The sequence below is a fragment of the Marmota monax genome, unplaced genomic scaffold, assembly GCF_021218885.2.
Source record: "Marmota monax isolate L192 unplaced genomic scaffold, Marmota_monax_Labrador192_F-V1.1 WCK01_AAM20220418_F8-fsc00036, whole genome shotgun sequence".
NCBI lineage: Eukaryota > Metazoa > Chordata > Mammalia > Rodentia > Sciuridae > Marmota > Marmota monax.
In genome coordinates this window covers 8,692,807-8,836,985 of record NW_026694491.1, presented here as the reverse complement: position 1 = coordinate 8,836,985, position 144,179 = coordinate 8,692,807, and the positions used below count along the sequence as shown (strand labels likewise).

The following is a 144,179-nucleotide window of genomic DNA, read 5'->3' as shown; positions in this document are numbered from 1 at the left end:
TTGAAAGTTGCATTAAAATATCTTCTAAATTTTAAAAATACAATTGTTTCAAAGTCCTCTTCTCAAAAATTCTTGGCCACAAAATTGTACTTTTAAAATAATTCTTCTTTTGGTAAAATGTTTAATGTTGTTCTGTTTAAAGGTTTTAACATTTTGAAAGCATCCAAATTTTACAGATTCAAAATTTTCAAAACTCTTGGTCAAAAGGAGCATTTCACTTATTTGATCTATTCAATAAACTTGTTTAGTGAAAACCAAGTACATATAACCTAAACACCTGTTTGACAACTGTCTCCCAAGTGATCTCTTCTAAAGCAATACTTTGTAAATCTATATGTGAATATACATATAAATACTTTTTTGGTATAGTGGATCAAACCTAGGTCCTCATGCATGCAAGGTAAGTGATCTACCACTGAGCTAGAACCCCATCCCAACCTTTCTTTCAAATAAATAGGAGGGAAAAAGAATCTGAGAGAACACAGTGAGTTGACACAAGTTCCCCATAACTCTATCACAGGTTCTATTAGTGAACCTTCAAATATAGACCATCATATTAAATGTCACGGGGTACTTTCAAGTTCTTCTCATAACTCTTTTCAATTAGTTATTAGTAATTTACACCAGCAATATAATGTGGACATAGTAATTTATCTATGTAAGAAGGATAGAGTTCCTACCACACACAGGCCATTGGCACAACTCCTGGAACATAACGTCATCTAAAATATAATCTCTATCCACAAGAACCATCTAGTCCTAAGTAGGAAATAAATAGACACAGCACAGGAAGTGTAGACAAGGTACATTTGTGACTCACAAGAGGAAAGAACTAGAAAGCCTGAGCAAACTCACTTATCAGATACACATAGATCATCCACGCATATATCTAGTATTGGTTCCAACTCCTCCCTATTCATTTACTGCTTCCAAGTATTACTTAATTCCAGACACTCCTGAGTCCAACATCCAAACACTTCTATATTTCCCTCCTAAGTCAAAACTCAAATTACTGAAAATTTAATTTTTCCCTCTATTTGGATATTTTTCCCTCAGTTTTTTCTCCATGAAATTTTATTTAAGTTTCACTTCTCTCACAGACTCCTATCCTAATGTAAAATACTTAAAATCCTTTGTAATTAATAAACATTTTATATTTCTATGAAATAAAAATATTTATATTTTTATAGCTAATTATTTTTAAAAGTCCTGAGATTTTACTTTAGATAATTATCTTACGTTTATGAGGTTCTAAGAGTTAAAATTTTCCCTGAGTTATGATTATAATCATTTGGATTATAATCATTTGGATATTGTTAAAATATAATTTTAACAATAATTATCATACAATAAAAAGTATGTTTTATTTTAAACAAGTCTCTAGATGTGATGGAGGGAGCTGCTTATTTTTTTCCAGATATATTTGTTCTTGCTCATGTATCTGTGGACGAATATTATTTATTGCTAGGATGAGACTAGGTCTAGAATAAAAACTAGCCTGGATTTTTTTCAAAATAGAAGTAAATGCATTAAAATTGTTTTCACAGGAACAGGAGAAAGAAATGAAAATTTTGTAAATGTTATATAATTCAAGATCATATCTGAATGCCTGTGTAATTTGCAAACCATATTACAATCCATTTTCAGGTATTTTTCTATCAAACACTTGGGTATCCATGATCTCCATTCATAGTTTAAAGCAGCAGGTGTCCCCTATTTGGACATTTGTAGTTAAGGTGGACATTTGGCAGAGGGCAAAAAGTGATGATCTTCTTATGCTAGGACCCGGGTGTTTGGGTATCTAATTTTGCTTTGGGTCTGTTCTTCAAGAAAAAAAGAGGCCTAAAGTAATAGGTTAGATTTCATAGCATAATCTGAAGGAGCAATCCATCTTAGGTATCCTCCCTGTCCTTTGGCTGGGGCTCAGTGTGCTTTTGTGTCCTGATGTACTCCAGAACTCCAGCTCCAGCCCAAACAGCACATCTGTCTATTTCCTGGATCCTTCTGTCCCAAGAAAATATCTCCTAAGTGGAAGTTTATTTTTCATTGACTTATTTCTGCCTAAGACATAACCTAGGGAGAGAAAAATCAATATACTATTGATTCAACTATTTTATCTGACTTAGAGTAACAAAGTAATTTAGGATAAAAATATTTTTGTCTGACCAGATCATGCTGTTTATCTCCAAGTCACAAAATATTTTATCACGAAATTCTATCTGAATACCAACTATTCTCATGACCTACCTGTGCTTTAAGCATAATTTTCTTCTTTTCAACTCTATGGATTTCCAAAAGAATTCATTCTCATGTTGAATAATCCATTCATTTTTAGATCTTTTTAATTTCTTATCACTTATAAGCCTCCCTCCACCTTCCATTTTAAAGAGAACCCTTATTTTCTGTAAACTTTAAGACCATGAAAGAATATGACTGAGAATATTAGAAATGTCATCAAATTGTGCAAGCAAATCAGAGCTCTAGTTAATCTACAACAACTGTGCAAATGTACCTCACATAGAGCAGGAGCTATGTGTGAGATGAATTTTTCTGGAAAGTCGCAGTGAAAGATAGATTCAGGTTTGGACAATAAGAAGGCTGACTTTTTCAGACCCAGAGCAAGGAAATGTCCTATGGAAGCTCATATATCCTTACTCCAGCTTTAAAGAGTGAGATCTGGAATCTATGGATGCAGCTACTGAATACATGTCTGGAATTGGGAGAAGGAAGAAAAGGAAAAATAAACCATCAGTGCTATAATTTGGAAATTTAAATTGCTTTCTTCAAATATTTCTTGTGCCAGTCTACCAGTCTATGGGAAATATTTTCACATAAAGAGCCTACAACTTCTGGGAGCCATTAGCCAAGTAGGTATGACAATTTCCTTGCCAGCGTACCCCATGTTGCTTAGTGGAAGGACTCGTGGAAATAGGACATTTTGCAGTGACATTGAAGTTAGGTGACCTTGCTCAAGGACCAGGGCGGATCCGGGATTAGGGTGTTCCCGGTTTAAGATTATTCCTGCTGGGAATAGGGCACATCCTGCTGCCTGAGTTCCCCTTGAGTTCTCACGGGATTCAGACAGTATTTTTTGGGAGACAGAAGCCCAATGGAGGTGGAGATTTGGGCAGAGAACGTGGATTTCCCCAGAACGTGATTGTAGACAGCTCGTGTGAGTTCGGGAATAAAGAGTTGCTGTTTGAATCTACAAGCTGTGTGGTGGCTCGTGATTGTGTGCCCAGCCAGACTGTGGCATACAACTTATGTCCATCTCTTAGATTCAGATTCAGATACCATGGTAGTTCTCATCTGGGGACAGATGGGCATCTCTACCCCAACCCTGCCGGGGACATTGAGTATTGCCTGGAGACATTTTTGGATGTAACATTCACGTTACTGGCATTTACTGAATAGAGTTCAGGAATACACCTAACACTAAACACTAAAATATATGTGAAAGTGTTCTTCACTTCCTTAATGAGGAATCATCTGCCTCAAAATGTAAATTGAATATGTAAAATACAAAACCAGAGTGTTATGTTTTATTTTTATTTTTTATTTTCAAAGGTATTTTTTTCTGATATGATACCTTATTTTAAACCACAACAGCTCAAGGATATAGATTCTGTCCTCATTTTATTGTTTTGGTAACTGAGGTTGAGATGGTGTCCAAAGTTGGCAAACATTCCATAACTATCAAGAACACATACTAATCTGGAAATCTTGGATCTTAAGCACAGTGATCTAAACTGATTTGCTGTTGTTGTTTCTAATATGGGAGTCTCTTCTGAAATGTAAATCCCAGTGGATAACACCATACAAATATGGTAAGCTTTTCAAATATACGTTTCTAGTCCTCGCAGTTTAATTTTGAGGTTCATGTATTTTGAGGTAAAGAGATGTATATGCATATTGTTATTTGAATATTTTCCCTTTATTTACTTATCTTCGATTTTCCTTATTTGAGTGAATAGCACTTATAACCATAAGCCTAAGACACATCCTAAATATTTTTCTTATCTCTACTAATCTTCCCCTACAACCCATAAATCTCCAAAGCCTAACAATTGTGCCTCTGTACATGATCTATACTGATGTCCTCCTCTCTATTATCACTGTCCCTATTCATGTTTTATCACCTTTTCCTTGCATGACTCATGTAATTAGAACTCATATTTTTATGTAGCTGCTTATTCAATAAAATAACAAACAAACATTATTGAGTTCATATTATATTATCCACACTACTGAGTGTAAATAAAATTAAAATGCATCTGTTACCTTCAAGGAAGCTTCAATAAAATAGAACGAAAAAATAAGCCTTAGCAGTTGCAATAATAGGGTTGCACGTGATGATAAAGGTGGTATGCACTGGCAGCTAGTGCAACACATAAGAATGCAAAAAGCAGAATGATAGGCAGTAATATCCAAAAGAAGCATTGTTTAAAGGGTATCTGTACAGCCAGCAGACAAGGCACAGGAAGAGGTATTTTAGATTGCATTACTGGTCTCAACACTTTTCTCCCTATATTCACATTTGTTTTTTTATTTGCCATATAACTTTGAAGTGACTCCAATAAAATAGATGAGGCATATTATTCTTCTCTTGACTCTGAATATGCACATGTCATTTGGCTTGGCCACTCATTGGGAGGAAGTAACAGTATTTCAGTTTTGTGATTGGAACTTAACACCTTTTCACATTTCCTTTCACCTTTGCCATCACCAAGGATAGGTGGCCCAAGGAGAAGGATGAGAGTCCCATGGAGCCAAGTTCAGCCTGCATAAGCTAACTTCCAATCAACTCCCAGCTTTGGGCATTCATGTCACTTACTGTGATTGTTTGATAACAAACAATTGTCAACTGACACAGGAAGTTTGGTGGAGGTTGCATTTCAGGCACAGGGAAGAGTGTGTATAGAGTATTGAATGGCACTTGGAAAAAAGGTAAATTCTTCATATTGATTGGAACATAAAGTTGGGGGATTAAGTAGAAATGATAAGAAAGAAGTAATTTGATATACATTGTGGATCTCATAAGATACCCAAGAATTCCTTCTGTAGGCTGAAATTACATGAATAAGGAGCTTGAAACATGAGACTGATGTTTATTTCAGACAATTCAAACTGACTGGATAGTGGGGAATACTTTGGAGAAATATTGTAGTGAGTGATTGAGAAAAAAATGACCAGTTAGGGGATGGTACTGATAATGCTAAAAAAGAAAAAAAAAAAAAAAGCCTAGATGAAGACATTAATCCTCCACCTCTGGGGCCATTTATTCTTGGTGATAGCAACAGTGCAAGAGGCAATATGGAAACATGAGACCATTTAAGTCACAGTCATAAAGATGAACTTCTGTCATTTCTACCTAATAACTAGCCAAGCCAGATGACATGTAGATATTCATATTCAAGAGAATTATATTCTACCTCTTCGGTGGGAGCCACTTCAAAGTGTATAGAGAGCAGCTGAGAAATCCAAAAGGGTTCTCAGGAAATATGGACATGACAAATATGGATGAGGAAGATGTCAGGAATACACTCCATACTTTTGATTGGGGTAATTAAATGTAAATGACTCCACTAGTGCCATTCACTGCATTTTTGTTGTTGTTTTAGGGATGGGGAGAGAAAATAATCAATATTAAGATACCTTCAGTTTGGGTGCCTATCAAATATTAAGATGTAGAGATTCAGTAGAAAATTGAAAATATGAACATGCTATTTAGGAAAAAGCTAGATATTTGCCAGATGTTATAAAGGCAGACAAGAAAATGGTCAAGGAAAGATAACATCAAGATTTAAGGCATCAGTTTGGGTCCAAAGAAAGATAATGTAAATAGTCTGAGAAAGAACTTTTAGATAGCTGGACAAGATGGCACACACCTGTATTTTAGCAGCTTGGGAGGCTGAGGCAGGATGATCACAAATTCAAAGCCAGCCCCAACAACTTATTGAGGACTTAAAAAACCTAGAGAGACCCTGTCTCTCAATAAATCCCTAGTACAAAAAAAAAAGAACTTGTAGAGATGTAGAAAGAAAAACAAGCTAAAATAGACTCATAGGAAAAAGGAGCTATTCATTCTAAGCACATTATGTATCTGTTTCTATATACACACTAAATCATGGTACCAATCTCACAAATTAGATACAATGATTACCATTATTTTACAGACTGGAAACTGAGGCACAAAGAGGCTTGCCCAAAGTAGCACAAACAGTTTCTAGTAGAGCTGAAATTTGATTCTGAGTTCACAATCTAGGCACTTAATTACCATCTGGATAAGTCAAGAAACAGATCAGAGAAGTGGAGTGCTTAACATAATCAATTCCTGCAGATACAATAAAGGTGTGAAAGGAGGTCACTGATTTCAGCAACTGGGAAGATAGTAGTTTTTGTTAGGACAGTTTCCATTGGAAGAGAAAGACACAAATCCAGGCTTGGAGTGGCTCCTAGATTTTTTTGTGGCAACTTCCCTGACTTTGAATTCCCTACTCCGTCTCTCCAGTTGGGATTTCCAGAATCAGACACTGTGAACTTCTTCACAATGCAAGATGTGTGTTAGGAATCTATTCAGGAAGGAGGGTGGAAGAAGCAAGAGATGGAGAAATGAAAAGTCAAACTATGATGCAGACCCAAAAAGGTTTCAGCCGATCTGCTGGGGAGATCTGGAGTGACTGTTGACTACAAAAGTTGTTCTACATTGGGTTAAAGTGGCTTAGCTTAAGCAGGCTTAGCCCTGTCACCAAATGTGATCTGCACCTGGGCCTTTGCTGTGGGTGAATTGGGCTATGGCCATTGGTACCAACCTTGAAAAAGCTCACAGCTAGAAGCCATTTGCTGACCAAGCTATCTGTAGAAATTCTCTGAGGGGCTTGGGTGATGCCTCTGCATGTCAACCATACCTCCAAACAGCTGTTTAAGTTACTATGTCCTTAAACTAAACCTTAAGGCTCAGAAAATTAATAGTTCCTTTTTTCCCTCTGACCATATATAGACCTTAAGCAACTTTGTTATATTTTCATTATTTCCTTGATGTCTGTCTCTTTAATAGATCAGTAGCTTCTTTTCATCAGCATCTAAGAGTACTTATGACTCATAATAAAAGGTTTTGATAATTGAATAAGAGGGAAATTTGGAAGAGGGCTAAAAGAATGACTGAATTTGCCAGTCAGAGCACAGGAATAAAAGCTAAATAGCTTTTGTGCTAATTAAACTCTCAGTCATTATTCTGTTCCCTTTTATGTTTTTAAAATATATAAATGAGCAATTTACATATATTCATTGAAATGTAAAAGCTAAATCACTTACCCAAGCAGAAGTCTCTCTAAAAATAATTTGGAGAATATGTACAATGCACATTTTTTTTTATTTTTGGATAATTCATTTAACTATAAGTGCTTTAGTTTGTGAAATATTTTCAATGAATTTTTCGAAAATTTAAAATTTGTATTTAAATGGCATCTGTAAATTCTATATGCAAAATTCAAAGATGGGAAAATAAAGACTACTTTTCCAAATTATTTTTTATAAAAATGTAAAATGATTTTATACTTGATTATTTTAAATAAGATGCTATACATTCTTTTCTACTTAACTTTTTGAGGGTTTTATTCTATAATGGACAATTTTTTAATTTCTTTACCATTCATAGAATTATAGCTTATAGATTTTTAGGGGAAATAAATTGAATAACATATTTGCAGTACCTTGAGTATACTAGACCCTAGTATAATAATATTGCTTTATATCTTCATTATCTATTTAGCAAAGCCTTTCATTTCCATATATTCAGTACCCATCTTAGTGTTTGGTCTAGAGGATATCCTAAATAAATCTTTTCTCAGTAAATAAAAAAATCAATAAAAAAGGATCAAAATCATGGTATGAATTTTGCCCAATTAAAAATTAAAGAAAAATCTAGTCTTATGAATATAAAATAAGCTTTTAAGACTTGTATCGCAATGCTCTTTCTTCAAATATTAGCTCACAAATGATGTTTCTCAAGCATGCAAACAAATTTTCATTCATAAAATCTAATGACTCAGAAAGGGTATCTGCAATTACCTACTTCTCCTTTTCAAAAGAGAATATAAAGGTGTTGTACTCAGCTTTTTCACTGCTGTGACTAAATGACCCAACCAGCACACCTTTAGAGGAGGAAAAGTTTGAGGGCTCACAGTTTCAAAGGTCTTAGTCCATAGCAGGCCAGCTCCATTCCTCAGGGATCTAGGTAAGGGTGAACATCATGGCAGGAGAGGATGGCAGAAGGAAGCAGCTCACAACATGATCAGAAAGCAGAGAGAGAGATTACATTCACCAGATACAAATATATACCCAAAGCTACACCTCCATTCCCACCTCCTCTAGCCATACCCTATCACTTGATTTACCATGTAGTTAATCCCATCAGGGGATTAAATCACTGTTTGGGTTAAGACTCTTACAACCTGATCATTTCTCCTCTGAACCTTATTGCATTGTCTCACACATGAGCTTTTGGGGAACACCTCACATCTAAACCATAACAAAAGGTATACAACTAATTTTAGGTAGAAAGTGAACTGAAAATTCAGTCTCTACACATTAAATTCCTGATCGCTCTTTCCTTGTCAAAAACATTGTTAGCCTAATGTTTCTATCATCTATTCTTGGAGGGTTATGCCTGCTGTTGTGGCACACACTTGTTATCCCAGTAACTCAGGAGGTTGAAGCAGGAGGATTGCAAACTCAGGGCCAGCCTCAGAAATTTAGTGAGTCCCGCAACAACTTAAATAAATCCTGTCTCAAAATAAAAAGAATAAAAAGAACTGAGATATAGCTCAGTAGTAAAGCACCCCTGGATTAAATCTTCCATGAGAGAAAGAGGGAGTGGGGAAGGGAGGGAGGGAGGGAGAAAAAGATAAGAAGATAAGACAGGACTAGTAGTACTCTAGTACTCTTTAAGGGTTTTAATAACTAAATTATAAAATAGTTTCCTTTGCATAAGTCATTTCATATTTTTAAATTCAATAAGTATTTATTTGGTGGTTCTATAATGTGTTATACAAAGATAATTTTTCCTGTGATGATCATATAAAGAAGTAAACCAATTGTATAATAGATCTACTACTGTAAAAGGGATAATCCGATCCTAAAACTGTTTATATTCATTCCCAATAACATCCAAAGCCTGCCTATCCTCTATTGCCAAGGTAAAATTTTGCTTAATACAAGGTGATTAGGATTTGAAATTAAGATTCCAGTTCTGTTATCACTTCTAACTTAAGGCACATTATAAATTTGATGGTTTTATACATAGATGATTTTTAATTTTCTTGCCTGTTTTAAAAATAGTATGTGACTACATTGTGTTTTGCTTTACTTTTTCCTTTTAGATTTCATACATTATTTCATACCCACTATCATACAACTTGATGCTTGAAAAGGAATATCTATCTAAAGAATGTGTGTGTGTGTGTGTGTGTGTGTGCATGAAAGAGAGAGAGAGAGACTTTTTTGGTTATTGTTTATATTAATATATTGTTTTCTATGCCAATTTACAAATACTTCAATAAAAGCTTTGTGTTTAATCTCCATAAGTCTCTCATTTCTTGATTAAAAATATTAAGAACATATTTGAGCTAGGTGTAGTGGTGCATATCTATAATCTCAGTGGTTCTGTAGGCTGAGACAGGAAGATTGCAAGTTCAAAGCTAGCCTCCACAAATCAGTGAGGCACTAAGCAACTCTAAGATCCTGTTTCTAGATAAGTATTTTTTAAAATGGCTGGGGATGTGACTCAGTCATTAAGCACCCCTGGGTTCAATCCCGTTATCCTGCCCGCCCCCACCCTACCAAAAAAAAAAAAAAAACTTTTGATGCTTGTGGGATCTCTTAATAAAGCCAATGTTTAAAAGCTTAGGCTTGGGAAGCAATTGTTTCAAGCAATCCACTGCTTATCAAAGAACTAATATTCCAGAAGTGTATAGAACTATCTATACTTTCCATTGCTTCCTGCCAGTAAGGAGATGTGATAGAGGAGCTTTCTAATATGTGGGTCACACTTTTCTGCCTGTTGGCCCATAGGCTTCTGGGTCTCTGTCTCAGCTGTATACCAAGGGAAACTCCAATCAGAAATTCCAGTCAAAGAGAAAGAAACTTATGAGTTTTCTAGGTTTCTGAGCGCAGACTATCTCCTGGTCAAAAGTTTCCAAATTCTTCATGGACAAGTTCTCCATGGGTATTTTGAGTTGGTCGGGGGCTACTCCTGAGGGAAAGGGGACGGGACAGGAGATGCATTGTAACTTACAGTGTGCTTGTATGTTTTCTGGAACTGTCACTCGTGTTCTGCAGAGTGGAGACTTTAGCATTGTAACTGATGTCATTGCTCAGGAGGAATGCTGCTTTTTGCTGTATTGCACATGCTCTGTTCTGGTTTCAACTGGACTGGAGGTTGTGCATTCCATTTTGGTGTCCTAAAGTTTATTAGGTTAAGTAAAATAAGCCCACAGCAAGGAAATAGTGAAGGAGACATGCAAAGATTACAAGAAATAGCTTTAAAGAACCTAGGCTCTTAGGCCTCCGCCATCCTTTTATTCCTTATCTAAGAACTACCTTTAGTTATATTTACATCAAAGACATGAATAAATGAAGCTTGGCTTGCGATCCTCCGCTTGCCTATCCCTCCCAGCAGAAGAAAAGATGGGGGAGCTGATAGGAAAAATGGCAATTTGATGGGCATGTGTGCTTATTCTTGATTTAACCTCTTCTTTCCCTTATCAATTAATCTGAAGCAGTTTTCATTCTCAGGAGATCTTTTCACTCTCTCTTCCCCTCCACTTGCACAAAGCTCTGGGAATGACTTTTAAGCTTATAATCTGATGCTTCAGAGTCTTATTGCATCCCCTAAGAACCTTGTGAAGTAAATATAAAATTTAGCCTCTCATTGGCACAGAGTGAAGAAATGCAGTACAGAGTAACTGAGTGACAGCCCTGAGACCAAAATACAGACCTCTGAAGCAAATTCCTCGAAATAACTGTAAAACCTGAAGTCAAATAATAGTAATATGTCCTTTTTTCTCATTTGCTTCCAAATTGTCTGTTTTTTTTTTTTTAATTGTCCTTAAACCTGCCTCTCATTTTATTGGGATTATTTGCTAAGGTATTAAGTAATAAAACTTTCTGAAAATAAAAAAATAAAAATCATTTGCTAAGGTAATAAATAAATAAACTTTCTGAAAATAAAAACTGAAACATCAGCAGGCATTAATAAAAAAAAAAAGCATCAGGCCCTTCATTGTACAAATAAAATGAGTATTCAGCATTCTACCTGCTGAAATGTGAATGATAACTTGGTAAATAACACTTGTGATTTCCATTAATACAAACCTTTCTAAGTTTGCTAAAATTCAAAGAAACTGTTTTTGAAATGTAACCAATTTTTTCTCTTGACTATTTTAATGCATTTTCAGCAATATTGTCCCAGAATTGATAGAAGAGTATGGTGAACTCTTAGCTCTTCTAAATTCCCAACTTGGTCTTAATGTATCAGATTTTCTTTTAAACACTCCTCAATTAGTCAAGTATAAAAAATTTAATTGTGAAAAGTATATTTCAAATAATTCTAGTAATTTGTGATGCTGTCCTTATTTCCTGCTGAACTGTGATCTTCAAGCTGATTAGTTTTGCCTTTTCTCTTCTTCTGAAAGCCTGCAGGAAGGTAACAATCCATTGCAATTAATGTCTAATGATGATCAACTGAAGACTGAATCCCAGCTAACAAATTCCATCTGTGGTTATGCATAAAATATCTGCTTCTGGCAATTGACACCGTATGCAAATTGAAATTTTGAGTGCTGTAGGAGTTACATAATATATTCATATAGTCTAAAATAGAGATTTCCCCACTTTTCACCACCTTCCATTTCTGTAATGCTCAGCAACCCTAAAAATACAGTTAGAAATATGGTGTCTTTATTTCTTTTTATTAGTATGTTTATTTTGGCTTCCACATAAAAATTTTCATAAATATGTTTAATTAATAATATTAATTAAAGAAATTAACATTGCTTTTGCCATCATTGTAGCATTCTCAGAGCTAGTGCTTATAGGTGATTATTACAATATTCCTCTAGGACCTAATATTTGACATATACTTGCTGCCTTTAGGTTATCTCTGTATATGCCGCCAGCAAAACCATCCATCCATATGATTCACAATCTTCAGATGTAACAATGGATATAAGTAATATATTCCATGTGCATGCAGCTCTACAGATTTTGAACTTTTTTCAGTAAAGAAATTGTGGTTGTCTCTTCTTTGTCTCTCTCTGTCTCTTCCCATCTATTTTTTCTCTGTCTCTATCTTTATGGTAAGTTTCCAGTTGGTATTAATTTGTTCAATTTCTGTGATTATATATAATACATTTTCAGGTATAACTCTCTTTCTATCTGTCTCTCTATCTATCTACACACACACACACACACACACACACACACACACACACATATAAAATACTTGTTTCAGGGGAACATTATCCTTGGGTAGCCTTGCCTTTAAGAATGAATTTATGGCCTGGGGTTGTGGCTCAGTGGTAGAGTGCTTGCCTAGCACATGTGAGGCCCTGGGTTCAATCCTCAACACCACAGAAAAATAAATGAATAAAATAAATTTATGAAAAAAGTTACCTAACTTTAAAAAAATGAATTATGGAATTAATAATTAACTTAATATTAAATGGACAAGTGTTGATGAAATCCTAAGATCAACAAGAGTTAGCAAACTTGAGGTGCTTCCTTTAAAACACCGTTTAAAGTGTTCTTCATGAGTGTATCACTGTGTGTTGCATATCTGACATCAGGAACCCAAGCATCTGCAGTTTAATAATACTGCTCGGTTGTTTGCTAGTACATGTGCCATCTCATTCACTGCTGGAAATCAGATAAACTTCAGAAATTAAAGAAAAAAAAGGTGGCAAAAGTGTGATTTCATTTTTAAGCATATAAGGGCACATTATATAACTTCTATAGCATTCATTTTTTTTTTAAATCAAGGGGGAGATAAAAAGATAAGTTTCCATTATCGTGTGATGGAACAGTACAAGGTTGTTTTTCAATAATTTTTTGAAATATTATAGGTGCTCTTCAGATTTCATTAACTCCTGCAATGTATACTTTAACTTGTAAACCTCTCCAGCTAATTCTTCTCTCACTTTAGGGTTTCAATTATAAAACATTGCCCAAAGTGTGAAAAGCAATTTTAAAGGTGTATTTGCATAGGTGATGTACAGTTTGTGTTAACCTTTATTCTATTCTGTATAAGTACGCAGAGTTCAGTGGGCTTTCTGGATCAGATATTAGAATAATGGCAATTTCATCACCTGTAAATGTTTAGGGGTAGACATGTGAGTTTTGAGAATCAGAGGAGAGCTGAGAAGTTTATCTGAGGTATCCATGATGAATCACACTTAAATGTACTGGGAGTCTACAGCAATTCTGAGAGTAACAGTTTTCACTCTCAGATACATATCTGAGAAGCAATGTTTAGTTAATATGGAAAGGTTGATTCTGTTTCTGACTGATCAAGAATAAATTAATGGGGATTTTATTCAGTGATATATATAAATGGGCTAAACAGCCATGAAATGATATGGATGAATATTAAGCATATTTAAGATAACTGGTTGCTGGGAGTTAAGGCAAAGAAGGGATGAATAGGTGCAACAAGATTTTTAAGGAAGTGAAACTATTTTGTATGTATTTCCATTAAGGTACATGTCATTTTGCATTTTTCCAAGCCAATAAAATGTACGGCATCATAAATGAACATTAATACTATAGACTTTGAGTAATAATGATGTGTCAAGACAGGTTCATCAACATCTTCACTCTACAGTGGGATGTTGATAGTGGGGAAGGCTATGTACGTATGCAAAGAGAATATGGAAAACTCCTATACCTTCTGATCAATACTCCTGTGAACCTAAACTTCTTTTAAAAGTAAAGATTACTTAAATGAAGAGAGAGAGAGAGAGGAGAGAGAGAGAGAGAGAGAGAGAGAGAGAGAGAGAGAGAGAGAGAGAGAGAGAATATGAATGAATGTGGTATTACAGGATTAAACAAAATGCACTGAATAAAATAATATGCCAGAGAAATACTTCAGGTTACAGACTTTCTAATCTTCAGAAGGTGGAAATCATCCAGTCATCCTGACCTTGATGGACATATACTTTATTGATGGACAATACTCCATATTCAATGTCTTGTTAAACTTTGTAACTGACACTTTTGCAGACACTGCCCAGTCACAACTACCTTGGCAACCATTTATGTCAATGCATACTTTTCCCAAAGCCTTGACAGAATAAATCAGAAGCCAATCAGAATCTCTGAGAATACATACAAAGGAAAGATCTTTGTTTGGGGGTGATGAACAGGAAGCTTAGAATGACCATCTTCTCTCAACTATGTGAACCAGAGGGGCTAAGAGAGAAAAGCAAAAATGTGCCCAGAATAAAGCAGAAATATAAAAACAAAAGTCAAGATGGCTTAGCAGTTCCTCGTTTCAGCATGCTTCTGCCACTTCTCTTCCTCCCCTGTGAACTCACTAGACAGCTCTAGTCTAAACCACCTCTACCCTTCCTTTCTCATTAGGCTAGTATATGTAGGTCACTGCTAGCTGAATCCTAAGGTTCAACCCAACTATTTCCTCTGTTAAGCAGTGATTTAGTCACATTTTACATTTCCTAACAAATTAAATTTATTCTTATTAATAAACAGAGCCTGCAAAAGTAATTACCTAATTATTTCCAAAGTAAGAAATCTATCAATCATTATTAATAAAAAGAGACAAAATGCAGGAAAAAAAATCATTGTAACTTTTATTGGGGTTATTTATTTTCTTTTTTACTACTGATGAGTCTTATAATTAAAGTTTTTAATATAAACTATATTTAATTTCATTACTTAATATTAAATATTTTAAAAAGTAGAACGTTGTGATTCAAATTTAAAAGACAGACACCCGAATCTTATAAAAATAGAAAAAAATGATAAAATTCAGATATTTCTTATTCATGGTACTTGACCCCCCCACCATTGTATCATCTTGATGTAAACAAGCAGCATTTAAAAAGTTTGCTAAGAAAATGTCAGATAGGAAAACAGTTAAGAATTTTAATATTATATTTGTATGTTGGGGGTGAAAAACTAACAGGCTGGTGGCTGGTGGGAGCCCAGTTTCTCACAGTTGGCATAGAAATTTACATGTAAGAAAGGAGAGAATGACCCATATGATGAGTTGGAGAAATCATCAAGAACCCAGGTTTAGCTCAATATAGATACTGATCATCACATATGAAAATATTTATTAGATATGTGCCTGTACACAAATTAGTGTATATATATATATATCTCCTAGCTCTCTCAGCTAAAAAAAAAATACCTAAAAATGATACCTTAGTTCCAACAAGCATCCCTAGAACAGATATCTTGATGTTTATTGCTATTTCCCCCAAAAGAATCACAATACCAGACCTTAAACTATACTACAAAGCCAGAGTAACAAAAACAGTATGGTATTGGCACCAAAATAGACATGTAGAAAATAAAATTAAGAATTAATAAACGGGATGAATTCAAACTAAAAAGCTTCTTCTCAGCAACAGAAACAATCAATGAGGTAGAGAGAAAGCTTACATTTTGGGAGAAATTTTTGCCACATGCATCTCAGAGCACTAATCTTCAGGATATATAAAGAACACAAAAAACTTAACATTAAAAAAAAAAAAACAACCCAATCAATAAATGAGCTAAGGAGCTTAACAGACACTTCTCAGAAGAAGATACACAATTGATAAACAAATATATAAAAAATGTTCAACATCTCTAGTAATTGGAGAAATGCAAATAAAAACTACATTAAAATTTCATCTCATGCCATTTGGAATGGCAATTATCAAGAATACAAGCAACAATAATTGTTGGCAAAGATGTGGGGGAAAAGCACACTCATACATTGCTGGTGGGACTGCAAATTGTTGCAACCAATCTGGAAAGCAGTATGGAGATTCCTTAGAAAGTTTAGGATAGAACCAACATTTGACCCAGCTATCCCACATCTCAGTCTATACTCAAAGAACTTAAAATAAGCATGCTGTAGTAACACAGCCACATCAATGTTTATAGCAGCTCGATTCACAATAGCTAAACTGTGGAAGCAACCTATATGCCCTTCAATAGATGAATGAATAAAGAAACTGTGGTATATATGCACATGGAATATTACTCAGCATTAAAAGAGAATAAAATTATGGCATTTGTAGGTAAATTGATGAAGTTGGAGAATATTATGCGAGGCAAAGTAAGCCAATCCCAAAAAATCAAAGGCCAAATGTTTGCTCTGATAAATGGATGCTGATTCATAATGGAGGGGTCATGCCAAAAATAGAGGAATTTTGGGCAAAGGGGAGGGAGGAGAAAAGAGGGGTTATGTAGGCAGGAAAGATGATGGAATGAGATAGACATTATTACCCTAAGTACATATATGACTGCACATACAGTGCAATGCTACATCATGTACAGAGAAATGAAAATTTGTGCTGAAATTGTGTACAATGAATCAAAATGCATTCTGCTGTCATATATATATATATATATATATATATATATATATATATATATATATATACACACACACACACATTTTAATAAACTTTAAAGAATCAAATAGTTATATAAAATAATGACAGAAATTGAAAGGTATTATAAAAAATAAATATATATAAGGGAAGTGAGAGTCTTCTATTTCTTTTTCCATGTATATTACAATCATCAGCATTACTCAGTAAAAAAAAGAAAAATCATTTTTTTCTTCAAACTTTTTATTACATAACTCAGTTCTAAAAATAAAATGGATCTCATTGTCAACTAGATTTATTTTATACAGCTTATGCAGATTTCATTGAGCACATTAGTTCTATCAAATTCTATCCTTGCTTCTTAACTTCCATTCATGTGTCTCCACCAGTTGATCAATATATTTTAATTTTTTGTAGTTGAACAGAATCCGTTTATTTATTTATTTTTATGTGGTGCTTAAGGTTCAAACCCAGTGCCTTATACATGCTAGGCAAGTGCTCTGCCACTAAGCTACAGCCCTAACCCCAATATTTTTAACAGCTCTGAGCCTTGTTCCAGTTAAGGGTCCAGAGTTCAGAGAAGAGATTGCTCTTCATCTATGGTGTCTCCATTATTCTGCCTAAGATCTGCCTCCTGAAAAGATGCAGGGCATTCTTTACTGTTTGATGACGTTTCAGATCACTTCTCACCCCCAGTCTACTCTTGTAGTCTTTTTTACAATATATAATTTTTTTAGTTATCAATGGACCTTTAATTTTATTTATTAATATGTGGTACTGAGATTTAAACCCAGTGCCTCACACATGCTAGACAGGTACTCCACCACTGAGCCGTAACCCCAGCACCTACTCAGAAGAGTTTCTAAAGTGACAAAAAAAAAGAAAGGAGTCTTGGAGGAAAAAAATGACCTCTAGCCTCCAAGTTGGGGTGTCTACTTTAAACAAAGCTCTTCAGTTGATTTTGTTAATGGGTGCCCAAGAATCACACTTTGAGAAACACTAACTTGAAGCAGTCCTTTCTGACTCTATCCCTGCTAGTAAAATGTCCTTCATGCTAAACTTCTTGCATCTATATCTCTTTTTGCTAACTTTCCAGCCAAGTTTCCTTTTTCCCTCTTTTGCAAACCTGCTGAAATTATTTTATTTAGCAATATATTATTTGTTATTATTTATCATTCTTTCCTGTATACTATGTTTTATTTTTTTTTGTCTCTGATCACAGCTTTTGACAACAATGTTACAGATGGAAGAGTAGATTTTTCTTATTAAAAGAAGTATTCTGGGGCTGGAGTTGTGGCACAGTGGTGGAGCACTTTCCTAGCATGTGTGAGGCATTGGGTTTGATTCTCAACACCACATACAAATAAAATAAAGGTCCATCAACAACTAAAAATTATTTAAAAAAAGAAGTATATGCTATAAGCAAAGCATGTTTCCATGATATTAATTTTGAAATGGGTTCTAAAGTTGGTTTTAGCTGTAATTAATATGGCACATCAATATTTTCTCACTTCCAGAAACAAAGAGCAAGTATATTGATGAAAAGAACAGAAAAACTTTTTTTTTCTTTTTGGTCCAGTTTGACCCATACCAAGATGATGAATTGAAATGACCCAAAATGTTGACAGAATTCTATGCCCAGAAAAGCAGATACCAGTCACTGAAGTAATTTTAGCTAAGAAACAAAAGCCAGTTGAAGTGAGGCCATCTGAGGTCTATATAAAGAAAGGGAGGCAAGTTATTTTATCTCTTTAATCTTATATGGATGACTCTTGGCTAAATGGTCAAATGAGTTAACTGCCAGTTTCCCTACTTGTTAGTTTTATTCCCAAATAGCAACATTACCATATGTGGCATCTTTAGGGCCATCTCTGGATACAGCATCTCAAAGTCTTTGGCTATAAACTTTTTTAGCAACATTATTTACTCTTGTTGTTTCAAGTATCATAATTATATAAAAAGGCCTCTCAAATCTTTAGGTCCTTATGGTTTCCTGAGATATTGTCTTGAATCTCCAACACAAATTCAGTATGTCTCAAAAAATATAAACACATTCTCTACCACAAACAACTCCACTCTGGACTCTATATGCTTTTGAAAATATTATTAGCATTCTTTGAACAATTAATGCACAGATCGCGAGAGGTGCCCTTAACCTGTTCCATATTCTTAAACACTCCCACACATCTAGTTTTTGATCACTATGTTCTTTTTTTTTATGTGTGCCAGGAATTGAACCCAGGGTGCTTACCCACTGAGCTACACCCCCCAGCCTGTTTTATTTTTTATTTTGAGACAGGGTCTCACTAAGTTGATGAGGCTGGCCCTCATGCCTCTGTCTCCCAAGCCACTGGGATTATAGGTGTGTGCCACTGCACTTGACTTCCTTACATACTTTAAGTCTTTTATGTATAATATTTTTCTGATATCCAGAATCATGGCATCAGATCAAGTCTTATCTTCTGTGTGGGCTTCCACACATATTTTGTAGCTGATCTTCTATCTCCATTTTCTTCCCTATTCAGCAAAACCTCCACTTCACCAACAGATTCACCTTTCTAAATCATAGTCTTTATTTTGCCACTCAAATTTTAATGGCTGGGCTGGGGTTGTGGCTCAGTGGTAGAGTGCTTGCCCAGCATGTGTGTGGCACTGGGTTTGATTCTCAGCATCACATATAAATAAATAAAATAAAGGTCCATTAACAACTAATAAAAAATATTTAAAACAAATTCTAATGGCTTACCAGCATCTATAAAATAAATTATTAACCGTGTGCCAAGTTATTTGAAGCCATTTCTTTTTTTCTACCTCTATTTCAAAGCTCCCCTCTATGCACATTTTTTAATTCCAAAAATAAGTTTATTAGGTTGAATGGCAGCATCTGAAAAGTTATGTTTACCTGGAACCTGTGAAGATGACTTTCTTTGAAAAAGAAATTTTTGTAGATCTTTGTAGATATAATTAAATTAAGGATCTTGAATGAAATCATTATGGATTATGTTGACCACTAAATTTAGTGACAGGTGTCCTTATAGGAGAAGAGAAGGGGAAAAGACAGAGGAGAAAGCCAATCAAGCTGGAGGCAGAGATTGGTGTTTTCCAAGCCATGTAATACCAGGAGCCCTGGAAGTGGCAAGGAAAGATTCCTCCCTAAAGCCTTTGGAGGGAGTGAGCCCCTGCTGACATTTGATTCAAGATTTACAGCTTGTAGAAACCGTGGAAGAATAAACATCTCTTGTTTTAAGTCATGTAGTTTGTAGAAATATGTTATTGCAGCTTTAGGAAACTAATATGTTAGGTCAACTGAATCTTTCTGAAGATATCTGCTCTTACAGATATTCCTGGCTTGAGATGTGTTTCCTGGATGGGAAGCTCACCAAACAAATCACCTACTAAAATGATAGTTAACATTTTTAAGTGCATAAAATACATGAGACATTGCTCTAAGTCTTTCTATGTACTATATTGCATTTTTCATCAGACCTATAAAGTAGGGATTTTTTTATGTCTACAAATATAAAGGCATACAACAGCTGAGCTGAAGTTTGGACAGAAACAATCTCGCTTTAGAATTTATTCTCTTAATGACCTCAAAGCCATGAAAGTCAGTGCTCAAATCACAACCCCTCCATGAAATCATTTCTGATCATCTGACTAGAAGGTTCTTTATGATTTCCTATAGATATTTTGGTATGTTATACTCATGAAATATAGCATAGGCTGTCTTATACATACGTTGTTTATTCAGCTATATTGCAAAAAGTAATCTAAAAGAAGCATGAATGTGTCGTATAATTATATATATATATATATATATATATATATATATATATATACATATATATATATAGTTTTCTACATAGTCTGGCATGGTGTTTTTCTTGGTTAGAAATAATTTAATCTTTTAAGGAGTACATCTGGTAGGAGACAAATAAAGGGCTATGGGTAACATAAGTTAAGCAGAGGGTGAATCCATTTGTCTAAGGTTACTTTAAAAAAAAGAGTTTGACCTTCAAATTTCTGATTACTACATTAGTCTCTCATCTTTATATTTTCTCTTTAGTTAACAAATATAGAATTCAAAAATGTGTTCAAGTTTTTTTTTTTTATTTTAGTAATCTTTATTAACAACAATTTCTAATATAGAGAGAAATAAAATAATTAAATCTGACTCATCTGGGCATATTTTTCATTATTTCTAAATGTTATAACAGATGATTTGTTTTCAAGTGTAAATATATATATTTTTAAAGACCCTAAAAGGTCAGTGTGTTGGGGAAACCAAACCATGATGCTAAACATGGAGATTTATATTTTACGTAGGGATAGGAAAAATGACTCATATCCCTTGTTCCTTTCTTGACTCAATAATTCTCACTGAACAATAGTTTGTATGAAAGTAGTATTATTCAAGAAATATAAACACACTTGAAGCAAGATTTCATTAGTTCTAGAGATCAGTTTTTCCCAACTCCAATTCAATCTATAAAACTTTGAAAGATAATGAAATCATACATATCATTCTAGGAGTAAATCTACAATGCTACACCGATAAAAAATAAAGCAAACATGATACTTATTTCTTCGTAGAAATAAAGAAAACAAAGATAATATTTTAATAAATGCAAATTTAGAAATCATACCTCAAGAAACAGGACAAGTATTCTTAATAAACATAAAGTTTAAATATTTCCCCTTACTATTTAATTCCTTGTCATGAAAGAAAAAAATTGTCTGATGAAAGTGAGGATATATCCAAGGAAGAATGATAATAAATCAGAATAAAATGATCAAGGTTAGAGTCTAGCACATTTGTATCAGGAATGTTTCAGTCTCAATCATAGAATATGCAACTAATAAAACCTTAAATAAAGGTCTGTGTTTCTACATATCCTGTGAAATTTGGAAGTCATCAACTATGGGTAATGCTTCTCCAATTCAGCAATATCCAGAATAAGTATCTGCCTAAAAGAGCTCGGAGCAAAGGAGCCACTTACCCAGAAAAGCAGAATAACACATCCAGTTTGCTTCCTGTGACCTTTTATTGGCCAGAGCTGAATCACATAAACAGCTCCAGGGAAGAAGCCTAACAATGTAGGAGTTGGATCATTGAAATATCCAAAGTAATGTTTGATATAAAATCACAATGGTGGGGCTGGGGATGTGGCTCATGCAGTAGTGCGCTCGCCTGGCATGCGCAGGGCGCTGGGTTTGATCCTCAGCACCACATAAAATAAAATAAAGATGTGGTGTCCACCAAAAAACTAATAAATAAATAAATGAATAAATATTTTTAAAAATTCTCTCTCTCTCTCTCTCTAGGGAAAAAATGGAAAATAGAAGGCAAAAGTTTTTATGAGAATTTATAAAATCATATTCTGAGATTATGATTTCCTTGAAAGACAGAATTAAGGGTGAATTTCACCTTGTATACTTACTTAAATAATTTAAACCCAGAAGAAGATAAGCTATGAGTTGTAGGAATATAGCAGACAGGGAGATTATAATGTAGCAAGAGAGTTTGTCAGGAAAACTGGCAGGGAAAGAAATTTGTGAGTCAGACCATGAAAGAGGAAGCAGTATGATCTACTAGAATTTTATATGTGCTGAAGCAAAAGGTTGAGCTGCACATGCATGAACAGTTAGCTGGGCATCTGGACTTGTAATGCACCTGAAGAATGAAGTGCAGCAGGAATGGCTAGACATGGTACATTTGTCAGATTACTCTGGTTGTGAGAAATGAAAACATGAATGGAATAATATCCCACAGAACACTGGCCTGAGCAATTAGACATTTACTCCATCTCCTAGTTATGTTTCCTTAGAGGGGATGGCTCAGGTGAGTCACAGCTCATTGATGTCATTATGCACCTCGGTTCTTTTCCAGTCCACTTCCTTCAAACTTTGCATGTTTCCTCCTCAGGGTTCAAAGGTGACTGCTGCAGTTCCAGACCTCACATTTCCTACAACACCACATCCAGAAGCAGAGAGAGGTTCTTGCTTCTTCTTGTGGGCCTAACTAAGGATGATGATGAAGCTTTCTCAGAACACACTTAAAACACTTCCACACTCAGAAGGGAAATCAGAATTCCCGAGTGGCTTATTCATTAAACAAATATTGAGTGATCATGTAGTGCATCAAACACTGTTCTAGTCATTTTTAAAATCAAAGCATTAGAACAAATAAATCCCTTGCTTTGATGGAGCTTATATTTTAGTTGGGGAAACTGCAAATGCACACATTATCAAACTCATACAATGTCATAATATGACAAGTTCAATGAACAAAACAAAGTATAATAAGAGATAAATAATAGGTGTCACACTGTGGGGTGGGTGAACAGGGTGCATGGCTATAGAAGGAGTCTCTGACTTTTAAGGAGAGACTTGGGTAAATATGAGTGAGGAAGCCATGTGAATATCTGAAGGAAGCTGTGTCTATTCAGAGAGAAGAGTAAGTCTGAAGTGTTGCGCTAATAAAGAGTTTGGCAAGTTCAAGAAACATTGTGGAAAGTCAAGAGGCTAGAACAGAAAACAAAAATAGACTAAGTAAGGAGATTAAGTCCAACAGCAATAGTGGCATATCATGGAGGGTCTTCAAGGCATTGGTAAGAACATTGGTTTTTTCCTACAGATAGGAAGGTACTGAATGGTTTTTAAGACAATTGTGCTATGACCTGATTTACATACTAAAAGGAAGCATTCTTCCAATAAAAAATAGACAGCAAAAGTCAGTTTCAGAAGTAGAGATAATAGATTAGAGCAGAAGTATAGGAAAAAGAACAGCATGGCTTAGAGTAGGGTGACAGTGGTGAAGATCAGAAGTGCTAGATAGTTCTGTGGTTGGCTTAGTAACAAGCTAGTTCTCAGCTCTCACTCACTTGAAGTTCTCAAAAATAACTGCAGAACGTGCTGAGAATGGGGTATCCTGAAATACTGGGGACCAGACCAGACAGCCCAGATGCTGTTGAGTCCCTCTTCAAGCAGGATTTCTACCACACTTCAGTTCTATGTGTCATGTTTCCCTAAAATTCAAGTCCCAAGGCAGGCTGCTTTCCAGGGTGTCTGATTAGCAGTGCAAGTGAGGTTCATGCAAATGAGATCCTACCTTCCTTGAGCAAATTTCCTGAGTGTTGGGGGATGGACTCCCCATAAATCCTAGGCTTTTTCTGTTTCTTGTTCTCTATCTATAAGTAGCTTATATTGTGAATGTCCTGTCTTAACAAACTAATGCAAGTTGTATAACATGACACAGCTCAAGATGTGGTGGGAGAGGTGTTTACTACCCTCTCTTGAAATCCCCAGTGTACAGTGAGCCTGCTTCCCAAAAGTTTTTGGACAGAGAATATATTTTGAAATTAATAAAAATAGTGCCAGGTCTGGCTCCTAGCCAAAGGAATGGACAAACTCTGATTATTCAATCTTCCGGAAGAATTGCATACTCACGAGTCAAACATAGTGTCCACTGCAGAGTATATCAGCATCAAATTATGAGGAAACTTCAGCTATGTGTATTCAAAAGTTGCTCAAATAAAACATGTTGTGACTTGATTTTTCCAAAAGACAGATGCTGAAAGGAAGTTGAGAGCACAAGATGGTTACTGGTGAATCTCCTGGAATTTATTCCTGTGGAAGCTTAACTTCAGCTGTAACTTGACAGTCTTCTCCAATGATCTGTTTGGCTGAAGTTTCTACATTGTCTGGTATATAATATGAATACAGTATTTCCAACAGTCATGGGCTCATTCAAGATTGTTCTTTGATTGCCCTGATCTGATATAATGATATATAGGAACATTTGATGGTTTATTAATCAAACATTCTGTGAGTATATTTGGCTGAGTTTCTATAAATAAATAAATAAATAAATAATGTTATTTGTATGAATAACATTCTATAAATGTTTCTATAATCCATACATCCAATTTTAAGACTATGTGTGTTAGAATGAATTGGTGGGCTTTCACAGTAAAAAAGCAAAATTTTATCAATTACTGCAATGTGGTTGGTTGATTTCCTTGAGGGATAGTGTTACACCCTGGGTTCAGCATTAATCTCTGTAATTGCTAGAAGATTGACATTGGGTGACATCATTTGCTGGATACTCATGCATGAGTAGGAGCCCATTCTTTTGGGTCAACAACACAACTTCCATCATTACCACTATGGCCAGAAATGGAAATGAATCATGTTAGATCTATGTTGCTGATAATTAATTTGATATTATTTGGTCATATATTTTATCTACTATATTGTCACACTATCTCAGTGGTGGGTTCTCTTTGGAGGAATTATAATGCAGCATTAAATAAAAAAAACAATTTTGTGGCACAATCACATATTCTTCCTCTTGCCTTTGCTTCTAGCCCTTCCTGACTCTTACCTTGCAATCTTTAGTCTTCCAGATGATGGCCAGCCTGCCAAATCATAAACCAGTTCTCATGAGTCCAAGGTCAGTTCCCTTCTTTTACACAGTAGAGGATTGGATTATCATCTAAAACACTGTCAATTGGAATATTTTACTGTGCTATCATTAGCTCCTATTGAACCATTCATTTTTATCAAGTACCTAATCACTTAGCCTACTCATCAGTGAACTAACATGAGCATTTTTCTCCAACCATCATCTGCTAATATAACAGTCCCCATAAGGATGCATGTTTAAGCTAAGGAAAAGGTATTGATCTAATGGTGCTGAATAAAATGGCTGTCTAGGTAGTGTGCTTTCAATTTTTTCTTGCTTATACTTGACCTCAGAACTATAACATCCATTCTTCAAATGAATGATTATTACTGGATCTTCGTAAACTAGGACTTGGTTGATCTGAAACAATGTAACTCATAGTCATCTGTTATTTTGCAACCAGATATTTCATCCTTACCAGAGCTCAGTAGCACTCCAGGTATTGGTTTTCAAATGGTTTACACTTCTCCAGTGCAGGTGGAATGATCTTGTTCCAGAATCCTAGAGGTCTCTATTATGGTCTTTGGCCTGGATCTTGGTCAGAATTCCATTTATTACCCGGCCTGTTATGCTCACACTCAAACAGGAGAGCTATGATTGATATGTCCAATAGGCCTCTGAATGTACAAATACTGCTCTTTCACAATGCGTTGCCTGAGTAAATGGCCACAATTTCTTTTTAGAATGGATGGGAAATATTCTTACTATGTTCATTTATCAAGGTACTGCAAAATAATTTCTCTTGGGAATGCTGCTGCTTCTTCATTCAGTAAGATCAAGTCTGAAAACTGGCTTAGGTACAGAAACTGGGTTAGTGTGCTACACACACTAATCTACCAAAAATGACCACCCCCTAATTTTTGGAACCTCTAATTTATTATGGTATATGGAATAAAGAACAGTACCCATGTAATTACGGTTAATTATCCTTAAACTGGGACATGATCCTGGATTATCTGAGTGGGCCCAAACTTCTCACATGAGACATTATACAGAAAGAATTTTCTCAGAGTCAGAAAGATGTATATGAAGAAAAAGGGGAAAAATGCAAAAAAAAAAAAAAAAAAAAAGAGAAGTCCAAGAGATTCCAGCTTCAAGAAGGACTCAGTGTACTGCTGCTGACTCTGAACTGTAATAGCCCACATGTAAGGACCAGAAAGTGGCCTTTAGTAGAGAAGGGTGACCTCAGCTGAGAGAACATAAATGACAGCTTTAGCTCTCTAATTCCAAAGAACTAGATTTGGCCAACAGCCTGAATGAGTTTGGAAACAGATTGACTAGCACAGGCCCTGGAAATAATGTGACCCTGTCAACACTTAAGCTTTGGTCTTCTGAGACTCTCAGCAAAGGACCCAGCTAAACCATGTTGTACCCAGATTTCTGACCTTCAAAACTGTGAGATAGTAAATATGTGTTGTTTTAAGCTGCTAAATTTGTATCAATTTATTACAACAGTAATAGGAACATAATATAGAACAGGATCATCAGTTTAACTGGAACAACACTTTTTAGACTTTTGACTGTAATTTCTCTTGAGGGTACAAAATGAGTAATACATCTGTTGGCTATCTAGTTTTCCTTCCTGTGGGACTGCATATGCTACTGACAATCTCCATAACCTTTTGTGGTTCAGGTATGTAGCTTAACCTTCTAACCTTACCACTCACTACAATAATTGCATCCATTTTGGTTTTTGATTCTTATATGCTATCACCTGGCTTCTGTGATTGGGGTTCTGTCATTCCCATTTCTAAAAAAAATCTAGGTCTGTAGCAGGCTTTTCTGCACCAGCCCTGCTCTACAGAGAACTGTTTCTGAACTTTTGAGTGATGCCTTTGCCTCACTTGTCACAGAATTCCTCATGGTCATGTCAAATTGTATATTCCTGGGGCATTCATAATCATCTGGTGGGCTTTTTTTTTTTAATACCTGAATATTATGTCCATCGTTAAATGCCCACTTCCCTGAGAATTTTTGTCCCTTCTCTATGGTCTTCTAGGGCAATTTTGGCATTCAACATTTCTTTGGGTAGCGCATTATTTTTTCCATGTTTCTAGTAGCCATCCTACCAATGGGTTTGCACAACCTCCTGGGGTTTTAAGGTCATAATTCATGCACCTGAGGCAAACATTCCCAAATCATAAACTCTCCTTTATCAAACTAGGTTCCAGCTTCCTTGATCAAACACCCCAAAAATCAAGTCCACCTCCTTGGAGGTTTTGAAAAGTCTTTGGTACGTCGTTTCTTTCCTCCTCTAACAGGCCCCAAACAACAGGTTCCTTGCTTAATTATTCTGATTTCACACTAGTGGACTGAACAGTGAAGAAAGGAGGTGGAGGAAAACTTACCATGGGGTAAGATGTACTAAGATCTTGTATAGATGAAACTCCGTGTTGTCTTCAACAGGTAGGGAGATCTAGCCTTTGTCAAGAGAGATGAACTATTTTCTCAGGCTCACAGATGATTGGGAATCTAGGGATTCAACATTTAGGCAGGCCATCAACCCAGATGACTCTAACTCATGTATTCTGAGACCAGTCTTTTCCCATAAAGACTATAACCTTCATTATAGACCTGAATTTTTGAGGAGTTTAAACTTTTTTTTTCTAGCTCAGTTATTCTAATGATGAAGTCCCTAGGCTAGTCCTCAGGATTCAATTTCTTTCTTCTTTAGAGGGTGAGAGCTTCTTGTATGCTACCAAAGAGACATTTATATTAGCTTTCAATTGGTAATTATTCACTCTCCACTTACTATCATTTTCTAGAAAGTCAATTATGCTTAGCAAGAACCACTCAATTCCATTGACTTTTAATTAACAATTTGTCCCATGTTTCTCAAACTATTGACACAATGCACCAGTCAGTGCAGTACCATGCTAATATACAATTCTATGTATTGTGTACATACAGTTCTGGGCACAGTAGTGGAAGTTTTAGCAATGGACTATAAATTTGTTGCAGAAGCTACTTGTGCTCATCAAAAACCAGTACTGGGGATCTAATGCTACTTGAGTAATGAATGATTCAGTTTCCAAACCCCTATGTATCATCTGCTTCCCTGGATTGCCCCAGGTACCAGCTATTACAGGGCAAGTTTCCAAATAGGAAGACTCTACAAAAGTGTTTTATGAAGATCATTAGGCATCACACCTTGTTATCAATGCCTTTAAGAAAGAGGGCCAAAATGAAGGATTAGGCAGAAAGAGACGTCAAGAAGCATTGCATGCCCAAAGAAAACCTCAAACAATCCCTCAGGAAGCTCTAGAGCTACACCATTCTTTACAGTTGTCCCAACTTGAAGCAAGATAGCCAGGTTTTTGTATCCTTTTGTTGGATATCACTTCATAGGGAATCCCTGCAACAGGCATAATCTTTGTAGAGGTGGCTTTCTATAGTGAGTCAATACCTGAAAGTTGCTGAGAGCTGAACACTACCTTCCTCTCCTTTTTCAGTACAAGTCCTTCCATGAACTACTGTGTTCAGAATAATATGCAGGGCACTCCGCTGGGCACACAAAGATGGGTAAAAACTTCAGGGGCTTTAGGAAGAAGACATACATCGTTTTGCCACCTCATAATCATGCTTAAAGAAAACACCCAAGGAAGGGTCCTCTTGAGCTGAGTATTGAGAAATGAGAAGAAATGATCCAAGAAGAAAAGGAAAAAATATTCCAGACAAAAGATCACCATAAAAAAGAGAGAGCAAAATTTCTATACGGTGAAATATACTCTCTTCATTATTTTGGAATGTGCCATATATTATTATTGATGGCATTTACCTTGCTGTGCAATTTGTCTCAAGAGAAAAAAAAATTATCCCTTCTATGTAATTGAGGCTTTATATCCTGTCATCATCATCTCCTCATTCCCCCACCCCTCCTCTGGTAGCTACTCACTGTGTTTTTGAGTTCCATTGTTTTAAATTCCACATGTAAGTGACAACATGTGGCATTTATAGTTTGGTGCCTGGCTTATTTCTTTTATCATAATGTTTTCAAATGTCTGAACCACAAAAATGACAAATATGTGAAGTTATAGATGTGTTCATTAGCTGCATCTACTTATTCTAGATTGTATTCAATAATCTTAACACTACTTTATACCCCCTAAATGTATACATTTATAATTTTCCCAATTTACTATTTTGAAAATTAAAATAAATTTTAAAAATCTATTCGTGAAGAGAGCCCTGAGGCAGTTCAGGTTGCAGATAATTTTTCATGGACCGCTACTTCATCCAGTAGGTGCTGGCAGTTGCTAAGGGGTTAGCTGAAACCAGGAATATGCAATGTGGTTTGCATTTTAAAGAGATCTGGTAAAAAAAAAAAAGCAACAACAACAACAAAAAAAAACAGTCTACAGAATAGATTAATTGAAATGTATGAATTGATCTTGTATGTTTGTGATGGACTTGTTGACAAAGGAAAACCACTTCAGGTTTCGGAAGGGAAAACTGATTTTATATGATCTATGTTTTAGTAGAAAATGGAATATTATGGAGGTATATGAATCATGGATGCAAATAAATCAGGTAGAAAACTATTAAAATGGTGTAGGGAGCTTTCTTATAAAATGACTTGTTGCTAAAGAAGGAAATCCATAATGCAGATTTACAGATGGTCCAAGATATTTCCTTCTCTAAATTCAAATTTCTTTATTTTAAATTACCTTGTCTCCTTTCAATTTACCCCTGACTTGAGGTTTCACTAATCATGTGAACTATTCCTTATTTCAACACAGAGTTCTGTGTGTGTGTTTACCATGGTACCCTCTAGCAGTTACAGCGTTATCCTTCATCTTTTATCTCTGATAATACACAGTAAATCTGGAAGAAATGGATGAGACCAATTGACAACATATAACTCCCAGTATTCAATGTAAACTGCAAATACACAAACATGTTGTAATTAAGTGAAAAGCATAGAATTACAAGGTATACACACTACTTTTTTAGTTTAAAGTTTCTGCATTAATGAGGAAGATTGAACTACTTATATTGGACCTTCAGGAGAGAGGATATGGAGAAGTTGATCTATGCCTGGGTGCTGTCTGTAGGTAGTTTCTCTGTAGTGAAGCACAAAGTAGTTTGAAGCACACAAGTGAACAGAAATTCCTCATGAACTATTAATCCTTGCAAGTATAGTTAAATTTAAGGAAGTAGGGACATGATGTTAATCTTGACTCTGCAGTAGTCAGCAATTTATGAAAATGAAGTGAAATGTCTATAGCCTGTGATGAGCTCATGAAGGGTCTAAGAAGAGTGTTGGTTTGCTAAATTACTTCTCAGAGAGAGCCAGTCTTAAAGAGAAGACCATGATCCTGGAGCAAACATGAACAGGAAATAAAAGCTTCCCAGTTGAAGAATTGTCAGTTAAGGGGATCCTCTTTAGTGAGTCCCACCAAATCCTCTGATCTCTGTGGTATAAGGCGTCTCTCCAACTTCTGTTGAGGAGGCATTTGACAAATTCATCAACAGAGTGCAGGGAAGGTGGTTGAAAAAAAAAACAGTCTTCAGAAGACTTTAATTCTGATTATCATGAGAAGAAGGCATTTGGCAGGATGAGAATATTCATAAGTATAAAAATACCATGGGGAAAAAGATTAAGAGAATCCTGGTAGAGGATGACTCAAGAAGGACTAAATGACTTTAAAATATGTTTTAAAATTGAATTAATTTCATTAAAACTGATTGAGAATAATTATCCTGGTAGTAATGTGTGACTACACCATCCATAGAAAAACTTTAGGAAGTACAGCTCAGCAAGGGATCAACCATCCACTCCTTCCTAGGGTGTATCTTCTTTGCTTCTTTATTTTCTGCTCTCTCAAAACTTCAGTTTCTACATGTCCTCTTTGGGCCTTTATCTATGTCAGAACTTTTGACTTTAAACTCATGATTCTAAGTAGAAGACATCTAATTTGTTTCTTATTCTAAATGTCTGTATATAGAAGCAAGAATTTAAGAACTTTGATTCCTCTGCTCTAGTCATTCCACAGAGGTGGCTGTTGACAGGCCAACCTATAGTGAAGGGGCCATTTGTTACATAACAGCTTGGGCAACCAATGCTGTCATAGATTGTTTTTTAAAATGGGTGTGGTCAGAAAGGTGCTGTAGTCAGCAGTTAGGCGGCATCCAGCTGGAGTTTCCATCCATTCAGAACCCTTTGATAGTACGCTCAGGCCATCCATGGCTTCCTTTGTGCATGATCTGGACACTATAAGTAGAGAAGAGCATTAGCTGTGTCTTAGGAATAAATTATTTCTTCAAACTGGCAGGAAGTTTATTATATTTGTTTCCTATTCCCTAACCAAACACCCTCACCTTTTCTGAATCCCTTTCTAGAGTAACTATGATTTGAAGTCACTGCATAGGCCCATGTCTATCCCATGAACACCAACCAATTGTCTTCAGGAATTCTAAGCTCTCACTGCCCTCTAGTGGGAATAGAGGAGGAGGTGTCACTAATATAACCATGTGTCACTTAACCAGCGGGATAAGTTCTGACAAGTATGGCCTTAGGCAATTTTGTTATTGTGCAAGCTTGGTAGAGTGTATTTATTACACAAATATAGACAGTATAGGTTGATCACTTGATGTGGTTTATTTATGTAACCAATACATGGTAAACACACAATTACGAGGCTGCTGCTGGCAATAATATACAGCACACTGTATATATAGTAAACATTTTTTTAAGTGCAAGAAATACACACTATAAGAATAAAGTACAACATAGTAAATTAAATAAGTAACATGGTGTTTATTATCATTGTCAAGTATTATGCATTACATATAACCACATTGCTGTATTTTAGAAAATTGGTCTTGCTGTGGGTTTGTTCATATTATCATCACCACAAACATGTAATGTACTGCCCTACAAGTTTACAATAGCTATCAATGCACTAAGCAATAGGAATTTTCAGCTCCACTTTAATCTTACAGGACCACCATTGCATATGTGGTCCTTTATTGTTATATAGCACATGACTTTCATTAGCATTCAAGTTTGGATGGGTAAACAGGTTCCACCTTATTGCCAGAAAAAAAAAATCACAGTAAAATAAAGAAAAGAGGTTTTGTATGGAGAGGTAAAAAATGGAGTGCATATAAGAAGCCTAAAGCACTCTGAGAAGAAAAGAAGACCAAGAATAAGAGCCTTAATTCCAAGAGTCCCAAACTTGGAGAAAAAATATTAATGAATGTGAGGCATAGAAGGCACAGGTTATGAGGAGTAATTTTTGTATCCAGGAGCTCTGTAGAACATTAGAGGACTGCCTAGTCTCTGTATGAAAGAGAATGATATCAATGTTTTTAGACTTTAAACTACCTGCACTTCAAGCTGAATCCAAGCCACCTCTGATTTTGCTATGGGATACTTCTCCACAGTATCCTCTCAGGTCTAAAATGCATGCCTGGAACATAATTAAGTGACCAAAAGCAAGTTTTTATAAAATGTAAGATTAACAGGGACCTAAGATGCAAAGGAAATAGCTGAAAGAAAATTTTGCAACATCTTTTGAAGGAGAAAATAATATTAAGGTATCTTAGCTCAAACAATATAAAATGTATACCATGCTGAACTTAAACTGTATTGTTTTGTTTTTGTTTTTTGTTTTTGCTCTGACTCCACTAAGAATGATTAACAACCATAGTAACTGAATTTGGGTAGACCTAGTTGTATAGATCTAGTGCAAAAAGGAGGCTTATGTTTGTCATTTACAGAACAACTATATATAATGTTGAAAAACTTACAAGTAAATTATCAACCTGTTAAGTTCCAAAGGTAAGTTTGTTTTGAGCTTAAAACTACAGATCAAATGCATGGTGATACACCACTTCTGCTCTTAGAACAAAGCTTACCTTACCTACATCAGTGAAGCCTGTCTGCCATGGAACTTTGGGGTATATGGCTTCAATGGAGAAATGTAAGAGTGTTTATTAATGATGTTTTAGCTGATTGGTACCAAAAAAATAACAAAGCACCTTTTATTATCTATGAGGAGATTTTTAGTCTGTGCAAGTCAATTAAATAGTTATTAATAATGTGCTAGAACAAATTTTCAGAGAAAATTGATAAATAGTGTCTTCATGGGGTATTCCAGAGTGTTCACTAAAAATGATGCTCACTAATTTGTTTGAATATTTTAGTGTCTGTATTTTGTCTGAGTAGCAGAAGATACTCTAGGAGCTTCTCCTAATAAAAAATCAAATTGTAAAAAAGCATAGTAGTGAATTTACAGATAAGTTACCAAAGCAGAAAACAGCATTTTCCAAAGGGATGGACATGTACCATGAGCAAAACATGGGGTAACAACTAAGTCAAGATATACTTTTCTGACTCTGTGTTAAAGAGTTAGAGTCAGAGATACATGCTATGGGATGAGAATCACATGGGATTGATTATGTTAAATAATTGATATAAATCTCTGCCTAGATACTAATTAGTAAAGATTGCAGTCCCTTATTCCCTTGTCCAGATCAGGTGGCCCTGCAAAAAAAAAGTTATTGTCTATACCTACAGTTCTTAATGTCAGCATGCACCAGTGTTGCTGTCAAGACAGCAGAAGGTTTGTCAAGACACAAAGGCTGGGCACTGTCAGCAGGGTTTCTCATTCAGAATGTGTGAACTGGAGATCCAGAACATGTATTTTTAAACTTCTAGGTAATGCTAATATTACTTGTCTGAGAATTCACATTTTGTAAACCACGGGCCTGAACATCATGTTGGACATACCAATTTTAAAAACTTTGGTAAAAAAGATATTGACATATATAAAGTTAGAAAATGAAAAAAAGAGACAATTCTGATGCCTGATTCAGCCATTGTCCATCCATCTCTAATCTTATAGAAGATAAAAGGAGCTAATATATATATATATATATATATATATATATATATATATATATATATATATATTAAGTGCAAGAAATATACATTATAAGAATAAAGTACAACATAGTATATTAAATAAGTAACATGGCTATATATATATATATATATATATATATATATATATATATATATTTTATCCTTCAAAATATTTTATATTTAAAATATTCAAGGTTCTTTATTTAGAATAATAGATACACTAATTTTAGCACATATATTTCAGTAGCCTATGGATTATATAAATAAAATGTATACAGCCCCCAAATCATGCAATCATGTTTATCTTTCTATCATATTCCATTCAGAGAAACATTGGTTTGATTTTTAGAATAACTAGAGAAAACAAAACTCTTTTTATTTTTTTTGCAGGGGGGAGGGTACCAGGGATTGAGCTCAGGGTACTCAACCACTAAGCCATATCTCCAGCTTTGTTTTGTATTTTATCCAGAGATCTCACTGAGTTGCTTAGTGCCATGCCCTTGCTGAGGCTGGCTTTGAGCTTCCAATCCTCCTGCCTCAGGCTCCTGAGCCTTTGGGATTACAGGCAGTGACATCATACCTGGCAATATAACTCTTTACTAGATTTTTTTTCCTTAACAGACTAAAAATGTGACAATAGCTCACCAGACATACTATAAATCTTTTCATTTCTCAATAATTTTCAGGGGCATGAACTGATATTTATTTTCTCTTGAGACTATAAAAGATTATAGACCATAAAGCTATATTAATCATTAATATAGACCTAAAGAGCTTCCAGCAAAGAAACTAAGATACCTATTGGGTTTATCTTCAGTTCTTTAAATTTTTATTTTAATTAGATTCATCAAAAAAAGTCTACAAAATATCCAATGAATTGTTCTAAATTATTTCTCAGTTTCCATTTAGCCCAATTCAGATTTTACCTAAAACGTTGACACACCTTAATACCTATCTTGAAGTGGTTTTAGTGAACAGATCACCCACCACTTGTTAGAGATACTGTAGTTGAATTCTAGCCAACCACAGTACCACATTTTTCTGGGCAACTGGGATTGAGCTGAACTGACCACATTCTCTCCTGAAATCTGTTCCTGGAGATGATGATAAAGGCTATCTCTCCCTGGGATCTCAAACAAACTTCTTGGTTTTGTAAAGAGAGAGACAGTGCATGAATCAAATAAAAGATGACCAAACCTGAGAGATGAATAGATAAAGAAGATCTTGGTAAGAAGTGAAAGAAGCATCATTTAAAGCAAAATTATGGCCTGGATTTCAATTCTAATTTTTTTACCTACTTTGGGCAAGTTGTTAGATTTCTTTGAGCCTCCAATTATTCTTCTCTAACGTAGGTACCTTGGAAGGTTATAAGGAGTGAATGAGTTGATTTATATAAAGTGGCTATAGCAGTGCCTAACACATAATATATAGTACACATGTTGGATATTTTTACAACAGTCTTTGGTCCTCTGTTCTATCCAGAAATCTAGATATTTAAGTCAAAATGGTTTACACACATTACTATCATAATAGTCACTATATATCTTGCCATAACTCAAACTGAAACATCTATGTAACAATGAGTATATTAAATGTCAAATACAGTGGGCAAACATATAGTATTGATAGAGTAATATTGGACTACATATACTTATATAATTAGGCCTGATTTCCTCGAAAATTTTAGATACTGATCCCTATGCAGTAATTTTTATGGTATGCAGATGTTAAGAATTGAAAAATCACTAATAAATGAGGAAACACTGCATTATTCAAGCATGTAGTGTATCCTAAGTGATAATTAATTCCTTCCTTGTACAATAAAGGGTATATCCTTTGGTTCTACAAATTGTCTAAAACTACAGCTCTTTAAAAAATTGTATTTTAGAATTATAGAACTTTGTCACAAGGGATTTAGAAATCAATAGCCAGGTAATTATATCAAAGATTGAGATCCAAAGGACTTGTGTCAAGGTTTTTCTGATTATATCAGGTAAATGACTTAATAGTTACCAGGGGAAAGCAAGAAGAAAGTTGCATTGGAAGCAGCATCAAGAAGGATTTTCAATTGATTGTTTAGATGGACAGAGGTGAAAATTGAAGGTCAGACAGTGACCCATGTGACTGTTTTAAAGACTACTGTAAGAATAAGTTTCTAAAAGGAATTAGAAGGAGATATTGTTTGCAATCCAGGTGGAATAGCCAACTCTTTTTTCTTAATACAATATTGATTCATGCAAATAAAGATTCATTATGTGCTAGGTGTTAAGCCTCAGTTGCTGGGGTGAAACAACATATTATAATTTATATCCTTTTTAAATTAGTAATTACTTTGTGATAAGCATCTTTATTTTTTCTAAATAATTCTGATATGCTCACCTAAGTAAACAGTTTCCAGTATTGAAAAGCAAATAAATAAAAGATGGACTTATATAAAATCATAAATATTCTCAAGATAAGACCTATTAATGAATCTAAATTTAGATCATCATTCACTTTTCCTAGATGGATATGATAATTTTAAAATACTGTGCTCTGTAATACTTGATTGTCATCTTTATAATATGACCCTTAAAATTCCATGTGTGAGTAGATGCAATCATTATGAGTTCATGCCAGTGTAAGACACAGCTGTTAAGCAAAGAAATTATTTCAGGAAATCTTCACAGACTTTTCAAAGACTAAAGCTCATAATGTTAAAAAATATATTAAATGCTTACCTGTGTAGAACATTGCTCTTGTGAATCTGAAGACAAGTTTGAAGTAGATATCAGGGAGGGGAAATAAAGCAAAGTGAGTCAAGATGCAGTTTGACTCACATTCTGTATTCCTTCACCCTTTATCATCTCTCCTGTTTGCTCCCATCACAAGATTATTTCTACTGCTATTGTGGATCTAGTTTACCCCCCTGAATCCTGCAACTGATTAGCTCTAGACTTCTTCCCCCAAAATACTTTACTCAGGACCTCTTAGATGGCTTTACTATTCCTACCAAGTCCTTCAGTGTAGAACTATTACCTTCCAACCTCTTTCCCTAAACTGGTGGCCAGGATGACTTTGACTATCTTATTCCTTGAGATGAACATTCTGAAGCTCTTTCCCTTTCATGGATTGTACTCTGGTCATGAACTTTGCTGTCCACAATTGGCTCATGCGTTAGAATCTTCTGGTGGGAACTTCTGTGGTGTTATATGGTAGTGTTTCCAGCTGTAGTATTGATTGCACATGACAAATAATTGCATTTCTATAATATAGATCTAAATGTCCACTACAAGGATTGAAGGAGTCATGAAAAGGAGAACTTACCGTGGCCCGTCAACAGACAGAAAGGCAAGTATGGAAAATTCACCAGGGACTTAATAAAACAGGAAGAAAAACAGTATCAGTCAGTGACAATTCCACTTGAAAATTAAAATCTAGAATCTATATTGTTTAGTTCCTCTATATGTTGTATCTTTTGTAAGGATCATGCCATGGGCTTAAGTCTCCCCCAAATGCATACGGTAAAATCCTAACTGCCAGAGGGATGGTATTAGGAGGTGGGGCTTTTAGGAGGTAATTAAGACAGGAGGGTGGAGTCTTTATGATAAGATTTATGGTCTTAGGCTTCTGCTTCTACTCTCTACCATGTAAGGACGTAGTGAGAAGACACAATCTGGAAACCTGGAAGAGGGCCCTCACTGGACACCGGGTCTGCCAGCACCTTGATCTTAGACGTCCCAGCCTTCACAACTGGGAGAAATATTTAAAATTTAAGCCACTCATTCTGTGTTAATTTGTTGTAGCATCCCTAAATGAGACAACCTGTTAGGAAAGCAGAAGAAATTAAGTGGACAGAATCCTGGTTTGGGATTGATGCCACTTGGAATGAATCAGGAAATGAGGACGATTGATAGTGCTTATATTGAAGTAATTGACCCCAGAGTTTAAGATCTCAAGGAAGACACAACACTTTGTGACAGTTTGTTCCAGCATGATGTGCCATGAACTCCCACTTCTGTGGGAGTTAAGCAGTCTTATTGAAATTGGGTGTTAAAATGTATATGCCACAAACAGGCTGAGGAGTAAACATCTAAGTGAGGGATGCTGTCAATACTGATTCTAAAGAATAAAAAAAAGATAGATTTTATCTGATATATGATAAATGAATAAATATATATTTAACATATATATGCACATACAGTGCTTATATGTATGTGTGTATATATATGTATTTTATATATGTGTATATATATATATATGTATATATATATATATATATATATATATATATATATATATATATAATGGTATATTTGTATTTGATGTACTGGAAAATGGTAAAGAAAGTTGACCCACTAGGTACTTTAATTTTACATTGGAGAAGAAATAGGACAAATTAATCTACCTTCAAAATAGATAAAAAATAATACAGGGAAGATGTGAAAAGAAAGAATCTTTGGAATAACTGAGACTTTGTCCACTCATAAAGGAGCATAGAGAATAGGAAAGAGATGAAGCAAAGCATGCAGAATGGGTTATGTAGCAGGGTTATAATTGGAGCCACTTATCTTCATAATAGAATTGAGAAAGCATCGAGGTGGACACAAAAGCAATAGTTATCTCAGGGATGACTGAAATGTTCCCACACACAGTGCAGGGAATAGGAAAGAGAGGTGGAATGGAGAGGATGGGTGTTTAGGGGTAGAGATGGAGGCAGTGTTGGAATATTATCAAGACCAAAAGATGAAATAGAATTTCTATTCGTGTTTGTCATTGTAATCTTTTACCAATGCAGAAATAATGGTTATCAAAATTTCTTCAGTGTTCATCAATGTTTTCACTAGCTTGTTTTCTGCACAGATTTCCCAAATGATCAAATTTATTTAATTGTTCCAAGTTCAATAACAATAACAACAGCAGCAATGACAAAAATGATAAAATTGGAAAAATTCCTATAAAGTGTCAAAATTGTGTTCAGTAATGTAACTATTTTTATATGTATTTGTATTATACTTTGCTAGAGCATAAAAGTATAGAGCCTGGAGTGTCATTTGACTGACATGAAAAGGTGCATGCTGGATGGAGTTCATACAAACATTAAAAAGGTAGAAAGTAAGAGGTAATTTTAATGGCTTGAACTCCTGAAATTGTTTTCTTGTCTCTAATGGGTCTTCATTAATATAAGATTATTTTTAATCAGTTTAGGAAATTCAATTGGTAAGCAGCTAGCAAACTGGCTTTACAATTACACCCATTGAATGAGTGATAATGAGAAGTTCAATCTATGTTCTGACACTGTATATTTGATTCAAACCCCAAAAGATTAAAACAGATGCTATTATTACCCCATAAAATCATTCACATGCTTGTTTAAATTCAAATATAGATAGTGCCTGACTTACAATGGTTCAACTTAGGAATTTTTATTTTATGGTAGTGCAAAAATATGCACATTCAGTAGAAGCTGTACTTTGAATATGGGATTTTGATTTTTTTCCTCAAGCTAGCAATATTTGGTAAAATACTCTTATGAAGCCCAACAGTAGTGGAGGGTAGCAATTCTGTGTGAGCCATGTTATCACCAGGGTGAACAACTATCACTCTCCATATACTATGATGTTGCTAAACTATTATATTTAGTAGGTTATGTGTGTTGAGTGCATATTCAACCTAGGATATTTTGAATTTATTTCAGGGTTTATCAGAAAGTAACTCCATTGTATGTAAAGAAGTCTCTGTATCACCTTTAGAAGAGGGTCGGATTAAAAGATTATTTTATATTTTCTTCAATACACTTTAAAGAAGACCCTAGTTTGTAGCAAGCATTTCTTTAAGCTTCCATTCTTCAATGGCTCTCTTCATGTGACTAATTCAGTGTAGAAGTGAATGCACAAACAGTGGTTGCACTTCTTTAAATTTCACATAAACTTAGTGTAAGTTTCAATCAACTCTTCTTTATGGCACTGATGAAGATATGGCTTCAAATTTGTAAATATACCAATACTTTCTCAAAAACAAAATCAACCAAGCAAAAACAGAGTTAGCACATATGTTTGCTTTTATGAATCACCCTCAAAAGAATCAGTACTGAAAACAAAGATTCATGTGAAGTTATTAATCCACCATGATCCTGCGTTCTGGGGTGGGGAGGGTTATTTGGGAAAAACAGGACTGAACATCACAGTAAGGAATAGGAATCAGAAAAGGATCTCAGGGGATAAACTTTGATTGGGAATGGAACACTAATTAAGATTTTGTTTGGAGGATTGCAGATGAGGTAGGTTTGTGGGCAGCAATAGTAGTACCAGAAAAGTTCCACAGACCTGAACTTGTGTTGCTAAAGTGGGAAATGCCATGTGCTCTAGAGTGAACTTGGAGTCCAGAGTGGTGAGAAAGTAATCAGAGTGGACTTTAATGTTGCGAGAAAGTTAGGACCACGGGAAGTGTTTAAACGGAGATGTAAAAGGTTACGATTGAAGTTTTAAAAGATCAGGCTTGCAGATAAATGGATCACTGATGAACTGGAAGGCAGTAAATCAGAATCCTGTACAATTGCAGTAAGAATTAATAGACACTTGATTTAAGGAAAAAGTAGGGAAAGATACTTTGAAATTTAAATTATTTCTGTCACCCTCCATGCCCATTTCCATCCTTTCCATTCATGTGTTTTGGGAGAGGGGTTGTGTTTAAATTTTTAAATGTTTATATTTTATTAATTGCTTTCCCTCTTCTAAGTTCTGTGCTGCTGATATGTGTACCAGATTACACTGAGCATTCAATAAAACACACATTGAAACCCATTTATAGTAACATGTATTTCCTTTATTCTTTATTATATCCCTATTTTTGGTCAGCCTATGGTTGTAACAATATCAGAGATAAATCAACTTAAAGGGAGGAAGGAGTTCATTTTAGCTCATAGTTTCAGTTCATGATCAGTTGGCTCCATTGTTTTGAGCCTGTGGCAAGGAAAAACATAATAGTTGGGGAGCATGTGGTGGAGCACAGCTACTTGCCTCCTGGTGACCAGGAAGCAAAGAGAGAAGAAAGGGTTGGAGTCCCATTACCAGATTCCAAGACCACTTCCAATGACATTGCTTCCTTTCACTAGAGCCCATTTCTTAAAGGTTCCGCCATTTCCCAGTGATGCCATGGGCTGGTTCCCAAGCCTTTAACACATGGATCTTTGGGGGACATTTGAGATCCAAATCAAAGAAATAATATATAGTTCAATTGCATTCACTGTGTGGAATTTAAGAATAATTTGTAAGAGGATGTTTTTCCAATGACCCTATTCTAGTCATATAATGCATTCCTAACTTATCAATGAATTATTTTTATATTTCTTCTTAAATGTCTGTTGGAACATTAAATTCAACTTGGATAAAATGGAACTCAGTCAGTTGCTGCTGAATTTCCTGACCAGGAGAGGCACACTTATACTTTTAATAACACAGACTGGAAGACTTAGATTCCTATGTATGCAAACTCTCCATAGTTTCACATCTGTCCTCCTTTCCATTTTTCCTTCCGCAACTTTTCACGGGTCTGAAAACTCTCTCAGTAACTGTATCCAAAACCATTAAGTGTTCTATGTTTCTCCTCCTGCATATTGCCATGAAATGAAACTTCCTAGAGTGTTGTTCATATTATCCCCTTGCTCAAAAACTTCCAATTGCATTGAAGGGTACAACATAGTTTTTCTATACACTTTTTCTGCCTCTAGTCTTCCCAAAGTTTATAATGAAATCAAAATGAATGCTCCTCTTTTTTAATAAGTATCTTACTTTCTTAACTTTGGGCATGGCCTTTCCAAATCTGCTAGTACAGTATATTTCTATGAAGTTTTGCTGATTCTCTTCTCCCTATCACCAAGTATGATTTCAATCACCACTAAAACCCTAAAAACTTTAATCTCTTCTTTTTTACACCTCATTATTTAATTTATATCATGTTAAATAATTATTTTAACCCCAAAAATTTACTGGACTGTAAATTTCTTGTGGGCAGGGCCTATATTATCCATACCAAACCAAAACCATGCATGCAAAAGTCTTTGAACAAAGATTGGATTAAATTGAACTGGATGTGCCCTATGTATTCTTTCAGCTTAAGTTGCAGCTGCTCCATTACAGATGAGAGTGCACAAGCAAATTTCTGCCTGCACAACCACCACTGTATTCATCATCTGTAAAGATTCAACAACTACTAACAAATGCAAGATAGGCCCCATTTGGTAGACATGTATGTAGTAGGCACAGATTCAGCGTGCAGACAATAACATTTTTGTTAAAACTTCATTAGCTAAAATGGTTAAAATAAAGTATGGCTTGGAAATACTGACAATGCATTTTAATCGCATCTTCTGTTACCCTTCATATTGATAATTTGGAAGGTTAGGTTGTATCATGATTTTGTTTGGAGATGCAGCTCACTTCTTGTTAGTCTAGCATTTTGAATTGCTTTCTTGTTTACCAGCTGGCATATTGCACAATATGTGGTTGATTTTCATTATTCATGGTAGTTATGTTCAATAAATTTACCCAAAATACTGAATTAGTAAAAGCTTAACCATTGCTCCTAGTTAAGTTTCTGCAAATCTGGTCAGAGCATTTTTGGCAGCCAATCAGTACATAACCTTATGCTGTGTGTGTCACTGTTCAAAGATACCTTATTTAATGTACATTGTACTCACATTGCACTGCACTTTAACATTTGCATAAGACAAGCCTATCTTGCATTAACATTTTCTCCATAAAGAAAATCATTACCTTCTTGTGCTTATTAACATAATACAGCATGTTAGAACTATTAGGTGCCCTTTTAAGCCCAAAAATCATTGATGAAAAAATACAAAAATACAAAAAAGAAAAATAAAAGATGGCAATAAATAAGTGTCTAAAAAGATATTTGTTTACCATAAGAAAACTGAAGCAAAGAGGCAGAATGTGCAGGTTGGGTGATCAAATTTTTCACTGCTCTCTGCATTTCTGTGAATGACACAAAATTGCAGAGAGTATTGTTTGGGGGATTAAAAATAAATTTTAGCATTTAGAAAAATTTGCAAATATGAAATCTATGAATAATGGGGATTGACTGTACTAAGAACACTTCAACCAGACTACCAAAGATTATGTAATATTAGTTCTTTAGTGAAGTGAAAATGGTGTTTATTAAATTTCTTACTATTTTTCAGCTTGCATTTTGCAGATGTATTAATATAATTCTTTAGTTTCCCAACATACATTTACTCTTAAATGTCTCTAAAACTTTAATCGAATAGTTCCTTCTGCCTAGAAGCAGTACCTCCTATCTTCCTCTATGGAATTTCCATTTAATGCACGTAGTTCAATTTAGCATCATCTCTACCAGAAGCCTATCTTTGCCTGACCCAGGAAAGTCCTTTGAATTAATATGTTCCTCTATCTGAGCACATATGATTCAACACATTTTCTGTCACTTCTATATTAATAAGGCTGAATTTACCATTTAACAGCCTAAAAATCTAGCACAATTTCTGTTTCATAGTAGGTGCAAAATATTGTAGTGAATTGAACTGAACTAAACTGAACTGAACTAGGAAGGGAATATAGGAAAAATCACTCACTTAAAAAAGAATGAAAATTTGACTCAAATTTCTAAAACAAAAACAAAAACAAACAAAACAGACTTTCACAAAACTGGAACTGAATATATTTTAGATGAAAGATGAATATATTTTAGAAGAAAGAATCCAATGAGGTACAAAGTCCAGTTCAATTGTTTTAAGAAAGTAAAGAAGTTGTATGCTCAAATATTGAAAGGGAAAATGCTTTAAACTAATAATATAAAAGAAATCAGATGATTCAGCAGTATAAAGTAATTATTTTAAAAGCTAACATTATTTTGGAATGTATTAATAGGAGTTTGACTACCTTATCATAAGCAATAATCTTTCTTCCATATTTGGCAATAATTAAGCCTTTTCTGAAGTATTTATGAAAGTTGTAGAGAAATTGGAATTCATTCAAAGAAGAGCAACAAAAATGAAAATAAGACTATCAGAAAAGATGAAAGGGACTCGGGGACTCCAGGGAGGTCAGAGAACACCAAGGAGGATCGTGAATTAAAACTTGTCATCAAGCCCAACCCAACACTTGGCATAAGGCTCAATAAAACACTTTTTGATTAATTAAAGTACTTAAATTAATTCTCAAAGGACAAAGATCAGTAGTCCTCCGTTAGTGTACTGGCCAAAACTGGATAAAATAAATTAGAATTCTAGAAATAGATTAAAATATACTTAAAGGAGAATCTCCTGATTTTAACAAGTGACCAAACACTAGAATAAATTTCAGTGGGAGATCTTGAAGCATTCCTGTATTCATATGTATTAGAGTCATTTGGATGGTAAATTGCTTTGAGCTGCTTAAATTCAGCCTAGATGCTGGGGCCTGGGTTTGTTGCTTGTTAACCACTTTACCAGAATGATAATGCTTGTTAGCAAATTTCATTATTAGTATCTTCTGATGCAGAAGTCTGTAAGAATAGTTGTGTTTGATCTATTTAAACTGTGTCTACCATGACTATTTTCATATTACTCACTTTTTTCATATATATTTTCCTAGGAATGATGAAGTGTATCCATTTATTTTCTCTTCCTTATTCTCACCTGATGATAGATTTGAATTAAGCTACAAGAAAGAAAGAACTCTTGATATAGAAAACTTTATCACATATCTTGCATCAAAAGTAACAATAATTATTTCATAACAATTATTAAGAACTTAAATTTCAAACCTTATGAAAGGGCTTTTCATGATTTATCTCACTTCATTCCCCCAAAAAAATCTGTCTGAGAAAGGTAACATAACATCTTTCATGGATTAGAAAAATTGATTTTTTATTGTTCTAAGTCACAAAAAGTAAGAGGGAGAATGGGGATTCCAAAACAGATCATTTGGACTATCTTCTTTTGAACAATTATTCTATTGTATTCATTCAATCATTCCACTCTCCCATTTTTCAAAAGGCATTTATTTATTTATAACTTTTAGTTTAGTTGATGTACCTTTATTTTTTATTTATTTATATGCAGTGCTGAGGATCGAACTCGGGGCCTCATACATGCCAGGCAAGTGCTCTGCCACTGAGCCCAAGCCCCCAAAGGCATTTATTAAAACAACCACTGAGTGCCATGTTTTCTTCTGGTGTTGAAGCTTCAACTGGGTTCCCCAGGTAACAAAGTATGAGGTGAAGATTTGCCCGTAAGAAGTTCATAGAGTTGTGCTCACAGGAACATTTGGGAGTAAATGAAAGAAGCAGAACTGGGCCACAAGAAAAGCTCAAGAATAATTCAGTAGAAAAGAGTCTCCAGTGCATCTCTGGGGAAATCTTGAGCTCAGTGGCTCTTCAGAGTTGCCTCAAATTGTGGCAAGGGGTCAGGACTTTCATACTTCCATTCACCAACTTCTGAATGGAGTCTCTCCTAGGAAGCTCACCTTGGTGAGACAAATCCCCTTTGGACAAGGGTAATTACAGAAAAGGGACTCAACTATGGGTCATCATTGGGTAAAGTTACACACAAATACATGAGTACCTTATCCTCATGATGGTCACATAGCAGTAAGGAAATAGTAGGAACTATCAATACTTTACTATTATTTCCGTGGCAGATGGTGACATAAAGAGAAAATTAAAGCAGAGATGAGGAAGTTTCAAGGGTAAGGGTAAGATATGGTACAATTTAAAGAAATCTTCATTAAGTATGTGGATTTTGAGCAAAGATTTGAAAGAGATGAGGAGGAGATACGTGATAACATCTAGAGCAAGACAACTTTGGGTGGACAAAGCAGCATCATGCAAAATCACCAATGACACATTGCAGAAGGGGCAGCTGGCCACTGGATCACAGCCTGCAAAGGACAGGATAATAATAAAGTCAACGACAGAAGTCCAGATAGAGCAGAGGCTCTAAAACACATTAAGGACTTTGACATTTATTCTGAATGAGTTAGGAATTCATTTGAGGGTTTTGAAGAGAGGTGTGAATGATCTGCCACATGTTAAAAGCTCCCCCTTATGTGTTAAGAACAGACTGTAGTGAGACAAAGGCAAAAATAGGGTAAGAGCGAAATCACTGCAATAGTCCAGACAAAAACTGGTGGTAGTTTATTTCAGGATGGCAACTAAAAGTGGTTAGATCCTGGATACACAAGGAAGATGGAATCAACAGAATTTTATAATCAAGTCTTCACAACTTTCTATTTGGCCTCAAGAAAACTCCTTAATTTCGTAGATCTTTTGTATCTTGTTTTTTTAAAATAAGGACAGTATCTCTTTTCTACTGAGCAGATTGTGAGAATTGAATAGGAAATGTGTTATGTTTGACCTATCTAGAACATAAGAAAGACCCAGTAAACACTACATTCTCTTGTCTCTTGCTTGTATTTGAATGTACTTTTATTTTTGTCACTTCATGTTGTCTTTAAAACCTTACTCTAATGTAACAGGGAAAGCAGTATTAATATTAATTCTAAATGAGAAAATATCATACCTTTAATTAGAATAATTTATATCAAATTGCATCAGAAGATAGTGAAAACATCTCTGGACTTAGCTCCTAATGCAGTGTACTCTCAAGTGTAGCGTGAAGTCCCTTATTTGATGACATCTGAAACCTTCCAGATAGATCAAAGTCTCATAAGAACATTTATCTTGGTGGATTTTTAAAATATGCTCTCCAATTTTTAAATTTAAAGGTTTCTTTTAAAGAAACATATGCTATCCCAGCTGTCTCTGTCTAATAAAGCAGCCACTGACATAAGGGAATGAAAAGGAATGGAATATAACATTTCAGAGGTTCGTCAGACACACTGAGGACTTCTGAATAATATGAATGCAGTTAAATCTGGTTAACATGCAAATGTAAAAATCATGGAAGAATGAAAGTCCCTGTAAGGCACATAGGATCCCAGATTTTCAAAGGCAATACTGTCTACATCACAATTAACCAGCCAGAAAAATCACGGATTACAAAACATATTTAGTGACATATTTAATCTTGCTTTGTTTGTAAGATTTTTTTATGTAGGATTTTATTTGTAACAAGAGTTGACATCTTGGTGCTCTAATTCGTACTCATAATGTGAATAATTATAGAGAGTAATCAGTGCCTGTCTCCATGTGTGCCTCTTGTTCATGTGTAGTACTAAAAAGTATTGTCAGTACTGTTGCTCACTTAAAAAATTTTATTGAAGATTTCAGTGGTCAAAACTAATGAAATAAGAAAAAGCATTAGACTTGCTAATAACTGATACTGTGCTTTCAAACTGAGTCACTAACTTAAATAAAACTACTTCATATAACTGTATAATCCGATATTTTACATTATTCATTTTGTGATTTATTTTTCAAATTCACTTTGGTTTGGGAACAAGTAAGTCTAATCTTACTTTGCTTGTCAAATGACAATAGTAACAGATTAACATGAATCTTGTTACAACAAAGTCTTACATAAAAACCTTATAAATAAACATATATGTTAAGCACATCACTAGTAGGAACAACTCATATTTTTTTAAATAGCCTGTGATATTTCTGTCTTGTTAATTATGTGTGAGCAACAGACCCCCCTAAAATAAAATGGATTCTCCAAGTTGCCTTCTCCTTTTAGAGAGTCCCTCCTCTAGCAGGGGAAGTTTGAATAAAGAACAAATAAAAGGATGGCTATAGAAATCTCAAGTGTATCTTGCTTTCATAGTCATCTGGAGAATTTGTTTAACTGTGCCAAATGTAATCCTTCCCAAATCAGAATGTCTGGGGTTGACCCAGAAATCTTATTAAAGATCTCTGGATGATTATTTTTACACACTAAATTGTGAGAACCACAGATTCTAACTTAAGAAATAATGCAAACAAATTATTGAATCATGTTGACCTTCACTTTCTTTATATGTAAACTGTATAAATTATATTTACATAGTCAAGTCATTGTGAAGATTAAATTAGATATAACTACAATGAAATATATGAAATAAACTATGTTTGATATTCTTTTTTATCATTATTTTTTACCTCTAGGGGTTATAGTTTTCTGGGCTGTTTCAAATGAAAGAGGAGGGATAGTAAGATATTTTCAAGAAAGCAGTTCTAGTAATAGATCATGAAACTTAGACAGATTACTGATTACAGTGAAGCCAGAAAAGATTTAGCAGAGAAAAAGAAAAATGAGTGTTCGAGGATGATAATTTCAGTGAAGTTAAAGAAAAATATGTAGTGAGCTTACATGAAGTTTGGCAGGATAAAGAGTGGAAAAGAAAGATGGTTCTCCTGGGCATCAGATTCCCAGAATGGAAGAGTACATATGTGTGTGCATGTGCTTTGTGTATATAAAATTGTTGGAAATGTGATAATTCGATCAAAAGTGTATGAAATTAACTGTGAAAGTTGTGAAGCATACAACATTGGACAATTTGTATGTGACAATTTAAAATCCCCAAGAGAAAATGAAAACTATATCTACTGCATCCAAAGAATCCATTTTTCTACCCTAAAAGGTAATGTTAAACTTTATAAGGGGTTAGAGAATAGAATAATGGGAAAATGCTAAAGAATGCCTAGTCAAAACTTAAGATTTCATTGTTCTAGTGGCTTCTGGTTATGGAAAGGCCCAGGACATGCCCACAACATGGAGGGATCTACATGGAATTGAGAACCAGTGGGGTTGAGTTATGGGCCTGTGAGAGAGATTGCTATATGGGTAGTTAACACTCCCACAGGATGGTATTGTTTGAGGATAAAGATGAGGGTTTTACTCCAGAGATGGTAAAATCATCAATAGAAGATGGGTAGTCTACAGGGACTGACAGATGGGAAGAGTAGGGAAGCCCCAAGCATGATATATACATAATTTATAGGAGATTGTGTAATGCCTTCTAAGTAAGGCAGGATTGTGGAGCTAGGAATTGTACCTCCAACCCCCACCCTAGTTCTTTTGAACATGAAAAGTAAACAAGGTATGCTCAGCCAGCTTCAAAGGCAGCCAAGTCCCTCTAGGAGCTCCACATTTCATGAGGACACAGTTCTGATCTTAGGTGAAGCACGTTGGTGAGGGCTGGTGAAGCAGGTAGAAGAGGGCTGGCCCAGAGTCAGGACTGAGTTCTCAATGTATTCCACTAGGACCTCAGTTTCATAAGGGACCCTCAACTTGGGGCTTAATGCTCCATGAACATTGTCTTGAAATTCTAAACAATTTTGTTTTGAATTTGTTTTGTAAGTGATGACATCTGAAGCCATGCTGGAGATGTGCCAACGTTCAAGCCTTGGCCCACATGTGCTCTTGCCTTGCCTCCTTCCCAGGACAAAATCTCAGCTACCTGCTTCTCAGCTCCTGTACAAGATCTGTTTGGGCATGGGGAAGGATGGGTTCAGGATGTAAGCCTCTCAGTTGAATTTGTGGGTGAAACTCAAGTAGACGTGAGGGCCTGTATTTACCTGATGCATATCTCCATACCCAAGGGAATATGGAATTAAAAAAATAAACATCATAAATTGTTTAGAGAGAAATCACAGAAGGAAGGACAAAGCCTCCTTTGTACAAGGAAATCTTCATTGTCATTTTTGCCCTGGGACCCATAGATTATATTGCTAGTCCTGACTGGAGATGTCCAAAGGTTTGAGCAGAAGGAATACTGAAGGAGGCTGAGGGTGAGCAATTAACCAGGACATCAGTGAAAAGTTAGGGGAAAATGTGTGTGGAGGGGAGATAATAAGATGAGGAATTTCACATTTTGAGAAGTGTCCAAGGATACATTTGTGAGAGACAAAGAGGTTAGCCTGTCAAAGATCCAAATAGAAATCTGGCCAAAGTTTTAGTGAATGCCCTGAACTCTAGTGATTAACTTTATTGCTGAGGGCCTCTACTCAGGGTACCAAATAGAAAATTGATCAGTTGTCATAAGTTGGCTCAATAAATCATTTCCAAGGAGCTATTTAGAGAAACTTTACTTCAAATTTGAAACGGCTCCTAATGTTGAATTGAGTAGAAAACTCCTGGTATGAGTGTGCAGGTAGAGGCCAAGGCAAGGCAATGGAGACTAAGTATTGGGTCTCATTTTTTTTTTTTTTTGTGACGGGGATTAAACTCAGGGGTATTCGATCACAGGGCCACATCCGCAGCCCTATTTTGTATTTTATTTAGAGACAGAGTCTCACTAAATTGCTTTTGCTGAAGCTGACTTTGAGCTCCTGATCCTCCTGCCCTAAACCTCCCTAGCCCCTGAGATTGTAGGCAGGCCCCACCACGCCCGCCGTGGGTCTCATTTTGAAGTTATAAAAAAAAAAAGTCATTCACAAATAAAAAAAAAGAAAAGTCTTTAAATCTTCCTTTACAATGATGAATTTTTTAACCCTGATGAAAGACTTTAGTGTCTTTGAGGTCTATATGTAAAATGGGGATAATTGCAATTCCTGCTTTCTGAGTGCTTAGGGTCTTTGAAAGCTTCAAGGTGCATACCAAGTACATAATTAATGTGAAGTTTCTTTGCAAATAGCTACATTAATATTTTTACTTTAATTTGATTTTTTTTTCCTTTTCAAGTATTTATAGGATGCCTCGAAATACTCTCTACGTGCACTTCGGAAAGAAGCTGCCATCATGCTTTATCTTTGCCAGGTTAAAATCTTAGGGTGGAGCAAAGGAAAGTTTAAAAACAAAGAAAAAAGCAAAAGGCGAAGTCCCAAAGCAGAGAAAGGCTAAGTTTATATATATTTATATATATATGGTTTGTATGGGTGAATATCTTAGGAGACTTACATGTTGGAATAAGAAGACTATGGAAAAGGAAGAAAGGTCTGATTTTTCTGAATTGTTATGGTAGTTTTCAATCCGTATCATTCATCTACATCTAAGTAGTCTGATATTCTTTGTTACTGTCTCCTTCTTTCAATATATTATAGTTAAGTGTGAGAAGTATGTGGGCTCAGCCCTCCCCAGTCACCTCTCCTCATTTTCTAATGAAACATCCCCATGTAACAGATGTTACAAAAGAGCAGCTTGATTAAGCATGAAAAAAAGCGATTGTCGGTCTAAATAGACTAATGAAGATTTTCATTAAATAACATTTTCACGGTTTTACAAAAGGAGCTATGGAAAATTAACCCAGAAACTAACTTTAAGTATAATGTTTCACAGCTACTTCCATAATTAACAAAATTCCCAAACTAATGATTTTGAAATACCTTTTCTCAAATATATGTTTAAGTATTTAAAGTAGATAACATCCATCTCTCCAGTTTTTGAAAACTTTGGGAACAGACCTTAAAATCATATTGTGTCTCAAAATTGAAGTTTCCTCTGCTGGGGAGATTAAAAAATGTAGCTAGAATAGGGTTTACTTATGAGCTCAATTCTCTTAGGCAGAGGAGCCCTGCCTGGCTTCTTTGAAAAGATCGCCACCTAGGGGAAATTGAGAGGTGTCCACGCAGCATCTGCAATGTTCCACACTTTATGCATTAAACCTAATGACCTGTTTAAGAAGAAAAACACACAAACTGTGTTCAACTTTCAGCAAATGAGTTGGGCTACTGAGGAAGATAAACTACCTACTGGAACTAGAAAGTGTATTTGTACACAGTTCAATTTTATTCCTAACATTAAACCTGCATATAGCTTTGTTTATGCATTAAGGATTGACTTCTACTTTTCTTCCTACACAGCTAGAAAATGTTTTAGAAATAGATATTTTTAGAAAATAGACATATATTTTAGCATGAGACTAAAACTTATATTTTATATATCAACTTTTTTAACTTAAAAAACAATCACTGCTTTTATTTAACACCTCCCAAAATTTAGCACCCCCCAAAATATAACAGGTAGAAGAATTTCTAGCTGAATGAAGTCTTAGAAATTAACAAAATTATTTCCTCTTAAACTCTATTATTTGTTTCTAAGAATTCTTGACTATGTTTCCAAATAAAATGAGGTACAGTGAAAGATAATTTAGTTGGCTGACTCAGTTAAAAATAGGCTATTTTTCTTTGCTTCCATTTCTGATGTTTTGATAAATATCTTAGAGAACCATTGCATTGTCAGAAAGCATATTTCACATGAAATATGATCTATGTAATCTTTACATGCTGTGTTATAGATATAGGAACTTTACAGAAAGCAACAAATCTTTACATGGGTTTAAATTAACATTTTGTCAGTAAAAAAATGAAATAATTTGTTCCAAATATAACAATTTTGGGTTAAATAGATGTCTCAGAATTGTGAAATTTTTACGCATCAAGAATTATGGAATAGGGAAAAATCTAAATCTACATGAGGAGAAAAAAACATCATGAATTATTTGTCAAAGAATTCTATAGGTTGTGTTTACTCAGTATGTGTGTGTGTGTGTGTGTGTGTGGGGGGGTGCTCGGGCTGGACCTCACACATGCTAGGCAAGTGCTGCACCTCTGAGCTATACCCTAGCCCCTGTGTTTAATATTTCTCTCTCTCTCTCTCTCTCTCTCTCTCTCTCTCTCTCTGTCTGTGTGTGTGTGTGTGTGTGTGTGTATAAAATTTTAGGCCATGGAATAGAGAAGATTAGATGAATTGAAATGAATCTATGTACTTGAATAAGTAAATCTGACATTTCATCACTGTCTGGGAAAGCGATTTGAATTACATAGCAGTCCATCTTTAACATGCCAAATTTACTAAGCACTGATTATCTTTAGTGTTCAAGATGGATAAAGATGTAATACAAGTCTTAACTTTAGTGCTCTATAGTTTTTGCATAAAAATGGCTAATAATGAACACCCTAAATGCTGAAAAACTCTTCATTCTGAAATACATTGGCTCAAAGATTTTACCAGAATCCAAGAGGATGTCCCTCCTGTCCATTGCCTGGACCAGCCATCTTCCTTTCTCCAACTCCTGTCAGCAGTGTGGCCTCACACCCAGATCTCTATCAAATTTTATCTTATTCTGTTTCTTAAAGTCCCTCTTTACCTCTAGGTCAACAACTTTGTTAAACTAGATAAATTAATTCATGCTAATATATTCATTGGGCATTAATTTCTCTTGATAAGTATTAAATCTAATAGTGACAAAATAAACAAAATGTTGAACTAAAAGAATGGTATGCCGTTGGCCATGAGAAGAAGAAAGAAGGACTTTAAGATCTGCAAAATTTGTAGCTGGGCCCAGTGGTATACAACTGTAATCCCCAGTGGCTCTAGAGGTGGGAGGATCAGGAGTTCAGATTCAGCCTCAGCAATTTAACGAGGCCCAATTTAACAAGGCCCAGAGCAACTTAGCAATACCCGGTATCAGAAACAAACAAACAAACAAACAAAAAGGACTGGGGATGTGGCTCAGTGGTTAAGAGTCCCCAGTTTCAATCCCTGGTACCAATAAATAACTAAATTATTAAAAAAAAAAAAAAGACCTGACCAAATTTAAACTGTCTTTTACCAGTACTTATTGCTGGGAATGAAGGTAACCTTGGGGATACTGGAGATATATTTTACTTAAAGTTATTACTAGTTAAATTCTTAAGTCATCTATATTTTCCTACTCTGTAATTCTTTATGCTTTCCTTATGTCAGAACGTTCTCAGCTTTTACATTTTGACTCTTCATTATATCATCATTTTCCTACCAACCTCTGAATAGTAGCTATGACTTCTATTCTTTGTACTACATATTTTTTTTCTAACTGTGATTGCCATGTGGCAGCCCTTAGGATCCTCTCCTATCAGTATACAGCAATGTTCTGTCTCTGTCCACTTCCATTAGTGACAGCTGATTCCTAATTTAGAGAATGAAGATTTCTATAATCAGACTCACCTTTATACTTTTACCTTAGAAGGAAAGGGAAAGGGGTCAGAAAATTGTTCTAATGATATGAATATTCTAGCAGTTTTGCACTCTGCCTCTTTTCTCTGTCTAAAGTATCTCATCTATAAATAATTTATCACAAAACTTTTGGACATCAATTACTGAGGCTCAGCACTTTTCTCAGGACACTATTTGAATTTGCAGGATGACTATGAAAGCTTGGCTTTGATTATAGACTCAGAATATGTCCTTGAATAATCTGAACAAATTAAAGATTTCATCGTACTCTCTCCATTTCAGAACGGAGTTCATATTACAAAGAAACATGCTGTGTGGTTTCCAACCCAACATCTGTTAGTTCTGGACCCTGAGCAAGTTACTGGAGAGATCTAGGTCTTCATTTTTTCACTGCTTACCTAAGAATATGTGCTTAGTATAGAACCTGGAATGGGGTAATAGTTCAGCAAAAGTGAACACAGGAAAAAAAAGTGTTGCTTGTTTCAAATTTCTAAACGAGTTTCTTTAAATTGTAGAAAATAATAATGCTAAAGATGTACTTTGAAAGGAGGAAGATTTATGTGAGATTGTTCATACTCAAGGTGAGTCTGTGGCTCCAAAATGACCAAGACTGTGGAGGCAAGAGCTGCTTGTCATATTAAAGACATCTGTGTTCAGTTCTATGATGAGCTGTCTATCCACAAGGACCTGACTACAGAGTGCGAGAGATGTGACGTTCCTACTCTTCCCTAACCATTCCTTCAGAAAAGTACACAGGGATAAGTCCATAGGATCCTGTTAGAACTACCTAACAAACAACATTTATATCATAGATTTTGTTTTATTCATTTTTTTGTAATATTGAAATTATGGAGAGTTTCTTGTGTACATGACTCAATACAGGATGAACTGTTCTTTGTAGACTTTTCTAGGCAGAAAAGAATCACAGACAACTATAATTTTAAAAGTATAATGACAGTATCAATAAATTGAAGTGTTAAGTAAGTACAAAGTAGGAGTAACTGTTCTTTCCAGAGGTGTTATGATGAAAGCATTACTAAGAAAATTGTAAATGCAGAAATTGCCTCTCAGGTTAAGGAGGAGCCCATCTTTACCAATGTTTTTTGCATTTTTAGTGGGTGAGCAGCTGGAAAGATCTGGAAATAGGGCAGTAATCGAAATATTAATTATTCTCTAGATCCCAGACCCACAAAAATGCAGGTTTGTTTCTTTCCCTAATAAATTGTTGCTCTAATTAGTGACTTTAGGCATTAATAAATTAAATGATGTTTAAGTCCCACAGCTGACTATCACATATCCTGTTCTTAAATGGAGGCCAATGAATACACACTCTCATTTTTGTTTCTTAGGATTAAAGTATTAAGTATTATTTAGTTTAGCAATTTGAATTTAAAATTTAAGAACATAAATCACAAATTTGCAAATTGTCTACTGTCACTAGTAAAAGCAAAATAAATATATTGTCCATGTGGATAGAGGTGTTAATGGCAAGAGGAACTCAAAATATTGTAGGTGTGCATTAAGATAAAATATAATTAATAGTATAATCCAAAGACATCCAAGGACTTGGGGGGGGCTATCTTTTTCCCTCTTTATATGCTTTGATAGTTTATATTTATGACTCAGGCCTGTGGGTCATTAAAATCTGTATTTTAAACAGAGAGCTGTATACCAACACATTCACATAAATAAGTAATTATCTTATTGTAGTTCTTTGTGCCACTACCATCATAATAGACTTTCACATGTAATAATGTATACTTATTCCCCCCAAAATGTAACTATAAATATAACACAGACACAGCCATCATGATTTTACATTTAATTTTTTATCTTTGCCACTAGGTGGCATCTAGATATTAATAAGGCAAAAAAAAAAAAAAAAGAGAAATTAGAGGTAGTTTTGCTACTTTGTTTTATATTTAGATATTTGTGCAGGATATAGTGTGAACTTTAAAGAGAAAAGAAAAACATTGCATATTCTATTTTAATTTTTTTAAAGATGAACACTGACTTTGTAAAACACAGAGGTGGAGGAGAGGACATATAAAATCAATCTTTAGCTTAGTTTTTCATTCTATATTATAATGTCCCAGATCAAAGAATTTCTACAATGAATAAAAAATCAGCAAAAAATAAAATTCTGTTTTGATTAGTACCACTTAGTGGCAAATGTCACTTGAAAAGATAATCTATAATGGGTATTAGCTTATTATTTCTTACAAAAACCCATTATAGATTAATACCATCTCAAAGTCTTAAATTACTAAAGCCAAAAGTGTCATGCTAAAAATCTAAACATTTTCATTGATGAATGTGTAATAACGGAATTGTAAATAATAAAAACCCAAATGTCACTGGAAAACATCATAAGATGCCAATATTAATAAGAAATAATAGATAAAAATTCCAGTTAATGTCAACTAAAAATTTTAAAGAAAAATATACACCTCTAGATATTAAATATCATAAAAATAATTTCAAAGAAATACAAAAATAAAAGAACATGGCAACAATCACTTTGGTACTAAGCTCTCTTAGGTATTGCATTGCAGTTTTTAAAATAACAGTACTGAATTTCTATAGCACAGGCTTTATAGTTTAACACAGCTGAATAAAAATAAAGAATCAAAAATAGGAGAGGAGTGAGTTTATAGTCTGGGACTGGAGATATAAATTTAGAATAATCTAAAAAGCAATTATAAGAAAAAAGGATTTAGAATAAAGTAGCCTAGCATGATTGTATGTACAAAACCAAATAAGAGAAGTAGTGGTATAAATAAAAGTGCTTCAGCAAAAGGGAGTTCCATAGCTTCTCTGACCTGTGTTTGAAATATAATACCTTTATTTTCCCATAAAGAAAAACTAGAATTAATTGGTAGTCAAGGGCCCATTTTTGAGAAATTCTAAAATTGGAATTCTCATGGCTGGAAATAGGACCATGTATTTTCAGCATGTAAAAAATATTTCTACATGGGATCTTCACATATGAAATATTAACATATTGTTTCCATAAAATGAAGGAGAGATTCAACTGATAATGTTTCAATACAAATTTTTCAAGTCTTTGATTTAAAGTTATTTGTATTTTAATATTCTACAGTAGTTGGAATTCAGAGTTAGAAATACTTTCATGATCTTCAAGTTGGACATCAGTTCTCATACTAATGTAGATTCACTCTACAAGTGGAGAGATGGCCCTAGAAAATTCTTTAAAAGCACTAGGGGCTACAAATTCTAACTATTCTTACGTAGAACATAGGTTCTAGGTAAGAATAATGGGCTGTATCAGCCCATTACTCAAGGAGGGCAACTCTCATTTCCTCCTGTGGGGCATCCTTGTGACTATAGGGTTTTTTCTTTTGGAGGAACTCTACTGTGTACCTATATTTATATATAGATGTAAGTATTAAGTAGATTTTCTAAAATGGTTGGCCACTGAAAGTTAAATTCTGTAATTATTATATGGAAGGTATTCGTCAGTTCAAGTATTCTTCATGTGCAGCATTTCTAAAAAATTATTTGAATGTAGTTTGTTTCAGGAATGCAATGGTCTCCAACACTCCTTCCCTGTCCCCAGTAATAGAACAACTGCATATTACAATGGAACCATGAATAAGGAGAGTAATATATCCTAAGCTGTACTTCTGGGTCTTGCTTGCTGCAAATAAATTACTTTTAGCTCCTCTTCACCCATTAAAAACTACTCCCATTTTAAGACATTTGATCCCAGATAAGCAGCCTGGCAAGAGTGAGGTAACCTTACATATGAGCATATGAATTATGACACAGGGATTTCAGTATCTCTTTTTGCAGTGCCTTCTATAAATTTCACATTGAAGGGATCACAATCTTGTTCTATCCTACTTGGAATTCCGGTCAAATATAAATGAAGTTTTTTTTTTTTTTTTTCTGGATAGGCTGTTTTATGTAAGACCACAGGAAGATATGTTCAAATGACATGGTGAACCCATAACCTTGACATAAAAATAGAGAACTTGGGTCATGAAACAGTTTTCTTCAAATTCCACATCCTTCATTTGTAAAAGGTAAATAAGGAGTTAGTTCTCAGAGTGGTTATACATTTCAAAAATGTTAATGTATGGCAAAAAGCTTGTTGTATATGCTCAGAGGTTTTTTTGAAATCCAAGGTCTGTATTCTGAAAGTTTAAAGTGTTCTATAGATGACTTATGGCAGGTATTTAACATCATTTTGCCTTTATATGTATGTTTATAATTAGCTTACTTTAATTGTAGCATGAAATATAATTTTAATTAATTTGTAAGATTAATCATATCCAGTTATACATTTATAAATTGCCTATAAATTCTTATCATTACCTCCCTAACATAAAATTCTGATTTTACTTTTTTTAATATATGACAAGTACCACAATTAAACCAATTTATTCCAATTAGGAATTTTTATCAACCAAATATATGTATATTGATACACATATACATAAATATTAATCAATGATTGTCTTCTTAGGACTTGCATATATTAACCTCTAATACATGATTTCTTTAAGTATTACAGATAGATGCATGCATTTCAATTTTGAAAAACTAAATTCTAGTATTCACTGCTTATTGGGGGAAAATTATAACTCTTAGCACCAGCCATTAGGACATTAATGTCAGCTGTCAGCTATAAGAATAAAGGACACTTAATTGACCTCAAGGCAAGAATGATGGGGTGTTTTAAAAGACATAAAATGTTATGTGGGAAAAGAGTACAGCTCTAGAAATTTAATTGTTTCTCATAGTTTGATGTAGCTCAAAGTGATGTAGCTCAAAGTGATGTATCTGATTGCAGTTATCCCAGGGAAAACAGTAGAGTTCATAAGTAATGGTGTTAATTATTTTGAGAGATTTCTAATTTATAGTTGCTATGTAGTCATTTATAGTCACTAACAAATAACATTTAGGCACCACATATCAATGTACATTTGTGCATTTACTGAATACTTTTAACTAATAACTGTTGAATGTCACTCTTCTGAGTCCTTGGTAAGTATCTGCTCATTTATTCTCATGTTGTAGTTACTATATATAGATGGAAACAAAATGCAAAGAAAAGAATTGGGGTAATATCCTTGAGGTCACACAGGTTGTAAATGACAGAACCTTGAATGCACAAACTACCATCTTAATCATTAAATTCTCATGAGGTTTCTATAATAGACTTAACTGTAAACCATGTTTTTTAGGTCTTCAGTGGCATGCCTGTCTCTTAGAGACAGTTACAAAGCATATCCTAATGCAATAGGTCTGGTGAACCTAAACTTAAGTATTTCTAACAATTTCTCAGGCGGTACAAATTCTGCTGGTTTGTGGACCTTACCTTTAAGCATCAAAGCAGTAGGACCCTGACTGCATTTGTACAATTTTACCAGAAATGAAACTAAATTTCAGGGTTCATGCTTAGTTCAGGGTTTTCACAAAAATATCTGAATATCTCAGTCCAATAGAATTGCAATGAGATGAGATTTCCTAGGCAGTGCTATTGAATCTAAATTGATCTTGTTCTCAAAATTTAATTGGGATAATTTATTATAAAATGCAATTCAGAATATAATGATTAACACTGATTTATAGACAGTAGTACAGTTCTTCATCAATATTGGGTACCTGGTCTTGACATAGACCCAAGTGATAGTGAAGTGTTATTTGTTACGTGAGAGGAAACAGACTTAAGGCAATTGGCTACTGCCACAGGGCACTTGGTCAGCAGTGCAATACACATCCTGGTCTTCCTATCACATGATCAAATCCTCCTCTTCCATCAGCTGACCTTGATATTGAACTTTGTTCTGTCAACTATCTAAAACTAAGGAAATACAGGGAAAAAATGCTATTACCAAAGTAGCTAAAACACAGCCACACTTTGATTTTGATAATACACTGAAAATCAAGGCCTAAGGGATTCAGAAGCATTAAAATTGTTTTACATTAATACAAATCTGTGTGATACTCAACAACATAGCTGAATGCACCATTTTTTATACCACTAAAACAGCATAAAACATTTAAGGAAACTGTTTCCTTCATATTTAGTCTGACTCAAAATTACCTTTGAGGTGAAGTTTATATCACCTATTTCCCAGATTTGTAGAGTTAGTATAGCTGGCAAGAGATTGGTTATTTTACCTCTTGTGTTTATTTTAATGGCACTAAATAAGATAGAAATACTGTCTTCTTTATTTACAGATGTTATAAAATTTTATGAAATCATATTCCGAGCTCAAAATTGATCTCTAAATGTCAACTATATTTACCATCTTTAGAGGGTTAATATTTTCACAGAAAAAAATCCAAGTTACTGTGGAGACAAAGTAAAGAAGGTAAATTTAAAAAAAATGCTGTCAGTCACAAGGAAACAAAAACCCTCAGAAAAGTAGCAAAAATGCTTATCTATTTTAGGCCTTCTAAACCTTATTTTTTGAAATACCTAAGTGGTACCTCTGTATCACTGTATCCACTCCCATCGACTTTTGAATGACTTTAAGAATAATGATTCTTTTGGAAAACTGTTTCTTCTTCAAGAGGATACTTACTTCTAAAACTAAAGACTGGGTTTATTCTGAACCCATACTAATATTTCAGTGTCTACTGAATTATCAAGTTGTACCAAATAAGCTTTGTAGAGTTTTCACTAGGAGCTAAGAACTAGGTGCTCCAATCATGCTAAGCATCAAACCCTAGGATCCCTTCATTAAAGACAGTGGGAGAGAAAGTAACTGAGAAGGGTAATGATGGGGATACTGAAATGCCAGTTCCTATGTTCTGATTTGGATCTGGAATGTGCTCCCAAAGCTCATGTGCTATGCAATACAGCAATATTCAGAGGTGAAATTACTCAGTTGTGAGTGCTCTGACCTCATCACTAGGTCAATCCATTTGATGGATTAGTAAATTAAATGGATTAACTGGGAGATTTTAAAAGCTACAGGCAAGCCAGTCTTGGCTGAGGAGGTATGTCACTGAAGGTGTGGCCTTGGAGATTCTCTGCTTCCCAGCTATCAGGATCCGAGCAGCTTTCCTCTTTCGTGTCCTTCTGCCCTGATGCTTCTGCCTTAGAACTAAAAACCATGAAATGAGACTTCAGAACCCGTGAACCAAAATAAACTTTTCCTCCTCCAAGTTGTTCTTGTCAGGTATTTTGGTCACAAAGATGCAAAATTGATTAAAACACTCTTAACCCTTGTGATTTAATCATTTCATAGTCCATAGGATCAGGAAAGGGATCATAACAATATTTATCTACTAAAAAAATAGATGATGAATCATCAATGACTTCTTTAATTTTTGCGAGTGTCTATTTCAGAAGGCATGAGTAGCACAGGAATGAGAAGATATGGCTTCTGCCTACCTCTCTTACTTTTCATTGGCTGCTCCTTCCAGAGACTCTAGTCTTTCTGTCCTCAATTCCTCAATGCCTCCCACTCTCTCCCAGCTATTGGCCTTTAGATTCAGTGCTCCCTCTTCCCACAAAGTAGACATCCCAGATGCACTGTTGGATTCCCTGTGATTTATGCTTTCATAGTGGTTTGCTTCAGAATTATTGCAACGGCCAATTTGTCTTATTTTAATGTCTCTCCTTTCTATTTTGTTGATTTACCGTTTTCTCCTTATCACTATTCATAGTACTTGGTCCCTAGCAGTTCCATGTATGTTCAATCATGGTCAATGGTAAAAAGTGTAAACTCCTGCAGCATTGTTAATGTTTATATCCCTTACAATGAATAATGAATAATGCTTTGTTATATTTTTACATTTTTTAAAGTGGAATCTTTTGCCAGAAGAAACTGAATTGTCTACATGAGACTGTTAAGAAATTCAATCATAAATGAAAGGGCTTCATAAGAACATACTTACATTTAATCTAGTGATTATTTTGGTGTTTTGAATATTTGTTAGGATTTATTGACCAGTATTATCAGTAGCATCATTCTTGGATTGCCTCTATTTGTATATATTAGAACAGTAATAGAAAGGCACTTTGATGGTCATTGAAAAACTGAACATTGGAAAATATAAAACTGGTCATCCACTGCTTTAATTTGGAATAATTAGTGCAATTGTAAGATTCCTAAAGTATTATAATTTCATTTCTTTTGTTCATCCTGTTGGACACTGAAGCACTGCTACATAGATTCTTGATAAAATAAATGAGAATGTGTACTTTATTTTTATTCAACAGCTTAAAATTGTTTTCTTGAAAGCTGCAAAAAAAAGTGAAATATATGAGTGAAAATCAACATCTGGTAAATATCAATGTAGTCTTCTCTTCAACCAGCAATTATTAAATGTGGTTCCAACTAAGCAGCATAGTTCATCATGGTATTTGAGAAGGCAGGTTCAAATTCTTCATCAAGGGATATTCTGGAAGTATGCTATGGATAGAACATTTTATTAAGTGTCTAGGAAGAAATGTGTTACTTCCTACAAGTGTTTGGGCAAAAGATATCTTTATGATATATTCTTCACAAGTAATTGTTAGATATCAGAATCTAGCTCATACACGTCTCATTTTATTCATCATTTTTTTAAACTGGGAAACAAAATAAGGTATTCCACCCCCAAAAGGTCGATAATCTTTTCTTATAAATCCATTCTGCAAAAAAACTAGTTTTATGATTCCTCTGGACTTAGGCAAGGAATATATCCAGGAACAAGGTTTCAAAACCAAAGCTATGTTCCATTGTTTGCAGTTACCTTGGATTTTAACTAGATGTGCAAGTTGACTTCTGACCATGGGGAATCCTCTCCATGCATGGATTATGGATTGTTGAGGCCATGGCAGATAACCAGTTCCACAGAAGCAACTTCATGTTCTTCTGAGGAAGATCCATAGCACTGTGGAATAAGGAATATAAATGAGCAATGCCACAAATGACTGAAAATGGGGTTACCAAAATACAACCCTCAAAAGTGAACTCTGAAGGTAGAAAATCTACAAGGAAAAATAATGTAGAAAAATTGGGTTTTAAAATGTCTTTAAGAGCACAAGTAGACATTCAATAGCCATCTTATGTGCTTAACCACATAACAGTCGAAATATTTTTTGATACCAAGGTCATTAAATTGCATGAATCAGATCAGTATTGCCATAATAAAAACACTCAATTGTCTAGAGGAGAAAAGAGCAAATGAAACTATTCAAACTGTAGCAATAAAATATTTGGCCTTTAATCACTTGCAATAAAATATTTGAAAGCTCCCCACCCCCACCCATAGTCATACACCAACACACCAATGTTTAAGCATTTTATAGTGGCCAAAGAAGGGGTTTACATAGATATGTTTATTAATGGAACTCACTTTTAAATTAGTTTTTAATAAGTTGCTAATCGATCTTAGCCTCAAAATTCAGTTCCATCCCATTCCTCAATTCCCTTCCAGATGTCTAGTGGTTAATGTCTTGTACCGTGAAGAGAGCTTCCTGTGGCACTTTGGGAATAATCTGTTCTGTGCTTAAATAAGTATAGTCTATAAAATTCTTTCTCTCTTCTTCTTCCCCTACTAGGATTGACAAAGGCATTTCCAGAGGCAAGTGATTTTCATCCTCTCTCTGCTCTTCCTCCTCCAGGCCCTCCTCTTCCATTCCCTCCTCTTCATCCTCCTCTCCTTGTTCAGACTCATCCACCTCCTCCTCATCCACCTCTTCTTCTGTCTCTCCATTCTCTGCCTCCTCTTCCTCTTCCTCCTCCTCTTCACTACCCTCCTCCTTTCCATCACACAGCTCCTCGTCACACTCCTCCTCATCCTCAATTTTCTCCTCATCAATTTTCTCCTCATCCTCTTCCTCCACCAGCTGCGCGTTGGGAGACTGCTTTTCCTCCTCTGGGGCAGGACTGAGGACTAGAGAGGGATTCTGCATGAAGCTATACAAAGTTTCCTGCAGCTCCGAGTCCTCCTCACCGCCGCTAGGGGGCGCGTCATTTCCGGTGGAGCCGGCCGGGGACGCCAAGCCTTCAGCCTGGGCTTGCTGCACTCGTAGCGCCTCCTGCTGGCGCTTCATCTTCTCTTGCTGCCGCATGTCCTCGTAGATCTGGTTCATAATGAACTGGGTGGTGTTCCGTGGCGCTCTCATGCCTGGCGCGCGCCACCCATACAGGTTGACAGGCCGCAGCAAAGCGCTCGCATCGGCCGGCGGGCTCTTTGGGGAGGAGCGGCGAGGGTGGCGGCGTAGGCCGCGGCCTCTGCGGCCCCAGCGCTTCTTCCTGCCTGGAGGCCTTGCCCAGCCTGGATTCCAGGGCCCACTCCAGCAAGAGCAGCAGCAAGGGCAGAGTGGGTGCAGACCATACACCCGGATCATGTGCATCTGGTAGGGGGGCTTCCGGAATCCTGCGGGAGGTGGGCACCAGGGCCCTCCGCAACGCCCCCAGTTGGAGTACATGGCCCAACAGGGCCGTCGGGGAGGTTGGAACCACGGGCCTGGACCGTAGTGCTGCTTGGGCTTTTTCCTGGGAGGCTCATACTCGGCCTTGGGGCCATAGCGGTACCGCGGCTTGTAAATCGGAGCACCTCGGCGCCTTCCATGGCAGGATGACCAGGTGTGTAAGGGGGCAGGGGATGACCAGCCGCCGCCCAGGTTAAGAGGGTCCTCCTTGTTGTAGAGGGTCTGGGTCATGGTTCAGGGAGCCCCCAAGAGGTCTAAATAGTAGCGTCCTAGAAGCTGCCAAGTTTGGCCAGATCTGATGGTTTGAAGAACCTCCTCAGCTTGTGTCTGAGGATGACCACATGCATGTGGCTGGGATCCTGCCTTCGTCTCTTTCCAGGAGGCCCCCCCTCTTCACCGCTTGCTCGTAGTTATCTCTTGTCCTTCGCACCTGGGTTGCCTTGCCCAGGTGGGTTGAGTGGGACTGGGGCTGGGTAAGGATGGTGGGGGAGGAAGGTGTTGGTTGGTGACACGCAGTGAGAGCTGCTCCCGGGTCCCAACACACACCCGCCTCAGCAGAGGCCTGGGCTGGGGACGGGGGAGCTAGTGGTTGCGCGTTACCTTGCCACTCCCTCTCAACCCAGGTGCTTCACTGTCGCGGTCCTGGCCGGACTGAGAGGCCACAGCCAGCCACAGCCTTTAAATACCGGCTGGGGGGCCCTCACGGGCCCACCGCGTCCTCGGTTGCCCAGGACGACAGCCAATCGGGATCGAGAGGTCCACAGGCGGGGTTCCGGCCTGGACTAGGTGTGCCTTGAACATTCGCAAGGGGCTTGTGACGCAGTGTTTGAGGGGTGTTGGGGGAGAGGCTGGGACTGGTTTTATGCTGCCCAACCCAAGCAACACTTTAGGGAGTTTGTTTGATCCTTTTGTATCATCTTGCGGATCAGGGATGTGGAAGATGGACTTTCAACTGAACCTGGGCAAGGGTGGGAGAACTCGGGTATAGACAAATAAATATTTTTACATCTTTTGGGGGTTCAGGATTCATCATATTTGAACAGATTACAAACATGTATTGAGTGTGTGTACTGAGTGCAGGTGTGCTTATGGCACTTAATCTTCTTGTCTTCTGATACATTGTTACCATATTTAAAAGATTAGGGAACTGGGGGGTTATTTTACCCCAGGTTGTGGAGCTAATGAACTTCAGGGATAGTATTTAAGACTAAATCTTTTTTTAACTCCGAGTTCTTAATGACATGGCTATACTACCAACCCAACTTAAATAGGATTTTTATGAAAGTAAATGTAAAACGTATTGGAAAGTATTTTGCGAATTGTAAAATACCATATGCATACGTTGACTAAAGAAACATTGTTACATCATGGGTTTGTTCTTGAGAATAGGAATATTCTGATTATGTCTTTCCGTTTGTCCCTTCACTGACCTTATAGCATACTTTGGGAGTTTTAGAAGTATTATCGTTAAGCATGTGAGTTTTGATTTAGCTAGATGTAATTCAACTTCAGCTCACCTTCCTAAGGCTCAGGTTCTTTGCCCATACCATTAGTCTGGTTCTGTTATATTAACAGGATTGTGTGAAGGATTAAATAAGGTATTCCGTTAAAGCACTTTGTATAATACCCATAAATACTTCATTACTTAGTTATCATCATTACCATACTTAACTACTTCAGGGCTACTTCAGTATATGTAAGAACACTTATCTTTGTGGATGATGTAACAATAGGCATCCCTACCACCCTGTGTTCTTTCCTTGTCCCACTTTGTAGAAATATCAAGGCTCACTAAGTGTGATCCTAGAGAAAACCAACCCAGAGTATTTATTTCCCTTTATTACTTTTCTGTAGTGAATAAAATTGTGAAAAATAGAAAACTGATTACTGGAACTTCCATCCATTAAATCCTAGGGAAGCAAAATTTGTGAAAGTCCTGAAGCTTGCAAAGATCATTTATGCACTGCTGGCTGGAAACTGAGAACAGCATGGGGGTTCTTGGATCAGGAGTCCAGAGTTACCTTGGGACCTCTGGACTCCACAGGCTTCACTCGATTGCACTTGCTCTTTGGTTTGCTGAAGATAAAACTTCTTGACTCAAATGCAGAGTGCTGACCCTAGTAGCCTTCAGCTACCCCTTCTAAATGCAGACTCATACCTTTGGCAGTTTAACCTGCTCTACTTACCTCAAAATGAATTGTGGTTGTCTGGGCTTATTTTTCTAAGGACATATGTCATACTATAGGGGTTTTAATTGAGACCTTTAAGAAATTGACCATATTACTGTAATGAAATTCTCATTACTCTCTTTTTGTTTTTTAAAAATGATGATTAGGGGCCTGGAGTTGTGGTTTAGTGGTAGTAAGCTTGCCTGGCATGTGTGAGGCCCTGGATTCAATCCTCAGCCCTCATATAAATAAATAAATAGATAGAAAGATAGATAAATAGAAAGATAGATAAAAAATAAATAAAAGATCCATTGACAACTACAAAATATTAAAACAATCATGATTGATTGATTTTACAGATGATTAAGTGCATCATGTTTTGATCAGCTGACTTTTCTACATACAATATTGGCTTATCTTTGTTATTCATTTTCCCTATTAAAATCAATATTGTCATACTCAACTCTTCTTATGTGAATCAGCTAAGTGTGATTTATAATTTTTACATTTTTATAAGATTGGGATTATACTACAGATTTTTTAAATTATCTGCTATATCACAGTTTACCACCAGAGTATGTTAAATATAACAGAAATCCAATTGAAGAATTTTTAAAGACACACTTTTAATTGACCTATATTCTTATTATACTGTTAAATGAAATATTCTAATTCAATATCAAAATGAAATATATTTACTATGTTATTATATTCTGTATTAGTTTTCTGTTGCTGCATTAAAAATTACCATAAACTTAGTTGCTTAAAACAACATACATTGTTTATCTCTTCCTTCCCAGAGGACCTAGAATAGCTTAGCCAAGCCCTCTACTCAGGATCTCAAACAAGCTGTAATCAAGGTGTTGGCTATTTCGGGTCCTCTTCCAGAGGCACAGTTTGGGAAAATATACTCCCAAGATCATTCATGTTAAAGGAGAATTCATTTACTTGTGGATCTATGATGAGGGCCCTTCCTTTTTGCTGTCTGTTGGCTGGAAGCCACATTTAGGATGCAGAGGCCACCCACAAGAGATCAAAGTTAGATTCTTGATATTGCCCATAGTTTCTTTCTATAGGCTTCTTTAACACAGATGCTCACTTCATCAAGCCCTGAAAGAGTATCTCCCTAGTTCTTCTTCGTCAGATGAAGATGCACACATAGATACTGTGTACGTGTTTATCATAATCATGGATGTGACATTTATGCCATTCATCATCTTTGCCATTCTTTTGGTTCAAAGGAAGGCTCAGAGATGCCAGCACAAAAGGTGCAAAAGGTGGCATGGGTGATTGCTGGGAAACACAAAACTATGAACACTGGAAAGCAGAAAATCATTAGGGGCGGTGACCTTCTAGTCAGTTTGCCATATATGTAAAGTAAATCCAGTAAAATGTCTAAAATATATCCTTTATAGTCCCCAATCACCAATTTATTTGGAAACTTTTAATGATGTTGGCATTGTGAAATTCCAGTAAATGCTGTATGTTGATATAGGTTATACTATGCTTTATGATGTGCAAAGAGAACATTAAGCTCATGTAAGTTAAAAACATTATAATCTTGGTGTGGTGTCTTTCTTTCTTTTTTTTTTTCTTTTTTGAGAGAGAGTGAGAGAGAGAGAGAGAATTTTAATATTTTTATTTTTTAGTTTTCAGCGGACACAACATCTTTGTTTGTATGTGGTGCCGCACACATGCCAAGCGAGCTCGCTACCACTTGAGCCACATCCCCAACCCCTCTTTCTTTCTTTTTTCTTTTTTTTCATTTATGTGACTTGAATGAATTCAAACACTTGGTGGCAGTAGTAGCTCAGTCAAAATTCAGCCAGTAAGCATCCATACCCAAAGCAAACTATGACAAGTGAACTCCTCACTGAAAAATTTTATCACAAATTCCATTTTTAAAATATTCTATATGGACAATAGTAATTATCATTCTTATGGCAAAGTGAAATTGGGCATACCTATTAGATTTAAGCATTTTAAATTTGACTTTCAAAGAAACTAACCTCAGCTGATTAAATCTATAAATGAAATTCTCCAGAAAGAAATTTGGTATAAGTGATATATTTTGTTAGATAATGAAATTCGATAAATAATTTTTAGATCAACCTATGCAACTAATGCTGCTCTATGTGATACAAATATAAATAAGTGATTAGAGCATATTATCCATGGTCAGAGGCTTACCTTTTTCCACTGCAGCCCCATACAGGAGTTTTTAAAAAGGTTGGCCCCATCTTGTGGTCACAGAGACTAAGTTCAAGATAGTAAGCTTTTCTAGCTTTTCAAAGGTGAGCTAAGGAATTTCAAAATTTTTCATTTCTTTCTCTTGTTAATTTGGGAAGTAGAGGGGCTAGTTTGCAATACTATGAAGTGTTTTGTCTATCAGGGAACACTATTATGATATCTCCCACTAATGAAACATCAAATCATTTTAAGGAAAATTTTAAAGAGAAAGTTAGTTTTGTGATAATTACAAAGAGTGTTTTGACACCTTTAAAGAAAAATGAAGAGGTCAATTTTAAACTCGTCATATTACTGTGTGTAGGTATTATTTGCTGGCACCTTCTGATATTAGTAATCCTACAGCAACTCAAGATTTTCAGAGAACTGACAAAAATTATACTAGTTATAACACCTCAAAACCATGTGTACTCAGTAATGATTAGATAGAAATTGTAACCTGGACAAGTTTGCTTAATTTTAAAGTATAAAATATTCCGGAGCAGTAGAATGCACCTCCTCCCCTTGGAAAAAAAGTCTGCAATATATAAAGGAAAACTGACATGTAGCAATTTAGGGCAATAAATAGTATTATTAAGACACATACATTGTGTTTGCTTAGAGGTCAGTTGTAAAGTTAGAGCTGTCAAGGAACAATGTGATATGTTTGAAATGGCCACTTAAGTATGATTAGTTAGAAAGATTGCTAAAATATAGTCATTTCATTTCAAGGCTCTAAATAAGCACTTCTCCCTTCTACAGTTCTTGGTAAACAGCAACTGCAAAGTAGCCTTGTGAGTGTGTAATCACATAAACTTGATTCATTAAATGTTACCAATGTTCCTTATTATTGACATTGCTACCATTGATATTTTCTGTGCATTTCTAGGAAGATTTAAGGATAGAAAAAGAAGTCATCACCCATGGGGAGTTACCATTTGCTTACTACTACTACTAGGACTTGGAGATATGATAAGCAAAATTTTAAAGATGGCTATTTAGGATTCCTGACCTCTGTTCTTCAAACATTCATCAAAGTATTCTTAAAATTTTTTTTGCAGATATAAAGTCCCAAAGCAGTTGACCTTAAGTATGAAGGTTAACCAGGTGGGTGTGACCCTAACAATGAGAACTTTAAAGAAAGATTTTGTCTTTGTTTTGTTTTTTTTTTTTTTTTTAATTTTTTATTGTGGGTTGTTCAAAACATTACAAATTTCTTGACATATCATATTCCACACTTTGATTCTAGTGGGTTATGAACTCCCACCTTCACCCCATACACAGATTGCAGATTCACATCAGTTACACATCCATTGATTTAAAAATTGCCATACTAGTGTCTGTTGTGCTCCGCTGCCTTTCCCATCATCCACCCTCCCCCGAAAGATTTTGTCTTTGAATAGAAGAGTGCATCAGAGAGATTAGAAAGCTAAGTAAGATTCAAAGTGCTATTATTAGATTTTTGAAGATGGAAGTTACCTTGTAATTAGGGATGGGTGTCCTCTAGAAGATGGGAAGTGCCTTTGGCTGATAGCCAGGAATTAGGAACCTCAGTCCTGCAACCACAGGAACAAATTCTTCCAGCCTTTTAAATGAGTTTGGATGTGGGTTGATTCCATATCTCCAAGAAAGAGCTCAGCCAAGGACACTTGCATTTCAGTGTGATAAATTCCCAAGTAGAGAACTTACACAAGTCAAAAGGAACTTCAATCAAGAGAAGTGTCAGATAATAAATGGGTGTAGTTTAAGCCAAGAGTTTTGTTGTACTTTTTGTTATATAACATATATATAATTTTGCTATTTTTAATTCTTTACGGAATTAATATTTTTTATTTATTATTAATATTTAGTCTGGTTACAGTAATGTAGCTATGAGGGTGTGTATCTAAAATGACAAAGCAAAAAATCAGTTTTTAAATGTCACTGGTTTGTGGTACTTGATGTTTGGATGGTTAAGATGTTCAGTTTTGGGGGTATTCAAAGTCTGATTAAAGTCATGATTGGGCTGGGGATGTGGCTCAAGCGGTAACGCGCTTGCCTGGCATGTGCGGGGCACTGGGTTCAATCCTCAGCACCACATAAAAATAAATAAAAGAAAGATGTTGTGTCCACCGAAAACTGAAAAATAAATATTAAAAATTTCTCTCTCTCCTCTCTTCTCTTCTCTCTCTCTCTCTCTCTCTCTCTCTCTCTCTCTTTAAAAAAAGTCATGATTACTTTTCCTCCCTAGGGTTCAAGAAAATTTATCACATACTTTTTCATTATTAGACACATATTGGCACCATACTTTTAGATTGAATCAAGAAAATATTTATATACCTAAAGTGGATATATGTTAGAGGAGTATTCTCTAATTGTTACATTATAGAAATTTTGGATTTAGCTCCAGTAACTATAAATAATGACATACAGCAAATGATGTTGAGCAATAAGAAAAAAATCAGATAATTTAGATATTGTAAAGTAATTGATTGAAAAAGAGACAATTGAAAAAATAGGGTATTTTTAAATGTTTGAAGGTGCTGATAATTATCTCATTTTAACTATAATGTATTAATTCAGAAATAAATTATGCAGTGGTAGAATAGTTTGATATTAAAGTATTATAGTAAGGTAGTACAGAATCAGGTATCATTCCCACACTGTAGATGAAAATGTGGGTGTAATATTTTAAAGGAAATTTAGTAACATTTGTTAAAATGTAAAATAATAATATTTGACTCCAAATTCTACTTTATGTATTCTTACATGTGCACAAAATTATTTATTTTTAAGCAAAGAGAATTTTGACAGTTTTGATGGTTTTAAGTGCAAATACATATATTTCTGTAATGGAATTATGTATAGTTTTCAGAATCAGTAGAGTTGTGCTGATATGGAAATATCATCAAGAACTATTTTAAAATGAAAATAACAAGGTTCAGAATAGTTAGTAGTTAGTATCACTTGTACTTTAAATGCATGCTTTCATACACACACACACACACACACACACACACACGTGCCGTGGATATATGTATATTCAAGTGGCACATACATATATCTATTTGTGTACAAATGAAGATATTAACTTCTATATAAGTTTTTGTTTCTCAGGGAAAACTTTATAAGGGATACAAGAAGACATTATTTTCAGTAAGTGTAACTTAGTATTTTGCAGCTGAAAGGAAGCTCACACTTTATAGATATTTTTTTGTTGTGTTTCAGATACCGCTTGAGCCACATCCCCAGCCCAATCATGACTTTAATTTTATAGAAGCTCAACTCATCTTGCAAAGTATTCCTTATTTCCTGGTGTGATTATCATCTCTTTTCCATTTTCTATATTTTACTTTTTTGCAGACACAGAAATAGACCAAATAACCAGTCAGGTGGGCAAAAGTCTAAAACGACTTAACAGAAAATTTAAATGAAAATATCACCATTCAAAAACTGGAGTTATATGTATTATTTATGTATATAATTGGAGTATAACAGCTATTTTCCCACAAGGCCACTGTAATTTTCAAACATATTTATTATTTTTCTTTATGCTCTTTAACAAAATAGGAGAAAGCATGTGTTAGTGAAAACTAAAAAAGTAATAGAAGAGTTTAATGAAAAAACATCTAAATTCTAGCTACATAGCTAATGTTCAATTTAAAAATTTTCTTTATTATATACTTAATTTTGAATTAACATATGCATTCCTAACACTTGCAAGTTATAATTGATTTTTAAGAATATCTATAAAATTGGTTCTGTCATTTAGTTTTGCTCTTTCTGAATAGTTTGTAGGTTTATTCCTTATCTGATGTTTTCTTAAATTACTAAATTTTCATCATATATTAACACTTTGAGTTGCATTTTGTGTAATCATATCAGCTTTTGGAATGCAATTTGAAAGTTTCATGCTGAGCTTTGTTTCTGAAGAAAGCAGAAAAAAATATTTTGTTGTGATGAGCATCATAATTATCTGAAATCACACAAGGCTCCCGATGGGCAAACGAGGTAGACACATGTATGCCTGAGGAGTTCTGCTCAGGTTGATAGGGTTTCCATCCAACCGAATGTCCTCTAGTGCCTTACGGATGTAAGTCAGATTTTTAACATTGCAGAAGGTATCTTCATGCATCTCCAGAATGTTATTATTCTAAAAAGATGAAAATAAATAATATATTGCATATCATTAGTATTGATTGATATCATAGTCTATTTTGCCTCACCTTTGTTTTTATTCTGTTCCTTCCCTCAGTAAAATGTACATATTATGCAGTTACTATATACAAGCACTTTCTGAGGAATGAGGATGCATCAAATAACAAAGGAGATATTCTCTTGTCCTCATGGAACTTATACTTTAAAAAGGATGCTATAAGTAGGTAAGAGCAAATTTTTAAATAAAATTTTTTTCCCAAAATGATGAGTACTATGAAAAAAGGTGAAAAATATATTCTCAGAAGTATCAATTGAACTGAGAATAGAATGACTAGAAGACATAGGAGGAACCAAGCAAAGGAAATTCAAGAGAATATGAAGTTCAAAATCCTGAGGAGGCAGCATGGAATGTTATTCTTAGCATTTTACCTTTAAGTCAGCTGGGCTGAAGGTAAGTAAAGGAATGGGAAATAAAATAACAGGAGGATGCTCAGGGCCCAGGACTGAGTTTTTAAAATAGTTTTATTGAATGTATTTCATATTATCTACACTTAAAATGTTCACTTGTATGATTTTTAATATATTCACAAAGTTTCACAACCACCACTTCAAACAAATTTAAAAACATTTTCAAGATTTAAAAAGAAATGTCGTGTGTGTGTGTGTGTATGTGTGTGTGTATGTGTAGATTTTAAAACGTGTTGCAGAAATACTTTGTCAAAAGTTTAGTAGATTTATAAGGATTTGTTGAATTCAAAATCTGTTGCCCAATTTGGGGAGCATTTTCATCTTAATATTAAATCCTCTGATCCACCAATATAGGCCCATTTATACTTGAATCTTTTTACTTCCAACAATGTATTATAATTTTAACATGACATGGCTTGTACTTCTTTTTTATATTTATTTTTACGTAGTTAAAATTGTGATTATTATAAACAAATGTTTCTTAATTTCACTTTCAGATTATTTATTGCTTCTCTACAGAAAAACAATTGATATTTTATGTTGATCTTATAACTTGCCACTCTACTGAACTCATTTTCTAGTTCAATTTTTATTGGATTCCTTAGGATTTTCTGTGTAAAAGATCATGTTATTCGAAAATATCAAAACTATTTCATTTCTAATATGAATGGCATTTTATTCATTTCTTGTATTTGTTTTTCTTCATTGGTCTAGCCCATGTTTGAGGTGCATGTTTAATAGAAGTAGAGAGATTAAACAGTATTTTAAACTTCTCTTGTTTTTAATCTTAGGGGGGATATATTCAGTATTTCTCCATCAAATATAATGTTAGCTGTGGATTTTTTTTACAGATGTTCTTTATTTAATTGAGGAAGTTCTATTCCTAGAAGCTTTTTAATGATTTTGTAATAAAAGGGTGCTGTAGTTTATCAAGTGGTTTTTATGCATACATTGAAATAATTATGTTCCTTTTATCCTTTATTCTATCAATATGGTATATTACATAGTTCCATTTTTAAAAACTGCTTTGCATTCTACTTAGTTTTGTTGTGTATTCATTTTTATCACTTGGTGGATTCTGTTTGTTATATATTACTGAGAATATTTGTATTATATTTATAAGGTATATTGGCCTATATTTTTCTTTTCCAATTATATCTTTGACTGGTTTTGTTGTTGAGGTAACTCTGGCCTCATAGAATCGGTCAGGAAATGTTCCTTCATTTTTTATAATTTGGAATAGTTTGTAAAATATTGGTATTAATTATTTAAGCACTTGATACAATTAATCAGAATCATATGTGATTGGACTTTTCTCAGAAAATCTTCACAAATAGCTGTGTTCATATATTTTGCTTTTTATATATTGATTCAGAATTGCTGTTTATTCTTTAGTCAATTCTGTGTCTTTTTTGAGTTTTTCCATTTTATTGATCCAATCTGTTGACATTTATAGTTGTTCATAGTATTTCCTATTACTCAATTTCTGTAAGATTGGTAGTAGTGTCTCCTTTTACATTCCTGACTTTATTAATTTGAGATATTTTTCTTGATAATTGTAGTTCAGCTATTAGATAGTACTGGTACTTGAAATTCAACCCAGAAAATGTTTTTGCCAGAAACTTCAGTTTTAATTACTATGCTTTCAGCTGACCAAACATTTCCAACTTTTAGTTTTGTTTATTTTCTCTATTATTTTTCTGTTCTTTATTTATTTCTGCTCTAATTCTTGTTATTTTTATCTTTTTTGACCAATTCCCTCTACTTATTCCAGATGGAAGAGCTGGTTTTTCTTAATAATCATTCAAGGCTAAACATTTTCCTTTATGCACTGCTTTAACTTCATTCCATAAGTTCTAATATGTTGTTTTTATGTTTTTATTTTCTCAGATATTTTCCTAACTTCCTGAGGATTTCTTTTTTGAAACATTGTTTAAGGAAAATATTATTTCATATCCAGATGTCTGAAATTCTCAAGTTATCTTTGAGATTGGTTTTTAATGTAACTCTTTGGAATCAGAAAATATTTTGTGTTATTTTTAATTCTTTTCAATTCATTGAGATTCATTTTGTGGTCTGTTAGTGTTTTATCCCAGGATATATTCCTTGTGCACATTAAAAGAATGCATATTATGGGGTGGAATGTTCTGTAAATGACTGTTAGTCAAATTGGTTTTTAGTGTTGCTTAAGTCTTCCATTTATTACTGATCTTCTAGATAGTTGGTCAGTCAAATTGATTTTTAGTGTTGCTTAAGTCTTCCATTTATTACTGATCTTCTAGATAGTTGGTCAGTCAAATTGGTTTTTAGTGTTGCTTAAGTCTTCCATTTATTACTAATCTTGCAGATAGTTGGTCTTTCCATTGTTGAAAGTAGAATATTGAAGTATCTATTTGTGTCTTCATTTCTGATAGATATCATTTGATGAATTTTAGGGTTCTTTTGCTAGGTGAATGTGTGATTCATCATACCTTCTTAGTGTATTAACCACTTTGTGTTATAATATATTTATGACTAATTATACAGATTTAGTGTCTGTTAGTTCTACTGTTCCTTTGATAGGTTATAGACATGTTGTAAGTAAAACTTATGCCTCACATTTAAGTTTTAATCATGTACCAGTAATTGCAATACTCACTTTATAAACTGTATCTTATTTAATCCACCCAGCCTTCCTACACAATATATTATCTCTATTTCAGATAAGAAAACTCAGAGGCAGAGAAGTTCAGATATTAGATAGTACTGGTACTTGAAATTCAACCCAGAAAATATGGTTTTGCCAGAAACTTCACTTTTAATTACTATGCTTTCAGCTGACCAAACATTTCCAAATGCATCAAAAGATAATTTTTATGAGTATTAAAAGTGCATGTAGATTGGACACAAGAGTAATCTAAATTAAAAACAGCTATATTCTTGATGTTGCTGAAGTAGTCTTTATAGTGAAATATTTTAAAATGTGTACTTTTACCTTTCAAAACGTCAGAATGTGAAAGTAAAGACTAGTAGTTTAAAACTTCATATCATCTTGTACATATAAGCACACTAAATTCAAATATAACATCAGAGATTTTGATTACTTTATAGGGTCATTATCATCTCAGACATTAGCAATAATATTTAATTAATAATTGGAAAATAAAATTCAAAATTTATTTTGAGGCTTCCCTTGAAAAATCATACATTTTATCACAAGGCAAGAACTCTTAATATATACAGAAATACACCTTTCAAGAGGGAAAGAAAGAAAGTACAGTCATCCAGAAACAGAATGAGGGCAAGAAAGAATATACATTAAATGATATTGATTATAGAAGAAAATGATTAGACAAACTGACAAAAGAGAAAAATATAGAAGACCAAAACAGATATGCACAAATACCCTAAAATGTGGAAAGATTATGTAAGTATATATGTATATGATATACAACACACATATATAATAGATAATATATATTAATAGAAAAAAAGAAAGAAATGGAAGTAAATATTTATAGAATCCATAGAGAAAAACACAAGAACTAGACACTTATTCTTGCATAGCAAAATTTCTTCTTGGAGTGGTTTATGCTTTTTGTGCTGAAAATTTAATATTGGACTATGACATTTATTTGAGCATTTAATGGATGTCTTCTCTGCACATTTATCCTATGGAACAGATGAAATTATGAAAGAGTATTGATTATACTGTAGAGTAAAAGTCATATGTGAATAAGAAATAATTTATTTTTAACCAAAAATGTTTCATTACAGCAAATTTTAATCACTTAGATGAAAATGAAGTATATTTAGAAACTATTAGATCATAATGTTTTGCAAGTGTGTTTTCACTCATCCCTTCAAAGATCAAATATAACATAATGGGAGTAAAAATAATCCAAACTTTTAATTATGTTAGTTAAAAATGAAAGAAAAGTACCAACTATTCTTTTTTATGCAGAGAAATGGATGTTTGTGATTTCTGAGTGTATGGGAATGCCTAAGGATTGAATTTAATATATTAAATTTAAAAGCTAAAATTCACATTTTCCTGAAAAATAGAAGTCAGCTTCAATTTTTCTTTCTCTCTTTTCTCTTCCATTTCTAATCCTTACACATTCCTTTGTTCAAGGTCAACCTCAGCAATGTAATGAGACCTTGTCTCAAAATTTAAAATAATAATAATAACAACAAAAGGCTGAGATTTAGCTCAGTGATAAAATATCCTTGGGTTCAAGCTTTAGTACTGGGGAAAAAAAAAAAAAAAGAGGAGGAGGAGAAGGAGGAGCAGCAGTAGGACCACATAGAAATCAAATGGGATAGATAGGGCCATGGATGTGTAAATACTTTGTGTTCAGATATAGGACACATTCATTTTTTTTTCTTCTAATTGTGCTCTCTAGGAAAAAAAAAAAAAAAAGGTAAAAAAAAAATCACCAGAGAGTGTCAACAGGCCATTCGGGACAGATTTTTGTGTCCTGACTTCCTTCTATTTGGTTTTCTCTATGGAGCTTTGAGGCTCACCTTACTGTCAGAAGCCTACCTGGAGATGAAGGGCTCGCAGGTTTTCTGGGAGTGGTAGAGGAATGTGGTCCAAGTTGTTATCAGTGAGGTAGAGATGGTGGAGTTCATACATATCCTGAAAACAGTCCAAACAAAGGGACTTAGTAGAAATTAATGGTGTCACAGCTGTACCCTTCATTCCCTCTCCAGGCAACTGTTGCTAAAATAGCATGTGCCTATTCAGGCCTTGTTAGCTGAGGTGGTAGGAGATCCAGTCAAATTTTAGAAAAATTGGCTGTGAGCAAAGATTTCTTTATGAAAATTGAGAGTGTTTCTCCATCTCTAGGAAGAACCTCTCTCTTGTCTGCTTTTCTCAATTTAAGCAAGGTAGTGATTCCCATGGAAGACATTCTACAGTGAGACTTTGAGACACAGCAAGACTTGTCTTGATTTTATAGGCATGGAGAAATAGCATTTCTCTCCAACACAAGCCCAAAACTTAGACAATATTTCATCTCCTCCAGCCAAACACCCTTGAAGAGCTGAGGCACCACCACACAGGCCAACTGATTTCAACTCTTATAGGAATAAAAAAGATATTGACAGCAAAAGAGATGGGAAGATAAAAGTTCTTCATATGAAACCTAAAGCCTACTTTAAATGCTTCTTGCTTGATCCCTTTCCTTCCAAGTCTATTGTTGCTAATATCAATAAATGTCAAAGTGGTTGGCAGTTCTGGGAGCTGCCTTATTTTGTTGTCACGCAGGACAAGTTCTCTCAGTTGAGGCAGCTTTCGGAATGCATCTTCATCAATCTCAGATATTAAATTTGATGTTAGATCAATCCTTTTTAAATCATCTAGATGAATAGAAAGAAGGAAGTAATCAAATTATCTTGAATATGATTTTCCTCAAGTAAAATATGAATGTAAAATTTCCCACATATTAAAAGTGTAAATATGAGCTGAGCATGGTGGTACAGGCATCTAATCCCAGCGGCTCCAGAGCCTGAGGCAGGAGAAGGTTTTCAAATTCAAAACCAGCCTTAGCATAAGTGAGGCTCTAAGCAACTCAGTGAGACCCCATCACTAAATAAAATACAAAATAGGGCTGGGGATGTAACTCAGTGATTAAGTGTCCCTGAGTTCAACCCCCAGCACCCGCCCCCCAAAATGTAAATGTGAATTTAATTAGTAATAGAGAGTTAAAAACATAATTATCTCTCTACTTATTTTATAAAACTTGTTTGTTTCCTCCAAACACAATGTGTATTCATGTGCTTATAAGAAATTTTGACTTTAGCAATGAGATTTACATGTTATATTTAAAATAACTTTTCTATCTCTTTACTCTTCAAAAACTTTTGATTTTACTACTAATGATGTTTTTTCTCAGTGAAGAGTGTCAGATATTCTAATAGCCAAAAATACAGGCATTGAAAAAAATCTTCAAGTGATTAAAATGTTTTACAACGACAAGTACAGAAATTCTTCTAAGTTGGCAACAACCGTAAAGTCAGAATTTTGGCTTGCATTCATCAATCACAAAACTACTATGCTTTAATGGAAGCTTTGCCAAAACCACCAAATCTTCGTAAATACACAGCCATGACATTTTATTCTTAATGTCACAATGAAATACATTCTAGCATATAAATATGATTACTCATGATTTATATTTAGTTGAAAATGGCTCACTTGAAAATATTAACAACTATATAGTTTTATAATAGCCATTAGTTATTCATTTTTATTATCATTATTAAAGTAATCTCTCAAATATTTAAATGGGAAAAATAATTGACTTATGAGTCATATTTTGGCATTCAACTTTCATTCTCCATGCCTACATTTTATATTATCAAAATCATCAGGGAAGTCTGAAAAGAAAAGAAGGACATTAATGCTGTCATCCATACTTAGGCTTGCAAAGTCATTTTTGTTGATCTTTTTAATTCTGTTAAAGCGAGAATAGAAATAGGCAGTCTTCCTGGGCAGTGGAGGAATAGCATCAAGTTCATGGTCATCACAGTACACTGTGGTGCTTATACAGGTACACAGAAGGCAGGTTGGAAAGTCTAAAAGGTAAAGGTAAATAATTATATGAAAGTAACTATTTTTTCCCCAATAACATGGTTAATTATATTTAGTAAACAAGATTAGAATCTCACACAGACCATTATGTTCCATTTTATATTTTCTCTCATAATTTTATATAAAGGGAATATTAAAGTCAAGTATATCAATTAAAGCTGTGCCCAACATATTTAAAGTATATTTTAAATTATGGAGGATTTGAAGAGTATTTTTTTAGGTAGTGGGCATTTGCCAAATATTTATTATTTATGAAATTAAATTTAAAGACCTCTCTTATAGAATACCAAAAGTCTTATTATCCACTTTTCTAACTGTGAGTAGGAAGTAATTATGTTCTAATTTTTTTTATTTCTTTAAATTATAGTGAATTTTATATTTATTAGAAATTCTATTTTCAAAATATAAAGATTATATTTTACAAAGTTAAAATCACATATAATATTTGTATTAGAGTTTGAATTCCATATTTAAGTATCCCGTTGAAACAAACGTGCTGCAAAAAAAGATATAATAATTAATATTTATTCATTCGATACATATTATTGAATCCTTTTTGTGTAAGTGGCACTGTTCTAGCTGGTGAAATAATGGTAAGCACAGACACAGTTCTATTTTATATCTGCTATGTGAGATGAATGTTAATAATACAAACAAGCAAGATTATAATGGCAATGAATGGGATGAAATGTATGAGCAAAATCTAGGATGATTTGCCCTAGTGGGGAGTAATGGAACGAGGTCTTGGAGGAATAATAATTGACTTGAAACCTGCAGGAAGAGAAGGAATTGGCTGTGCAGGAAGGGAGGGAAGAGTATGCCAGGCAGAGGAAGCATCATGTGCCAAGTCCTTCCACTTCGGAGAGACTGAAAAATGGTCCACGTAGGCACAGCTCAGAGAACAAGGGAATAGGTAGGCCATACTATGCAGGGGCCTGGTAGGTTGTGTTGCAGGTTTTATTCCTTATATTAAGGGTGATCAGGGGCATTATGCAAACTGATTTGCATGTTTAGAGATCATTCTACATGAAAGTGTGGTGGAAGACTGAAGCACAGCAGACGGGAGAGTGAGCAGAGTTGTATTCTACACAAAACATGATGGTAGCTTAGAAGAGTGACTATAAGGAAGGAAACAGACCCGAAGATGGCTAGGTTGTGTTATATCTCAACACACTGGCCAATATATGTCTGTCTGTCTCTCTCTGCCTATCTATCTATCTATCTATCTATCTCTATCTCTATTTCTATCTGTCTCTCTCACTGCCTCCCCTCCTCTACTGTTTGTTTAGTAGCTGTGTAGAGAAGGCCACACTTCTTAAGGAAATAGAGAAGCTGTGACAAGCGGGATGGATGAAACTCGGGGAAGGGCACTATATGGGGCCACCTGGACAGATGTTTGAAGTAAATGAAATCATCAAGAGTCTAAGGCTGCTGAGATGTCAGTGAGTTATGGACTGAGAATTGTTCTTGGATTAGCTGTTACAGTAGTTATGAGAGACTTTATAAAATATGTTGAGTGATGAGGTTGGAAAGAAGATGGTGGTTTATTCATGAGGACGTTGGAGGGAAGAGAAAAGTGACAGCAACTGTAGATAATGCTCTTGATGTTTGTGGTATAGGATAAGGAATGAGAGTAGATGTAAGAAATATTTGGACTTCTTTGGATGCAGGGAAGTGATTAAAGTGGTAGGGACTAGAAGGAAAAGTTCCCAAAAAGCAGAGGTAGAATATCAAAGGGATCCTGAGGGAGAAGTGGGAATGGTATTGAAAGTACAGTGGGAAGATCTCGCACATGTGGGAGGATAGACAGGTCCTCAGTTCTACTAGGAGTAGAGGGAGGTAGGCTATACAGATGTTGTCCTGGAGATTATAAATCATCAGACAGAAACCCCATGGAGCTTGAAACCTGCAAGAAGAGAAGGAATTGTAATCTTAAGGTAGAAAAACATCTTATAATAACCCCAGGAATTAAAAAAAAAATTTAACAATGGAAAGTCAGAACAAATTCCTTCAAGGGGGAGCTGTAAAATATTTGATAGTTGCTAATTTCTCCAATCAGTATACATTAACATTTTCCACTTACCACATTTTTTTAAAGTAAGGCATTTGATTTTTTTTTAATATTTCTTGGCCTTGCTAATTTATCAATAAATGCTGAGGGTAATTCATATATAGTCACACCTGTTATAACTTAATTTTGGTTTTTCCACTCACAGTTTCAGCCTATATGGATTTAAAATATTCCCACAGAAATTATTAATAGTAAAATATATTTAGATTTTTTAATGTTCTAAATATTCACTAGTATGTAGTGTTTCTGAAAATCTTCAAAGAGATCATGTACATAAAACACCTTAAGTGGCTGACATATAGGAAGCATTTGATAAATGGTCACTTTTTATATTACTTCTTAGTGAAGTAGTGTTTAGGAGTTAAAAACTCGTAGAGGCAGAGAGTAGTACAGTAGTTACCAGGGATTGATGGGAGAGGGGAGGGGAATGAGGAGCTTCTCAACAGCTGTAAGGTTTACTTAAATAGGATTAGTAAGTGTAGAGATACGCTGTGTGTCTAGTACCTGTACTTAACAGCACCATATTGTACACTGAGAAATTCATTAACAGTTAAAAAATGAATCTACCCCTCTATCAATAAAAGAATATTGTTAATAACTACTATTTGGTGGATATATCAGAGGCTACAACTCTATAAGGTCAATTCTATTACTTATTAAATCATTTTTAACTGAGAAAACTAAGGCATAAAAACACTGAATGCCTTGCTCAAAACTGGATATAGAACAAGTTGCAGGACTGGGGTTTAAATGCATGTAACCTGGACAAGACACTCTCAGTGCACTGCTTTGAATCTTGCCTTATGTCATTATGTTCTCCCCTCATTTCATCTCCCAGTGTACTTGGTACAGGCTTTTCTCAAAACACTTGTGAGACTTGATAACATTTATGTCTGTCTCCCTGTACTAGACAGACATATGTGTGAGAACAGTGGCCATTTAAAATTAATGTACAGAAACCCTCAACCCTTTCTCATTTTTTCCCACAGTCCCTCACTACAGAATTCTGTGTAAAATCTTTCTGGTGTGAGTTCTCTTGAGGAAAACCTTCTCATTAACTAAAAGTGAATGGTTCCACCTTCATGTCATTGTAAGTGGTGTCTCATGTTATGGAATGTTTCACTATCTTTTCCTCTCTCTTGTTTCCTAGAACTGAGTTGAGGAGAAAAAGCCTCTTTTCCAATAGTAAAGAATTCCAACAGTCTGGCTTTAAACACAGCATACCAAGAGCTAGGGGGCATGTGGCAAGTTACTATCCTGAGTTACCAGTTTCTTCAACACTAATGAAATAAGCAATGCCAGCATGTCCACAGAGGCAGTAATAGTCAAATGGGACAATATGAAGTGCTGAGCATCATGTGTGTTCAATTAGTGCAAAATGTTATTATTATAGTTTTTATCACCATCATCGTGACCTTATCACTCTGAACTGCATTGACTTTAATCTCAGAGTCATAGGTTTCATCTTGCTAACCCAGTACTCTTAGAAATGCATTCCACAACAAAGGTTTTCACTTATGATGCCAGACAAATATTTCCATCCCAAGTGTTTTGTTATTTGATCCTTTCCTTCAGGCTAGAGATGAATGATTAAAAAAAATATTTTATATTTGAATAGGAAATACATGTATAACTCTTGCTTCAAACTTGGTCTATCTCAGGCTTTGTCCTTGGGTCTTCCAGGCTCCCTGTTAAGTTGGATCTCGGCAGTTTTGATAGATGATAAAGTGTTCTCAATTATAATTCAGCATTGATATACCCAACCTTCATTGGTATGGGGGCCCAGAACCCCTGTGAACTCTGGCTCCTGTGGGGAAGAGCCATCAATCAGCCTAGGGGTGGATTCCTCCTCTCCTTCCTCCTCCTGGAACTCTCCTGGCTGTGGGGCTGGAGTAAGGAGCTCTTTGTTCCCAGATGGCATCACTGTGACTCTTTCAATCTGTGAAAAAGCAGAATTTCATCAGGTAACCAGTCATCCCTGATGCAGACTCAAATTTCAGATTTGTCCATCCTTGCCACCAGATGTCACTGGTGTCCTAGGGTTCAGTGCCTTGTGCCCAGCCATCTCCTTGGGAGAGCACATTTGGTTCTGCTAGTGTTGTTTTTAATTAATTTTGTTCCTTAAATTCTAGAAATTATTTCCAATACCTTTCTTTGTTTTTGTTCTTCATACTCTTTCTTTTCTTTTAATATCTTATGTTTGTTCATTGGTTTCATAGGTTTAAAAAACTCATTTCATTGTTTTCTAATAATACATAGCATTATGAGACTGAATTACTCTTGTGAATGATTCAGATTAATACAGAAGTGTGCAAAGTAAAATTCAAAAGTCCCACTTCATTCCTCAGCCCTAATTCTACTCTCTAGAAGATAATACCTAATAAGAATTTGAGATGTATTTTTCTCCTTTTAGACCTTTAGATGAATGATTTTTTAAAATCTATTTTATATTTGAATAGGAAATACATGTTAACTCTTGCTTCAAACTTAGTCTATCTCAAGGCTTTGTTCTTGGGTCTTCCAGGCTCCCTGTAATTCGATTCCTAGATTGAAATATTTTCTTCCTTACCAACAATTTATATTTCCTCTGATGACATTTTACTAAAAAACATCCTTTCTACTAAAATAAAATGTATAGTGACAAGAAAACTATATGATTTGATTGTGATATCTGTTTCTCACATTCCTTATATTATTTGAATAACAAGTACTACAAACAACATATTATTATATTAAACTTTACCTTTCTCAGATCTTTGACAATAGTCATCATATATAAAATTGCAAAAATATTTAGATTTTGTTCATATTACACTTGCTTTACTTCCTTCTTTACTGAAATATTTTATGTAATGAATTCTTGCTTGTAAGAATAGTGTTTGTTTTATCCATTCCTCTGTTGAAGGATGCCTAGGTTGTTTCCTTAGTTTGTCTGTTGTGAGTTGAACTGCTATAAACATTGATGTGGCTAATTCATGATAGTATGCTGATTTAAAGTCCTTTGGATATAAACCTAGAAGTAGGATAACTGGGTCAAATGGTGATTTCATTCTGTTACCTGAGGAAACTCTATACTGCTTTCCACAGTGGTTGCACCAATTTGCAGTTCCTCTAGCAATGCATGAGTGAACCTTTCTCCCCTCATCCTCGACATTTATTTATTATTTAATATTTATTGTTAGTTGTTATTCTTTATAACTGCCATTCTGACTGAATGAGATATAATTGCAGTGTAGTTCTTTTTTTTTTGTTAGCAGTGTAGTTCTAATTTGCACTTCTCCAATTACTGTAGATATTGAACATATTTTATATATTTTTGACCATTCATATTTCTTCTTCTGTGAAGTGTTTGTTCAGTTCCTTTGCCCATTTATTGATTGGGTTGTTTATTTTTCTGGTGTCAAGTTTTTAGCATCTCAACTCACAATAGCCAAGCTAAGGAAACAACTTGGATGTCCTTCAATGGATCAATGAACAAAGAAAATGTGGTACATATACCTGATGGAATATTACTTAGCCATAAAAAAGAATGAAATTATGGCATTTGCTGGTAAATGGATGGAACTGGGGAATATCATGAAATAAGTGAAATAAGTCAAGCCCATAAAACCAAAGGCAGAAATTTTTCTCTGATTTCTCAGTGCTAACCCAAAACAGGGGAAGTTGGGGAGGGGAATAATAGAAATAGATTGAACTGGACAGTGGGTAACAGAGGGAGAGGAGAGAGGAGGGGAATAGGAAGGACAGTAGAATTAATTGGTCATAACTTTCCTAACCTTGGTATTTGTATACACGGCAAGCATGTATATATACATTATGTATGACTACAAGTGTGGGAACCTAATAGAGTAAGTTATGCTTTATTTATGTATATGCTGCCAAAATACATTCTACTTTCAAGGATAATTTTTTTAAAAAGAATAGTGTTTGTATTTAGAATAAATCTTCACTTCCAGCAACACACACTTATCTTGATGTCTATTCCTTTGCCTTCTTAATACAAGTCTTCCACTATGAGGAGGTTGTAAACATGGACTGAGAATTTGCTGAAGACATTTGGGGTGACAATATCTAGCACTCATTCACTTTGTTCAGTCCATTGTCCTCATCCTATCCCCAGAAATCTCAGATTGTCCTTTGACCATGCCAACATATAAACTCTTGCTTCTTTGAATTTTATTTGCTTTCATTAAAAAGGCAATGCATATGTGTGTGTGTGTAAATTACTTTCTACAAAATAGTGCCAAAATAATGTGCAAACTATGACTTTCATTTGTAAGTAGTTACTTAATTAGATCAGATATTTTCTAATGACTGTAGATAACCATAAGATTTTTAGGAAAGTTATTATTTAGTATCATTGATGAAAGATTTGAATATGATATCACAAATAAAAGTAATACTTTTAAAGAAACACTAAACGTTCTTTTGTGCTCTCATAGAATCTATTTCAGCTTTCCCTACTCTGTATTGTAATGGTTCCACCAGTTTTATGCATATCTGAGTCTCTAAGTGGCAAACTCTTGAGGTGTCTTTATTCCTTGTACCTCTAGGCTGTAGCATAATAGGCAATCAACAAGTACTTACTGAGGTATATTTTTCAAAAGAATTTTCTTATCCAAGATATATTTAATTCAAAGCTCTATGCTTAACTTTAGAGATTTTGCTAAGAAGAAGCAATAAATGTGTGAATGCTTACTTTTAAACATTTAAAGCACAAAATCAAACCAAAAACAGACTATGCTGTATTTGATACTTTGGACACCATACATGAAGATAGTCTAAAACTTGGCCAGAAATCTCCAGCTGAGAAGACTGGGCGCTTCTCCTTAAACAGAGACACATGGTTTCCATCAGCAGGGTCAGGATGAGGCATATTCAGAAGGAATGGATTTGCAGAGAGACCAAAAGGAGGCTCCAGCAAGGGCGGAAATTGAGACAGATGTTTGATGGAGTGGAGGCAGCCTAAAGGGAGAAGCACATTCCAGACACGTTGCCTTGAATCTTTAACTTTGTAGGGAAAAACGTTTGCACATACTTTCTACAGATAATTGTTTTTCCACTGATTTGATGGGAAGCTGTAAGATCTCATTTGTCATCCAACATAATGAGGCTACACAGCTTTTGTGTTTATCAGAAACTGTTCTGTTCGTGCTTGCTTGAAAATAAAATGAACCTTTAAAACCAAGGAAAAAGAATGTGTTTTCAGTTCAGCAAAATTGCAGAACTGTAACCCCATTGTACTGTGCCCAGAGAGTCTTTTGCATTGCAGACACATTTATTCTTATTATGAATTAGAAGTTATTTGGGCTTCTGCCTTTTCCCCTTTTAACAATCTTCATACTGTGACATGAGTTGTGAAGCAATGCAAGCAAATCAAGCCAAGGAATCATGGCCACCTGTCTGTCCATGTGGCATATTTTTATGCTTACACAGTTTTATGCTGACACCTAAATCTGAACATAAAACCAATGACCAGAAAACATCTCCACGCTTTTTTTTTTTTGAAGCTACAATTGTGAATTCTCAAATATAAATAGAATTAACCCTCTTATATAAATTATCATGATTGGTTGAGCTTTTCCCTATCTTCTTTTCTTTACCTCTTTATTTTATTCTGAATTGCTTCAATGGAATTGACTTTTTAATCTATCCATTATATTTCTCTGAACTTTAGAAACATCATACAAAAAGGTTCTTACTACATATGACTTTAATATGCACTTGTAGATTAGACCTTGGTATCCTCAAGGTATGTTTGATTTGTTTGTGGTTTGCAGCAAATTGTTGTATTCTTAGTTTCTTGTTTACCAGGATTTAGAAATGTAATTCATGTCATGGGGTGGAATGTTTAGGAGCACATTATGTGTTCATGAAATAAGAAACTTATAGCCCAGAGAGAGTGACCTGGGCAAAGTGAGATCTCAGCAAATATAAGCCTAGTGAACTAATTGCCAAGAAAAGAAGTCCTCAGTCTCCCCACGCCCCCAACACCACCCACCTCCAGCTTTTGTACCATGCACAACTGGGACTCCACATAGGCAGCCCAATACTTCAGACCAATCTTCAGTAAAGGAAGCTGAAAAGACCTTGAAGAGTCTTAGACTGCATTTCTGTCCTCTAAAGAAACAAACTTTTTCACAGAAAATAATCCAGTTACATTTCTTGTATCATATTCTACCACGATTTGTATCAGCAATATTTATGTTCTTACCAATATTACTGAAAAGTATTTAAGAATTTCATTTTTTAAAGAATCAATGTTGTCTGTGGAAGAATCCCTATAAAAGTACTCAGCACCATTGTGACAATAATATTTAGAATTATTTTAGTTTAAAATAACTTGATCGGCTCCATTTATCCCTTAGCAAAAATCACATCTAAATCATCCACATAATCCTATCACTACCAGTAAGCCTACTTAATTTATTTGTCTTAATTTTAGAATGAAACTATGGAAAACTAACACATGCAGTAATAGCACCTCGGCCTGACTGCTTGTTCACCAAAGTCCCTGCAACATAGAATTCCTGTTGGACCATGTAGATCAAAGCCCTTTATTGACAATCAGCATTGTGTTTGAATTAATAAACCTCAATGTGGTTTATTTTATTAATTTTTTCATCTCAGCTGCTAATGTGCAGCTAGCTCAGTGCCCAATGAGGAGCTCAGTGAAATGTAATACGTATGTATGATAAAAAATATACTAAGAAGGAGTTCAAGTTAGCCAATTTGATTCCTACATTTATAAATATATAAGTGAATTTGTACATTATGGAAAGTTTGCCTGTCTTTAAATTATCTAATCAACCAGACAATGTCTATGGAAAGCTCTATGCTTAAGTAACTACCAATTGTCCATGTTACTTGTTGATACTATTTTCTAAATACTAATAGCATTATTTTTCTTTACATCATTTGCCAGTATCATCATAATCTAAATTGCCACCTTTCTTGCCTGGAATGCAGCAACAGTGACTTCCACGAAGGTAGGATATTCTCCCATGTAAATTGAGAATGAAGCTGTATAAAGACAAAACTGACCATGTCAACCCCACTGCAAATTGTTCAGTGCCTTTTTTTATTTTTCTTAATAATCACAAGTGACAATGACCTTGCATAACCACTATCACATCTTGGTTCAGAGGAAGGATACAGACTAAGTAAACTTGAATCTAGCCTAATCTCTGAGATGTTGGGCAAATTACTTTACATCCCTTGTTTTCATCAACAGAATATATTGAAGTCATGATAGTTTTGAGGGGAATCTTCTTGAGACATTGCAAATTTCCATTTGCTTTCTTCCCATTTATCACAGAAATTAGGTAAAGCTGAATACTGGAAGGTGAGAAAAGGTGTGGTAGAGAGAAAAAATATCCCAGAGGAGGCTAACCCAGTCCATCAGGTCCTGAATCTACCCAGCAGCTGACTGCAGAAACATGAGTGAGCTTAGTGCAACCCAGAAAACCAGAAGCACAAAAGAGCCTGAATAGCTGAACTATAGAAATGGGAACTAAGTAATTATTTTAAGACAATAAAATTTGGAATTATTTGTTATACAGTAAAATTTAATTGTTAAAGAATTTATATATACATATATATGTATATGTGTATACATATATATATATAATATATATATGATTATTTGATTAACATTTATCTCTCCAAGAAGGTAAATGTGATATTTTTTTTCTATTTCATCATTAAATTCTCAGCTCTTACCCCATTGTACCTATAATTATAGACTTCCTGATAAATACTGCCTTATCAGTACAGAAAATAATGTAATTTTTAATACGTTAAAAGGTTGCTTGTAATCAGAGTAAGAAAATATTATAACTAAAGGAACATGAAAGAGCAGGTGTGAAAATAGATTAGTTATGGCTCAGGTGTCTCCACATTTGCAGGTGAACCTTAATTGCAGGTACAAACATTGCATATGCAAAGGTGTGCTTTGACTTCCTTTGATAAAACTAGCTTTCAATCCACTGTGGATCCAACAATATTGATTAGGTTTGTTGCATATTCGAGGGGAAGATGGAACTATACATCTAGGACTAGAATCACTCCATTGTGCAACTCTAAGAGGCATCATTCATGTGGTTTTCTACATAAAGGGTGTTCCCCTGGACTGGTACAATGGACTTGTACAATATGCCTAAGGTAATGACCCCAACTTAGGACACCTTAGGAAGTACTAACTCCACACCCCATTAACAGTCCTTCCCTATATTTCCCTTTATTTTCTTCATATTCTCTTTGTCTTAACCATATTCCCATAATTTTGACTTTTTTAGTCAGAAATGGTAAACATTCTTTTAGTCTTTCCTTTGCTTGTATGTACAATTGGAAAATTAGACAATCCAGATAGCTCCTAAAGACAGAGAACGTTAAATCATGCATACACCAAAATCTTGTTAATTCTTTGATATTTGTTGATTAATGAGGATATAATTGTTCCTATCAGAGTAGGAAATGTACTGTATGTTTTAACGTAGATACACTTAAGATCAAGAATAGAGTCATCCCAACATCCCTAACCGAGAATCTGAAGTTAATTTAAGTTGTTCTTATGATGGAAAATTGATCTCAAAGTTACACCATGAAAGGAAATGACCCTTGCCAGGCCCATGGAAGCTATTTCTTAATGCTTGTCTCTAGGGCATTAGTGATGATAACACAGCTGAAGAAAGAAAAAGTAAACTGAAGAGAATGAAGCCTAGAAAAATTGGCTTATGGAAAAGTAGTTTGTTATTGTGGCCTGCACTGTCTGGAGGAAAGAAATATGAAATCTGTTGAACATGAACAATATACTAAGGATATCGTCTCTGACACAGAGAAGAAAGGCTTCACTGAAATTCATTCTGTACTCAGCCAAGTAAAATTCTACTAAATAATCCAGCTTTTCATATCTCTTCATTCTGAGAACAAGTGAAAACTGTCATATTTGGGAAATGCCTATTCACATGATAAATTCACAAGTAGACTTTACTGTTTGTACTTTATGATTAATATTATTCTTAGTTGTTACCATTCATAAACTAAAATCTTATCCAATCACAACTGATTGTGTGCATAGAATTCAGTTGCTAAACGTGAAGGCTAAAAACCCTACCAAGGCCATGTAGCCCTGGGGTATGGTACACTGGGCACTTGGTTGTTCCCTGAAATTGAAAAGTATGATAAAAATATGTTTTAATGTTGACCTAGGATGATTACAAAATACAATCAGAATCTATAATGACTTTATCTTATTTTTATGAGAAATGAATATTGTCTCAGAATGGAACTGCAGCTTGGTTCAATGTGATGGGTGAGAGAATTCCATTCCATCTTAGAATTCATCTAAATTACAGGTTCTGCTTTCTTTAAATCTAGGTTGGGTCATTTGGCGAGTTCTAGCCAACTGAATAAAACAGGAAATGATATGGCATATCTGGTCCAAGTCAGTGAAGAGCAAGTATACTTTTTCTACATTACTTCCCTTCCCTAAATCTGTTGGTGAAAGATACACTTAGACCATTGGACTTCAAGTGGACCCTGAAATCTGAAGTTGAAAATCGTCAAGTTACCATAAAAGGAGTTTGGATCTCTGAATGCCTACATGAAGCAAAGTAAAGCTGTTTTCTTTCCCTGGATAATCATGATTTAGAAAGATATAAAATTTTACTATGCTAAGTCACTGATATCTTGTAGTTATTACAGGTACTAATGTAACTTGTCTGAATATAGACACTTCTAATTTTTCTTTTCTTATCCATCTCCTAGTTACTTTGAAAGAATAATTTTTAATATTTTATGGGTTGAATTATGTAGTATATATCATTCACAGTAGAAAAAAACAAATGTACCTCTTTTTTTCTATATCTTCTCTGATTTCTCATCTATAAGTACTATTCTATGGTACTAGCTATTTGGAGTAGTATTTACTGAAATACTATACCACAAAGTTGAAGTCACCATTATTTTAATTCAGTTCTTAAATCTTATCACTTATGATTAATACTATTCTTAAGTTAAAATTAGTGAAGTTATAAAATAAATGTCTGCAAGTTGAATATAAAAATTAGTTAATAGATTTTGTTTATATCAAATAGAATAAAACCATTATAATATTTGATGTTGACTTGCTAGCATTATTATGTATTTAGGACACACAAATGATTTCTTTTTAGTTTTTTCTTCAATCTATCTCAATTTATGGATATTCTTCATAAATTTGTAAATATAAAATGTAATACTTCTTTGTATTAAATGTGGTGTTTGAGTGAAAAATTCAATTCAGAAATAATAGCTCACTTAAAGGTTTTATTTACTTATATCCTCAGTTTTGATCTCTTTGGGACCTCAGTAGTATGTGTGTGTGTGTGTGTGTGTGTGTGTGTGTGTATGCATGCACACATGTTTATTTTCTTATTCCTTTTCATTGTGTCAGAAAATGGCAATATTTCATTTCTAATTGCCCAGAACATTTTCAACTTCACTTTAATCCCAGATTTTTCAGCACTCCATTCGCCATCATCTCCTTAGGCTCTAGAAATTTAAAATGTTACTAACATCTTAGTTCTCTCAAAATATATTATCTATTTCTAATTGAATGTCTCCAAACAATATCAGTAGGGCACTTTGGCAAATGCTTTAGAAAAATTATCTAATAGTAGAGGTAGATCATGTTCCCTTTTCCACTTACTGCCCTTGTTCCTTAAGTAAGGATGCCAAGAGGACAATTTAGACAATTTATTGTAGGCTAAAATCAGTAACCTCATTAAGATAGGGGTAAAGGAAGGAGTCAGTCACAGTAATTGAAAACAAAAAGTTGGACTGAAAAACCAATGTATTTGGAAACTTCCAAACTTCAACTCTTATTTCTGATGGTGTAATTTAAAAACATTTTAAGTTTCAATCTTTCCAACTCTAACACAAAGCAAATTGTTCCTCCTGACATAGCCTTTACTGAGGCACAAAGTATAACAGAACAAAGAAAGGACTCTAGATAATAATCAGTCCTATGATACCATGAGGCAAAAGAAGGGTTATTTTACAAAGGGATCAGAATCTCTGCATTTATTGACTATTAGAAATTTTTGCAGTCATTAGCATGAAAGAAATCACCCTGCCAATGAGTGAAGATTGCTGAATAGTGATTTATTGGCCTTGACAACATTAGCCTCTGGGACCTTCCATTTTTCTTTATGGTACCTAAATTTACTGATCCCCTTCATTCTCTATTTTCTCTTTATATTTGTTTCAGATTCAATATAGTTATAGTGGAAGATTGTTTTTAAATATCCTAAATGCATTAGCCTTGATTTGTTTTCAGTTTTATGTCTTTAATCAGAGTTTTGTATCATAATTCCAAGGAGAATACATTTGAAAAAAATTCATCTACCCTTCTTACTATCTTTTAGATGCATGTTCCTTGTTTTTATTTTGTTGGGGTTTTGTTGTTGTTGTTTTGTTTTTGTGTGTGAAATGTGTCAAGGAATGGAGTATATACTATATATTTGCATGAATACCTTTTAACTCTTTATAACCCACCTTGAACATTAAAAGGGAGATTGGCATGATAGCACTGTCATTTTCTTTTTTGGTTCACCCTTCTGCATCTCTCATTGGCCATCTTGATATTACAAGCCAAAAATTATACAACCTGATAGATAAAAACAATCACCAAGCAATAATTTTTTTGAGTTATTTCAATACCTTTGTTAAGATGTGAATCTTAAACAACACAGGATAAGCCTCACTGTCTTTAGGAAACTCAAGGCAAGATTTACTAGAATTTGCCCTAGGGATGTAAGAAGAAGAATTTGGTGAATAAGGCAGATTCAATGGAAATTGCTCAGATTAATGGAGAACTAGGCAGGTCAATGGTAGTCCAATCCTGGACTAGAAATTAGACCAATGAGAAAATACATAGAAGAATTATCTTACTTAGATATATAAGAATTTCCTATTTTTTAATAACAAAACTTTTGGCACATTCTCAACTATACTTTCTCTAGAGAAGGTGCCACAAGACAACATCTAGAGTACTATATTAGAAGAACAAAGGTGTGGACCAAGAACACAAGAAAAAATGAAAGAAAGGAAGGCTCCTACCTAGCAAACAGTACTAGAAAAGTAAATGTCTGAATTAAGATGCATCTTAGGAATTTGTAAAAGTTCAGTTAAGTGACACTAAAGGAACAACTGAAGGAAATCAAACACAAACCTGGGTCTCATCCAGAAATATTCTGGTTTCAGTGTTCTAGGATGTGGATTAGGCCTTCAGATTCCTAAATGCTCTAAAAGTGATTCAAATATGTAGTCAAGGAAGAGAATAATTACAACAGAGAAGTGACTTATTCTACAGAATAGGATACAGGAGGGTAGAAATGCTAATTAAATGTTGGGACATAGAAATTCTTAGAAAAGACTTGATGAGAATGTGGTAGAGGGTTGTTTTTCACGAGTTCTCCCCAAGGCACTGACTTTAGAAATACCAACAGCATCTTTATTCAGGAATCTGCTGAGGTTGAATCCCTAACTGAAAAAAAAAAAAAAAGAAAACATGAAAAGTGGGATACATTTTTGGTACGTAGAATTCTTTAATTCCATCACAGGAGGCAAGTGTGAAAGCTATCATGTCCATCTAGAGAATGCTCTTGGCTGAAAGTTCTTGACCACGAGTCTGTCACCTTATAGAATACACACTCAATGCAGCTTCAGGTGCCAGAAACACAGGACTTGCCAGGAAATTGGGAATTCAAAGACTTGGGATATGCAGAAAGAAAAAGAATCTTCAGGTAAGATCTGGTGACTGGATTGTCACCATTATATATTTATACACTATTAGAAATCAGGAAGAATTCGAGTACTACTCTAAAAGAAGAGAAATAATGTTGTCGAATCAGGGTAGGGGGTTCCTAGTTCAGTGTTTTTCAATTAGGGTTGGTCAAAATGACCTGGAGCCCTTGGTAAATCACTGGTCACTGGGTACCATCTCTAGCTTCATTCCTTGGTCTGCAGTGGGACCTGAGTTTTGGCATTCCTAACTAGCTCTCAGGTAATGCAGGTCTTCCTGGTCAGGGATGACACTTAAAGAGCATTGCCTCTGTCCAAAACCCATACACTGAACAAACTTTGGGGAAGTCAAAATAAATGATGACACCGTGTTTAACCAAAGTTTGTTGAGTGTATGGGTTGTGGACAGAGGCAATGGATATGAACTGATCAACATCTGAATGAAGCTAAACCAAGATTTTTTGTGTGTGTCTTCTGATTTTCCTCAGGTTTCATAAAGTCTCTTCTTGGTTCTCTAGCTACACTATCTACTGGTTTCTGGGAATATAATTTTGCCTAAATGTAACTATTTTAGGGAATAAGGATTAATTTGTCCTTTATAATGATGAGGGTAGGGTTCATGTTATGGTAATATTGTGTGTATGGTTAAGGCTTCAAATACGAAGGTTATAGACAACTTGGTAATGAAGTAATACAATTTGTGTACCATTGAATGAACTATAACTGTAGGAATCTACTCAGATAGTAGTTACCAAAAGAATCCAGCTTGACCTAAGCACTAACTGAGATGCTCCAACTGAGATGAAGCAAAGGAATTGAGGAAGAGGAATTATATAGGCAAGAATTATATAAGGCAAGAAATCTAATTTTTTGCCCAAATCCTTTTAAACTTGTACAAAATTAGTATATTTGCAAGATGTATTAGTCTGTTTTTCATTGCTATAACAAAATACTTGAAGTTGAGTGATATTAAAGAAACAAGGTTTATTTAGTTCACAGTTTTGGAGGTTGAAAGTTCAAGAATAAGAGACCCTATATCCTTGATCTCTAGTGAGGTCCTAGAGGTTGAATGGTATTACACTGGGAGCATGTGCAAAAGAAAGAGATCACAAGGTGAGTCAAGAAGCCAGAGAGACCACAAAGGAACATATCCTGCATTTTTATAAAAATTTTCTTGTGACAACTAACCAAGGTCTCACAAGGACTGGATTAGTTCTTTCTAAGGGTAGCACCTTCAGTGATCTAACTATACTCCACTGGGCCTCACCTCTTTAAAGTCTCTCATGCATCTATCAACACAGGAACTCTTTTGAGGATATGCTCAAACCATGACAGGCATTAATCTGTAGTCTTTAGTCTGTCCTCAAAAACTTCATAGAGGTAGAGGTTAATTTATAAATCTGTGTTATCTTTACATTTCTGAAATTATAATGAAATATCGTTGTTTAGCATTTTATTTCATTGCAGAACTTCTCATAGGCTTTTTTTGTCTCGATATAATTGTATGTAGAACTTACACTGAAAGAATGAACTCTCAATCTTGTGGACAGAGAGGACTTTGAGATAGATTCATTGATGTGTTCTGTGATCTATTTCAAAATCTTCTGGAATCAAAATCTACATACTTAAGAATTGTGATGGTATGGGCCTGGGAACATGACTATCCTAAAAATGGTCTGATTTCCTCTTTTGGAAGGGAAAGCCCCTCTGGACTTAGTGGCTGAGCCTAATGCCTTGATAGAACATCGTCCTGGATAATACGGCGTCAAGGAAAAAGAATGACTATGCAGTTCATCTTCCTTTTTGGGCGAATTGCCTGCCTGCCAAGAACACATCCACCATGCATTAGATTTACTGGGACAGGTTTTGTCCTGAGACCCATGGTTGATCAGCACTTTCTCCCACTGATGGGAGTTTGATTTCTGGAGATTTCTATTGAGAATTCCGTACTAGCTTTGCACTTATGTCATATATTTCAAGCTAGCCTTTATCAATATTAAGGGGTATATTTTGAGATCTATTTGTCTGAGTTTCATTCATCTCAAACAATCCTGAAATGAGGCAAGGCATAGAGGAAGTATGTCTCTTAAAGTCTAACACTTATTTCCTAGAAAAACTTCAATATTATATGTATCTCTATGGGTCACAATATAAAACAGTATGCATTTTAATATGTGCCTGACTATTGGCTTCATGTTATGGTCCCAAATTTTATTTTTCCCTTGCTTTTCTTTCATAATTAATTTCCTTCTGTCATCTCATGATGTGATACAACATGTAATATATAATATAAAATATTATATTGTTGAGATATAATACAATATGGTATATAGTATTATACTTTCTCTGTCGTTTTATGTAATAAAACCATTGCATTCATATTTATATTTTTATCTTTATGTATTTGTGTATATATTACAGCATGTGTTTTTGCAAAGTGCCCTTAAATGCTATATTTAGAGAAGGTGGGAGATAAACACACAAGCAAAATTCTTCATGTCTCAGATTAGATATCATGTCCTTGACTAATGAGAGATGCAGGGACACAATTCCCCAGCATGCATATTTTGAGTGAACCCTTATAAACATTCCAATACATAATTATATCTTGCTTGTGTATGTGCATTTTACATGTATCATTTTCCCATTTCCTCCATTGTATTAAAACAAAGACTAATAGACTGAGAGTAGAGAATAATAAGAGGAACTTGATCTAATGAATCCACCCCAAATCCTGGCTCTCAGCAGGAGATTGCTAAGTTCTAAACTGAACCAAAACACAAAGGGAGGTTCTCTTTCATGGTGGCTAAAATCCCACCCCATCCATTAAGGCATTTGTCATCACCAGTGTGTAAGCTTCAGTGGCTGTTAATTGAATGATTCCACTGGAAAGTTACTTACATATTAAAGCAAGCCCTGTATTAAACAGCTAGCATTCTTATCTTATTTAATCCTTAAAAAGTGTGTTATAAATAGGAAGCCAAGGCTCAAAGTGGTTGTATGACTTGTCTGAGGTCACACAGTTGGTGTGATCCGCTTGGACCCACATTTACAGACTCTGATTCCAGAGCCTGTGTTACTCAGCACTGTGACAGAAGGTTTCCAACAAAGAAATGGATTACACCCCAATGCAATAGTTTTTCCTGCCATTCTGTACATTGTACACGTTAACAGTCTGCTTGCCCAGGCAAAGTCAGATTTAGAAATAAATATCTTCACCTACTTATTTAGTTGAGGACAACCATCATGCCAGTAAAATTCCTGACCAGTATGCTCAAGTCTTTAGCAGATAACATTAAATAAATAAATAAATAAATAAATAAGTACTTAAATAAATAAATTAGAGGTCTGTTTTCCATTGTATTTATTTATTATTGGGGGGAAAGTATTTGAAACCCTTTGTATCATTTGCAGGTTAACTTAAGTACAGACCAAGGTTTTTCTTAAAGTAATGAAATTTTGAATTTAACTGTTTTTCCAAGTTGTTTTACACAGTTGAATATTCAAGTCTTGAAACTATTCCTCATTGTTACCATTGTATCAACAATTGGCTTTGAAGCTGTTAAAAGGCTCTATACTATTCAGCCAAGGTTACTAAAGGTGTACTCTTATGAGTTTTGCATGTGGCAAGTAATTATGTTAAGCACATGGAATTCTGCTTTAAACATGAAAGTGGTGCTCAAATTTATTTGAGTGATCTATATTAGTGATTTAAAAGTATGTGGCCATGAACACCTGGCCATAAAAGTTGTATTTTATTTTCTATTTTATCTTGAAAATGGAAGAAAAGAAATGTGTTTGGCAAAGATTGTGCCCTATTTCTGACAAAACCACATAAAGTTTTGAATGACCATCTTACCTCTCAAATAGTCTGACAGCTAAAGGATCTTTCCATATTGTATCAATTAAAATCACTTGAAAATTGCTGTTTTCTGATTGCTAGAAAGTATATTGCATAATTTCAGAGAAAATAAATGTTAATATTGGAGACAGTTAAGAGATGTCAAAATTACAGGGAAAAAAAAAGACAGAAAAATAATGGAGGCTTTAAATGTCAAAGTCTGCTTTGGAGTGAAAAACAAATATATCTGGCCTAAATTTTACTGTGAAACTGACTAGCTGAATAATCTTGAATAAAGTTATGGTCCTCATTAATTCTTAATATTATTAATAATATTATAATAATATTATTTACTGGGTAAATAATATCTTCTTTCCAGGGTTAGTATGAATTCACTTATGATTATTTTCTCATAAATAACATATAATACAAATACAAAGAGGTCACTGAAAAAGTTTCCAGTGCCCCCCCCCCCCAATGGGCCTTCATTATTATATGCTCTTTGTTGCTTCATTTTTAAAGTTTTCAAATTGTTTAAAATAAAAATCAAATGTTTTTAAAACAGTCACATGGAAGGTCTATCAGAAAGCAACATTAAAAGTGCATCAACAGGGGCTGGGGATGTGTCTCAAGAAGTAGCCAGCTCGCCTGGCATGAGTGCGGCCAGGGTTCGAAACTCAGCACCACATCCAAAGATGTTGTGTCCGCTGAAAACTAAAAAAAAAAAATAAATATTAAAAAGTTCTCTCTCTCTCTCTCTCTCTCTCTCTCTCTCTCTCTCTCTCTCTCTCTCTCTCTCTCTCCCTCTCTCCCTCTCTCCCTCTCTCTTTAAAAAAAAAAGTGCATCAACAAAATTCTTTTCTCACTTCCTCCACAGTATCTTTAATGATGAGAGATTAGCTTTTATTTTTCACTGTATTCAGAAAACAATATTTAATACAGATTGATAAGAGTTAAAATTTCTCCCTCCATTACGAGGTGCCTGACATGCAAACCATATGTTTGATATGGTAAAATACACTGTACATATTGGCCGAAGTGAGATATAATTCTAAATAAAAGTACTATATAACCTTTGTCACCCAGGAAAAAATAGTAGAAATATTAGTAATTTAAGTACTTCTGTTCTTAAAGCATAGAGGTAAGTGTTGATATTGTGATTTAATTTTAATAAAGCTCTATATAAACTTATTACATTCATAAAGTCTCAAGTGAAGATCCTTTTTATATTTAATCATGTAAAATGAACTTTGGAATTATAAATATTCCAGAATTAGCTTGATTCTTCTTAAGCAATTTCTGGTATTACAGTGAACCAATAAGATCATTTTAGTGATACCACATTACAATGATCACAGGAAAAAAAGGGACCATTCCTCAGTTATTGGTTAGTACAATGGATTTCATTGAGTTCTCTCCCATTCTTAAAACTGTGTCAAATTCATTTGCATCCCTTTGAAGAAACTTACATAGCTTCATCATTTCCCAGTGGTATTTTTTTTCAAATGTAATTTTTTATAAGGATGGTTTTTTGCAATCTATTCACTTGTTCTCTTCATGAAGAAGAAAATCTGGCCTCAATTTGGAAGATCAGTGGAGGAGTATCAGCCAGAAAAACATCCCTCATGCAATAAATTTTCTATAGCAATTTTTTAATTAAAGTTCCTTTATATATCGTTATTGTTATTTACTTGTGAATGCATACCCTATCACATTCTAGGAAGTACATGGGTCAGTGATAAAATAACTTCTTAAGATAATGCTTCAAAAACTATTCATGAGAACTGAGGGTGGTAAGAAAACAAAAGTGGAGGACTTTGTATGAAACCAGGGAAGAATGAAGTAAAAATTGGGCTCCAGATTCCTGAAAAGGCAAGGTAAAATGACGAGCACAATTAGTTACATGATACAGAGCCCCCAAAACAAACACCCTCTACCTCTGCCGTTACCATGCATATAATTGAGTGCTCCATAGAGCTCCATAGTAAAACATTTCTTGATGTTTATTGAAGACATAGGAATACTATAGGTGAAATTAAGTAAAAGTAACTATATAAGTCTAGGTTAATGTAGTATGGTTGAGGAGAAGTTTCATTGTATGGAGTCAAGGAAATTGTTCTGGAGAAATGTTAGTGCACATCTCTCAGAAGAGCTCCATAAGTTTTAATATTGGCATTGAGCACACTGCTGGGAAAAGACACTACTCATGGGCACATCCAGTGGTTTTCTTAGTAAACAATTTGAAGCCCTCTCCAACCTAAGAGAAATAGACTATCAACATCCCATAAGCTAAACGAAGAAAATGGAATCAGCAGAGAATCTCCTCCATCAAAAGCACAATCTCAACTTAAACCACTCCAAGATTATTGACTTTTGAAAACTACGACTTTTGACAAACCCCTTAAGACAAATAGAAAAAAATAGTGTTTCCTTAGATCACTTAGGCCATTTTCCAGAACTTAAATGTATCTTGGAGAATGCCTATTCATAATTATTCATAATGAAGTAGTCTTAAGTCATTCCTTCTTACAATAATTAGATAGTAGTGTCAGTTATCTGAAAAGGTTACTTCTAGTTCATGTTATGCACACAGAGCAGAATGCTCTTCTTTCTCTTTTAGGACTGTTAGACTACATGGCATTCAGTTAAAACAAATTTTAAGTTAAAAGAGCAATTTGAAATGGTAGAAATTGGAGGGAGGATAATGCAGCCTTCATTACCCTTCTGGGAAATTATGCTCTGATATAAGAAGGCTGTATCACCATGACTGTATATCATTTATGTTTAATCTTAGTTAAGTTACTTAGTTCCTCTTATTTTAAATATCCTCATCTAAGGGAATAATGGCAGCACTTAATAATTTTATGTGATAAATAAATGAGATAACATGCGTACTGCCCAATAGTACCTACATAATAAGTGTTCACTCAGGATTGTTTGTCAGAAAGAAAGTTCATATTTTGATCATATCATCTGTAACCAATTCCTGCATACCAGTAAATGTATCCCCTGGGTAGTATACAGCACTATAATGGAATTGTTCAATGGATCCATGATTTATTAGAAATCATTAAGTAGTCTGCATACTATTGCTGCATACAATTTTTAAAGAATGTAATAATTCACTGGCTTTTCCTGCCAACTGATATGGTAATGAATATACCACTACCAACAGAAATCAGAAAACCTCAACTGAGATTCTAACAGTGGTTTTTGGGTGCTAATAGGTTTTTGTCCTATTGACTAGTTTAAATTACTGGGCTCTCAAACAACAAACTTGGAGCAGTATAATTAAAATTTGATTTTGAGAAAAAATTAAGTTATTACATGGTATATTAATTTTCTACTACTGCATAACAAATTGCTATAAATTCAGCAGTATATAACTATATCCATTTTTTAGCTCACAATTTCTGTGGGTCAGAAGTCTAGGGATGGCCTGTTCAGGATCTCAAAAGGCCCAAATTAAGTTGATGTCCATGGCTGGGATGATATGTAGAATTCTCTATCTTTCCTCCATCTCTAGAACTATGATCCAGATAGGATGGCTGCCTATCAATTTTATTCCATCATCTAAAAGCCTTCTACACTCCTTACCTTTTATCCTCAATCTATCCATCTCCAAAGCCAAAAATAATGTCTTTCTTTCTTGTGCTTTGGATTTTGTCCCTAATATCAGGTGCTTACTTAAAGGGCTCATGGGTATGTCAGGCCCACCTAGGTAATCTCTGTTTCTTAAATTCAACTCCAACATGAACATATCCTAATTACAAGTTGTAAATCTCAATGTTTCCATGATGCTAAGTACTATATAAGGAATAGACACACCATAGGATGTGCTTTCTTAAGGGACATCTTAGAATTCTGCCTATGATATATTTCAAAGGTCTTAAGGATTAATCAGCCAATGCCTAAACCAAAGGGCCTACCTACTACTTTGGCCTGAGATACCAAGTCTTATAATGTATAAGAAAAAAACTGGAATATATTTTAGAAGCATTTTTCAGTTATCCCATTAATTAACAATTTTAGCATATAAGGTTCATTTTCTATAGATAAGACAAATTCAAAGCTAAAATAGGCAGAAATATACCTTTGACATTAAGGATAAAAAACGAAACAATATGATAATCCCATCATTTCCCATATGCTTTATTTACCATGACTTTCTTCACCAACTGTACTGAATATCAGCATATTATCATATTGAGGCAGAAGTTTCATATAGGATCAAGAATATCTGAAACAAATAGCCTTAATTCCTAAAGATGAGATAAATTAGCTTTCCAGGAGACAGAAAAATGGATTTCTAAGACTAGATTCAAGAAATTCATGATAGGAATTCTAGGTTCTAGAATCTATCCATATGATTACATACATTGGCTTTATTTCACAATCTTCCATATGGAATTTTATACTAGCTCTTTGCCTCCAAAACTATATATATTAATACTTTGTCAATATATAAACTGGAGTTCTAAATTTTGTTCTGCAAGTCATTTATGTACCTCTGACATATTGCTTTACTATTGTTTTCCATAGGTAGTGGGTGAGAGGTTCAGCTGCTTTTTGCAAGATTTTTAAAATTCGAGTTTCCATTTAAAAACTTATGTATAGTTTTTTTAAAAAAATACATTATTTTTATTATAGTATTTGTATATTCATATCTAGTTCTAGATCATCATTTTTCTATCAACCAGTTTTCTGTTGATGAATTCACCATAAGGGATTAACTCAAGAATAAATAATATATTTTGTTTAGCCATAAGGAATTATTATGACGGTCTGGAGCCCTCAACTATTAAGAAAATTAAATTTTACTAGAGCTAGGATTTTCTAGGAAGAATTCTGTGCCAATTTAGGAATGTTTGTACAGGGTATGGGCTGGGGCATGTAATGATACACTGCCACATATTTAGTATCTTGCAGGAATTTGTTATTTCAGAATATGCAAATACCAAGGAAAAGGCCTATAATAATTTTCTTTGTATAGATATGTTTATTAGCTTCAATTTTTTGATAGCAACAAAAACAACAGTACCTCCTGAGAATATCTGAGGCTTGATGGGCAATAAAATTGATCTTGATAGCAAGGCAAGGAACGGGTTAAAAAGTTCTGAAGGCAAAGCTCAACTGCTCCCCAGTTTTGTCTAGAAAACTTTGGTCCCAAGCAGTATTTCTTCTATTGTGCATTTGGTCTACTGAAACAAACAAATAGAAACCTTGAATCCACTTCTCATCTCTATTCAAAGGATCCATTAATAGTAACCATCAAACAAACCGCTTTGAACTTATGGCTTACTTTTTCTATAGAATGGTAAATAAATTGGAAGTAAAATATATAATGTGGTCAATAAATGCATACATGCACTGAAGGGTTTTTTAGATGAATAATTATAAAGGAGCAAGACAGATGAGTTGACTACATTGACTCCACATTGATGCTTTAGGTTAGAGATATAGAAGCCACATAGAGAAAGATTGGTGGTAATGACCATAAATCTCATAAAGCACTTTGACATAAGAGAAACCAAATGGTGGAGTGAATTCAACAGGGAGAAGTATTAATAAATATTTAGGGGAAAAAAAGAATCACAATCAAATATACAGATGAAAATTGATCTGTTTTTGAACATAAAGTTTTATTAAGAAGAGGAAGCAGACCTAAGAGATAAAGGTTGGGTAGGAGCAATAATAATCAGAATGAAAGGAACAGAGAAGGAGGAAGAGAGAGAGAGAGAGAGAGAGAGAGAGAGAGAGAGAGAGGGAGAGAAAAGAAAAATAAGATGACTCATAAGATCATCATATTGTGAAAATCTGACTCACTTTACAAGGCAACATAAACAATGTTGAAAATCCGTATTATCTCTTTTATAAAGATAAATCTAAGTTCTGTGTAAGTTAAACATGATGATTTTTTAAAAAAAAATTTATCCCATGTTATTAAAAGTAATTTTTCTAAGATGTACACTTGAAAAACTGCCCACATTGTGTTATGATTCTTTAAAGGTGATGTAATTTCCCTAGTTGTTTAATGATAGTTTTTGTCAATGCTGTACATTAATCATACTGCAGGATTTCAAGGTCTGTTTGCTTTCTGATTCACAATAATTATCCTGTATCCTTCAGTTATGCAAAAAGTCCAGAATTTAATTATAACATGTCACATCAGATTTGCGCAGTGGGTTGCAGCCTAGCTAGTACCTACACGATCTGGGGGGAGATGGTCAGTCATTCAGAGAAGCACATACTCCTGGGAGGCAGTGTAGTTCCAAACCATGGGCCTTTCTCTGTTTTCTTTGTATTTTCTCATTTGTTTTAGTCTCACAACTTCTTTGCTCCAAACTCTCCTCTAAACTGCATGTATGTTATTGTAACCCTTCTTACCCTGGCTTACTATCTTTTCTTCCAATTTGTTCTATTATAATGTGACAGAAACTCCTTTTTAAAAAATATTTAGTGAGAAGATTTGAAGAAAAGAGAGTAAATTGCAAGAAACTAAGACTGTCCCAGTGCTAATCCTAAAAGAGTGAATATATTCTATGGAAAATATTCCTATGAAATTATTAAGATAAAACTTCTCCACTTAAAAATTAGCACAAATCTATTTGAAGAGAACAAACCTCAATCATCCCTCATTTGATGCCTTTACAAGTCTCAAGGGTGGGAACAACCAATTACCTCTACTTGATCAATAGGAAGGTGTTCATAATTGTATAAGGTTTCCAGGTCTTCCAAGGTGGCATCATAGGTTTCTGAGTCATAGTTGATGGGCTCTGGAGTTGGGGCAGGCACGGCAACATCAAAGATGACAAGTCCCAGAACAAGTCTTGCTAACATTTTCATCTTTTAAATTCTCCTAGTCATAAAATTTTAAAATGCATAAATATTTAATTGATAATAGCTTTGAAAGGGTTTGTACCAAATAGAAATGATAAATCAATGTCAGCATCAAGGAGCTCAAGCTGGTTGCTTTCTTTATATGGATAATTTATAAACAATTTATAAACATAATACATGAAATTGGATGGCTTTGGAGGACCACTGGTACCAGCTGTTCAAATTAATTCAAAAAATTACATTTTCACAATGGATTTTTCAATTGTAGAAAGACTGATTTTAAGATGTGGAGAAAATATGATGGAGAAAGATTGTAAGACACTTATTCACTAAATACTTTACAGTATCTCAGAGTTTTATCATTTCATAAGCATTAAGACTCCTCAACTCTGGTATATAGAGTTGATGATGAAGATAATGATGATGACTACAATGGTCACATCATTGACAGTTGAGGAAAATGAGGCAAAGTAGTCTATAGATATATAATGCAGAACTCTTTCTTATACATTTGAGTCTAAATCTTGTTCCAAAACAAAATAGTAAGAAAACTTTCACTTATTACTTCTCTGTTGATTCTGAGTATCTGAATACATAAATTAATACTTAATGCAATAGCTTTCAAATTGTTTTTAACTAAATGGAGCAGAAAATTATTTTTCCTGCCATCCTTAGAATTTTATTTAAATTCTTAGTAGCTATCAAAAGTTTTAATGTGGAATCAATTGGAATACATGTCTAAATGCAGTATTTGGCAACATTCCCTTAGAGAAGGATCTGCACACATATAGGATTAGAAAAACCTTTTTAAAATTCTTTGGTAAGCATCATTTTTATCTTCCATGATAACATGAATATTAAAATTTTTTTCAGGGGGGTTCAAGATTTAATAATTTTAATTATTTTAGTTCTGTATGTAGTCCTTTGAATGCATTTAGTTCAGGCTTCATTTTAAACATTTCAGTTGGGTCTATCAAAAATGTTACCTATGATCAATTAGTCAGCAGGCAAAGTATTGTAAAACTTTTTTCAGTCATGTCTTAGTTTTAAAGAGTTTGTATTTTGGATACACTTCTTGAGTTCACTGTAAGAACAGTGCATGTGGTGTTAGTACCATGCATGCGTATAAAAGGGAATTCATGATAAATATTACTTTCAAACTTGAATGCATTGGCAGACAAATTGACCTTCAGTGACTTGAAAGAAAGTCTTTATGAAGCAGGTTTAGGCAGAAGGATATGAAATTCCTCTGAGAATAAGAAGCAGTACAAGGAGCTCCTTTTTATCCCTCCTATACTTTCTTCAAATAATTTTTTTTTTTACTCACACTGGATAAACTCAGCCTCTATTTCACTGGCTTTCGCAGGATTGCAGATTTGGCACTGTTCAGTGATTACCAACAAAGTCCTACTTAATAAAACAGTATGATTTACAAATCTTCCATGAACTCTTCTCTAGTATTCAAGTAGGAAGCACTAATAGTAGCCACTAACCTGAAACAATATTTTCCTTGTATATTTCTGGCAACTTCCATTGTTCAAAGAAATCATGCACTTGCTGATATCATTTCATACTCTATGTGTAATTATAAAAGGTTGAATATCAGAGTTGACTTGCATTTCATCTGTCTCATAAAACTATCAGCAATAAGGCTATCTGGATGAATCTTAAATATATGAGGGGCATCTATTTGTTTATTTAAAAAACTACATTAATACTTAATGTAGTTTCTTAGTTGGAAATTTGAATTTGTTGTTCAATTTGAACCATTCCTGATTAATTTGAAAATCTATGCTTATTTAAAGATTTAGAATAGTTAGTTAAAAAATCATTCTAAATACATAATCCTATATGATCACAATAATATCTTCAACACCTGAATTATCATTGCTTTCTCCCTTTGCATAATATTTCAATCAATATTAATCAGTAGTGCCTGTATTTACTGCCAAAGGTTGTGGTCTATGTCAGAGCTCTTGACTTAAGGCATACATTGGAAACTACTACAATTTTATTGGCATCTGTTATGAGTATTAAGGTAAACAATTTTCCCCATGTTATTAATTCCTAACCTAATTCAGAATTTTGGATTTTCCAAGAATAATATAAATATAAAATCAACAGCAAAACAAAACCATATTCATTGGATACAGTTTACAAGGAGATATTAAAACAAGGTTAATTATTTTTTAAAGGTTGTTATAGCAAGGGGAAAAAGTCTCTAACCCAAGAAGAAAGCAAGTGTGAAAACTTACCTTTGGCTCCGACTTGGTGAAATGGCAGAGTGACTGAAGATGTAGAGCCAGTGGTATTTGCCCCTGACCAATGGATGTGAATTCTGGTCTGTGGGAGGTGGAATATAACACTCAACTTTCTGTTTGGAAAAGCTAACCTTGAGAAATCCTTCTCAGTCTTTAAAAACCCCAAATTAGTTTATAGTCACCCAAACTAAGCAGCAGAATCCAAATTACATAGTATATAAAGCTCCCAAAATTATGCTAATTAAGTTATAATGCTCATGTTTTACCTTTTAAAATTTAAGTGGAAAATGTTGGTTTTAATATGTCTCATCTATAACGAATTCAACAATTATGAAAGGAAGTTAATATATGTAGGGGTACTATAGATAAGCATTTCATAAATATTCTAATGAGAAATAATTTTCTTAAACCTTGCATGTTTTCAGTTACCTTCTTCACTTTTCATTAATGTTAGCTGAAATTCAGTAAATGTTACAAAAGCTTTACCTGTTTAATTTTGGGTATGTAAAAAAGATATCTAAATTAGTTTGATTGCCTGGAATGCTTTGATAGCAATGAACAATGAACCTTTTGCATAAAATTCTCAAAATATGTAGAAATAAAGGCTAAATATGATCCCAGTGTTCTGAGGGGAAAGAAAGGCTCTTTTTTTCTTCACTCTTTTATCTACCAGAGCCAAACAAATCAAATTACATAAAAAAAAAAAAAATGTCCTCTCTGAATTCAAGACTTGTTATAGGTTCTTGATACCTACTGTGGTTTGTGAAACTGAGTTTTATTACTGTTATGGAGAAGGAAAAATGTGTATTGCATTTCTATTGTTCACTTTTACACTGTTCTAGAGAAAAATGAAATCTGTATCATACATTCTGGTGTATTTTATATAAATGTAGGATTCAGGTGCTTAACTGTGCATCAGACTCATTCCCCCAGGACCACAATGAGTAAGTACATTGAATTTTGAAAGCAAGTTTGGTTCTGCACAAAGTGTTGGGTGAGAAAAAGTTGGTCTTCTGGATTCTCTCACTCCCTTTTCTACTTCTCTTTCAACTTTTCCTGTCCCTAAAACATCTGTATCCATCTGGTCTATTCTAACACTCCGATTCATTGATACCCATCAACGAATCCTGCTTCCAAATGATCAGTTCTCAGTGTGCATTAGTGTTTGGGGGACCAATTTTATTTAGAATGGAACCAGTGATAGTGAATAGGGTTTGAGGCTTACCAGACGTCTCAAAAATTAACGAGGAGGGCTGGGGATGTGGCTCAAGCGGTAGCGCACTCGCCTGGCATGTGTGCGGCCCGGGTTCGATCCTCAGCACCACATGCAAACAAAGATGTTGTGTCCGCCGATAACTAAAAAAATAAATAAATATTAAAACTCTCTCTCTGTGTTTCTCTTTCTCTCTCTCTCTCTCTCTCTCTCTCTCTCTCTCTCTCTCTCTCTCTCTCTCATTAAAAAAAAATTTAAAAAAAAAATTAACGAGGAAGTCCTGGAGGCAGGGACTTCATGCTGACATCTGTAAGTTCTCACCGCATCATACACAAGCCACTGTTACAAGCATTGCTGGAAAGAGCCCTAAATCTGTGTTCCTAAATTAGCCAGTTCTAATTAGCAACAAGCTCTCACATTGAGTTAAGTGACTTCATATATTATTGTTATTTTTCTCAACACATTCTTAAGCAGAATGAATATCACTATTCACAGATTGTAAAACTTAGACTCTGATTTTAAATGATCCAGAATTACATGTGACACAAAGTAAAAGCCAAGTTGGGTTTTCTGTGGGTTGAATCCCCATATGAGGGATATGGTGACTAATAAAAGTTCTGGTAGCTCTTGGCTTCTTGGATTCTATTTCAAGGCTTGTTTACCTGTCACTAGCTTTTAGGAGTTTTTAATAGTTTATAATAAAAACATCTAATAGAATATCCCTGAAATACCTGACACTTATTTTTCTTTCCTCTTTCACTAATCTAATTCTTTATGCATACTTTCAGGTGACAGAGAAGTGGGATATATGATATGTCCCATTTGCTTTTTGCAAGGCTCTGGTTTATCCTATAAAATTATTTCCAGAAATATTTCCTACTATCCTTTGTTGAATTTTTGGTGTTGAAATGATGTCTTCCTTAGGCTTTGAAACACTATCTACTAATGAAATTGAAGTCCCATTTTCATGTCAATTTAAAAGTCAAACTACTTGTCTTATTAAAAGATTGAAAACAAATTATAATTCCTCAAACTTTTGTTCTTCCAACTAAATAAGACTTTCACCTTTCTTTATGCAAAATGATAACTTCTTACATCATTTCTCTTAGTCTTACTTGGACTCTCTCCAACATTTTAAAATCTATTTTGAACTGGTAGAGCTCAAGGTTCCAACAATCTCATGAGGACCTAATCTCTACTGAGTGGTAAAGAAGGATTAATGACAAGTTCCAGCTTATTTTGTCCCTGGTAAATATCTTCCCTTCACATGATAATTTTCTTACTAGAGCCCAAGCATGGTTATCAAAACCCTCAGGGGATCAGTTATTATGACTAGTGATATTATCTATGGTTTTCTTGTCTCTTTTTATTTATTTTTTTCCTTTTAAGTTCCCAAATGTTTTACAAAATCTTTTGGTTGCACCTCTTTACAAAATTCCTGTAAAACTGTCCCATTTGCTGTAACAAAATTAATTGTAAACAGAACAGTTTTCTGCTAATGATTCTTCTTTCTCTTCTGGAGCAGGGATGAGCAAAGAGCAACAGTCATGCTAAGAGAGCCAACTTCTTCCTGCCCTTGTCCCTGCCCCCAAAACACCACATCATTTAGAACTGCAGGAGGTGTAGACAAATCCCACCCTAATGATGATAAGTAATAAAATGGCTGCTTGCAATGTTCAGTTTCCTTCTTAAAGAGACTTTTAGGGTGACTCCATATTGCCCTGGAGGCCCACTCACCAGGTGGCCCATACCTCCAGGCCTCCATCATCACTACAAACCCACATGTGCTGTGTGGCCACTTCATTTAACCCAGTCATCTTTCAAACCTGGTATGCAATCAAAAAACTCACCTTGTCCTCAGTTTCTTTAGGAAATTATTCCTGCACTTCCTTGACTTTGAGAGAATCTGGCTGCCTCCTGACAAAAGCTTTCCTCTGCACTTCTTTTAAAGCTGTGTCTGTTTGCTCCTTCTCATTCACCTAGCTCAAGCATGTGGAGATTTTTCTTCTCAATATTTTCTCTTCCAAGGGATATCTTCTCTTTACTCTTTCAAAAATTGTATCTATCTTAGAAGACATGAAATGTGGCTTTGTTACCCCCAGTGTTGTCCCTGTCACTGGCTGTTTGGCCTCTGTTTGACAAGCCTTCTTCTTGTTGATGATACTTGGACCCTGCTCATTCATCCCCTCTACAAACACAGCTTCTATTCTCCCCAATGATGAGACCTTCCAAGTGCATGATCTATTTATTATGGTGGCCAGGCTCTTCTATCTTTTCATGTATGGTGAAATTAGCACATTTCTATTTTGCTACCTGCCATCATTGCCACACCCTCTAGAGTATCCTTACCAGGCATTCCACAACCTTTGCTAAGGTGGTGCTGAAACTGTTCCTTTTTCTATCTCAGGCGATCTTCACTCCATAGATGCTACCAAACACTTGCTGCCCTTTCTTCTTTTTCCTTCAGTCCTACTCACTTGGGAAAACCTCAGTCTTGGCTGAATGCAACTCTTATTTTTTTTCCCTCCTACTTCTGAGAAGCTATTTATATTAATGGTGAAATTCACACATAGTAGTGGATGGTTTCATTTTAAATTCTTGAAGATAAGCTTCTTATTGTGGTAGATCTACTTTGTTTCTGATGTTGATTCCCCAACACAAAGATGACTATTTTATGACTTGAGTTTTGCCCTCAACACTAAAAATGGAGAAGCCATCAAAGAAACAACTGACTTTCCACTACTCAAACCACCTTCACTAAATATGCCTCTTCTTTGACTTCCCTTCTGTACTTGTGCAGAAATTTAAAAATATTTATTCTCCAAATGATGCTTGGGATATTATTCTCTTTCATTTTCTCAGGGTCTCCTCCTTCTCAGTATTCCCCCTCCACTAGATCAGTTCTGTGAAATCAGTTATATTCTCTGGGCTCAGGGTCTGGTGTACTCCTGTCACTATGTAAAACAAGTGAACTGACCCCGGGTCAATAGAACATGGTAGAAGCAGAAGCACATACTAAATCTAAAGGAATTTAAAATCAAATTATTTTAAAACACAGCAGTATTTTTACAATGTTCTCTACTGACTTGGTTTAGCCTCCAAATCATTAAATGATTTTGGCTTCTGGAATTGTGCCTTGTTTGTTTGTTTTTTTTTTTTTTTTAATAATGGTCTTTGACTCCAAATTTTTATTCTACAACTATACTATGTCTGTGTCTCCTTTTACAGAAAAAAACAAATTCCCAAATAAGTGCTGTTCATAGGCTGTTTCCCCTCCTGTGATTCCATGTCCCCTTCATCCCTCTGTAGTTTCTTGGTTTGTCTTAGTGTCTCAGATGCCTATGTTGGCTTTAATTTTTTTTTCCTTACTTCATTGGCTATGCCTTCTCACTTTCTTCATTTGCCATCTCCATTACCTGGCCTCTGAATTTTAGAGTGCCTCAGGTTTTAATCTTTTGATTAATCTTTTCTGTTTACCCTTTCTTCTTGGGTGATCTCATTTGATTCCATGGTATGATTATAACAAAAACAATCACCGTGTTAATGAAAACTAACATTTTGAATACTTACTATGAGCCTGTCATTGTTTATTAGCCTCATTTATGCAAGAGGAAACTAAGGTCTAGGGAAATTAAGTGATTTCAACAAGTTAGAGATGGAGCCAAAATCAAAGCTGAGACCGTCTGGCAGCAGAGCCGAGGTTCTTAACCACAGCACCAAACTGTCATTTTCTGTTTAAATCTTCCATATTTACATCCCTGTCCCCATATTGCACTCTCAACCGCAGACTCCTCTACACCATTGACTACTTGGAATTTGGTATCTTCACTGGGATATTCATTGTCTTAATCTGTATTCTGCTACTATAGTAGAATACCACCAACTAAGTTATTTATAAAGAAGAAAAGGTTATAAAGTTCATATTCTGAAAACAGGCGTGTTTGAGAAAATGGAGTGTGCTTTTGAAAACTTTTGTTTTTAATTTTTCAGTACTAGGGATACCCAGGTACACTCTACCACTGACATGCTCCCAACCCCTTTTATTTTATTGTGAGACAGTGTCACTAAGATGCCCAGGCTCACTGTGAACCTCTCAGCCTTTCAGATAGCTGGAATTACAGACAGGCACTAATGTCCCCAGTTTAGTGAGGTCCTTTGTGCTGGTTGGGACCCTATTCCCTGGACCACTGGGGTCTAGAGAATCACATGGCAAGATAAAAAGTCTTAATTAAGGTTTATCTGTTCCTTATAAAGCCAGGGTCCCATTATATAGGGAACCAGTCTTTTGTTCTCATTTAACCTTGATTACCTCCCAAAGGCCTCACCTCCAAAGGCTATACTCAATTAAATTTCCACCATCTTCAAGGTTCCCAATGAGGGTTAAATTTCAACATACCTGGGTATCCCTAGTAATATCTGATTGGAAAATCACAATGTGCCTGAAATGATGGGTATCCCTAGCAACATCTGATTGGAAAATCACAATGTGCCTGAAATGATGGCTCTTGGACACATGCTGAACGTGGTTCTTCTCCTGCCTTTTGCATTTTAAGTGATATCACATCTGCCTAGTTGGCTCTGTCCCAAAGCAAAAAGTTATTATTAATTTCCTCACTCATCCAATCCGTCCAAATAAATCAGTCTACTACAAATGCATCTCTTTCCACCATCTCCCATCTGGAATATCCAAACAACAACAATAAAAACATATTACTGCAACTGTCTGCTCCTCCTTCTGTGTTTCTATCATGCATTCTCCAAATACCATCCAGAGAAGTTATGAAAATGTAAATACACAAAAACTAATTTTTAAAAAACGATGTTCAATCATTTCATACTTCTTTTTGTAAAATTAAGACTCTTGAACCATGGTCTGAAGAGGTCCCTCGCTGCTTTGACCTGCCTTCTATTTCAAGCTGAGATCAGACACTTCTGCCTCCATTGCTGGGCCGCAGACTTATAGATGATCTTTCTGTTTAGGAATAACGACATATCATTGCTTTCTTAGCAGGGTAAATTTAAGTATTTCTTCCTTATCTTAGAATGACTGTCTCACTTTTAAATCTGCATAAGTTTTTGCATAAATATCATTGTAAAGAGGCTTAACCAGAGCATGTACATGCAAGGAGACCCTCTCCCTTCACATCGCATTTGTTTCCTCATAACACTTGCCACAGTCTGTGCCTATCTTTCTCTTTTTGTATATAGTACAGGTCTATCCAAAGTGGATACAAAGTCCATAATATATAAATCTTATTGGTCAAATTCACAGTTGTGTCCTTAGTGTCCAAAATAGTTTTTGAGTCACAATCCATGCTCGGGGTTCTTTGAATTGATCTACTAACTAATGCTTGGCTCCATTAATGAGTTAGTAAATGATTACTTAACCACACCTATACATTTCTTGGGCTATTCTAATATATATATAGGGTTACCTATACTTAAGTAGCAATAGCTGGTTCTTGACTAAAGTACTAAATTACTTTTTCTGTTCTAACTAACTGTCAAGCTTTCCAGAGATACTTTGCAAGCTATTACTTATGGATTTCCTGAAGAAAGGCTTTACTTTTATTTGCTGCTAAGTCTTTTTTGTTGTTGTTGTTGTTGTTTTGTGTGTGTGTGTGTGTGTTATATACAAAGATAAATGACATGGACTTGTGATGTTTCTGTACCATTTACTTCTCCTTCTGGTTAAAAGTAGAGAAAACCAAACATCAAATTGGGTAAGGAAAAGGGGGATTTATTCTCCTAAATAACAGTAAAGCACAGGTTTCTCTTTCCATGGATCTTCCTTGGTACTACCCAGAGCTTAGCTTCCAAGTGGAACAGATGGCTACAGCTGTTCTATGTCTGACATATTTTCAGGTTAAAATCCACCAAGAAAAAGGGACAGTCTTCATTCTAGACACCCCCCAAATATTTCCCTTTGTGTTACTGGTTCTAAACAAACCCCATACACATCACTGAAATTTTCTTTTTAAAAAAGGCACTGGGAGAACTTAATGTCCTAATTGGCTGACTTCATACCTCATTCCAAGCTCTACTTAGGTGTGACCTCTTCTTACTTAATCCCTGCCATTCTATTTAAAATAGGACTGACATTCTTTATAACATCTAAAACTATCTGATATCATTGCACAAATTATCAGTTATCTCCTTGATCCAAATGTTATCTCCATGAAAACTTATTTTACTTGATTTTGATAAATGTTGTAGTGCCAGCCCACAATACAGTGAAGGCATTCAATAAATAAATATTTTTGAATAAATAAATAAATAAATAAACTGATTCAGGGCTTAGGCCAAATGCTTTTATTCTATAATCTTCAGTGGACTGAATAAAGAATGGAGAACAACTCACAGCAGGGAATAGAAAAAAAGAGCCAAAGAATCTGGAGTGAAATAGCTCTTTGCACCTGATCACAGATGCTGTCTGGAAGCTATTTTGGCTGAGCTATTGTCTGTTTTGCTGAAAGTTCTGCTTCATGGTTAGCTTATGGCACATTATATTTTTCACATAACATTTTATATTATTCATGCTTGATTAATAAATAAAATGACAATTATTGTCATCTCCCATCAATGCTCACTTTACCAGTATGATTTTGTTTCAAAATGTTCCTTTTTAATTTTGTTATGTTGCAGTTAAAAAAAAAAAAAAAAAAAACTCTTGTTTTTATATAATTCTCATTATAAGAATTCAAGAATTTTAATTGTTTTGGTAAAAGGAAGTAATCACTATGTAAATAAACCCAGAATATTATGTCTGCATATTTATAGGTAAAAGAGACATAATGCTGACAGCCAGATTAATTTTACAAAACATTATAAAATATGATATGTTATTTTACTTAAAATGTTGAATTTTAATTAACTGAAGAAAGTGATGAAAATCACATAGATACTTCATCACAAAAATGTTAGTTCAAAAATATCCCTTTAAATTTTTTGAGGAAAAATGAAACTATTTTTAAGTATTTCATATTTAGATGTACTTATTTACATTTGTATTCATCCTACTTTCAATTTTTGTTATATTTTTAGTTTGCAGGGATTATGACAGTTTTTTCCTATATCTGGATGCACACTGTTTATGTGCTTTGAAATATTTTGAGGCTTTTTAATGTCTAGTGTGTGGCTGTTTTGACACCTTTAATCTTCACAATAACTGTATATAATGTGTAAATGTTGTTAGTTTCTTCAAGATTACATAACTAAAATGTTTCATAATTTAAATTATCGTATAAAACTCTGGCTCTGGATCTATATCATTATCTTTATCCCATTATACAATACTGTTTTATTGATTTTTGACTTTAGATATGGGCCCAGTGGTATTTAATATTGATTTTTTTCCACATAAGCTCAGTATAACTTTGAAACTTTTCTTTTCTTTTTTTTTTTAGCTCTTTTCATTTCCAGATTTTACCAAACTCTTATGTGCTATTTTCTGAGTCCCTGCATGTTCAAAATATCTGTGACCTTTTTATTCTAAGGACAAATTGTTTGGTAGGATATTTTTGACTCACATTTTCCTTAGAACATTGGGAGACATTGCTTCATTGTCTACTGGCAGTTCTGGACTGAAAATTTCTAAAGCCCTGTTAATTGTTTTCCACTGTTTAGGATATTTGTTTTTCCTCTCTGGGGGCTCATAAGGTGTTTTTGAGAACTCTATCTTTTATAACATCACCAATTGATTACTTGGCCTTTATGTTTCTTATCAGTTTCTTCTAAAGAATAAAGGTCCATTTTATTTGCATATTATTATTTTTAATTTCAGTGAATTCCTATTATACTTTTAAATTATTATTTGTGTTTAAATATCTTTTTTCTGAAATAATAGTATCCTTGAAACTCGTTTTCCTTTTTTTCATTGCCATGATTTTTCACTCCAGGAAATTTAGTTATTTTCTGGGTTTTCTTGATCCTTTCATTCTTCTATTATATTTAGTAAACATTTTGAAACATGTCCAAGAAAAAGTAACAAAAAGCTTCGCGCCATGAAAATCTACCCCTAACAGAGCCCTATCCGACATGGAAGAAATAGAGTCAGCCAACACCAGTCCACTCTAGCCTTCCTGTCTCACATAAGGGGAGGGGAAAAAAGAAAGGTCTAGGGGATACTCTGAGATTATAGCCTAGGAACTTAGGTGTACTAAAATCTGAGATTTAATCATGTGTACATAGAGTACTTGCTCTCCTTACCATCTAACACCAACATCAACAAGACTTTGGTATGAAAATGAAAAATCACAATTGATAGAGCTTCCAGACAGACTCTATTTAATGAGGGATTCTTAGGGAAACCCAACTCTAAACATAGCCCAACTCCACACCAGATTTACATAAAGCCTTACACTGAAAGCTTGACTATTTCAGTGACTATAACTAAATACATCATACCAAACTTTTGGTATTCAACAAAAAATTACAAGGCATTGTAGAAATCAAGAACAGTTTGAAGAAACAAACTAGGATCCCAATAAAACTCAGAAACACATATTTTCAAATATCAGAGAATTTAAAACAATTATGGTTAATATATTGGAAACACTAATAAAAAAGTAGCTAACATGCAAGAACAAATTTGTAATAGAAGGACATTCTAGAAATCAAAGACACTGTAGTAGAAATAAATATGTTTGATGGGCTCATCAGTAGACTGAATATGGCCAAGGAAATAATCAGCAAGCTTGAAGATCCATCAATAGAAACTTTAAAAAGTGAAATATATAGAGGGAAAGAATTAAAAAGGAATAGATTATCCAAGAACAGTAGAATAATTATAAAAGATGTAACATATAAATAATAAAATACCAGAAATATAAGAAATATAGAAAGAAAAAGAAGAAATATTTGAAGTAATAATTACAGTTTTTTTTTTTAATAATGACAGATGCCAATCTGCATATCCAGGAAACTCAAGACAATCAAGTAGGATAAATACCAAAAATGTCTATACCTAGGTGTATCTTAAATACACAAAATCAAAGATAAAAAAAAATCTTTGAAAGATTTTGAAAAAATTCAACAGTGAAGAAGCCTATCTTTAAAGGATTAAGAATAGGAATTGCATGAAACTTTTAAATAGAAACCACAAAAGCAAGGAGAGAGTGAAATATATAAACTGTTGGGGGGGGTGGAAGCACAAATCCTAGATTCCTGGAAATATCTTTTTTTTTTTTTTTAAGAATTTCCTTCCATTATCAATCTGCTTGCATGATGTCAACTTTTCCATGAACATTCTTAACAGATTAAATATAATTGTTTTACATCCTCTCTTTAATAATTCAAAATATGTCATACCTGAATCTTATTCTGATGCCTAATTTGTCTCCTCAAAGTGTTTTTTCTTGCCTTTAAGCATAACATTTTTTTGTGTTTGAAAAACTAGGCAAGATGTACTTACGTATTCACTGATGTTATCATTCAAAAGTGATGAAAAAATAAAGACTTTTTCAGACAATTGTAAATTGATGGAATGTGCCCCTAGTAGATCTTCCTTGCAAGAAATTTTAAAAGTTCTTTAAAGAGAGAGAATGACATAGGTCAGAAACTTAGAGCTATACAAAGGAAGAAGGATCATTAAAGGAGGAATAAATGATGATAAAATAATATTATTTGTCTTATTCATAATTTATCTAACAAATAGTTTATTCAAAATAATGATAGCAAAAATATATTGGGTGATTATACTGTATAAATACATGAAATGAAAGCTGTGGCTCAGTGGCAGAGCACCTGCCTAGCATGTGTGAGGCATTGGGTTTGATTCTCAGCACCACATAAAAATAAATAAAATAAAGGTCCATTAACAATGAAAAGATTAAAAAAATAAATGAAATGAATGACATCAATGCTATAAGGGATGGGGAAAGAAATTTGGAATACTCTTTTTATCAGTTTTAGTCGAAATTGTCCAAGTCTAGAAGCAATCAAGACATCCTTTAATAGGTTAATGAATAAACAGTAGTATTTTTATGTAGTTGGAGAAATACTCAGAAATTAAAGCCAAATTTAGCAATCAAGTCACAAAGACTTAGAGAAAAATTAAATGCACATTGATAAGAAAAGCCACTTTGAAAAGTCTATGTATTATATGATTCCAACCATATCATATTATGAAAAGGCAAAATTATGACACAGTAAAAATATCAACAGTTGCCAGAACAACAGTTTGGAAAGGGTGGTTGTGCATGAATAGGTGAAGCACAGGGGATTTTTTTTTTAAGACATTGATATGGACATATAATGCTGTAGTGGTGAATACAGGACATTCTGCCCTTGTCAAAAGCCACAGAATGATACAACAAAAGTAGTGAATTGTAACGTAAACAGTGGACTTTGTAACAGTGGTTCCTTCATTAAAACAAATGTTCCATACTAAAGCAAGGCAGTAATAGGGGAAGTGTGTTCAGGAGGGTCTCTGTATTACCTGATTTATTTTTTTCTAGGTCTAAAACTTCTATTTTTTTTCAGTATCATTACTTTATATCAAAAGCACAAATTAGTGTATTCATTTGTTCACTAATTTGCTTTCATTTTTAAGTTCCTACTGTTATCACAGGAACTGTACTAGAGACATGAGCCCTCATGAATCTCTCAGGGTACAGTGAGAACATAGATTACATATAAAGGATTATACTGGGCTAAGGGTAGACTATGAAGTGATTGTTAAGGTTACTATGACTCCCACTGTCACTACTTCTGGTTAATGTAGGGTTTCTGCACTAGTCCACAAGTATAACCACACACTGTGTGCCTTATGCATAAACCCAATAAATTTTGTATCCTTTAGCAAATATTTTTTTTTCTTGTTAAGGAAAACATTTTAAATCAAAAGAAGTTTGTGCCAAAGCAGGAAAACTGTATCACAGAGTACATTCATGATGTTCTTACTACAGAATATTCTTTGACTTCTGACTTTCAAGGTCTATACATACATGTAAATGTCAACAGTCCTAAAGCTTTGCTCCCACGCTTTCTAACTCCAATGTCTGTTGGCTCTGTTATGATTAATATCTGGTCTTCTTTTAACTGAATGTTCTTTATGCTGTCTAACTTGGTTAAAACACTTGTTCTAAATTTTAAAGTTAATTTATTGATTTGCTTACAAAATGATACGTCTTCAGCATGGTGTTCACAGCTGGTGGAGGTGAATAAACTATTCACCTCCAGATTCTAAACATCCAAACTTTACACTTTGTATGCCTCATCTATTAAGTTTACTCAGTTTGCAAATTGAGATGATATTTAGTATATTTTTTACAAGTTGCTAATAAGTTTGGTCTCTCCTTATTTTATCTTATAAATAATCTTATAATAATCTTTCAATTTTCAATTTTCAAAAATATCATATTATCTCATAATTGTTAATGAAAATTATAGTTACATATTAAAAACAAATATACCATAGAAAAGGAGTTTGAAAGTGATTTTATGTACTAGGTTTACTAGTAATTAACAAAATATTTGAAAAAGTGAGGGTATGGAATTTGGTTAATCTAGACACCACATATAAAGACCAACTTCATTTTTCTTATAATTTACGTCACCAAATAAACATCTCAGGAATCAAAGGTGCTTCTGCTTTATGTGAGAAAATTTAGACATTCAGTTTATAACAACCAGGAAACTTTTCGCTGAAAAGAATTATAAAATTTTATATTTTTACTTAATGTGTTTCATATGTTTTTAACTTCCTTAAATTGTCTGAAGTGCATAATTTTATACTATAGTTATTTTTTAAGTTTTCTGTTGGTGTTCATTGGCCATTTACAATAAGCACTGATTCTTTCTTGTACTTAGACTTAAACATGAACTCCTTAATGCAGCTATAGTTATGTCTCTGAGATGGCCTCCTGCCCTGCCCACCCCATCTTGACCAGTCACATGCTTCATTTCCCACACATATCAAGTCACACCAATCCAATGAACAAATTCTTTTCCATCTCACATTCTTCATTTGCATCCTTCCCTTTGTTTTTATGTGTTGCTTCTCCTTCTTAAAAAAATTTTTGCCATTAATCGTTTGTCCCAGTGAAGATTTCATGACTCCTCCAAACTGAGATAGGTTTTCTATTATTTTTCTTCATAGTATCCTGCTTTAGTTTTTATGTTTTTAATTCAGTACATCTTCAGTCAGTCCTCAAGCTAGTACCATTTACTGAACACTTGGTTGTATGAAGTACCATTCTAGCCACTCAGTGAGTGATTAAGTTTAACTAACTTTTTCTCCTACTCATCATTTCATAATAATCCATCTTTCACTCACTTAAGAAGATTTTACTGACTGTTGACATACTGGGCAGGTTGTGATCATTATTAGGGGATCAAAAATAGAGGAACACGATAAGCTTCAGAACTGGAGAGATTGGCAGCAGAGAGAATATGATATCAATCCTTCAATCTGCACAAGTATACATGTATCTCATTCTGTGTAAATATATACACACACATACTACATAGAAGACTTTGAAGTAAATATACCCAGATGTCAATAATGTTCATCTATAAGTGTTTTAATTACACAAAATACCATTTTTATTTATTTTACACAGTTTTTATTTTAAAAAATATTTAGTTCTTAGTTCTTATTGACTGTCAACCCTCACTATATCTGAATAAATTATCTATTCAGTTGTACCACCTGGAAAACAGAGCTCTTAAATCATCTTTATGAGAATTTATTATGCTATTCATATCAGTGTTAAAACCAAAACTCTCTGGTAAGAATTATTTATTTCATCCATATTACTGGCTACCATATCAATAGCAAATGTGATATTCTGCTCTCCTGTTTTATATACAATGTAATTGTATTTATCAATAATTACTATTAAGTATTTCCAGACTTAGTATATAGAATTTAGCATAACTAGTAAAATTCATATTTCAAATAAATGACAATTTATGTGATTGTCAGTATGTTCTGTGCAATATTTGGGACATATTTACACTAAGGAATTATTCATTTAAGTTAACTGAGCATCTTGGAATTTACTGCCAACACTAATTAGTTCAGAATTTGAACAGGAAAGAGGAAGAGTGGATCATTTTGCACACCAACAAATTTTACCAAGATTGCATGTAGCATCTTGGAAACTTTACAATCGTAGGGAATTTACATTTCAACTAAGAATGTAAAATGTGTAGTACTAAATACCTCTTAGGGTGTATGCAGTTTTTTTTCATTAGAGCTAATAAATCTAACTTTATCAAGGAGAATTTGAGAGCAGGAGCATGGAGCTTTTGGAGAACAGCAGTGGGCTGGGGGAGATGTTCTAATCTTTTGTAACGCAAGGTGATATTCTTGATGTTGCCTAAAATTTAAAGATAAGTGTAGTTTTAAATCATAGAAGAAATTAAAACTTCTGAAAAGTGCATGTGAAGAATTTAGTTTATAATGATCCACATGGTCACTGTGTAACACAGGAAGACATTTGTAGGTTCTGTTACAGCTAAGTCTATTTTAAGCAGCTTTATGACCAACATAATACCTTAAGAAGTAGCTAAGTACATGATGTAACTGAGGGTAGTTGTGAATGCCCCTTTATGCCAGTAATTGTTCTCCAGAGAAGCAAGACGAATGAAATATATGTGTGTATGTATATAGTCTTTAGAAATTCACTTTAAGGAATTGTCTCATGCAATTGTGAGGGCTTCAAGTTTAAAATTTTAGATCTGATTAGTAAACTGGAAATTCAGGCAGAAGTTGGTGCATCTTTAAGTCTGAAAGTTTTCGGGCAAGCTGGCAGGCGGGCAACTCAAGCAGAATTTCTATATTACTGTCTTGAGACAGAATTCTTTTTTCCCTGACACACTAGAGTTTTTCATTAGTTCATTGGATAAACCCTGTCTACATTATTGAAGGTAATCTCCTTTATGTAAAGTCAATTGACTATAGATGTCAGTTCCATCTACAAAACTCCTTCACCACAATATCAGAACTATTATTTGTCAAAACTACTGTGCACCACAATCCAACCAAGTTGACACATAAAGTTAACCTTTTTAACTCCTATTCATTTGAAAGTTTCAAAGCATATCATTCTTAACAAAGGGTGAAGAACCTCTGCTAGGAAGTTAGGTGACCTCTGTGTTTAATGTTCCTGATTATGGAATCTTGAAAAGTTCACTTAATTTCTTTTTATCTCAGACCTTTTTTTCTGTAAAATAGACAAAATAATACCCCTTGTTGTGATGAACATGAGGATTGAATATTTGAGTGATCTATTGGATAAAAAAGTATATATATAGCACAGATTCCAATGCACAGGGAGTATTTGTCAAATAATAGTTTTGTTAACATAGATCGCTATTGTTATTATTCTGTAATTCACAAAGACTTGTGTTTAAATTTATGTTGCTCTCTGAGTTATTTAGGTAGATTTCCTAGGAATGCTAACACTCTATCTTGACCACTGTTCCTCTTCCTGGTAGGTTTTCTAAGGGAGCTTCACATACAAGGAATATTAAGAAGTAAGAATTTAAGTACAACTTCATTATTAACTACTCTATCTCCTGGCATATTAATAAGTCATTGGAGCATACCAGTTATTCTGAAATGTGACCATTCATACATTTTATTTATTTATTTATTTTGGAGTGGGAGAGGAGGAAATATGGAGTAAGGTGTGGGGGGGATTTAATTACATGCCTTTAACAGAGCTGTCTGGAAGCAGTTCCAGCAGGGGAAAGAGAACCTATGGATGAGGAAAAGCAGGGGAAAAAGAGAAAATTAGAATTTATTCAAAATCTATCTCATCTCTGCCTACCTTTCTTAAGCCTGCCACCCCTACTAAAAAGAAACTAAATTCAATTAAAACAAGAGAGTACTGAGAACATCTGCCTCCTTCCCCTGCATGTTCCCTGCTAGTTCAACAGTTGTGCTCTGCCTGGTTGAGATGCATGAGCTCCTATTCAGTGATGAAGACAGCAGGAAAAGATCTCAATCAGGAATATCTGGGGAGAGAAGTGCTGGGAAAGGAATGTCTGGGCAGGCAGGAGATCAGAGTCTCGCAATTTGTATAATAACATTTTATTTTATAGACCCAGACTGATGTGACCCAGTGATGTCTTGCTTAAATATAGGAATCAAAGAAGAATTTGACAAACTTTTATTATACCCAAACCATTTTAGTGATTTATATCATATCTGTATAAAACCATACTACTTCTTAATATTTTATTGAATCAAATGCAAATTGATTATTCTAAAAATTTAACTATATATATATATATATATATACACATATAACATATATACACATATATACAAACATATACATATACATATAATGATTTCTGTGAAATCATGGGTGCTGTTATTGTGTGTGCACATGTGTACATATCAAAAATAAAATTTAAATCTGTGTGAGCTGTCTAAATCTATACCTCATTCAACCAATTGGAAGCATAACATACTTTAAAGAAAAACTAGCTTTATGTAGGTGAAAAGGTTAGTTTTATACAGGTATTTTCTGAATTCCCATTATCACAACAAGCTTGTCAATTAAAAGTGTCAGAAATGGTTTTATGCACTGTGGTACAGACACAGTTGAGGCAGTCATTGAGTGCACTTCCAAGTTGGTCCTATAAAGAAAATGAAATAGGTAAAGAAAAAGGAAATGAGTTACTGGAAGAGTGAATTATTTATTTTAATATGGATGAGGAAAATTATCATTTAATATACCTGTGATTTGAGTGTTCAATGAAAAAGCCATAAACACTGCTTATTTTTAAGTAGGTGGCATAATCCTAAGATTCAAAAACAACTGGCTATTGTTTGAAAAAAAAAATCTTCATAGAGAAGGAGAGAACTTCCTTGGGTTTGGATTGGTTTTGAGAAGAAGAAGATGGAAAATCATACATAAAACCCACATTGCACATCAGTCGAAGGGGAGATGAGAGACTATTCACATCACTGTGAGTTGCATGCCAGTTCCTGACCTCAATATTTTTGGATAAGTAAGAGCTAATAAACTTCTCACACACAGAAATCTAGAGTATAAAAACATTCTCCACCAACTTGGAATATAACATTGGCCCATCCTTTGGAAAAAACTCTTTCAAATAATTAGGCTAACTGAAAATATTTAATTCAAACATGAGTTATTGAAATAGGGAGAATATAATATAAACTCAGAATTATTGAAGAAAATTGTAGGTTGCATATTCTAATTCATTGGAGCAACCCCTAAACATTGAAAGGAGGAGATATATAACTAAATAAATAGATAAAACAGAAATTTAAAAAAATATATTTATTAATTTATTAAATTTTATTAGAGACAGAGTCTCGCTGAGTTGCTTAGGGCCTTGCTAAGTTGCTAAGGCTGGATTTAAACTCACAATCTTCCTACCTCAGCCTCCTGAGTTGCTGGGATTAAAGGCATGTACCACTGCACTCAACTTAAAACATAAATCTTAAACATACTAAAGTAACAAAAATAAAAAAAGAACAGAGAAGCAAAAACTAAATAAATAATAAAATGATTAGATCTAAAATTAAGCATATTGACCATTCCATAAATTGCTAGTGGATTAAACATATAATAAGCAAATGTGGAAGTGATCAAAATAGATATATTTTTAAAAGACAATACTGCATAATAATTAAAATAAATTATTGACATGAAATGTAGATGAACCTAAAAGTCATTATGCTGAATGAAAGAAGCCTTATAGAAAGGATATATACTCTATGAATTTATTCATATCAGATTTTAGAAGAGGAAAACTAATATTTGTGCTGCTATGGCAAAATACTTGAGACTGGGTAATCTATAAACAACAAAAATTTATTTCTCACTGTCTGGAGCCTGGAAGTCCAAAATCCAGGTTTCCCTGAGGTTCTGGTCACTTCCTCCAAGATGAGGTCTTGGTATTGTATATTCTGGCCTCTAGCCTCCAGGGTGGGGACAAATGCCACTTTGTCCCACTGCAAAAATGATGGGAGGAGGTAGAGAGTAGCATCTGCTACCCAAATCGCTTTTTACAAGGTTACTTATCCCATCCATGAGGGCCATCAATGAGGGCCCCACCTCAGCACTTCCACACTGGTGATTAAGTTTCCACACATTAAATTTGGAGGACACATTCAGACTATAATACAAATTAATCCTGAAAAGGTTCAGAAGAGTGGAGAGTCAAAATGGATTGAGAAGAAAGAACTCAGAAGTACACAAATAAGTTTTCTAGACTAATATTAATATTCTATATATCTTGGTAAGAATTTGATGCACAGTATGTGTGTTTCACTATAAACAAATTTTAGCCAAAAGACAAAACTAAAAATTGAACTCTAGGCAACACTATTATAATATATATAACACATATGTATTATTATGTATGTAACAAATTATTATGTATATACTAATAAAATATTAATAGCAGTACACCATATCTGAAATTTATTTTCAGAAGTATTAAATAATAAAATGGTTGAAGGATGGCTAGAAAGTATATTTGATAAATATTTCACAATTGAAAATAGATTAGAGTGTTAATTTTAAAATAATTCTGGTGAGTATAAGAATATTTAGTGTGAAATTCTTTGAACTTTTCAGTATATCTGGAATTCTTTGTAATAAAAAGTAATATGGGGATCAACACAAAATCTATAATGATTGACTAAAAATTACTGATTTTTGTAATGACTAAATGCATTTTTGTAAATTGATGAAGAAAAAAAGACAAATATGAATAGGGATATAGAAGATGTGGACAAAATTGCTGTCCACCAAGAATTCAGGATCTTTTAGAATCAGTTATTTATTCTCATGAAACAGTGGTTACCTGGAGTAACTCCAGAGTGACTTTGTTTCACCTGGTATTAAGAATTTAGCTGATCTGTGTTCATCTTATGCCGATGGAAAAAGTGTACAGAACCAGTGGAAACTTCTAAAAACCTAACCTCCAAACTTGTACATTCTCAGTTATGCACATGTACTATATACCAAAGAAAATCACATGGGAGAGAAGATACACTCTATCATTATGAGGTCATGGCAAAGATGGAAACAAGGGAGATGCAGAGAATTGGGGCTAGTTGCAAAGTCTTCCACAACCTCAACAAATGCAGAACAAATACAATATCCCAAAACAGCAGCATGCATGTCATTTTTAATTTCATATGTAATGTTTACAAAAAAATGATTATTTTTGAGCTGTAAAATACGTCACCACGCATTTTAAAGGGATAAAATCGTGTGGAGTATATTCTTTGACCAGAATAAGTAAGCTGCAAGTCAATAAAAAAATATTATAAGGTAATTAGAAACTAGTAAATAAATTTCTAAATAACTCATAGATCAAAAAAGAATAAAATGAAAATGGGAAAAGAATTTAACTCAGTTATAGAAAAATACTTCATGCCTAAAGCCATGGGATATAAAGTCATTCAGAGGGAAATTAGCCGACTAAACAATTTAACCTGAATAAAACATATAAATGATTTGTTTTAGTCGGATTTTTCATTGTTGTGTGAGACAAAAAGACCTGACGAGAACAATTTTAGAGTTTATTTGGCACTCAAGGTTTCAAAGGTCTCAGTCTGTAGACAGCTGACTCCGTTTCTGTGGGCCTAAGGTGAGGCAGAACATCATGGCAGAAGAGAGTTGAGGAGAGGAAAAAAAGCTCAGGCCATGGCAAACAGGAGAGAGAGAGAGAGAGAGAGAGAGAGAGAGAGAGAGAGAGAGAGAGAGAGAGAGAGAGAGAGAGAGAGAGAGAGAGAGAGAGAAACACACTCTACTCATCAGGGGCAAAATATGAACCCCAAAGTCATGCCCCCAATGACCTATCCCTTCCAGCCACACACAACTTGTCTTCAGTTATTACTCAGTTAATCTGTATCAGGAAATTAATCCACTGATTGGGTTATAACTCTGACCCTTTTACCTCAACTTTCTTGCATTGTCTCCAATTGAGCTTTAAGAGGACACCTTATGTCTTAATTTGTCTTCAATACATTATTTTCTCTCGTTGATTATATTTCTATAAAAATATCTAAAATATGAAAGAAGCAATCAGCTTAATAAAGTGCTAATAAATATCATTTCCTGAATGCCTATTTTGTGCCAGTCCTTCTAACATTTGGATTGAGGTGGTGGTTAACCTTGGTTGTCAACATGACTGGACTGAGACACCTGGAAGATTGGTAAAGCACACTTTAGTTGTGTCCATGAGGGTGTTTCCAGAGACAACTGCATATACATCAGGGAACTCAGGTGGGGGAGAATGACCAGGAATTTTGGCCCCACAGTCCACCATTCTGGAGACCTGCATAGAACAGACAGAAGAAGAAGACTGAAGCTCACCCCTACACAAGATCTCTTCTTAAGTGAGTGGGATTTTTTGCTATTGCATTGCCCAGAACATTGGACATCAGATACTTCAACTTTTGAACACAGGGACTCAAAGAACCAGCAGCACCTCTGCAGGGAGCTTCCACACCTTTAGCCTCAGACAGGAGCTGTGGTTGTGCCCTTTTATCTGAGGCTCCAGCCTCTTGGACTAAGCAGCTACTGGTTCCCTCAGTTCTCAGCCAGCAGATGACCACTGTGGGTCTCTTCACTCTCTGATCCTGTAAACCAGTCTTGTACATCCCATCTTATGATTGCCTGTACAGGCTATTGGTTCTGTTCCTCTAGAAAACCTGACTTCTACAATTGTATAAGTGTATCCACATATTTAGTTCTCTCTAAATCTCTTATAAGGAATTTCATTATTACTATTTTAAAAATTAAAAAAACCCTAAGTCATAGAGAGATTAAGTAATTTAAAAAGTAGTATTTTGTCCTAATTCCACTAAATTCACAAAGCTAAGCAGAAATATGGGTGCTGAAGGAAGAAACAGACAACAAAATATCTGTCACATGATTCATCAGAGCTCAGGAAAATAGAAAAATAAAATAAAATCAGTACATGAATGAAGACAGTGCAAAAGAAAATACTCCAACAGCAAGCAGGAACAGAGAGGAAGGAAAACAATAGAGGAGTATTAACATGTCACAAAACTAAAGAAATGAAGATTCCATAAAAATAACATGATGAAAGATAAATAAAGCAAAGAGGTCCTACTAGTGAAGGACTAAAAAAATCCCTTCTTGTCAGTATAGAAAACAAAGAAATTATCCACCTCTAACTGTTGATTTTACAAACAGAAAGAAGAGGCAACAAAATAAGATGAATACGATGACTATATGGATAAATCTAAACATGCTTTGAAATCTCCTGTAATCTTTAATTTATGTCTCACTGGACAGTCATGTCACAAGAACAAACTTTGCTTCTTTGAATGCTAGGGAATTTGGTGTGTGTGTGTGTGTGTGTGTGTGTGTGTGTGTGTGTGTGTGTTTAGGCTAAGGCATTGCTACATCAAAGAAAATTGCAATTCTGTTAGTACAGAGGTAAACTGTGGATATTGGGATTAAGTTTAAAATGGATGTGGGGGTTAAGTAAATGACTGAAACTAGCAACAAGGATGTCCCTGATGACAACTGGCAAAAAGACAGTTGCAGTGACACGGTGGTAAGAACAAATATTCAAGAAATCTCACTATAAGGGAAAAAGTAGCTAAAGGGTCAGAAGTACAGGGTGAGCTTTAAACACTACGCAATCTTATGAACCAGCAATATTTTATTAATTTTCTTTGTTTATAAAGTATTGAATTAATTTTTTTCTAAATTCTCAAAATGCATTTATACATTCACAAATATAAAATATAAAATGAGTGAATATAAACTAATGTATGCACAGAAATTCCTGTCTAGGTTTGGAAGATCTCATATTTCTTAATTTCTAAAACTAGGGAGAAAGGCTTATAAAATAAAATGAAGTTGAAGATCATGGCTAAAGTGAAAACCATTTATATCACAGATGTTACCTTTGGGTATGCCAATACAGCAGAGGCCACCTGTTGGGAGCCTCAGGGTCCATTCAATAATCACTTTTCATTTCTCATTTGTAGAAGGGAATGATACATAAAATTTAGATGAATACTTTGCAAATATTATACTTAAGAATTGGCACTACTGCTGTTTTCAAAGACTTGTACTAAACACGGCCAAATTAAAAGCACTATGGAGAATATTTGTAGCGACACTTTGATTCCTCTGTGGTTATTTCTCGAGGAAGGTAAAAACCATGGAATACTTCTAACATGTGGAATAGGATTGGGAAGTAGAGTTCACATTTTATGAACTTTATGAAATATACTGTGTTTACACAGGTGTTTGTGATAAGTAAGTAGATCAGTCCAGTCATATCTCTTACTGCGAGGAATGCAAAAGGATTTTTAGTTGAGGATAAAGAATTTCCTTTTAATTTTACTAGGAAACATTTAGAATTATTGAAGATATAATTTAGAATTTAGATTTCAAAGTTAAGCCTTGCCTGGGCTTAGAGATAGAAAGAAACATTCATTCTGTTTTGTGTTTTGTTTTTTGAATATAATATTACTTTTTATATGGCTTCACACTCAAGTCATCTGCTACCCTGTTGTTGGACTGAAAATACTTGAAAGTATGAAGCACAATTATACCCACTTGGTATCTTATATTAAAAGCAGATAATAAAATGTTGCCTTTTCTTTTTACTCTTTGTGTGCATTTCTTCTACTGTGTGATGGTACCCAGGACTAGGCTCAAGATATTTATGTATCCAGTAAATATTAGCTAATTTTATTTAAATATTGACTTTTTTTTATAAACAGTAAAATATGAAGTTAAGAGGTCATTCAGAATTTCAGGGCACATTGGGCTTTAGTAAAATATACACCCTTCTGGTTGGGATTTATTTTGTCACATTTCATGTCTAAGTGGTGATTCTTACATAAATATTATCTTTGGTTTCATAATGATTTATAACTTTTGGAATTTTTTAATTTTAAAGAATGAATTACAGTTAAATCAAGGCTTTAAATAGTTCCTTTATAGAGTTACAACTCTCATCTTGCTTCTCCAATCCATCTAAATAATTAAGCCTTATCAAACAGAGGTATATGTAATATTGCCAAATTACAAAAATACCAACCTCTTTTATCTTCCATTGTAATAAGTGTTAAGGCTCAGATTTATTGTCATGTTAAATAGAATGACAAATATACAGTTTATATAGGAAATGTAACCAACTAACTTAATCCTGAAATTATGACTATGTAGCTAGATGTGACAATTATGATTCCTGCCAAGCCCAGAGACATTTTTAAGGAAGTGTTTCACTGAGCACTTTTATGACAGGACTACCCTCTACAGTTAGGTTTTACAATGTGATAGCACACATAAACACTGACTGCTAGACCATGACTGAATGCTACATCCCAGAAAAGTATATATATGCCAGTGGATGAGAATGCTCAGTGGAAGATGCTCTGCACTACAGTATACTCTTTGTCATTATCTGAACCAGGAGCTACAGAATATAGTTATCTACTTTTCTTTGTATTAATAACCAGTACTTCTTTGCATACTTCACCTAGTAACAGAATGATCTGATTTATGAAAAACCTGTTAGACATAGTTCAGAAAGCTTGGCACTGTCCCTGCCATAGGTAAAACACAAAGATTAATGTAGAAATGGGCTTTTAATGAAACCATTCTAATTAAAGGCCATCACTGTCCTCTTTGGAGATATTATGTTGGGCCTATTGGAATATATGTTATCTTCCAATTAGATCGTTAAGATGAGATGTAACTTGAGAACTGGTAATGTCATTATGGCACATAATTGGAAAAGTCTGGTCTTAGAGACAGGGAGAGAGGGGGAGTGAGAGAGAGAGAGAAAGAGAGAGAGAGAGGGAGGCAGGAGGGAAATATTATAAGCCTGCAAAAAGCATTTCCGAATTCAATAGTAAACTTAATTATCAGTTTTGTAAATCAGCTAATGATGTTTTCTCTTTACACTAATTTATATTTATTAATGGTAATTAACAGAATCTCAGTTAAACAGAGTATATGTATTAATTGGCAAAGGTATCTGAAACCTAAAATAAACAAAGATAGAGGCTATGCATAGCACAAGAAAGGTGTGAGGAATCATAATGAAAGCAAATTTATGAGGAAGCAGAAGCTATTAGGAACATAGATTGTGAAAAGGCTGAAGAGCAGATGTTTGGAAGACAGTAAACAACACATTAAAAATGCTCATTACTGAACCACCCAGAGCTGCTTAGAATGGAATTCCCACCTCTGTGAGACTGGATACTACAGTGGACTCCATCATTCCTCAGACCTGGTTTCATGTCTTAGGCTCATATCCATTCATACCCTGATATTATTTCCCTTGTTACCTGGCAATAACTTGAATAATTCTGTATAGATTAATGCTAGTTATGGAAACATTTGAAATACGGAAATTGCTATTTTTATGTGAAAGAATTGATTTGAAGGCAATGTGTAAAAAAAGTGAATTATGTCAAATACTGGATCTTAGTGATTTAACTCATACCAGCCATTAAATTTATAATATTTAATCAAAATGGCTTTGGAATACAAAAAATTCAGACACAAAGAAAGAGTTGTTAAGATAGTAATATAGAATTCACAACTAAGAGCCCAGAGATAAGGCAGGTACCATTATCTATGATCTGTTGCTTAATAATATAACTATCACCTGGCTAGCATGCCTGAGTACCTGGGTCCAATCCCCAGAATCTCAAAAAAAAAAAATCTTTTTTTTCTTTATCCCAAAGGTCAGGAAAATAGTCTGGCAGTGATCTCAATCTTTAAACAGTTCAATCTTGGCATTTATTTTAAAACCACATACTCATCTTCATAATAAAATGTTCAGGATATTAGAGTATATTCTCAATATATTATTTATTTACTGTCCCCTAAGTACAGGACTTGACCACTATATATATGTGCTCTTCTACATATTCCATTGTACCATTGGTCTATAAGATGTTAAAAGAATTTTATTGAATATGTTTGAAGTATTTCAAAAGGAAGCTTGGTTTTTAATCTATGCTTCCTTGGGGGTTTTGAAGAAGATATTTATTCCTTGATGTACAAAGGATCTGTTTTAAGAGTTGGAAACTCTGCACCTGTGTATATGTATATTTTTAGCAATAAAGCAGCATGGGCTGAGAATGCACTGAAAAAAAATATATATAACTAAATGACCGATCTGTACCAATAAGTATCAAAAAAAAGCTATGAAATGAAACATATTTACAAAACACAACTTAGAAAAGATGGCAGAGAGAGAAAGGAACAGAGCATCTAGTATATCCAATATCTATTAAAAAGTACAATGTAATCTATTATTAAAAACCTTCCTACAAACCCTAATGCCAGTAATGGCAGAGTAACTTGTGTATTACTGACCCTCATGCAGACAACAACTTTGTAAACCCTGGATAAAATATTCAGATCAAACAAAGTGACCACAGCAGGCAGGAGCTAGATGGAGTAAACCCACAAGGAAGGAAACTGCATCTACTTTTTATTTTGTGCTGCTCTCAAGTCAGTACACAGCTAAAATTTTACTAGGTTAGGGATAGTAAGGAAATTCTATAAGAGGAAAATGTGGAGAGAAGAGCCCCAAATCTCTACATAAACACCATTAAAATTATTTTTTCTATGTAGGAGAAACTTCAAAGACCTCAGTGAGAAGTGACATCTGGAAGACTGTGAGGGATGCCTAGTTTCAGTTGATTTCCTCTTCAGTGGAGCCATAAGTTTGAATCTGAATCAATTCAATTTAATTCCTATGAGAATAACAAATCAATACTCTTTAGGAAAAAAAATTGAAAGTTGGTTCTACAATGTCATTCATAATAATCACCATGTAATAAAATTAGTAAGCAATGAGGAAAAAAAAGAAATTGTGACCCACAGTCAAGAGAAAAATTAATGAAACCTATGATAAAATACTCAAAATATTAAAATTAGAATACAAGGATTTAGATAAATAATTGTAAGTAAATTTGGGAACCTAAAGTAAAATATATACATAGTGAATAGGCAGATAAGGAATTTCAGCAGAGAAATGAAAATTCTATAATGTTATGGATTGACATAAAAAATAAAATGACTCAATGGAAATTTTACAACTGAGCAAAACAATATTTGCTATCAAAATGTCTCTGCACATGATAAGTTTGAGAACAGATGAAAAGAAAATATTCAACTAGAATAGAAAAATTCTCAGTGACCATAGAGAATATATCAAAAAATCCAAGATATATGTAATAGAATCCATAAAGGTAAAGAGAAATAATAGAAATAACAGGCATATATTATACAATTGGAGGGTATGTTACACTTGTTGGGCTACCTTAACAGAATACCAGATTGGTGGTTTAACAACAGAAATTCATTTTCTCACAATTTTAGAGACTAGATGTCCAAGATCAAGATACTGTCAGGGGTGGTTTCTGGTGAGGCATCTGGTCTGGGCTATGGAAAGCCATTTTCATGCTTTGTCCTCACATGGCCTCTTCCCTATGCATATAGGTAGAGAAAGATCTCTGGTGTTTCTCTTTCTTTAGGAGATGGCTTCTATTGAATTAAGGATCCAAGGCTGTTTCCTAACTTAAGCTTTATTATCCATAGACCTTTTCTACAAAGTGAGTTATACTGGGAGCTAAGTTAACTTCTTCATATGAAGTTTGAAGAAACCAAAGATAGTTAACAAATGGCCCAAATTTTCCCAAATGTGGTAACAGATATCTACAAACATATTTGACATTCTCAGCAAACTTCAAGCAAGATAAATACAAAGAAGAAGCACAGTTTGGGCACAGTAAAACTATTGGTAATCAAAGCTAAAAAGTATCCAAAATATAGATGGAAAAAAATTATACATTACTTATAAGGAGTAAGCAATCCAAATAACAGCTGACATAAAACCAATAGAGATTAGCTGGTGTTGAAGTGACATCTTTAAAGTGCTGAAAGGATATTTACTATGAAATTTATGTCCAGAAAAAAAAATTTTAAATAAAGATAAAATAAAAACATATCAATAAATACAAAAAGGGGTATTTGGATTAGTAGAATGTTACTGTAAGAAGTGGTGAAAGAAGTTTTCAGAATGAAGAAATATTTGAAGGTGAAGGAGGAAATGTTGAACCCCAGAAATGATAAATGTGGAGATAAGCAGAAAGCAATATTTAATTGTCTTTATTTAAAATTATATCTGACATTAAAGTAAAATCATAATATTTTTCTGAGTAGTCTAATATATTAAAATACAATAGATATTCAATTTACAAAGAATGGGGATAAATGAACGTGGACTCTGAAATATGGATCTAGAGTTTGATACGGTGCACCGCCCATTTTTCCATCTCTGACTTTACTTGTGCTGTTTTACGACTTTACTTTGTGGCCTGGGACCATTCGCACATTTTTAGGATTTGAATCATGTGACTGTACTTGAACCACCTTCTTGGGAATTTTTGGAGTGGGAGAAAAGCTCTGGGTTTGATGAACACCAATGATAGCATGTCTTCACTGTGTTTCACCCACTCTAAAGGACATTTCTTTGCTAGAAACCTCAAAACCAGGTTCTATGTTGTATTCTTCTTTGTATCTACTTTAGCTCCAATCCAATACATCAATCTTCTGTTAGACTCTTAAATGTTCATTGAGTAAACAGATGATTAAATTAATGAAGGAATAATGGAAAGAAAACAGAGGAAAGAATTTTCAGGAAAAGGAAGTTAGGTTTGGGTGTATTTAGCTTTGGGTATTAAAGTAGCAGTTAGGTCAAGATATTATAATATCTATAAAATGTGCTTTTGGATTATGAGAGAGAGGCAGGATTTAGAAAAGTAGCTAGAGGTCATAGATGGAACTAATTTCAGAATAGAAAAATAAAACATGCAAAAAGGAAAAGCCCTCAGAAATCTTTTTAAATGATTTAAAATGATCTTTTAAAATGTAATGCTTTTTTCTTTAATCATATGGCTGCTAACCTCTATCAGTCTAAGACTTTATCCAAAAATTATGAATTTCGTTTTGCAGAATGGATTTTGACTATATAAACTATGGTCGTCAATGGAAAAATGTTTTAACGTGGTTCAGAAGGAAGGTTTATTGCCTAACCAGAAGTACACAGTCTCTTTCTTTCCCTAAGTTAACTTCTTACTGTTTAAAAGGGGGCTTTGTCTCAGCATAAGTTCTTTATCTTCTGTTTTCATGATTAACATCTGGCATCAATAAGAGGGTAGTTCGGGAAGCAATTTTGATCATAAGGTTTTTGAGGATCTGGTTTGTTTGGGATTGCATTTTTATTACTTACATATGGTGTCATTCCTTCCTTTAACTCTGTCTCTCTTTTAAAAAGAAGCATTGACAAACCTCTTTGCCAGTCTGGAGGCAATATTCTGGTACTATATACACTATCATGAAAATGTGTGAGCTTTGTCCAATCACTTTAACAGATCATTTGATTTCTCCCGTTGAGAGATTTTATTTTAGCCATGTTAATTTATTCACTTTACAGATGGTTTTCTGACCTTGGAAAGACACTCTCTTTTCTACTTAATGATAAAAAAGTCAATGTGACATTAAGTTTTTAGGATCTAATGAAAATAAGAATAGAATTATTATAAACCTCATAAATTATATTTAATTAAAGACCCCGTGGAACTTAGAACTGGAAGAATATTTAGATTCTTCAATGATTCAAGCTTTCTCAAATGACAAAACTCTAAGTCCAAGATAGAGAGACTATTCCATTTTGCTATTAGCTCTTAGTAAGGCCAGGATGAGATAAAAATCTTCCAATCTAATTTTGTGTTTTTTTTTTTTTTTTTTTAATACAAGGTCAAGTTTGGGAGGTTGAGACGGGAGGATTGAGAGCTCAAAGCCAGCCTCAACAACGGTGAGGTGCTAAGCAACTCAGTGAGACCCTGTCTCTAATAAAATACAAAATTGGGCTGGGGATGTGGCTCAGTGATTGAGTGCTCCTGAGTTCCATTCCTGATACAAAAAAAAAAAAAAAAAAAAAAGATCACAGTACTGTATAAGGACATATTTTAACACAACATTTTCAAGCAATGCCTGTATCTCCAATGGTTGTGATGCAGTAATGTTCAGTTGCCCGTTTTTATAGAGAAGAAACATTAAATTGTAGAGGTGGGAGGAGTTATATAGAAACCTCAGCTTCCTCACCCCTCCCTGAGAATTACCATGAAATGTACCTTGTACTCTCTTACACTCCCCATGGCAATTCATTCCCAGTTGCCCACAATGGAATTTGTTCACTACCACATCATGTATTGGCTTTCCTGCCTCACTTACTTTTCAGTTTTTGTTTTTTTTTCTGGGATAACTTCCATGAATTACTCACACCCAAATAATTGTCTCAAAATCTGATTTATGGATAATGGAATTAGGACAAAGGCAGAATTTGAAAGTAAGGAGTTAGCCTTTGCAGTCTCTATAGAGAAGTGAGAAATTTAAAATGCAACTGGAGAATAATTTTGGATATAGTCAAATGACCATTTCCTCTAAAGAACTGATTATTAATCACATTTTTAAAGTGAGAAAATTAAAATCCAATAGCCTGGAATTGTGTAAGAGATCAGTGGTGTGGCTGTGTTGGTACCAACTATAGCATGTCCCCTGGAGGTGAAATAAGCTAGATGTTCAAGTGTCTGAAACCTCTTTGCCTTAGCTTATTCTTCAATCTCTATGTCTGTTTTCACACTAGAAACAATATTTAATGTCCTACTTATAATAATTTTATTGGGCTATTTATGAAGTTAAAACTGCTACTACTATTTTCTGGTCAATTTGTATTATATATATGTACATACAATATTATCTACATACTCTATAATTTACATTAGGTGATTAAAAACCCCACACTTTTTCTTTAAAAGTATTTTTCTTCTTCATCTTATTTATAACCTCAGTGACTCAATCATCCTCTCAGACAACAAGCTGATTGATTACGTGAAATTGATCTATTAGGATCTAGAACTCTAGTAGCACTTCAAGTTCTAATTTTTTATTTTTTAAAATTTCATATAGATATGACATCAAATTTTTGATACACTAATTTCTATTCAAATTAGATCAACTTCTTTCTTTACTATCCTTGGCATATTGGTGATTATTTTAGCTACTATGTTTCAAAGCCTTTCACATTGATCTAGAGAAAGTATATAGATCAATAAATGCTTAGTGAAAGAATTGTGAGTAAAGAGGTTGACTCTCCACCTAGGAAGAAAAGATTAATTGTCTTTGAATATTTATTATTTTCAAGGACACTTTTAGATATCATCCTGCCGGAAATGAATACCATTTCCAACACCCCCAAAAAAGATAGGGGGAGAAAAGAGAAAAAGAAACCCCAGAGCCTTAATGTTTCTCTGCAAAAGAGTTTTAGGTGCCTGGAATCATGTGACATTTGATAAATGATATTACATAATATGTACCATCTGGAATCAAAATGCTTGTATTTCGTAAAACAGAGAGAGGAATAACATTTGGACATCTCTGCCATATTATTGTAGAGTAAGCAGTTTTAGGATTGTAACAATGATACAAAGAAACAATTTTTGCCAACATTTTTTTTTCTTGTGTGCATAAGAGAAACTAAATGTAAAACTATTTTTCTCCTGATCTTTTTCTTTGGGCTTGCCAATAAAGAGATGGTATAATTTTTTCCAGATTCACATTGTTTTATTCTGTGTGTGTGTGTGTGTGTGTGTGTACACGTGCATACACATGTGCAAACACACTCAAATAAGGGAACATGTTAAATGGGTTAATATTCTGAAATATTCATTCTCATTTACCACGGTGCACAATTTAAACCAAGTGGAATTACAACATACTTTTGGCATGAAGTTGCTGAATTAATTATGTGGTGTTTAATTGCAAAGCTGATTGGTACATATTTACATGGCATCTGTAAAGATCATTTCAAATAGGAGTGAGCTTATTATATTTTTGCAAACATATTCAAATTCTTAACTCCATTTCAGAATAATGACTTTGAATATTAATACATTGCCCTCAGGCCTCTTAGTCACAGCTGTTTCTTTTACAAACACAGAAGCTTTGATGTGGCAATTCTCATTTTATTCTGTTGACATCTTTTACTGAACATTTGGAATTATTCTTTGGAACCAAATGATTCTGTCAAATAATTTAGAAGTTGTTGAGCTATCTTGGTCATTTTGTATTGCTGAGAATTTATCTGATCACTCATTCTTTGTAAGGCTTATTTCTGAGGTCCACAGCAAAAAAAAAAAGCTTCTGTTTTCATGGGGAATGAACCAGTTTTATACAACACTTCACTCAGTCTCATTTCTAGCAGAAATTATGCATGTTTATTCTTACAGTTTGATATATTTTGTAAGGCTAATAACTGGGGCTTGAACCTAGTAGTTACGGTGGTTTCCTTTATTTGAGATGTCTCACATTTAAGCCATTTTTAAAGAACCAATTGGCTCACTCCTAAAGATATAGCAATTAATGCTGCAGATTGTCCTGCAAAATGTGAGGAAGCCACATGTATAATCCATTATCATATATTTTTACTAATTTCTCAATAATATACTTAATCAAGTAAGAAAGGGGAATCTCATATTTCAAATGCTATTTTAGTCCATTTGTGCTGCTGTAACCTAAGATCGGATAATTTACAAAGAACAGGGCTTCATTCTCACAGTTCTGGAGGCCAGATGTCCAAGAACAAGATGCCAGCTGGTGAGGTCCCATTCTTTCTGCTGCTAACTGGAGTCCTCTGGCTGCATCCCCTGAGGGGAGGAACATTGTGTCCTCAACATGCCAAAAGCTGAAACTTGGCTGACTGTTTAGCTGTGTGCAGCTTCTTTTATGAGGATCATAATCCTCTTCACTAGGGAAGAGTCCTTGTGGCCTAATCTCCTCTCTTAATGCTATCAGTTGACCATTAAGTTTCAGAACCTAAATTTTGGGTGGGACATATTCAAACATGGCTACTGTTATGGGATGAACTGCATACCTAAAATTCATATGTTGAAGCTCAATCTTCTATGTTAAGTTGAAACTAGTTCTTTAGGGTAGGGCCTAATCAAACCTGAGAGGCATTATAAGAAGATGAAATGTTTCTGCTGAGAGACTCCATGGTGCATACAGAGTTCCTCTTGGGAAGAAACAGTGAGAAGGCAGCTACACACAAGCTGTGGAGAGTGGCCTTGGGAGAAACTGCACTTGATCTTAGGTTTCCCAATCTCCAGCAGTGTGAAAAAATAAACTTGTGTTTTTTAAGACACCCAACTTGTGGTATTGTTTCATGGCAACCAGATTAAACTAATACATCCACCATATCAAAGAAATTTGTATTCTGAAAATAGAAAAACACATTGAACCACAAATTTGGAAAGCAGTGATAATTGAGTATATATTGTTTGTCATTGACGATTTGAAGGAAAATGAGGAGGGAACAACAAGGTAAGTTTAATATTTACTTGAAGAACACAATCTTGTAATTAAAGGGAAGAAGAGTGATTAGGCAAATAGAGAATAAAAGCATAGGGAGAGGAGGTACAGGAGTGTTCATAGAGTATCATCAATGGGACATTCCAGCAGTGTTGCTCATATAGACCAGGTGAAGTAATGAGATGTTACTAAAAGCATAAAAGCAATATTCACTAAAGGATATTGATCTTTGAAACATAAAATGAATGCCTACCTCTACATATGCAAATCTAAATGTAGTTAAAAATCATTTAGTTTTAGTCTTCTCAGTCAAGTGGCCCAGGGGACCCTAAATGATACCTTTCCCTTCATGCAGCAGTTCTGTTGGATAACCCACATACCTCCATTCTCAACTCTCCACTGCTTAACACTTCCCTACACATTCTCCCTCCTCATCCAGGCCTCAAGTAGGTACTCCAGTGGAAGATTTCTAACACCTATATGACATTAAATTTTTAGCTTATCCTAGCTATTTGATTTTTACCAAGTCCATGTATGATTTCTCCTAGTATCCTGCTGAGGTCATTTGAAAAATTTTGAAAAGGAATAAATAGGAACAGCAAAAATAATTGAGAATTACATCAACTGTGGGTGACAGATTTCACGCCCTTTCTTCAGGATGACAGAAACAAGATTTCAGCGGTGAATCAGGACAAGGTTTCACTTCAATATTTGCTATAGATTGGATATAGAAAAGGTGAAAACTGTCTCTTATTTGAACCTGGGATGGGGATAATATTGATAGACTCATCATACCATAAACTGTCCTTTTGTTGACTTTTGTATTTAAGATTGGTTTACATAAAATGCATGGAAAACGTAATTCATGGTATAAGATAGTATGAACTGGTACACATTTCAACATGATTTAAGATAGTATACATTGGAGCAAATTTGACCATGAAACTAAAGTTGTATCTGATAAAAGAAAATGACAAGGTAGAAGGAAGAGGTAGAATATTAATGACCTCATCACACACAGAGAAAAGCTGAGAGGTCCTCATAAAGAGGTAGAATGTTAATGACATCATCAACACATAGAGAAAAGCTGAGGCAACCTCATGAAATTTCAACAAATAAAAAGGTTTCAGTTCTCAACGTTTATTAACTAAGTTAAAAAATAGAGGTAATACGGTATTTGCTACCAAAACACAAGATATATATATATATATCTTTTGTAATAGAGTTCAATATAAGTTACTTAAAATTGCAAGCCAAGAGAGATAAAAACATTGTTTGCTGGGGTTAGAGTTCAATGGTAGAGGGCTTGCCTAGCATATGTGAGGCACACTGGGGTTGATTCTCAGCACTGCATACAAATAAACAAAAATAAAAGTCCATCGACAGCTAAAAAATACTTTAAAAATAATAGTGTTTGCCATATAAGAGGAAACTACAAGAAAATTTAAAGCAGTAAATATTGAAAGAGATTCTTTCCAGACAGTTAGATTCAGATAGAAAAACTGATGTACTAAATCATTATTCTCACTGGGAGCTTATCCTAGCTATTTGATTTTTACCAAGCCCATGTACGATTTAGATAGAAATTTAAAATTAAATTACAAATGATATGCTGATTGTATAAATGTTTTGAATTTATTAATTTATGTTGCTGATAAAAGGTATGAATGAACCATTCAGGATAGTCTCTGATGCTATAATAACAATAAGACAATTTCATTGGCTTAATAGGAAAACCAAAATTCCCTCCCCCATATAATCTTCCAGAGAGCTGGATTGATAGAATAGCAGACTGACTACCTTCCTGAACTTGGAAAACGCAGGTCTCTCTGTTCCACAGCAGTGAAAGGGAAAAGAGAGCCACACTCATGCAATGCTCATTGCAAAATGGCCAGAACTTATATTATGGTTTCTTTGCTTTCCTTCTAGAGGATGGTGGTCTCTTCCTCTAATTGCCTGTGAAAGAGAAAAATGGTATAGGTGAACACCAGAAATTTCTATCAAAAAATTTCATTTAAATATTTTTGATAGGTATATCTATATCTTGTATAGGTATGTCTGTATTCTCTGCTCTCTTCCTAATATACTACACCATTCTTGACTTTAGTGCCTTGGTGGTACTAAAGTCACTCAAATCATTTTCTGTTCCTTTCTCTCTAACTACATGAAGACTTTGTATATAAAATAAATTTGCAGAGGAGCTTGTATTAATGTAGAGACAATGTTTCTTCCATTTCTCTTTCTATTTCTCTAAAGGCAGTATCTCTCCCTCTGAATCTGAGTAATGTCCTAGGTTTATGCTCTCACTAAGCAACAGCTTTGTTATATCATTTATAATGCAAGCAATAGGCCAGAGAATGAAAAACATGGCAGGGCTTTTGTCCGCTTGAATACAAACCTGGCACTGTAACATACAAGATGGATAACTTTCCTGATGGGTTTTGCAAAAGAACAGTCCTGCAAGTCATATTACTTTTCTGATCTTTTTCCAGGACATTTTTAACTTGTCCTCAGAAACTTTTAAGAACTCAATGAGTCTTTCTTCACTAGAATTGTTCACCAAGCTAAATTTCACAGGAAAGTGATATTTTTTCCAAAGGTAGAACAATAAATACGAATTTATAGAAAATAATCTTATGATTTTGCAAATTATGTTTCAGATTTGCTTGAAAGTATTGAATACTATAATATGGATGTATATTTTTTTTCTTTTCCTGACATAAAAATATTCTCAGCAATATATCTTTGTTTCTGATGTAAAAATTAAAAAAGTTTTCGTAGAGTTTTGGGTTAAAGATGACATTTTACTGATTGGCTAAGTCATAAATTACATTGAATATGTGCAATGCTTCCAATATTATACAAAATACTATTCAATAAAATACATTCACTTAAAACTGGTATTTTAATAAGTAATTGCTGTGTGTGTGTGTGTGTGTGCAATTTTCGAATCATTTTGTAGCTTTTAACAAATAATAATGGTAAATTTTAATCAAAAGAGTAATAACACCATGGTAAAAAAAAGTAAGAAATCTAAAACCAGGCTATTTGATTTTGAATACTGTATCTGCCCTTCAGCAGCTATGAGACACTGTACAAGATATCTGAACAATTGGTATTTGTTAAAATATTTGAACAAGTTATATTGTTCAAATTTCTTCATTTTGCACTGACTGTCTCTCCAGCTTGCTAAAACTGTGAGCATTTGAATATAAGATTCTTGCAAAAATTGGGATTCTTTGGCCCCTTGGCCTTGGTGACTTTTATTCCCTTTTTGCCGTTCCTTTCTATGATCCCACACAGAAGCTCCTCATTTCTCAGCATTGAACCACTTAAGACATCTTAAACTATAATTTCCCAAGCTCAGATCATTTTTCCTTCCAGCTCATGTATACCCTAATTGTCCTGCCACCTGTTCTTCTTTCCATCAAGTCTTCTTCTGTCTTTTCCTCCCAATTACTTACCCCTGATGATTCCATTTCTTTTCCTGTACAACTTCAACTTTGTGTTTCACCAGCCCCTTTCCTTCACTCTGTTCACTTGACTGTTTACCCTTCCATTACACCAAAATTTAAGACCTTCAATTTTGGTATGTTCTTTATTTATTTCTCATTATTTGTAAAATGGTCTGGTAGGGGGAAAAAAAAACCCTGTTTTGGAGTACCTGCTAAACATAAAATTCTGACATGCCATTTATTGAATACTTTCTGTGTGTCAGATGAAAAAAAAAATGTGCATCTGTTATCTCTCTTAATCCTCACAGCCACTCTGTGGGATAGATAATATTATATCCTGCTTTACAGAAGAAAATACAATGCTTAGAAGTGTTAAGACATTTATTAAAGAGCAAAAAGTTAATAAATGGCAAAGACTGGATGTGGAACTTGGTGTGTTTTTTCAAGGTAGATCATTACCTTTGTACATGGCTCCAAATGTACTATTTTTTGTACACTTTCAACTTGTTTTTTTTTTAATTATTATTATTGTCATTGTGCTTTCTGTTCTTTCCTTCTTT

At 34.4% G+C, this 144,179-nt stretch overlaps 2 protein-coding genes and 1 long non-coding RNA gene across 3 annotated transcripts; 1 reads left to right on the top strand and 2 right to left on the bottom strand.

Annotated features, from left to right (window-relative positions):
- Positions 1 to 63,186: 63,186 nt before the first annotated feature.
- Positions 63,187 to 64,413, bottom strand: Ccer1 (coiled-coil glutamate rich protein 1). Its single transcript, XM_046419255.1, has one exon. The coding sequence runs from the start codon at positions 64,411 to 64,413 to the stop codon at positions 63,187 to 63,189; it is 1,227 nt and encodes a 408-aa protein (XP_046275211.1).
- A 6,536-nt stretch (positions 64,414 to 70,949) lies between these two features.
- On the top strand, positions 70,950 to 98,287 carry LOC124075767 (uncharacterized). Its single transcript, XR_009224472.1, has 4 exons — positions 70,950 to 71,872; positions 72,811 to 72,937; positions 88,755 to 88,818; positions 91,208 to 98,287. It is a non-coding gene; the product is annotated as an uncharacterized LOC124075767 (long non-coding RNA).
- On the bottom strand, positions 72,234 to 105,312 carry Epyc (epiphycan). Its single transcript, XM_046419366.2, has 6 exons — positions 105,138 to 105,312; positions 83,594 to 83,768; positions 79,584 to 79,742; positions 78,322 to 78,524; positions 77,707 to 77,802; positions 72,234 to 72,708 (listed from the first exon to the last, which is right to left on the bottom strand). Exons 1-6 carry the CDS (start codon positions 105,300 to 105,302, stop codon positions 72,538 to 72,540), a joined length of 969 nt encoding a protein of 322 aa, XP_046275322.1. The 5' UTR covers positions 105,303 to 105,312; the 3' UTR covers positions 72,234 to 72,537.
- Positions 105,313 to 144,179: the final 38,867 nt, after the last annotated feature.

Coding starts and splice junctions, on each gene's coding strand:
- Ccer1 (XM_046419255.1), bottom strand. CDS start 64,413: ATGACCCAGACCCTCTACAACAAGGAGGACCCTCTTAACCTGGGCGGC.
- Epyc (XM_046419366.2), bottom strand. CDS start 105,302: ATGAAAATGTTAGCAAGACTTGTTCTGGGACTTGTCATCTTTGATGTT. Junction 83,769..105,137: donor TTCCTATTGATCAAGTAGAG/GTAATTGGTTGT, acceptor GCTTTTTCACAG/ATTGAAAGAGTCACAGTGAT. Junction 77,803..78,321: donor TCAAGCAAGAAGCATTTAAA/GTAGGCTTTAGG, acceptor GACTGTTTTCAG/GATATGTATGAACTCCACCA.